Here is a 144,179-nt window from a genome sequence, read left to right on the forward strand (position 1 = left end):
GTTCATGTATGCATAAAAGACACACAATAACGATTCAGTGCTGCAACACTCCAGAAATATTTTTAATACATAACATTTTCTTAATTTTCTAATTCTATATGATTATCATATCTCAATAGTTCATTCATCCATGTGCCTAGGCTTTTCTGCAACAGTGCAGTCCACTAATTCAGCTGTCATACTGCTTCAAACTTTACTAATAGTATTACTGAAACCATTCATACCAGTTTTCTCCTTATATATGACCAAAGTGTTAGCCCTAAACTATTTTCCTTCCCCATTTATAACCACAGAGAACTTCTGTTGTACATTATCGATACACGGGTCATTGCATCTGCCTTTATCAAGTGGTTTGACAAATCATTTACATATACCAGAAATAACAGAAAACCTAACACAAAACCCTAAGACACTCCATACCTATGTTTTCAAAGTATTCCTAGCCTTCTCACATATTATCATTCTCTATTGCCTCTCAGAGAGATAGGGCTAGAACCTGAGATAGACCAGACATTGTTAAAAGTCAATTTTCATATCTAGTAAATTATGGCTGATTAGATAAAATGTTCTGGGTCTTAATTCATTCTTATCTAAAGCATTTTAAGATTATTTTAACAAATGAAAGACTGCTGTTCCTGTAGATCCGTTACTCCTAAATCCATTCTGAGGGGTTTTAATGTTTCATTTTTATTCAGGTAATCAGCTATTCTTTCATATAGTACTCCTTTAGTTATTTTTAAAAAGAACCTGTCAGTAGTGACATCAGTCTATAATTATTTATGCCAAATGTACTACTCCTTCTATAGTGGGGCATTATGAGGGACAGTTTTAGGTTTGACAAAAACGCCTCTGTTCTGAAAAAAGTATTGGTGTTGTCAGTATGATAAGATTTTAAACTGGCAGACCTTTGTTTGATTACCTTGCCTGCAATTTTATCAACACTACTAGACATTTTATTGTTTAGGTGTATTCCTGTGGGATATATAGCCTTATCTTTCACTAACTGATAGTTTATGTTCTTATTAGTTGACTTACACATATTTTACTGAAATTTCAAGTTAAATAAATTTGCTGTATGTTGAGCATCATACTTAACTTTACAGTCACTTTTAAGTTCAAGGTTATGGGTTTTTATTTTCCGTTTTCCTGTATTATTATTCATAACCTTCAAAATATTATCTATAACCTTCAAAATCGATTTTGTTTTGTTCTTTCTACTGTTGATATATGAGTCATTGATTAGCCTTTTGTTCTCATTAAAACTCCTCAGTCAATCTTTTGTATTTCCTAAGACTTGTTTTTATAGTTGTATGCATTTTGGCTGGCCTGTTGAAGTTTCTAATGGTGTTGCTGATTTTGTAGACTACTGTGTAGCCATGTGTTGGATATCTCATTGACTTTAATGTTTTTCATGGTACTGCCATGTCATAACAATGTCTGTTGTTGTTGTGGTCTTCAGTCCTGAGACTGGTTTGATGCAGCTCTCCATGCTACTCTATCCTGTGCAAGCTTTTTCATCTCCCAATGTCTATGATCAGTAAAAAAATTTCATTTATCTTTCCTACATCACATTTTGGTCTCTGTCCCAGTGCAGGCGTTTCAGTGTACTATTGAAAATCCTTATTTCGTTATTATATATATTTCTCAATAACTTTAAATTTCTTATTGTTCCCCTTCTTTATTAACATTTTAATGCCATAATGTCAGAAAAACTAGTATTGGTTACTTCTATGTAACACTGACAGTCCTCTTTGTTGTTAAATATCTGCTCATGTCCATTTTGGCAGACCATCCTTCGCAATATAGTGTTGGTATCTATCAAAACTGTATTTATGTAACTTAACCAGTCTCCAAAAAAGGATGAAAATAAAATTTCCAATCTACATATTATCAATCATCTATTATCTATCAACGATCTCTGTATTTTTGTTTCATGAGAATGAAAACTAAGGTCACATAGTATTCTTTCAGATACAAAGAACGCCCGATAGGTATTAATGCCTACTAGTTCCCATTATAGAGAAGCACTGGCTTGAGACCTGTTTTCAACAATTCAGTCTTCACTTCTTCACACCAAACCGTAAATTCTCTATCAGAATGAATTTACAGTAACTAGGTAACATTCTGTTCCAACAAGGGAATGACTCTTTTTCTCTCCCTCTGTACTACATCAAAAGATACTAAAGCCAGTACTTTTTCGCACTTTATATGGAGATCAGGAGCGATTTTGGTCACCAAGTTTCATAAAAAAAATTATATATAAAATATGTCATTCAAAAGGTCTGCATTGTTTCTTTGATATTTCTTGATTATACAGTTCTCTCAGATGAATGAAGGTAACCTTTGAAGGTATACTTGGATGCACAAATAAATGGGTCACTTATAAACACATACTACAATGAAAGTAAAAATATTGAGTAAATCACAAGTTGAGAGTGCATAAAATTTATTCACCCATCAAACACAAATATCTAGCCTTAACTGATTCCAGATGCATCAATGGACAAATTTATGGTATGCAACTCTTATGAAAAATTGAAGTAATTACACTTTATAGTGTCATGAACAATGTACAACTTTCTATACATTCTACATAAAATGTTATTTTGTGACATTGCTAGTTCACGAAGTTTTTCTTCAAAACACCCTATGTTCTTTTGACATGTATTGAAAACAATTTTTTAATTGAAATAGTGAAATGACAAAACAGCATCTTATTAGTGACAGTCCTTTCCTGCCGTATGAGTGGGAATTTTTTCAGGCAATGGTTTTTTAGTATCACGTAATCTGTTATGTGATACCATGACAGTGACATGTAACCAGCATAAATCAAGAGGTACTTTTAACTGTAATGCAGCATTTCCCTTAGACTGCACTGGTGTTCCATACTGAGTCGAGTTTTGTTAAGGCAAAATTTACACTGGCGATGATTTTCAATAAAAAGAAATCTATTCAAGTAATTAATTCATGATTTCAGCAATAATTAACTCATGCATCATTCCAGCGTATTAAACAAAAGTGTGTGTAAAGGAGGAAATACTGTACACAGAAAACTCATAAGATTTCGAATCAGTGGAAATCTTAATAACATTGTTATAATTATTCAAGTACCTTTCCAACTAGTACACCCCCTTGTAGCAAGAAAGGTTTGGCTTCAATTATAGAGTCTCAAACCATATTTAAAATACAACAATCCATGAGAACATAAATTTTGTCCCTGGTCTAGCAATGTATGTCTGCTGCACCAGAGACACCAATAAGCTTAAATTTGATAGGGTGGCTATACATCTGCCATGTCTGAAGCAAACTGAATTTCCATCCACTATTTTATCTGTAGTCTAGGGCATTGTGTGCTATGTCACACCTACTTGAAACTGCAATGACTAATATAAAATAGCTCATGCTAGATTATTTTTTTTTCAAAAAATTAATGGCTGTGATTCCTGTGTACATTGGAAGTAACAAGGAAAGCTTTAGTCGAACTTTTCGATTTAGATAAAACTGCAAGACAACTGAAAACATGCTCGTACACTCACAATAACTTCTTGTTACTCACAAACTGAAAGCATATCAGTGCAATTTGAGCAGGTCCTACCTGAAGCTTATCGATTAGAATTTGAATTGGGTTGTGGTTACCTAACAGAAATGATGACTGGCGCAGAAATTCTGTATTTTTGTTTGTATTTTAAGCATAGTCACAGCCTCAAACACTAGTCCTCTATAGATACGAATATTGTTTAAGAATTATAAATTGCAACTAACTAACAAAAATAACCCAGTAATAATAATAACCTACATTCTTCAGTGAGATAATTTACCCTAAATTCTTCAGTGAGATAATTTCACAAAAATTCATAAGTAGTTATATGCCTTAGCAGAATAAAAACTTAGGGTCACAGTCAGTTTCCTCATTTGCTAAGAATATTGTAATACTTTTCCACTAGCTTGAAATCCAAAAGCTCCTTCAACAGATCCATCAAATTTTGATTATTTAACAAATCAGAAACTTAATACATAGCCCTTTTTTACTTTTTCAAACCAGCAACTGAAGTTTCTGATGTCACTATTGTTCTTTTCCATCATACACTAAGTTGCCCTATACGCTTCTTCAGTAGCCCTTTTTTCAGACTTGGAATACACTAAGTGTAAACATCATAAACAATTGTATAGGAATTAAAGAATGAAATGACACCAGAAGATGATAATAATAATTTTATTACATAAAAATAGAAATTATTAAGTTTCGTCAGTGTATCCAGACTTCATCAAAATCAAGAACTGGCGAGACAAAATGTAGGCATCAGCTCCATTCAGTTACTGTTAATAGCAAATCAATTTTCCTTTTCAGGTTTCTGGCCTCGCTTGTGGTAGAACACTCAGTGTAAAAAATATACAAGCTGACATGGAACATTTGCAATGTACCATGAAAATAATACAATACAATACAATATCGAAGAAGCAACAGCACACACTATCATTGAGTGAACACTGCGAAAATATGTTAACTTAGCTGGTGATGACCCAGGTCCCTTCATGAGAAACCTTGGTTTTATGTCCTGTTCCATTCTGTTAACGGACTGTGTTTATGCAGACATTTGAAAATCAATATGAAATTTTTGAAGTTTCCGGCTATCCCACCTAATAAATACCTTAAGGGATGTGCAAGACACACCTTTCTCATTAACAGACAGTAATGACAAATTGTAAATCATTAATATATTTATTTATTCATAGCAGGCTAAAATTCACAGAAACGAACTGGAATTCATTAATGTACAGTTATCCCAATGCACCCACATATATCAAAGAGTCTCTTCTGCAGTACCAATAATGTATTACAGTTATGTCTCTCATCCCTTTTGTAGAAATGGTTCCAAGTAAATATAACCGTAAGACTGAAACACTAATCTGTCACTGAATGAGGCGATTTTACTGTGTCATTATACATCCTCATTTCATTACAATGATTGCTAACCTTTGTGATAAGCTGTTCTGTAACCCATGCCCACTTCATGACAGCATATTATGGCGAGTTTCCATGTGCAACAAAAATGACGCCACAGTAAGTGCCATGACAGCCCACATGGCAGTGGCACTATGGCTGTCGCTTCTACACTCTTCTGTCAAAATTCAGTGACACTGTTTTCAGTATGACGTCAGCTGGGATTTTTCTTACTGTCATTGGTGTGGTCATTCAGGTTATGGCATTAGAACTGAAGCAAGAATCCAACAAGAACAAGAGACAAATGTTGGATTTATTCATGGGGAAAGTGCACTCTGACTGAGCTGTAATATACATGTTTATGCAAGTTTTACTATTTGTAGCCTTTTCTGTTGTACTTTCAGTTCTCTTTGCATACGTTTTAATGTGGTATTTTTTACACTCTTGTCCACATATCACATCTCTAGACTCGTCAGTCAATCCATGGAATTTCCTTTTGGTATATATTTTATGATGAAACCTATGTATTGCAAGTCTTGTTGTTACATGTCTCTGGTTCTTACATTCTCTGGTTCGTTTGTCATCAAAAGTGGCTGATTCGTTGTAGAACTCTAAACCTATCTCCTTTTCCTTCCACTCCATGATGTTATGGTCCTGTTGCAGATTGCAAGTATTCTAATCTGATATCTTCTATGACATTCTGTCATGGGCCCAAATGTATGTCAGAATGGCCTTTTTTCCCACCCCTAGTATCTGTTACATGAACATCATCTTGGTTTTTTTCCTATTTGTTTCATATCGCCAATCTTAAATCTGTCATGCTTGAATTATTAACAAGTGAGAACATTTTTTTTGAAATGGCGTTTATATAGTAAAGAACTAAGCCTATTATCACAAAATACAAAGTTTTATTCAAATCTGCTATTTACTATGCACTTAAGAGCTGCTGAGTCTTCATCCCTTAATCATTTCTTTTTGTACAGAAACTCTGAAAGCAATGTGGATGGAGAGGTTCCTTACATTTGGTGCAAACGTACTTAGCTTTCCTTTTGCACAATTGATCATGGCATCTGTTTGCATTTTTTATATCCAAAAGTTTCGGCAGATGATTCCTTTGATGAAATCTCACCTCATCTATTGGTTTACAAACTGGTCTCTTTTTCTGGGATATTGGAGTAGAAACAGGTCCTCCTCTCCTTCCTGGTGACTGTTCGTGTTTTCCCATGTTTATGAGGGACCGTGCCACTGAATGCCTTCAAATCCAGGAGACAGATGTCATTTCCTGCCTGCTTACATAGCAACCACAAGTTCACAATAGCCACATCAGTAAAATGCAGAAAGACAAACAGGTACCACCTCCTCTTTAGTCGACGATGTGGACATGTTAGACACTGGTCCATGATGTCTACACCTCCCATACAACGATTGTAACATGTGACGCTGAATGGTTGAGGTACACTGATGGTCTTGATCTCTTTCTTGCTGCAGTGCTGAATTTGTGATATGGGCTGTGCACCAACACAGGAACAAGAAATATGCACACACTTATTGTCAAACCATTTTGTAATGGTTGTGCACTCTTTAGATATGACAGAGGCACAGTCCCCTAGTGCATCCATTCTCCTGCCTTTGTTTGAAGGACACACTGACTGAGCACCTCCAAGCTGGTTTACTCAGCACGTCCCAGCGCCCCAAATGCCATTTTTTTGAGCACCTGGAGTAGAGGGGTACTTGTAAATAAGTTGTCAAAAAATGCTTTGTGGTTCTTGTCAAACAATGGAAAATCCAGGAGGAAATGTAACAATATTATGAGAAGGAATGTTGCTACTCATCATCTAGTGGAGGTGCTGAGTCGCAGATAGGCACAACAAAAAGACTCTCACAATTAAAGCTTTTGACCACTGGCCTTCGTCAACAATAGACACACATGTGTACACAAACACACACCAACACTCAAGCAAACGCATCTCACACACAACTGCAGTCTTAGGCAACTGAAACCACACTCAGTTGCCTGGGACTGCAGTCGTGTGTGTGAGCTGCATTTGCATGAGTGTGTGTGTGCGTATGTGTGTTTATTGTTAAAGAAAGCCGATGGCCGAATGCTTTAATTGTGAGAGTCTTTTTGTTGTGCCTATCTGCGACTCAGCATCTCTGCTTTGTGGTTCTTGTGCTTGATATTAGCACAAAGTCGTAGAACCACATCACTACAAGCTCCAAATTCACTAACTGGCTGCCTCCCACGAGATTCACATCGGTATACTTCAAAACGGTATACATAACAAGAACAACCAGCTCTCACCCAGACTTTCAGTCCCCATTTCTTCGGTTTGTTAGCAACATACTGTTTGATATTGCTATGACCCTTGAAATATATGATCTGCTCATTAGTACACTGATGCTTCTCAGTTTCTGCAGCATAAAGAAAGTTTTTTTGCAGACACTCCAGAAATGGACAGATTTTGTACAGACGATCTGTGTTGCTTTGATCCACTGCACCGTTATTCACAAAATGAAGAAAACGCAGTATGTTATAATACCGATTGATTGGTAAAGAGTTGGCTATTAAATCCTTCCTTAGTCCTTCATCTGGTGACCAGTATGATTGGGTACGAGAGTACTTGATGCATGTCATCACTATGTTCACACCTAGAAATGTTTTCAGTTCAGGAACTGTCAATCTAAGATTTAATTTACCATTCTGAAGAGCATACACATTAGTCTGAAACACTTATCGTCAGAAATTATTCCTGTGAAGAAATTAATAGGCCTCTTTCCAGTTACTTTTGTTTTTTCCACACCTGTAAATTTTGGTAGTGGTACAGATTTTCTGTCGATCTGCTGCCACTTGTAGTTTGATAGCCCTGATTTTTCATTGGTTGGGAACTTGTAGCATCACACAGAATTTCAGTCTCATTATCATCAGAATCAGAAGCATTGTCGTCAGAGCTGGAACTTGTTTCCGCAATTACATTTCTCGATGACTGTGTTTCCTTGACTTCAGTGCCAGTGAGCACTCTGAATCAGATGGCAACTCTTCGATTACTTCCTGAAATTCGAAATTTCGGCACTAATTATAGGATTTCGTATACCATAAATCATAAGATCTTTCCTAAACTAAGAAACTATACTAAAAACTGTAAAATAAGAAACAAACTAAATATTTCAGTGTGCTGAGGTACTATGTCTCGTTGTAAGACAGCTCATGACCAATGCCATTACTGCATGATGTTTACTGCAATGGACAGATACTTTTTGCTTCATTGTAACCGTAAAAATATGTTTTGGAGAGCTTTGATTATTTCGAAATGGAGCAGTATCTATTTAGATTCATTAAGAATTAGCTTACCCTACGACTTGAACGCCCATACAAGTCTTCCGCTGAAATAGTACAAGATGGTGCATGGCCCCACTTCGAAGACACCATCTTGATCACTTGTGACGTTTGTAGGCAAACAGAGACTCTAATAGTTACGCTACCATCCTACAGATGACAGCACCATGTTTTGAGTGTCCACTGGAGTGGATTGGAGGCTTAAAAATGCGGTCACAGTGAAAGTAAAAGTGACCAATAAAAGCCATCCACTATTGTGAACTCCATGCACTACAGGGTTAAGTTTTTCCATATGATCTCTATTCCATATGTCGTTACTGTCACCACTGCCACTTTGAATAGTGTCATTGCTGTGATTTTTGATAGACTGGTTATGTTTGGGATGTATGAGACTTAAATGGTTGCTGCTACTCTTTTCTGAACATACATAGGACTACAGGAGTATAATGGTGTTGTCTGTAATGTAATTTCCAGATATTTATAGTTCTCCTCTATTTGTAGTGATTAATTGTATAGAGTTATACTGTGTTTGGGTGTTATTTTTTCTCCTTTCCTAAATGTCATTTGAAATTGTTTTTGTATTTACAGTGCATTCTTTACTTCATTAAATACATTTTCTATGGAAATCTTTAAGCATAATGCATTTATATGATGAGCATAATGCACTACTGACCTATAAAGATGCAATACTAAACTAACTTAAGAAGTAAAACTGAAAACAAAGAGGAAGAACTTCAACAGTCAAAATGACCAGTAGCAGTCCTAGGTAGTTCACTAATGCCAGTCCTCCTAGTGTTAAAGTAGCACTCATAAATTAAGACCCATTCGGGAATCACTTTCTAATAAGAAAAACCAATGTCGAGTGCTTACAGCACTGTGGCTCGACCTCTGTTAAGGAATTCGATACGAACATTAGATTTGCAGTTTTGGCTAAAATGAAACTAGAAGTGACAACTCAATATTTGACATCTGGTGATTATCTTTCATCCTTCCAATAACTATACCACATTCTCAAACATTTGATTTCAAAATTCTTGTGTATTGTGTTGCAAACTATTAACAATACCCTGAAGACTTAATTAAATGTAATATTTTCACTCTTCAATACACATTAGATAAATAGAAAGCAATATTAAAGTTATTCATAACCGAATTTAGGAGATATGCTTTGTGCAGGTGCACTAAAAGGCACTGTAATATGGTTGGTGGTTTCCTTTATTAAATAGGCACAGTCAAACTAAAATTATACTGCCAGTGGATACCTTGTTACTTTCTTTTCCTCAAATCAAATGGGTAAGTGTTTAAGAACATTGAAGTTACCAGTGCTAGGATCTGAACATACTGCCAATATTGCATTAACTTTTACCATTTTTCAATTAAGTCGGCTGTTCTGAAACTACAAATCGACTTTCACTAATTACTCAATAATACTAGCTTACACACACACAGATCTTATCTATGTATCATGTAATAAAACTATCGAATACTTTTGTCACATAAGATAACGATTATGTGGAGACAACTGCAATGGCAAAACCTTTAACTACCAGCAACTTTGAATGTAGAAAGTTAATATTATGCTCATGTTAAAAGAAACAATATTTTGTCATGATGCAGGCCACTTGCCACTTAGAATAAAAACATTCATATAGTGTTGTCAGAGTTGGTTGTGTACTCACCGTACATGATGGAATCATACTCCCCATCACGTTGTTGTAGTGATAGATGAGCACCTACCATGCACCATACAACACTGTGTTTTCGTATGCACAGAAATTATTTTATCCTACTTTCATGACTGTGTCATTTGTAGTTTAAAAAATTCTGGAATTTTTTCTAAGTTTGCATGAAAAAGTAAACTGTAACTTATTTTATTAACGAGTATAGTGTTGCTACATATTTTCAAAAATCAATATTTTTGGCTGCCAGATGCACCTGTAACTGTACCTCTCTTCTAAGATTTCAACACACTGTTGTTTTCATTGATGTAGGCATTGCAAATGCTTCTTTTTTTAGCTTTTCGAATATGTAAATCACGACTGAGATATTTTTCCCACATACCACACACAGTTTCATGTAGTGCTTGATATCCTAAACTTCTGCCTCTGCAGCACTCGTATTTGTGTTTCAACAAACAATGTGTTAAGTTCTGTGTTCATGTGAACTGGGCTTTGGATAAGGGAGAAATTAAAGTGTATGTATGAACTAATTCTGAAACTTAATGAAAGAGTTGTTGCTAAGTGTATTTCCCAATATGTCTTCATAAAACCAAAAAGCGACTAGCTGTGTTGATTTGTAAGTAAGACATAAGTGGAAGCCAGCCAGCATTGAATCCTGTATCACAGGATATCAGCAGGGTTCATTAAGGTGTACCAAGCACCAAGTTTATTTTTAGAAACTCTGAAAATTGATTTCAGGAGTGGATAGCCATTCTAGCAGACTAATTAAAGCAGCAGCTAATTTAACATATGTCCTGTGAATAAATGGTGTTTCTAAACACTAGCACACTGAGGTTCTCTTAAAATCGCATCTGTGTTGGGATTAGGTTACCTTTAAATTCTTTGATAAATGTGTCTGTCTGTTCTGTGCTTTTTATTCTGAGTGGTAGTTTGTTTTACCAGATGATCAATATGTTTTGAGTATTGTGCGCTTCTCACTTCTAAGAGAGAGAGAAAGGGGGGACGGAAAGAACTCTTATATGTACATAACATCAAATATTAACCTATTTTAAATTAAATACAAAGCTGAATAAAAAATTTGGAAATAGTAGGATGTGAACCAGCTATTTTATACTTTGTAGCTCCATATTTTTAACCACTACAACACTCTTGAAATGTTGATGTCATTATTTGATGTATAATTATAATAAACGTACCAAAAATGACGTGTTTTTGATAAATCTTCAGTGTTTCATTGGTTTGAAACAGCATACTTTCATAACACATGAGTTATAATGCAGAAACAAGCAAATACAAAAATTCTTTAGACCCTGTATGACTTTGTGGCTGTGATATTTTACATGTCTGGTCCAAAGCGATATCAAAAGCGCGTGAGAGCTTTTTCTGGTCATGTGTTGCTTTTTTATCTTTGACATAAGACTATAGAGTCTCCTAGTTTTTGTTACTTCTCTGTTGTTTTTTTAGTTTCTTCTCATCGTGAGTTTTTGCGAATAAATATTTTTTCGTTAACGCATTATACCGGACGGCTATGCAATTATTTGTTGTAGGCAAGTCGTCTACATAATTGGTGATCTCCGATTAAGGAACTTTAAACCTTTGGTTAGCTACGTCGAACATTAACTGCAAAAGCAATTAACGACGGCGGCAAACGATACAGTTCGATAACGGAAGAAATTCATAGGCTTCAGAATGAGATAGAAACTTTACAGTTGCATATTTCGAAAGATATGAACTTCAAGCATATACCAGACCAAAGGAATGACGTTGGTTCAACAACCATAGCACACACCAGCAAGGCAACATCATCAGAAACTGGGACTACTGCAGCACAACCACAACAAGTAACACCAATGGAACTACCCACTGGTTTCAACGCTTCACCAACTCAACTGTTGCAATTACGAGCACCCCCATTCATGCCTCCTCAGCCACACACATGGTTTGCGGTAATGGAAAATATATTCTACAACAAAGAATAGTCAGCGATCACGAGAAGTTCACCTTGGTGATAAGTAATTTGGGCCATCAGACCTCGGCTTTGATATCTGACACTATAGTGAACCCACCTACAGAAGGAGCATACTGTAGACTGAAAGAAAAATTAATTTCTCGGTGAGTGAAGTCAGTCGACATCAGAGTCAAACAAGTACTGTACCAAAAGAAACGGGGAAATAGGACACCGTCAGAATACTGGCGTCATTTATGCAGCCTGGTAGATAGTTCGACAGTCTCCGATAGACTGTTACTCCATGTATGGCAACAACAGCTACCAATGCAAGTAAGAACTATACGACGAAAGATCAGTTGACAAACTGCTGCTCACTGCAGACAGAATCTACGAGACGAACGAGCCTACTGCAACAGTCGCAATGACGTCGACAGATGCCACGTACGATAACTACCATTACCAGCAAGACCAAATTGACGATATAACAGTAAACTGTGCTGCGGTCGCAACGCGACAAACAACAAAAAGTTCAAACGAAATTAGAGATTTAAAAACTGCAAATAGAGGCTAGACCAGTGACTGTGTTTACAGACCACAAACCCATAACATTGGCTTTTAAAAACACCAGTGATAAGTGCTCACCAAGACAGTTCCGTTATATTTTCATAAGTCAGTTCACGACAGAAATACGCCATTTAAGAGGCGCAGAAAACTTAGTGGCTGACTATTTTTCACTATTTGCGGGATTTCAGAAATTATAGACTATGATAAACTTGCAGTGGAACAGACCAAGGATGCAGAGCTACGACAGCTGTTAAACGACCCGTCTACAGGTCTGAAGTTCGAGCAAATTCTGGTGCCTAACTCCAAGCAGAAGCTGTGGTGCGACTTTTCTCAAGGCAGACCGAGACCATTCATTTCAGAAATATTGCGCAAGACGGCATTCGACAGTGTCCACACACTATCGTACCCAGGAGCCAACGCTACAATCAAGCTGCTGACAGACCACTATGTGTGGCCTTCTATGAAAAGAGAAGCGCACCTTCGAGTACGTTCCTGCATTCCTTGTCAATAAAGTAAAGTAGGACGACATGTGCAGGCTGATATTGGAGATTTTCAAAGTACCTCTGCCAGATTCGCACGCGTTCACGTGGACCTGGTTGGACCTTTCCCACAGTGGGAGGGTTACAGATATTTGTTTACATCCATAGATAGGTGCACAAGATGGGCAGAAGCAACTCCAATAGTCGATATTTCAGCCGAAACCACTGCAAAGACGTTTCCGTGTACGTGGGTTGCCCGTTTTGGATACCCCCTTCATGTCACAACTGACCAAGGACGTCAGTTCGAATCTACATTGTTCCTCGAGCTATCCAAAATGTGCGGTTTCCAACGCCACCACACGACTACGTATCACCCTGACGGTAATGGTATGGTCGAACGGTGGCACAGAACACTCAAAGCAGCATTGATGGACGGAAGCATTACAATTAGTGTTCTTAGGCCTGTGGACAGCTCACAAACCCGATATTAGTGCATCAGTTGCCGAGATGGTTTACAGCGAGCCGCTACGGATTCCTGCAGATTATTTAGTACCAACCTCACTACCTGGATCAGAGGGCCTCACACACTGGGTGCAGCAGCTAAAATGTCACTGCACAAATATACGTTGCCCGCCACTTTCTCGTCATGGCAACCGTAAAGTGTTTGTACACAAAGACTTATACGATTGCTCCCACGTAATGTTGCGAACAGACTCAGTCAAATCGCCTTTACAACCACCACATACAGGTCCATTTCAGGTGCTTAGTAGAAATAAGCATACCGTGGACATAATGTACAATGGTGTTTCGACAAAGGTATCGATTGAAGTGTCAAGCCAGCATGGGTTTTACCCTCTCCGGCCTCTGACACCACGCCTGTGCATCAACACATGATGGACGCAGAGCATACCGAAACACCGCTCAATACATCGTCCGAGACAGTTGAATCACCACCACAAACAACAACATCACCGCCCCCCGAGACACCCGACGCACACCAGAGCTGGATGTTGCATAAAATTCAAGTATCAAGATATCCCTGGGGCTCTGCACTTTAAGGGGGGCTGTGTAGCAGTGATATTTTTAATGTCTGGTGCAAAGTGATATCAAAAGCGTGCGAGAGTTTTTTTCTGGTCATGTGTTGTTTTTTTTATCTTTGCCGTAAGACTGTAGAGTCTCCTAGTTTTTGTTACTTCTCTGTTGTTTCTTTAGTTTCTTCTCATTGTGAGTTTTTGCGAATAAATATTTTTTCGATAACACATTATACTGGACGGCTATGCAATTATTTGTTGTAGGCAAGTCGCCTACAACTTTTTCATTATTTTATTACAGAAAATTCTAATAATACTGACACATTTTCCAGGGATTGTGAACGTGCTGCCGTTTTGGAATAGCATTTATCCATAGGTCAAAGTTAGATAAAACTCACCAAATACAAGCTTCAACTAAGTTGAATCAAATTTGGCTGTTCTCAAGCTCTAGACAGTCATGAAACTCGACAGACAGCTCCTGCTGTCTTCGATACAGTATGCCATGTCATTTGATGTAAATGACATCACGTTTGCTTCAGGTGCATGGAAGTGTTTCTGTGTGTGTGTGTGTGTGTGTGTGTGTGTGTGTGTGTGTGTGTGTGTGTGTGTGTTAGTACATGGCAGTCAAGGAGATTAGACACTGTGGAAATGTCCTAATGCTGTAAATGTGAAGCATTCCAATATATATTGAGGCCAAACTATTGTGAGTCGTGTGTGTGTATTGTAGTGCTTATCATGAAAATGTATACGTGAATTTGTGTAAGAATGGTTACTCGTGTTACCTGTAGATGCACAAACAGAAGTGGAAAATCTGCTGTTACTTTCTACATGTAAAAGCTTTAGCTAAAATAATACTTTTGGTTTAAATATGGAATATGCGTTTTGATATTTCCACTCACTGACTATTATGTTTAAAGTATGTGGGTACAAGATGAACAATGGAAAGAAAAGATTGTGGATCAAGGTTTTGCAACAAAATATGGCCCACCACAAAAATATAGCACAATATGTTCTGAGCCATTCTCTAGTGCTCAGTTTGATCGAACTTCAACATCATGTGTTAGCATCAGAGCATTGCATTTTTTCCATTGTTTCTCTCATACGTGCAGAATATAAGTTGCATGCAATTTTTCATAAATGTTGCAATGTTTCAATATATGATATATATTTATTTGACAGAATTTGATTTTAGACTTCCAGAATGAGATTTTCACTCTGCAGCGGAGTGTGCGCTGAAATGAAACTTCCTGGCAGATTAAAACTGTGTGCCCGACCGAAACTCGAACTCGGGACCTTTGCCTTTCGCGGGCAAGTGCTCTACCAACTGAGCTACCGAAGCACGACTCCTGCCCGGTACTCACAGCTTTACTTCTGCCAGTACCTCGTCTCCTACCTTCCAAACTTTACAGAAGCTCTCCTGCGAACCTTGCAGAACTAGCACTCCTGAAAGAAAGGATATTGCGGAGACATGGCTTAGCCACAGCCTGGGGGATGTTTCCAGAATGAGATTTTCACTCTGCAGCGGAGTGTGCGCTGATATGAAACTTCCTGGCAGATTAAAACTGTGTGCCCAACCGAGACTCGAACTCGGGACCTTTGCCTTTCGCGGGCAAGTGCTCTACCAACTGAGCTACCGAAGCACGACTCACGCCCAGTACTCACAGCTTTACTTCTGCCAGTACCTCGTCTCCTACCTTCCAAACTTTACAGAAAATCTCCCGCGAAAGGCAAAGGTCCCGAGTTCGAGTCTCGGTCGGGCACACAGTTTTAATCTGCCAGGAAGTTTCGATGTTAGACTTGATTTCCTTTGTTGCTGGTGGTTGGTGTCACAGCAGTCGTCTATGAACTGTATATTTTTTTAAAATGTTTTTGTTTGAGGTAATTCAGCAACTCAGTATTGTGACCTGGCCACAAATTATTAATTTAAAAATGTCAGCATATTAATTATTTTTTGTGTGCATATGATTATGTTTCTAACTGTCAAGCTGCAAGAGTTTTCTTTGTTTCGACAACTGCTGCTCCTGAAAGTAATAATAATTTATGTGTATTTTGAGATACAGTTCTAGTTTTTCGCATTTTTTTGTTTTCTAGTGTTGCCAAAAAGATTCCATGCACAATCTCATGGAACTACATTCATATTGAGAGAAAGTTGTAACCTGTGTGTGAATTAAACATGCAAAACAGGAAGGAAGTCAAGCTTCTTCAGCAACCAGATCGTCATCTCAAGCAATGAAACAGTCATTTGGAGCATGCAATAAAGCCCTTACAGAAGAAGAACTACGTAGATAAAAAGTATTTGAGTGCTTCACAGCATATCCAGTGTAAATGAAGAGTTGTCATATCAGTTTGCCAAAACAACATTTTCTGGCCGGCCGGTGTGGCCGTGCGGTTCTAGCCGCTTCAGTCTGGAACCGTGTGACCGCTACAGTCGAATCCTGCCTCGGGCATGGATGTGTGTGATGTCCTTAGGTTAGTTAGGTTTAAGTAGCTCTAAGTTCTAGGGAACTGATGAGCACAGATGTTAAGTCCCATAGTGCTCAGAGCCATTTGAACCATTTGAACATTTTTTGTTGTTCCAAAAAAATGTGGGTCTGTTTTGAGGTCCTTTACATCAACACTTACCTTTTATTCTACAAGAGCACACGACTATGTCAGCGTTATATTAGGCACTGTCTTGCGAAGTCCTAGAACAATAAGTGGTAGCAAAGTGAGGCACTTGGTTTCAGAAGTGAAGCAATATTTATGTCCTCAGAATTCCACTGATTTAATGGTTAGTGAAGTTATGAGTAAGTCTTTAGACAAGACTTTATTTCTGAAGTTTAGTGCTTACATGAGACATCAGCGATCACTTCATAATCACTTGGTATTACAGTCTAGTGATAATGTTGGAACTCTTTGGCTTACAGAAGCAAAAGTGAATGCATGTACAGTAATCTAATTATCTTTGAAGGACGCTGAATTACGAGGGCAGTTTAATAAGTAATGCAACACATTTTTTTTCTGAAACAGGGGTTGTTTTATTCAGCATTGAAATACACCAGGTTATTCCCCAATCTTTTAGCTACACAACACTATTTTTCAACGTAATCTCCATTCAATGCTACGGCCTTATGCCACCTTGAAATGAGGGCCTGTATGCCTGCTCGGTACCATTCCACTGGTCGATGTCGGAGCCAACGTCGTACTGCATCAATAACTTCTTCATCATCCGCGTAGTGCCTCCCACGGATTGCGTCCTTCATTGGGCCAAACATATGGAAATCCGACGGTGCGAGATCGGGGCTGTAGGGTGCATGAGGCAGAACAGTCCACTGAAGTTTTGTGAGCTCCTCTCGGGTGCGAAGACTTGTGTGAGGTCTTGCGTTGTCATGAAGAAGTTCGTTCAGATTTTTGTGCCTACGAACACGCTGAAGTCGTTTCTTCAATTTCTGAAAAGTATCACAATACACTTCAGAGTTGATCGTTTGACCATGGGGAAGGACATGGAACAGAATAACCCCTTCAGCGTCCCAGAAGACTGTAACCATGACTTTACTGGCTGAGGGTATGGCTTTAAACTTTTTCTTGGTAGGGGAGTGGGTGTGGCGCCACTCCATTGATTGCCGTTATGTTTCAGGTTCGAAGTGATGAACCCATGTTTCATCGCCTGTAACAACCTTTGACAAGAAATTGTCACCCTCAGCCAGATGACGAGCAAGCAATTCCGCACAGATGGTTCTCCTTTGCTCTTTATGGTGTTCAGTTAGACAACTAGGGACCCAGCGGGAACAAACCTTTGAACATCCCAACTGGTGAACAATTGTGACAGCACTACCAACAGAGATGTCAAGTTGAGCACTGAGTTGTTTGATGGTGATCCGTCGATCATCTCGAACGAGTGTGTTCGCACGCTCCGCCATTGCAGAAGTCACAGCTGTGCACGACCGGCCCACACGCGGGAGATCAGACAGTCTTGCTTGACCTTGCGGCGATGATGACACATGCTTTGCCCAACGACTCACCGTGCTTTTGTCCACTGCCAGATCACCGTAGACATTCTGCAAGCGCCTATGAATATCTGAGATGCCCTGGTTTTCCGCCAAAAGAAACTCGATCACTGCACGTTGTTTGCAACGCACATTCGTTACAGACGCCATTTTAACAGCTCCGTACAGCGCTGCCACCTGTCGGAAGTCAATGAAACTATACGAGACGAAGCGGGAATGTTTGAAAATATTCCACAAGAAATTTCCAGTTTTTTCAACCAAAATTGGCCGAGAAAAAAAATGTGTTGCATTACTTATTGAACTGCCCTCGTAGATTTATAATAAAGTACACTGGTTAATAAGCTGCAGATATGTTTTGTTTGTGAAAGTTAAACAACAATTGGGTTCAACAAAGCACTGAGCTGTTGTTTTGTTGTTTATAAAATGAGCCTTTATGTGTATAACCCATTTGATGTCCAAATTCCTTTTCACTGGCAGCATAATCAAAAATATGTGCAGTATTGTTTGTAATGTTAAATTAAAATCATGACTGATGTATTTATTACCGATTGTGAAAAGTTGTCATGCAAAGACAATAGAGCGTAGATTGATCTAAATATTCTTAGAAGAGGAAAAATGCGTGAGAGAGATAAAAGTAAACTTTACTTGACATTAAATGTAAGCTTTAGATCTTAATGGTAATGTTTTATTGCACCTGAGCTCAATCAATAATTTTCGAGCAATATTGTAAATTTCCTCTAATGTCATTTCAGTGCTTACTGTTTATTTTGTGACATTTTTACTACTAGCTATTCCAGCTAACAGTTTGACTTAGATTAAAACGATCAGCTGTTTAGCCATGATGTAGTCATTGCTTAATGAATGAAATTTTGTATCGACAAATACAGTTCTCAACTGTCTGATTGTAAGTATCCCTCCATTAAAGTATGTCATACGCATCTAATGTGGTGTTACAACTTGTGATTTTCTGTATTGGTACTGTGATCCACTGTTCACACAAGATGCCACAAATTCTATGTAGTTGCCCAGTTTCTAGCATGGCGTCAGCTGAAATCATATGGGTAGATCTTAATGTTATAGTGCAGGTTATGGCATTAGAGCTGTGATGAGAGTTAAATACAAGGAAGATTAAATGTTAGATTCGAAAACAGACTGTTTGCAGGAAAATTGGAAATTTTTGGTAAGATCTTATGAAGCCAAACTGCTGAGGTCGTCGGTCCCTAAGCTTATACATTACTTAATCTAACTTAAACTAAATTGCGCTAAGGACAAAACTCACACCCATGCCCAAGGGAGGACTCGAACCTCCGACGGGAGGAGCCGCACAAACAGTGGCAGGATGTCTCAGACTGCACAGCTACCCCACGTGGCCTGTTTGCAGGGATAAATTAGGTACCAAGAACTAGTTTACAAAATAAATACACTCAAAGACGAAAATGCTGTCTAATATGGCAAATTAACCAATAACTGACATGTAAATAATATCTGCAGACAAGTCATCCTTCCGAGATCTTATAGAAACTTACTGTATTCGTTGATGTAGGCATTTTGAATAGCTAATGTTTGGTTTAACAGCTGCCACGTCATACTTGGGGGTTATCTCATGCATATAATGCACAATTCACACAGTGCTCGGTCTCACAGGTCACAAAGCTTATGTGACTAGCTTTTTTGATTACATATTAAGTGTACTTATTTATTCGTAGAAAAATTTTTCAAGACTGTGTCATAGGCCTGCATCATTGGGTTGCAGATATCGTGCACACACACACACACACACACACACACACACGCACACGCACACACATGTGCACACACACACACACACACACACACACACACACACACACACACACACACACACACACACTGCTTCAGAAAACTTACGTTATCGTTCTTATAGTTCCAGAAGCTGGAGAAGGGTACCTACCAACCACTGGTTTGACTTTCGGCAGTAGTAAAATGAGAACACACAGAAACTGAATGGAGTACAGCAGCAATTATTCCACAATAAGTGCAACAGTATGCTCGTGTCGCGAAATACGAGCAATGGTGGAAGGAAAGTGGCATAACAAACTACAACTAGGTTTAACTATTTATGACATCACTAAAATTACATCTCACAAGTTGCGGTACTGGAAACTGGGTGTTCACTCGTGCTACTACTTTGCAACTGCAGTATGCTACTACCTGTGGTGACACTTTTGTTGCATCAGTGAACCCAACTTAGTCATATATGCATGTGTGACTGTTAATTCAGTGATTTCAAGCAGAGTGGATCATTTACACACAGGGTTTTAAGTTCAAAGCCCTTGTTTTGGAGTCAACAAAGTGGTAGACTGCCCTGCCCACTGGCTTCAGCCAATAGATATAGCTGAAAGAGGTATCACTCGAGTGGTGCCAGAGGAATTTGGGTGTTTCAGCACACAACTTCTGCAATGTCACTCAACTGGCAGCCAAGCATTCTTTGCATGTGGAAACAAGACTTAACAATCATGTGCTATTATTCTAATCTCCTTGGTGGTATTTTGCTGTGCTCACTCTAGAGAAATTTCTCAAAGTCAGAATTTTATTGTGTTATGGTATACAGACATAAATCATTGTTTTAAAGTACTACAGACTTATCAGTGCAGATAATGTACCTGAGGTACATACGATGTGCCAAACATAAAATTGAAAAGAATCTTAATTTACAAAGAATGTTAGTAATTTAAATTCCATGAGTGAGCAATAATTTTTTTCACTTAGATGGCATATAATTTTATCTTCAGTAACCTAAATCTGTACTGTGAAAGTTTCTCATTTTTAATTTATTATAAATATTTGCTAAACATGAGTTACACAGCTGTATGTAATAAAATATGGGAACAGTTGGAAGAAGAAATGAAATAAATAATTCTTATGTTGCAATATGTGCTATTAAAATTAGTTATAATTTGTTAATAAGTAAACTGGCCAACAATGCCAGTTATTAGGAAAGTGTAATAATTGTTTGTTGGCAACACTACAAAAACACTGTTATGGGCATTTTAATGCATTTACTCAAAATATAGTATGTACATATACGCTAATGTTTGTTCTAAAGCTGCAGTTTTTTGCATTATTTATTATGGGAACTACAGTATTAATACCTATAGTGTTGAGGCTCCAATTTAATGATTATGTTAAGTAACTTCAAAGATTTAAAAGCAGGTTTGTTGCCATTTTTCATTTCTCAGTTGTTTCAGTCAATTTCTTAAATTTAATAAAATCAACTAATAGTTTTAACATTTTGGAAATTCTATTTAAGTGTGAGAAACTGTGAATTTATCAGGCTATAGGCACAGGTTTGTTCTCAAACACATGAACTGGATAGATATTTACAACACTTCTGACTCAAATGGAAAATGCAAAGCATTCATTAATAAAGTTACCTCCTCTTTTGAAAATTGTTTTCCCCTAAAGGTAACTCAAATCACACAGAAGTCAAAAAGTAAACTGTGGATTACACAGAGAATAAAGATATTGTATGGGACAAAAGGAGACTGTATCTACTATCTAGGAACAGCTCTGATGTTAGAATTGTAATGCATTACAAAGAATACTGCAAAATATTGAAGCAAGAGATCCAGAAACCGAAGCAGCTTTATTGTGACAAAAACATAATTACATCAGGCAACAAAATAAAGACTGTATGGGATATAGTGAAGACAGAGACAGATGACTCCAAAAAGGAAGAGGGACAGATAGCTCTAAAAATAAATGAGACTTTGGTAACAAATACATGTAGTGTTACTGACAGTTTGGGGTTATCAGGTTTGTTGAACAGTGCAATGGAGTATCTGAAGCAAGTCTTTAAAAACAGCTTCAGTAAAATGGAAATGACACTCAAATCTCCCAAAGAAGTAGCATCCATCATAAAATCCTTAAAATCTATGTATATCAGTGGGTATGATAACATATCAAAGCAGTTAATCAAAGAGTGCCAATGGGAGTTGAGTTATATCTTAAGTCATTTGTGTAATCAATCTCTTATCAGCGGAACATTTCCAGACTGGTTTAGAGGAAAGGAGATAAAGAGATACCATCAAACTATCGACCAATTTCACTTTTGCCGGCTTTCTCAAAAATATTCGAAAAGGTTCTATTCAAGCGTCTCCTTAAGCATCTGACTGCATATAATATATTGTCCAAGTTACAGTTTGGATTTCTTAAGGGTTCTGATGTGGAGAAAGCTATTTACACTTCCAGTGAGAATATACGTAATTCATTAGATAATAAATTAGAGACTACTGGCATTTTCTGTGACCTGTCAAGAGCCTCTGACTGTGTAAAACACAGCATTCTCTTAAGTAAATTAGAATATTATAGTGTCATCAGCAATTCTGCAAAATTGTTTGAGTCTTATCTAACAGGAAACAAAGGATGACATTGCAAAATACCTGTGCAGTAAGCAGTCAGTCTTCATCTGATTGGGAATTAATTACATGTGGTGTTCCTCAAGGTTTCATCTTGGGTCCATTGCTTTTTCTTGTGTACATTAATGACCTCCCGTCTGTTTCATTGTCAGATGCGAAGTCCGTTTTGTTTTAAGATGATACAAACTTTCCAATAAATAGCAAGTCAAGTACAGATTTAGAAATAGCTGCTAATCAAATTTTCACTGACATTAATAAATGGTTTAAAGCTAGTTCACTGTCATTACACTTTGAGAAGACCCACTATATGTAGTTCAGAACATGTAAGAGATTTCCTTCCAGCATGTGTATAGCATATGAAGACATGCAGATCGAAGAGGTTGACAGTGTTACATTTCAGGAATTACAACTTGACAATAAATTCAGTTGGGAAGGGCATACCACAGAGTTGCTGCACCTAAACAAGTCTGTATTTGCAGTGTGAATGACGTCAGATGTAGGAGATATAAATATAAAAAACTTGCAGACTTTGCTTACTTTCATTCTATTATGTCATATGGAATCACATTCTATAGTAACTCATCAAACTGAGCAAAATTTTTTAGGGTGCAAAAGCGTGTGATAAGAATCATTTGTGGTGTAAATTCAAGAATATGTGGAAACCTGTTCAGGGAACTTGGTATTCTAACCACTGTTTCTCAGTACATTTATTCTTTAATTAAATTTGTTGCAAATAATATATCGTTATTTCCATCCAATACCTCAATACATAGTGATACACCTGGTAAATCCGCAAGACGGAACAGGTAGTTGGAATTGTGGAAAGGGGCCAAAAATGAGCGGCTGTCAGTTACACTCGAACACATATAACTTTATTTAGCTGCCCAACCACTGCAGTGCAAATTTCCGTACTTAACTATCAACTGAATATGTCACACAATAGTATGGCTTGTGGGCACAACCTCTTTAATTTTTAAAACAGCTGAAGGCCCATGATTTTAAACACAACTACAATAAATTTTCGAAAGGCAGAAAGTGCAAGGTTTTATCCTTAAATAATAATTCAAATGAGGCTGAAGGCCCAAACAATCTAAGACTTGACAAGTAAGGAATTTTAATTTTAAAATGGTTGAAGGCCCATGATTTAAAAGCACAACTACAATAAATTTTCAAAAGGCAGAAAGCCCAAAGCTTTATCCTTAAATAATTTTTTTAAATGGGGCTAAAGTCCAAACCATCTAAGATTCAACACATAAGGAAGGCTGAAAGCCCATGATTGAAAAACACAATTACAATAAATTTTCAAAAGGCAGAAAGCACAAAGTTTTATCCAGAAAAAAAATATTTTAAAGGGGGCTGAAGGCCCAAACAATGCAAGACTTGACAAGTAAGGAACTTTCAATTTTAAAATAGCTAAAGGCCCATTATTTATAACCCAACTAAAAGCATACAAATTCAAACCATCGGCTGTTGTTGTTGTGGTCTTCAGTCCTGAGACTGGTTTGATGCAGCTCTCCGTGCTACTCTATCCTGTGCAAGCTTCTTCATCTCCCAGTACCTACTGCAACCTACATCCTTATGAATCAGCTTAGTGTATTCATCTCTTGGTCTCCCTCTACGATTTTTACCCTCCACACTGCCCTCCAATACCAAATTGGTGATCCCTTGATGCCTCAGAACATGTCCTACCAACCGATCCCTTCTTCTAGTCAAGTTGTGCTACAAACTTCTCTTCTCCCCAATCCTATTCAATAGCTCCTCATTAGTTATGTGATCTACCCATTTAATCTTTAGCATTCTTCTGTAGCACCACATTTCGAAAGCTTCTATTCTCTTCTTGTCCAAACTATTTATCGTCCGTGTTTCACTTCCATATATGACTACACTCCATACAAATACTTTCACAAATGACTTCCTGACACTTAAATCAATATTCGATGGCTATGACCCATTAAAATACACAATCAAACACCAATAAGAAAAGGCAGTACAGCCAGTGGCGCTCAGAAGTTTCCGGGGGTTGGTCTGCACTTGAAATATTAACGTTCGCTTAGGGGAGACATGTAGTCGGCCCAACTATATCCGATCCGTTTGCATCCCAATCAAGAGACAGTCAACGGACCCACCGGCAAAACGACTTACTTTCCACCCGACCAGTACACAAGGAACTCCAATGCCAAAAAGGAAAGGCGTAGCCGCTCAAAACCAAGTATGCATAGGCAGACAAAACTACACACACGTGTTGGACGGCGACAACACGGTGAGGGAAGGACAGTGCCTCAATTTACGTCAGCGGCCAGGGCGGGTAACCGAAACGGTAATAGCCACAAGGCAGAAAATTCTGCGGGTGGACTTGGACTTCAAATAAACAAAATATAGTTAAACTCCACCGGATGGTGGCCAAACTTTCACCAACTCGAACACTAGCTGTTGCTCACGAAAATACCACCAACAGCCAACCATGAAAACCAACAGCACAATGTGAACAGACTGGCTTGAGTAATTAAATCACCACTCAACTTTGATGTCCTGGGTCAGTGAGTCACGAACCTCGTAGCAATCGGAACAGTTCCCACACACTCTGACACTGCTTAGAGACTGCCAGCAGGCCTGGCCCACTGCGCTGCGCTGAGATTTCCTTGCTGATCCACACCAACCGATAGTCTGCCGCACACTGTCTAGCTGGAAACTATAAGCACCTGACCAAAGATAGTACAAGGTGCGAATATCAATACACACTGCTGCTGCACATGTAGAAAGAGGACGAACCATGACATAACTGCAGAAATTAAATGCAGAGTAACAGTCAAAGTTTAAACCAATGCATAAGCTGGGACCAGCATGGCTCGCATAGTATCAATATTAGGAATAAGAACTACCTACATAAAAAGGTCCAAAAAGGGGTCCAATATTAAGGAACACACATTTTCAATAAATTGCCAGCAACCATTAAAAGCTTGGTTTCAGATAAAGCACAGTTTAAACAGAGTGTGAAAGACGTTTTGATAGGCAACTCCTTCTGTTCGATAGATGAATATCTTAACAGAGACTTTTAAGCCAGCTTCAGTAAAAATGTCTGTTAGATTTCCGTTTTGACAGCACTTGGTCACAACAGTCAAGCTTAGATATTTTTTGTATGATAAATTTATTAATAGTGCAAAACAATGTTTCATTCTGACAATGTGTTAATTCTGTAAATATTAGATGTTTCAGTTTACCACATTGTATTCACCTATTTCGACAATCTCCGGACAAATGTTCAGGGTAGTAAGTATTATCTAAAACAGAATTTGTAATAAAATACCTGGCCAAGAGTGGACTCTCACCTAAAAGATTTTCGAGAAGGGAACTGAAGCATTTCTTCATTCCATGGAACAAATTTCAACAAATGGAAATTCAGGATGAAAACTCTTCTCAAGGAAACAGAACTTTTACCTTTTTTGCATGTGAATTATCTCACGAAAGTGGAATTTATCGACAGAGAGGGGGATACACAGCTTGTTGCAAAGAAAACACAACTGGCTCTAAACAATATCAGAAATGTAAGTCTGGTCTTATTCAACGCATTGCTGATAGTCACTTGCTATGTGTGAAAGAAAAGGTAACCTCTTTTGATTTATGGACATCTGTGCAATAAATTTGAGAGAAATGGAACTGCTAGTCAACTGTTGTAGAGAAAACAATTGTTCACTAACAAATTTAATGCAACAAATGATATGCTAGTTAGTCTGTTTGCGAAGTTTGATAAAGTTTGATTCGAGAATTATGTATGACTATAGTTACTGTCGAAGAAATCGTGTGCCATCTTCTTTTAATGATGCTGTGAAATACAACGTAGTGGTCACTGCAATCAAAACTCTTTCAATGAAATACTTGATGCTGAGCTTCGTGAAAAATAGGTTTGTGGATGAAGAGTCGAAGCAGAAAGAAGTTATCAGAAAAACACAAGAATTATGATGCACAGCTGTTCAGACACAGTAGTATAAAAAAAAGTTCGCCAGATGCCAGTAAAACAAGAAATCAGCAAGGAACTTAGAGGAACTCATTCAGTTTTACTCATCATCATTGTGGAAAGACTGGTCACAAAAGGGCTAACTGTAGAGTTAAGTTACGAAACAAGAACTCATGAATCAGAAACTCGAGGATCATGACTAACGTCAAAAAAAAGTTTTGTTTTGCAGCATCAAACGGAGATGAAACAACAAACAACATAAACAGATTCTTGGACTCTGGGGCAACGAATCACTTGACTAACACTAAGATACCTGTCACTAACTTTAAAAAACTGGAACAACCAATCAAAGTTAAAGTAGCTAAGTCAGGAAATTTTCTTTAGGCTAAAGTGTAAGGAGAAATTAAGGTCACTAGCGTTGTAAGAGGAAAGGAAATTCGGGCAACGATTAAAGATGTTGTAACTTTGTCAGACCTTAACTATAATTTTCTGTCAGCTACAAAATTGGAAATGGATAATTTCAGAATCACATCCGAGAAAGCTCAAGGTTTAATTTAAAAAGAAAAAGAAACTATCGCCATTGCAAATAGGAATGAATCTCGGTTACATGTTCTGATTTTTTTACAACGTAAAGCCTTGTCAGCTTGTTCAACTGAAACTAATGTGAATCTGTGGCATAGCAGATTACGTCATTTGAGTTATGATAGCATTAAATGCCTCCAGTCACAAGATGATGGTTGAAACTGGACACTTCAACAATTCCCATGAAACGATGCTCAGATTGTATCGAAGGGAAACGATCACAGCTACCATACAATCACAGTAGGACACCTCCCACCAGACCTCTTGAGTTGATCCACAGTAACCTTTATGGACCAGTCTCACTGGAACAGTGTGACAGAAAGAAGTATGTGATCACATTCATCAATGACTTTACACATTTCACAGTGGCCTATGCACTGGAATCAGATTTGGAGGAAACTTACTGCCTGAAGATATTACATACCATGGTTACAGTTCATTTCAATTTGTAAATCAGCAGATTGCGCTATGACAGTGTTCGTGAATATATGTTGAACGAGTTGAAGCAGTTTTTTGAAGAACAAGGAATACAGTTTGAGTTTGCAACGAGATATACACCTCAGTAAATTGGTGTCTCGGAGCAGATGAACAGAACTCTTCTTGAGAAAGTTCGCCATTTGATACTTCAGTGTAAATTAAGTAAAACGTTCTGATCAAAAGCTGTTTGCTCGGCCATCTACCTGTTTAATAGAAGACCTTCTGTGCCTTTGGAAGGAAATGGTCCTGCAGCTTTGTGGTACAACGAGAAAGCTAACTTGAGTAAGCTGAGAGTATTTGTATGTATTGCTTGTCTACTGGTACCAATGGAACTGAGAACAGGGAAGTCTGACAGCAAGTTCTTGAAGTGCTTCTTTACTGGCTACTATCACGGCTACAGATTTTGGTGCTCAAAGGAAGGAAAAACAGTCACAGAAATGAACATTGTTTTGTATGAAGGAAGATTGATTTTAAGGTTTTGAGGACTGGATTCTGTAATCTGCACAGGAATCATCAGAGAAAGAATACAAAGACGATAATGAAGGAGAAATCATCGAAGAAAATGTTAAATGATGGGTGTCGTGAAAGAATTCCCATACCAGAACTGGCCAGTGACGAAGAGGAAACTGAAAACCAAGTTGTTCAACTTTCTACCAGGAAGAGGAACTCTGCTAAATACCTGGTTCACTACTGTTCTTGCACTGAATGTTGAACCATTTGTTGATGATGTACCAAAAAGTTACAAGATTACTTTATAAACCTAGACTGGATGAAACTGATTCTATAAAGGAAAATAAGGCTTGGATCTTTGTTAAATTACCCACTGGAAGGAAGGCCATCAGCAGTAAGTAGGTGTCCAAATTGAAGGACAACAATGGAAATATCATAAGACACAAGGCTGGACTTGGGGTGTTTGCAGAAAAAGGTATTTGATTATAAGGAAACATATGCACCATTGGCTCGACTTGCAACTGTTGGAGTAATGCTAGTTATTGCAATCCAATGAGGACTGGTTCTGGAACGATTTGGCGTCGCCAATGCTGTTCTTCAAGGATTACTCAAAGAGGAAATACACATCATTATTCCCAAAGGAGTGGCTATTCCTGAAAAACTGAAAGACACAACTGGTTTGGTTTACAGGTTACAGAGGTCTTTATACAACTTAAAACAAGCACCACTAGCATGGAATCATTCAGTTCACACATTTCTTATCTCTATAAGATTCACTCAGTCAGAAACAGATAAATGTCTTTACTAGACAATTTTAAAGGAATTTGTCATTTCCATATCCTCCATGTTGATGACATTCTGAGGGCAGGAAATAAGAGAGAGGAAATGGGCATACTTTAAGTTAAAGCAGGAGTTTACAATAAAGGAACTGAGAGAAACACAATCATACTTGGGAATCGAGATTTCAAGGAACAAAGGAAGAATATATCTGAACCAAGCGCCATATTTGAAGAGTTTGCCACAAGGATTTAATGTGCAAGAAATAACCCCGTCAAGAAACTTATGGAGGTTAAATTGGAAATCAAGGTAGGAAAAGGATTGATAAGCCATGCAGAGAGTTGACTGGATATTTGACGTACACAGTGATAGCAACAAGACTTGAATCATATGCTGTGGTAACGTTTTTGAGGAGATACCAAAACTATCCATTGGACGCACTCTGCAGATGCTTCAAAAGAGTTTTAAGATAAATCAAAGAAACCATCGATACGAAACTACATTATCCAAATCGGTATTCAAGATGTTCTTCTAGTCTATGCTGATAAAAACTGGAACAAGAAGGAACATGAAAGGTCTACCTCTGGTTATCTGTTACAATTTTTTGGCAAAATATAAACAGACTAATTTTGCTTTGTCTTCTACAGAGGTGGAATATGTAGCTCTGGCAACAGCTGTTGCTGAGGTACTCTTGCTTAAATACCAGCTCGACTATATTTGAATTCCACTTCAGCTTCCAGTTCGTATATTCCAGGATAATCAGTCCTTTATATGGCTACCAAGGAAGTTAACCTCCTTGACAGTTACTGAAGAAATGGAAACATCATCAGTTGAGGCACATGGACATTAAACATAACTTTGTGCATCAACTTCATGACTGCAGACTCTTCACCACTGAACATGTACATACAGAGGACCAGATTGCAGACATCTTTACCGAAGGCTTAGCGGCTCCTAGGTTCATCACTTTGAGAAGTTTGTTGGGTTTATCTTAATTTTTAGTAATGTTAAACGTAAAATTCATTAAATGGTGGAGGGCTCTTGAGATTTCAATTCAATGATCATATCTGTGATTTACATTAAATACCTTCAAAGATTTAAAAGCAAGCTTGTTTCCATTTTTCGTAGCTCATTAGTTTCATTTATTTTTTCCATTTAATTAAATCAAATAAAATTTTAATATTTTCTGAGTGTTATTTAAGTGTGAGAAACTGAAAATAGGCGACCTAGTGACGTCACATTTTTATGTGGAAATGCAATATAACACCATCTCCCTTTAGGGCCAATTCACACTGTTCATCATGTCACAGCACAGCACATCACGTCAAGTCAAAACATTCTGAAATGCATTTCAAATAGCGGCATCCACACTGACCATCCCATTCCCTCATGCCATATCATGGCACCATCCAAGTTCCTTGGGAAGAAAGTTTTAACAGCTGACATCATCCATTCATTGTTGATCTTGTGACACCTAAGCGCATTTCCTCCCAATACACAGCTACATGCACATTTCAATATTTCGTTTGGTCGTAGTTTTTGTGGTTGATAAGTATTTGTTATTTACTATAAATTGTTTTGTTTCGCTATTTCGTTTGTCAAAAGTTATAATTTTAGAATAAACGACGAAAGATAAATTAAAGCAATGAGGCAGCAGTGTGAACTGTATGAAATTAACTACTAAATTACTTGCCCTCTACTAAATTAATAAATTTCATTTTAATACATACCAGTACCGTATTTAATATGTTACAATGAGCTGGATTGCAATGTGTCTGCAACGTGAAGTGAAAAAAACACTGTGGGTAAAACCAGATTGATTAGTAAGTGGAATATGTTTGTATGTTGTCAGGTATTTGTAATGTTTCATAAAGAAATGGACTGAAATCTTCAGTCACTGCGACAGTAGCATAGTGCTTTTTTGTGAAGTATACATCAAATAATGTATTGGAGTTGATTGTGTATACATGCTTATTTATTTTTAAGTACCTCTCTGGATTGTGTGTGAAACAGTTTTGAAAGTATCAGTGGTCAATATTTATGTGGTTTGACTAGCTAATCCCAGATTAAATAAGACACTTGAACTACTAAAAGCCAAATACAAGATGTAAAAAAAACCTATAAATCTTGAAGGGAAAGCTATTGTAGGAGATATGACTATTGCACAAAAGTTTTCACTGACTGGCCACTAAACTGAACCTTAGACAAACCAATTTTTCACAGGATATGAAGTCTGCTCGTAACATTGTGTTGTTGGTAGAAACTCTGGGTGCTATTTGACATAAAAAGAAATAACTGGTGCTTCGAGTTCCTAAATTCTTATAAAATACAGATTTTGCTTCAATCGAGTTCCTTGTAGAGTGTGTGTAATTCCACTTCTGCATCATGCAATGATAATTTTTGGGCCCACATTCTTTATGTGTTGTTTTGCACTTCTGTCTTCCTTTTCTAATACACAGGGTGTTACTTCAAGCAACACATTGCATGTAACAACAGTTAAAAATCATCTTGCGAAGATCAGAAGTCCCGCGAAAAAAAAAACAGTTGAGGACAGACACCCTAGTTGAGACCATGTGACTCGAAAGAACATGTTCTGTAACGTGGCAGTCAGTGCGAATACACCTTGAAGTAATGGTGCCACGATGTGATGCCGTGACAGCCATTGTGTGTGTGTGAAATCTTATAGGACTTAAAGCCATTGTGAAATGGCCATAGTCTAACCTCCTTGGTGGCATTATGCTATACTAACTCCAGAGACATCACTCAGAATCAGAATTTTATTGTCTTATGATGCACATACATAAACCATTGTTTCAAGGTACAGGAGCGTCCTCAATACAGATAATGTATCAGAGATAAGGACAATGTGCTAAACAAAAAACAAAAACAACCTTAGTCTACAAAGAGCATTACAGATGTGTTTCATTAAGGCCAATTCACACTGGCCATCATGCCATGTCACATCCGTCCCTTCAAAACATTCTGCAATGCATTTCAAATGGCGGCATCCACACTGGCTGCCCCGTCACATCACGTCACTCATGGCTCCGTCAAGGTTTCTCTGGAGGAAAGTTTTGACAGCTGATCATGTGACCTTCAAGCTCATTTCCTCCTGGTACACTGCTGTGGGCAGATCTCCATATTTCATTTCATTGTGGTGTTTGTGGTTGATCTCTGTTGTTTATTGTTCGTTATTTGCTATAAAGTGTTTCGTTTCGTTATTAATTTTGTTAAACTTTATAATAAATGACGAAAGAATAGCTGAAGTAGTAAGACAGCTGTCGGAATTGTGCGGCATGAGCATACTAAATTATTTGACCTCTACGACATCTATAAAGTGGGTTTTCATAGATATTGATACCATATTCAATACTTCATAATGAAATGGATTACTACATGGCTGCAACTTGAAATGACAAAAAGTGCTGTGGGTAGAACCATATTGATTAGTAGATGGAATTTATTTGTATGTTGTGAGGCATCTTTAGTGTTATATAAGGAAATGCACTGAAACTTTCAGACACTGCCAGTTGTTTGTTTGGATGTGTATTTGTGGCAGGCCTATTTATTGTTAAAACAGCTCTCTGAAACGTGTCTGAAACAATTTTGCAAGCATCAGTCATCAATATTTATATGGTTTTACTAGCTAGCCCAATACAAATAAGGGCACTTGAACTTCATAAAGTCAAATACAACTTATATATCTTTAAGGGAAAGACATTGAGGGAGATATGACGAGTTTACAAAAATTTGTACTGGACTAGCAACTAAAGTTAGCCTTAATCCAAATTTTCACGAGTTGTGATGCAGCTCATTACACTGTGTTCATTTTAGTAATTCTGGGTGTAGTTAGACGTAACAAACGAAGAAACTGATGCTTCCACCTTCCAAAATATAAAATGCAGGTTCCTCTTCCTCAAGCTCCTTGTATAATATGTGAAGCTTCCCTTCTAACCACATAATGACATTTTTTCGAACCCACGGATTTTCTTTGTTTTGCACTTTTATCTTTCTTCTCTAATATACAAGCCGTCCCTGCAATCTGCAAGCCGTTTGTCCAATAAATGTCAATTTCGTACAAGTGTAGCATCTAGCATCTACCCATATAAGCTACCGCGTTGGGTATGAGCACATCGCGCATAAAAGCAGTTTAAAATCATCTTGCTAAGATCGCAATTCCCGCGGAAAGAACAGCTGTGGACAGCAATGCGAGTTGAGATTACGTGACTTGAATTGCATTGACGTGATGGACAGTGTGAATACATCTTGCCCTTGACGTGACGGACAGTGTGAATTGGCCTTTGCTCTACAAAGACATCTGCTTCATCATTTATAAATGCCATGAGTGAATAATAAAAGTTTTGCACTAGGATAGCGCATAATTTTATCTTCAGCAAACCTAGTTCCATACAGTGAAACTTTTTCATTTTAAATTCATTATAAACATATCGTCGATGAAGAAACAAAATTGCCGATTTTTCGTTTTTCAGCCAGATGATGTCGTTCACCGTACACACATCTGCTCTTAACGCCATAATGACGATTTTTTAATTATTTACCATGAAAAAATTATGTAAAACAATACTGTGCATGTGATACAGCAGATAAACAGATGGCAATACCGCGGAACTGTAGAGAATTAAATACCGCGTATCTACAATCTATGGATACTGTAAGCAATACCGAGTAAATACAAAAGTGCGCGCAGCCACAGCACATTGTTACTGCCTTATTATGTCTCTGACAGTGCTCGAAAGTGGTTCCATACTTGTAGCTTCATTCGTGATAATGGACAGCGATATAGATGATCTTTTTACTAAAGAAGAAATTGTTTCTCAGCTGAAATCAGCTAATGAAAGCGGAGAATCTTTCCTGAGAGTGACTGATAGAGGTAAGAAAATTGTTTTATTATTCGCCCTTTGAATATTAGTAGCACCGCAAGTGTCTAATTGTGATATAAATCAGAACGCCCCCACTTCACTCGTTCTGTGCTTTATTTATTTCTGCCAAAGATTTCTAGACTGTCCACTTTCTTGTAGGATCTCCCGTAAATGTAGGTCAAACAACAGGCGAGGAAAGTCGTAATGCTGAAGTTACATTGACCGAAGAAGAATTAATTTCGTATATGGGGTTCTCGGTTACTGTTCCAGCAACATCTAATGACACAGGTATATTTTCTTGGGATTTTTGTTAATAGTATTACTGATGCCGTCGTTCTCATAAATACATGAATTTGAGCTTCATCTTTGTCTGCTTAAATTAATATATAAATATTTTTCCATCTAGAAACTTCAGTGGCTGTATCCAACAATGCTCAAAATGAAACCACAGCCACTGTTTCCACTAGAGACAACAGTACTTCACACTCATTGCTATGCGATGGTGCTCATTGTTTGCCAAACACTCTGGATAAATTATCGGAAGATTTCGGGAGCAATAATGATGCTGACAGTGAAGGCCAAGAATTTTATGATGGTGTGAGAAGTGACAGGAAATGGAAGTCTAAACCACATCCTGAAGACTGGAAGAAAAATGCCAATAAAATTCTGCGAATGCGTGGACAGGTGTATATTGGATATAAAAGAAGTTGAATTGGTAAAATTACTCATGATACTACAAGCGAGGCACGAAAATTAGGTCCAACATGTACTTCGAAGATGTGCCAGAAATACGTTCACAGAAGGTGTCATCAGTTTTCTGCTGCTGATATGCAGGCTGTATTTAACACATTTTGGGAAACGATGTCACGGGATGAGAGAAAGGTTTACGTTATCAACATTGTGGACATAATTCCAACCAAACGTCCAGGGAAGATCACTGGCGAATTCAGGAGAAAAGGGACGCTCATTTATCATTTTAAAATGAGCTGGGGAAACATAAAGCATGCAAAAAGATGTTTCTCGATACTCTTGGGAGTAAAGAATGGACAGTCCGATTTTGGCATGGAATGAGTTCTGATACAGAATCGTCACGACCTTGAATCAAACAGATGAAGAAGATGCATTACTGCAGGAAATCATCCTTGAAGTTGTACCTTGAGCCTATTCTACAATCCAAACAACAGCTGTATGGACTCTATGTGGAAAAATGTCATTTAGAGAAGGTTTCACCATTAAGTCGGGCTACCTTTAACTTGATTTTAGAAGATGGTAATATTAGCTTATTTTCCCCCAAGAAAGACCAGTGCGACTTGTGTTGTAGTTACAAGCTTGGTAACTTGAGTGAAGACGTGTAGAAGCGACACACAGAACGGAAAGAGCAGGCAAGGACGCAAAAATATGCTGACAAGAAAGAAGCCCAGCAGAAGCTCTGCTCAGTGTACATCACGGACTTACAGGCTGTGAAAGTAGCTCCATTTTTAAGTACAAGTGCAGTTTATTATAAAACAATGTTGGCTGTTCATAACTTTACAATGTATAATTTAGAAAGTCGTGATGCAGTATGTTACTGGTTCGATGAAACCCAAGGTGATTTGGTTGCATCATGTTTTGCCTCAATGCATCGTCGACATTCTATCCAGAACGATTAAGGAAAATCCCTTTCAAGTCATTCTGTATTCTGATTTCTGACGGCTGCACATATCAGAACAGAAATGTGATATTATCAAATGCTCTTTTAAGATTAGCAATTGATACTGGAGTACTGATTACACAAAAGTTTTGGAGAAAGGCCATACTCAGATGGAATGTGACTCAGTTCACGGTTCCATTGAGTGCAAGCTTAAAGGACGTGAAGTTACACTTCCTAGCCAATAACTATAATATCTAAAGAAGCACGATTTTAGCCACAGCCATACGAAGTCTGTTACCTAGATTATTCATTTTTCATCAACTACGCAGAGAAAAGTTTGTGGCTGTACGACTCAATTAGGCCTGGAAGAGCTGTAAAAAATTAGCCTACAGTTACCGATCTGAGGGCGCTACAGTACCGCCCAAATGGTATTATTTACTATAAGTGCTCTTTCAACGAGGTGTGGAAAGAATTACCGAGGCGTCCGAGGAAAATTCTTGGATATGTTTGCTTCCCGAAACTATACAAGGAAAGTCGGAAAATCAAGAAATCTGTTCTTCTTAAAGATTGTCATAGTTATTATGATAAGATTCTTTATGAATGAAAATTATCCCGGAGGTAACTGTGTGACGAGTATCAGTGCAGTTTAATTCTCTGTTGCTGCTTTGAGTGACATTTAGGATTTTTCTTTAAGAAATGTGCTGACATTATCGCAACTATGTAAACAGTATATTTATAAATGTTTCTATGAAATCTTTCAATAAAAATGATTAATGCTCCAAAACGTGTTCTTACTAGCTTTCTCAGCACTAAATACCAACGTAAATGTGTCAAGTCGTGCCGGGAGACTGACAAACAAATACCGCGTAAGTTGCAGATCATCGCATAAATACCGAGACAATTCATCGTATGTGCCGTAATTAAGCTTTCTAAAGCGTATTTTCTTTTGTTTCATATTTTTATTTGATTCATTATTTCCTTGTAGTGCTACTATGCAAATTTAGCGCGGCTGTGAAATGTATTAGACAGTTTAGACACTTTTTTGTCTCTCGTGTAAAATTCTTATTTTGCTACTTAAGCCGGGTTCACCCAGGCAACAAAAGTATCGACACTGCTAATGGCGAACTGCAGTTACTTTGTAGTTGCATGTGTGAACTCCTAGTTTTCGGTGGCGCCATTTAAGAAGCGCAACTTTTGTCACGCCACAAAAAGTTGAACTTGGTTCTACTTTGTTGCGCCATTTTGCCTTCTCCACAATCGAATAACGTCATTCGATTGTTACCTCGCGGCTGGATTCAAACCTTTCTAGTGCGTAATCGTTCGCAGATAGTGCTTTTGTTTGTGCGTTTGCTAATAATATGTCGAAAAAGTGGTCAACAGCGACAATTATGAGATTCTTGGAGGTGTATCTAGAACGAGAATGCCTTTGGAACCACAAAAACGAATCATACAAAGACAGAAATTTGAGAGATGCTGCATTAAATGAAATATTAAACAGTATGCGTGAATATGTACCTGGAATTGATGTAGCTACAACAAAATTAAAAATTCGAAGCATTCGAAATGCTTACATGGGTGAACATAAAAAAGCACTGAAATCACTTAAGAGTGGTGCGACTACAGACGGTATTTATAAACCCAGCCTTGCTTGGTTTGAAGCTGCAGACCGGTTCTTAAAACATGTAGTCGAGACAAGAGAGACGAGAAACACTTTGGTAAGTAATATTTTACATTTATTATGTTTGCAAAACATCTTATTTAGTGATACGTACAGCCGTTTAATCAGCTGAGACAGGTGACGCCATTTTGCAAACTGCGCAATTACAAAGAATTTGTGGCGTCTGTGTGAACGGTAGCCCACAGCGCCACTCCAGAATGACTTCACTTGTGGCGAATGGCGATACTTTCGTTGCGTGTGTGAACCCGGCTTTACGCGGTATTGTTTCTTCACCAACGATATGCCATACCTGGGATATACAACTGCACATAATAAAAATTGGAAACAGAGACAGCAAGAAATTACATAAGTAATTCCGTTATTGCAATATGTACTTTTAAAATTAATATTAATTTGTTAATAAATCAACTGGCCAACAATGTTTGTTACTAGGGAAGCGAAACAAATGTTTGTTGGCAACACTACAATAACACTGCTATGGCGGTTTACAATGTGTTTACTCAAAACGTAGTGTGTACGTATAGGGCTACTGTTTGTTCTAAAGCTACTGTTTTTGTGTTATTTATTACGGGAACTACAGTAATAATACCCTTAATTATAGCGTACCGAAGTTACGGTGATTGTCTAAATTTATAATGTGTAATAGGAGACCCTAGAAAAGGAATCTTGTGTATTAACATGCAACGTTTGCATTTGTTCAGGATTTTGGATCAAGGCAGATACTTACAGGGAGCAACCAGATGTGCATTTTAAGCACAAGTTTATCGCAGTTGCAGAGTCAAATCAGTTGGACAAACCAATTATCTGCAGCAACTTCTGGAATCTGAATAGTATTCTGAGTGACTACAGCCATTGTTCAGTCGTCAAGGTAAAAAAGTTTTTAGTAAGAAACCGTAGTATTATTAATGATATGTACATTTTTATCGATGAACATGGAACTGCTAGTTTCATGCATAGATATGTTGAATTCACCCTTTAGTTGCAAGATTCATTAATATTTCAGCAATGTAGCTTCTTCGGCACTGTTTGTCGACCTGTAGTAGCATTTCTTATCGCTTTTTGAGATGTATAGGGATTATTGAGTGAACAATCTTACATCTCCTTTAATATCAGATTAGTAAGTTTTTAGTCTGGACTGTGTACAACGTTGGAAGAAGCTGATTGCTGTGTCTTCTGCAATATTGTTTGACATACAAATACAGCGTTTACTCACAATTTTGTGTGAAATGCTTTGAGTGCCACTCAGTGCAAAACAAAAGGAAGATTTGCAGAATCAGATTATGGACAGTATGGATAACTACAGAATCAAACACAACATCATATTCTTGCGTAATTGATTGCACGTAGTAGCCTACATGTCATTGAGCTTTTATAATCGTGAAATAAATGTAGCATTTCTTCGTTTTTAGTTTGAAGGTTGAAAACTGTGTAGCCTAAAACTGTTTCTACTGTTCATGTTTTCTTGTGACTTCATCTGCAAATAACTACTGCTACATTTCTACAATTTCTACCCTCCTCAATTGCCTCTAATATGAATTTGATGATTCCTTGATGTATCGGCTGTCTTTTAGTCAAGCTATACCACAAATTTCTTTTCTCACTGATTCTGTTCAGCATCATCTCATTAGGTACATGATCTACCCATCTAATTTTCAGTATTTTTCTTTAGCACCTCATTTCAGAAGCTGCTCTTGTTTCAACTGCTTATCATTCATGTTTAACGTCCATACAAGGCTGCACTCCTGACAGATGCTTTCAGGAAAGACTACCTAAATTTCTCTTCTTGGAAATGATTTCCTTTCCATTGCCATTCTACATTTTATATCCTGGCTCTTCTTCAGCCATCATGATTATTTTCCTGATCTAATTCCCTCAGCATTGCATTATTTAATTTGACTATGTTCTGTTACTATTGTTTTACTTTGTTGTTGTTCTCTTACATCCTTTCAAGGCAATGCCCATTCTGTTGAACAGTGTCAATGGCAAACTGCAAAATTTTTATTTCTGCTCCTTGAACTTCAGTTCCCTTTCCAAATTTCTCCTTGTTTTCTACATCTACATTGATACTCAGCAATCCACTGTAAGGTGTGTGGCAGAGGGTACCCTGTACCACTACTTGTCATTTCCCCTCCTGTTCCACTCACAGATATAGCGGGGGGAAAATGACTGTCTGTATGCCTCCTATGAGCCCCAATTTCTCATAATCTCCCTTCCAGGCTGCTCAGTGTACAGATTATTAACTTTGAGGATAGGCTTCAAACCTGTCTCACTCTTGTCTCTACCACTGCTTCCCCTTCATACCCTTTGACACATGCATGTAATTTCCATCTGGCTTCTGTACAAGTTGTTAGTAACTTTTTGCTCCCTGTAGTTTACCCCTATCACCTTCAGAAATTTAAAAAGTGTACTCTAATCAACACTGCCAAAAGCTTTCTCCGAATCTGCACGTGCTGTAAATTTAGGTTTGCCATTTCTTAATCTAATTTCTGAGGCAAGCAGGAGGATCAGTACTGCCTCACGTGTTCCACTATTTCTCCATAACCCAAACTGATCTTCCATGAGGTTGGCTTCTATCAGTTTTTCCATTCTTCTCTAAATAATTTGTGTCAGTATTTTGCAAACATGACTTATTAAAGTTATAGTTCAGTACTGTGCACACCTGTTAGCATTCTTCTTGAAGTCTAGTGGTATTTCCCCCATCTTATATATCTTGCATACCAGGTGGAGTAGTTAAGTTATGGCTGGCTCACCCAAGGATATCAGCCTTTTGGTCGGAGACCCCATCTGCTTCTGGCAATGCCTTAGAGTTTAAATTCTGGTTCTGAAATCTTAATCATATATATCTCTGAGTGTGTGTGTGTGTGTGTGTGTGTGTGTGTGTGTGTGTGTGTGTGTGTGTGTGTGCTTTAAGAGTCATCAGTCTTCTTACTGGTTTGATGTGGTCTACCACAAATTCCTCTCATGTGTCAACATCTTCATCTTAAAGTAACACTTGCACCCTATGTCCTCACTTATTTGTTTGACATATTCCAATCTCTGCCTTCCTCAACAGTTTTTACCCATCTACAGCTCCCTCTAATTCCATGAATGGCACACATTAGACTTTCCTCAATGGTATCGTGTTAGATTCTCCCTGATTTCTTAACGGCATAATCTGTATCACTCCAGGCAGGGCGTTTACCTTCATAGTCTCAGATGTTATTGAGTTTAGCAAAGGCCTATGTTAAAATTCAGGTGTAAGTAAGAAACATGTATTTTTTGTTTTCTCCAAAAAATTTCTTGCCCCAAGATAACAGGCCTCCAAGGATGACACAGCGAACACCATTTTGAAGATGTGAATTTCGGAAATTTTTTAAAAATATTGTATCGCTGTTACAGTTCTAGATATTTTGTTACAGTTTTTTAATTTTTATTATTATTATTTGAAAGGTAATTGCTTTATGATTACAGTGGTATCCTCTGTTTGCACATATTTGTCAAAGATCTGTCACCGTAGCCTTTTGAATTTTTTTTTTTTATTTATAGAAAAAAAAAATTTCCCAAAAATGCCAGTCCAGAAAAGTTTGATTTTTTTCTGTTGATTAGTACCATTTAGTACTATATTCTCTCTGAAGGAAAGCTTCCACTTTTAAGTTGGACAGGTTTTATTTTAAAAAATCATTTTTTTAACTTTAAAGGGTAATGTATGTATTCACTGTAGTTGTTTCTTACTAATTTCTTTGTACAACATTTATTTCTATTGTCTTTGTTGCAGTTATTTCGTATCACTTCCTTCGTTCCAGTTATTTCTTTTCACTTTAATTATTGCAGATATTTCTTACACTTTGTTGTAGTTTCTTGTCAGTTTCTTTGTCGTAGTTGTTCATTGCAGGTTTCTGTATTGTAGTTGTTCAGGGCGAATTTGTTTACTGAAGAGGCTTATAAGAAATCTGAGACCATCCAGAGAGTTTTGTGTTTTCGTGAGGAATTTACCAGTTTTGACAGATGCTGTGTGTTTTGTGAAAAGAACTGTTTGAAATGACTTCTGACTGGGGCCACAGGAGAGTGAAGTGTGCTGACTATTTGCATATACATAAAAGAGTGATATATAAGACAAACCAAACAACAGACTTTGTTCAGGTTAGGAATAAGTGTTTTCATTTGAAGACTGTTTCAAGGTGAAGATGTTTCCATTGACGATTTTTTGTGTTATAAATGTTTTGACAGAGTAACAATGAAGGTATCTCAACAAGGTGAAGCCTCCCATAGTGCAGATGATTCAGATTTCGCATCAGTAGAGGAAGAATTAAATATCCTGAATCAGTCAGCTGCATAGATAGGCATTAGTCCTGTTTAGAAACCATGGTCAGTAAGTCGAGTCATAAGCTCCATGCATCAAGAAAGTGTAAAGAAATTACTAAAGCTATAGATGAATACACTACAGTAAAACTGACCACACTCTTCAAAGTAGAAATTCCATCTTCAGCAGAAAATAAACCAAAGCACTCTTGCACCTCTTGCCAGGAATTTTTCACAAATATCAGTTCAGCTGTTGGATATTGTGCATCCTACAATGAAAAGGTGGAAGTTTTAACTATTATTCCAGAGACATTTTCAAAGAAAACAATTTTTAACCAGGTTCCATCAGTATCAAAGTATATGGTAGACAAATCAAGAAATGTGAGGTCTGTAAAAAGAGTCTTTGGTAGACCAGATCTCTATTAATAGGTCATCCTGTAGAAGCAGCTCAAGTTCAGATAGTGCAGTCATTTTATCTGGAAGATAAATGGGACTGTTGTCGCCAGAGTGCCACCAAAAAAGACACTATAACTGTAACAGTTGAAGGTCAAAAAGTTGTGAAAGTGAAGAGGTACAGTACTCACAGTATCAAAGAAACTTTTGCGGTTTATAAGAGCAACTATACAACTTCACATATTGGAAGATCAACATTTTATGTGCCACAACCTAAGTGGGTAGTTCCACACCCACCCAGAGATGTCTGTCTGTGTGTACTGTGTGAATTTTGAACTTTGTGTGGTAACTTTGAAGAAGTTACTGGAGCACGTGACATATGACACCTTGGTTGGGCGTGTGAAGTCATTAGTGGTCTGTGACATAAAGCAAGAGACTTGTTTGTTTGAAGAATATGGTGACTGCCCTGGAATGGGAGGACTGTCTTTACAGACACTTGGCCTGGAAGACATAGTAGATAACTCTGCAGAAATTACTTATGCGACATGGGAGGAAAATGAACTTACAAAGAAAACTGTTGCCTTTGACAGTTTCATTGATGAACTTGGTAAATGGCCAGTGAAAGCAGTAACACACCAGCATCTGAAGCAATTGCAGCAACAACACATTGCAGAAGTGAAAGGGTGCTTCACTGTGATTTTGCTGAGAACTGGTTTGTAATTCTCCCACAAGAAGATTAGATTAGATTAATAGAGTACAAGGGTATCATTGGAGTAATGACCTGGTTTCAGTTTGTACGGGAGTGACATATTTTTAAAACAAGACCACAAGTGTTGCAGTTATAAGTGATGACACGGGACATGACTCGGCACATGCTTTGCTAGCAATGCGCAAAATTCTTCAACTGCAAACAGGGGCAGAGGAGATCATCATTATTTCTGATGGTGCTCTTGGTCATTTCATAAATCATTACCAGCTGTTTGAATTGATTAAGTCGCATGTGCCAACTGAGTGGGTATACAGTGCTACTGGTCACAGGAAGGGGCCTTATGATCGTGTAGGTGGCTTGCTGAAGCACCATGCTACAAAACAATTTTTCCAGGCCAAATACAGCTGTGATTCAGAATTCTGGGGCTTTTACGAGAGTCGTGAAATCTTACACATCCACAGCCCTCATTCTTTTGCCCAAAGAGGAAATCGAAGAATTCCATGAGCAGAAAGAAGGAAGAATTGTCCTAACAAACTACTCCTGTGAAAGGAATTCAGAAGACATATTTTTGGACTCAAAGTGATGGGCGAACTCATATTGCATGCACTTTAAAGAGCAAGAAACAGTAAATTTCATTCGTTTGGCCAACATTTCAGCAACAACAGGATAATATTCACATTCACAACCTGAGAAGGGGGATGTTTATGGCATGTGTCTATGACTGTGATTGGTGGATTGCAGAGATTATAGACATCAGTTATGGGTTAAACAAAATTGTAATGAACTTTATGCTACCACATGGACCACCTGCCAGATATAAGTTTCCAGCCAAAGGACAGCAACAACGCCATCAGTGCTCACTTCCTGTTCACAATGTTTTGAAGATTGTAAGTGGTCCAGTTCCTATTGGTTCAACAGGAATGCATCACTCTATATCAAAGGAAGATACTGAAGCAGTGGAAAACATTTTTAGTTCATTGACTGGCTTATTTCAGTCAAATCAGAGTGCACAGAAGTTGTATAAATTGAAACCTTTAAGTTTTTGGACCTTTCACATAAATTTTGGAACCATTTAAAATGCTTGAAAAAATGAGTCTCTTACTCATCTTTCAAAACTAAAATTATGTTAAATAACCCTAGGCTTTGATTTTTATGAGTCTGTTACGTGATGATAAAACAGGTTTTATACATGGCAAAAACTTCAGTTGTTTATAAAACCTGTCCAACCTAAAAGTGGAAGCTCTTCTTTTCAGGAAATGTAGAACTATATGATGCTAATCGGCAGAATTTTTCAAACATTTCCATCTTCAAAATAGTATGCACAGTGTCATCTTTGGAGGGCTGTATCTCGGAGCAGAATTTTTTTTTTGAGAAAACAAAACAAAAAATACTTGTTCCCTACTTAGTCCTTCATTTTAACATATGTTAAATTCAATAACATCCGAGACTATGAAGGTAAGATTTTTTCCTAGCCTGCCTGAATTGATATGGACTATGCCTAACACATTTCCAATCTTGGGAGTACCTCTTCTTGTCATTGATTTCCATATGTTCCTTTTTCTGCTGATTCTTCGGAGAAACATATCATCAGTCCACCTAATTTTCAACATTCTTCTGTAGAACCACAACCCAAAACACTTTAATTCTCTTCTGTTCAAGTCTTCCCACTGCCCATGATTCACTATTATACAATGTTGTGCTCCAAACATACATTCTCAGAAATTTCTGCCTCAAATTAAGGCCTCTGTTTTATACTAGTAGACTTTTCTTGGTCAGGAATGCCCTCTTTGCCTGTACTAGTGGTAGAGTTTGTGTCTATGTCCTGAACTCAGTATGCAGTGGACCTGTGCCCCTTCAAACCCCTCTTGGAGCGGTGGCTGTCAGGATAAGGACGTCACAGGAAATGACTGTCTGCAACGTATATCTTCCTCCAGATGGTACAGTACCCCTGAACGCATTGGCTGCACTGATTGATCAGCTCCCTAAACCTTTCCTACTTTTGGGAGATTTTAACACTCATAACCCCTTGTGGGGTGGCACCATGCTTACTGGCCGAGGCAGAGATGTCGGAAATTTACTGTCACAACTCGACCTCTGTCTCTTAAATACACGTGCCCCCGCACATTTCAGTGTGACACATGGCACATATTCGGCCATAGATCTCTCGGTTTGCGGTCCTGGCCTTCTCCCATCTATCCACTGTAGAGCACATGATGACCTGTGTGGTAATGACCACTTCCCCATCTTTCTGTCACAGCCCTGGCATCAGGCCCATTGGCGCCTGCCCAGATGGGCTTTAAACGAGGCAGACTGGGACACTTTCACCTCTCCTGTCACCGTTGAATCTCCCCCACATGGTAACATCGATGTGGTAGTTGAGCAGGTAACTACAACAATCATTTCTGCGGCAGAAAACGCAATCCCTCGTTCTTTAGGGTGCCCCTAGTGAAAGACAGTCCCTTGGTGGTCACCGGAAGTTGCAGAGGCAATTAAGGAGCATCGGTGAGCTCTACAGTGGCATAAGCGGCACCCTTCCCTTGAGCATCTCAACGACTCTGTCCCCGTGTTCGCTAGCTTATCAAAAGACGGAAACAGGAGTGTTATGAGAGATACATTTTGACCATTGGGTACCATACGCCACCTTCCCAAGTCTGAGCAAAGACCAAACTAGTTTGTGAGTACCAGGCCCCAATGGGTGTTCCCGGTATTAACGTAAATGGCGTGTTTTCTACCGACGCAAACGCAATTGCCCAGCACTTTGCTGAGCACTATGCTTGCACTTCTGTGTCAGAGAATTACACCACAGCCTTTGGCACACTGTCAAATGGCGGATGGAAGTTAAAGTCCTCTCGTTCACTACACACCACAGTAAACCCTATAACGCCCCATTTACAGAGTGGTAGCTCCTCAGTGCCATTGCATATTGCCCCGACACAGCTCCTGGGCCTGAGTGGATCCCCAGTCAGATGATTAATCATCTCTCGTCTGACTACAAGCAACATCTCCTCATGATCTGCAACCGGATCTGGTATGATGGCATCTTTCCACCACACTGGTGGGAGAGCACCATCATACTAGTGTTCAAACCCGGCAAAAACCCGCTTAATGTGGATAGCTACCATCATACTAGTGCTCAAACCCGGAAAAACCCAATTAATGTGTATAGATATCGGCCCATCAGCCTCACCAACATTCTTGGTAAGCTGCTGGAATGTATGGTGTGTCGGTGGTTGGGGCGGGTCCTGGAGTCACATGGCCTACTGGCTCCATGCCAGGAAGGTTTTCGCCTGGGTCGCTCTACCACTGATAATCTTGTGTCTATCGAGTCTGCCATTCAAACAGCCTTTTCCAGACGCCAACATCTTGTTGCCGTCTTTTTTTATTTACTAAAAGTGTATGACATCACCTGGCGACATCATATCCTCGCCACATTAAACAAGTGGTGTCTCCGAGGCCCGCTCCCGATTTTTATCCAGAATTTCCTTTCGCTCCATACTTTCAGTGTCCAAGTTGGTGCCTCCCATAGTTTCCCCCATATCCGGGAGAATGGGGTCCCGCAGGGCTCTGTATTGAGTGTATCTCTATTTTTAGTGGCCATTAGCGGTCTAGCAGCAGCTGTAGAGCAGTCCGTCTCACCCTCTCTGTATCCGGATGACTTCTGTATTTCGTACTGCTCCACCAATACTGGTGTTGCTGAGCGGCACCTACAGGGAGCCATCCATAAGGCACAGTCATGGTCTCTAGTCGCAGCTTCCAGTTTTTGGCTGCAAAGTCATATGTTACGCACTTCTGTTGGTGTCATACCGTTCATACGAAATGAAAACTTGACCTTACTGACGATCCCCTCACTGTAGTGGAGACATATCAGTTTTTAGGACTGGTTTTCGACACCCGATTGACTTGGCTTCCTCACCTTCGTCAGCTTAAGCGGAAGTGCTGGCAGCACCTCGTTGAATTAGGAACTGAATTATCATAGTGAACATTCTCACTTATTACCTTTAGGTGTGGCACATCAGTTTAAATATGAACTCGTGGTTCATTCCTGTATGCATCTGCATGTCACATTTTCCTGGCATCCTTTTCTATAACTGCACATACTGCTCACCACTGGCATCTGTGCAGAATATTAGATCTGACAGGGCAGATGGTATGGCATAATCTTTGAGATATGGATTTAGAAATTCTGACAGTTTTAAATATTTTCTGGATCACTGGATATGTTCCAGTGAGTTATTGACAGTAGCACAAGGTTTTACTTTCAAAACGTGTGTAAATGCACATCTCCCATCACCAATCCATCCACTTACATCAAGCTTGTATTTGCATGTGAAATGCTTAAGGTTGTAGAAACATACCAATTTCTAGGACTAGTTTCTGATGCTGAGCTATCATTTCTGAAATGGATGTGCCAGACAAAACTTAATGCTCTATGCCAATAGTTGTCAACATTTTTTGCAAGAGCCAATATTGATTTTGGGGAGTGGCATCTTGGACCCAAGTCAAAAGTCAGCACATTTAAGAATACTTTATGTCAACTGTTCTCTATTTCCGATTGCACCCATCCTCAGTAGTTGCTGTGTTTGTGTGAATGGAGGACCAATTGATTAATAACAGTAACCGTACTTACATTTAACTGCATTTTGCAATATCAGATGTGATCACAAATATTTACTATATGTTTTGAATGTCTTTTTTTCTTCTATTCATGTTGTATTACAGCACCCTTAATTTAAATGACTGTTTCTTGCTACAAATACTTAACTATTTTTGAAGTGACCATCTCTCTAATATGTTCTGTATTTGGCTCATGGCCAAATTAAAATTAAACACACCTTAAAACATTGCTGTCTCTGTAACTATTTTTATTTGTTACTGAGCAGGAAAGGTGCACTCATAAGATCTTAATGTTAGTTGGCGGTTTGGATTTAGCTGTTAGTTGCTAGATGCATATTATTATAAAATATGGCTGAGAACCATGGTCCACATGAGTACTTGATTCACGCTGCATGTCACCCACAGGCCACAGTTTGGCAACCACTACTCTATGTTACCTCAGCAACACTTATTGAGGTGCCATTTGCTCCAATCTTTCGTGACTTTGCTTTCATGTTATCCCACTTAGGTTAAGAAAGCCTGGCCTATGGATTAGCAGACCCATTGATGCTATGCCTTTTAGATCCAGTCCATCACCATAGGATCATACCTGTAACCATGCCTTTCAGATGAGAACCACGGATAGCCTCCTGACAGAGACAAAGATAATCCCGTGACGATTCAGTGATTCCAACTATTACTCAACTAAGCTGCCGATGTATTTTATTTGTTACTGAGCAGGAAAGATGCACTCTTATATTCAATTTCCAGTTAACAAGACTTAGCTTCCACAAAAATGTTTCCAGTCTGGTGCCCCAATATCACCCGCAGAAACGTTTGCCAGTTATGATCTCTCTGTGTGGTGACATTAATTGGTTTACTCAGTCGCGCATTTGACTTTTGTGGAGTTGAAACCACTGGTGGCTTCAATAAATTTACACCAGTAACAATTTATCTCAAATTTTTCATTGTTTGATGTAACTTCCAGTGTTTACTTTGATTAATCTTAATTGAGAATGATGCCACAAGTCAGAGATATGCATAGAGCACCATGTGACAAATGATTGTGCCCTGTATTACAGCTGTATAGTTTCCAGACAACCTTGACTTTTCGATGCAGTTTCAATTTATCTCTGGTGATGTCTCCAACAGATGGGGACAAAATGTCAGCGAATAGTTTTATGTATTGAACACTTCCTCTCAGTGCAGAAGTTTTAACTAAAGCATTATCTGTTGCTACACTTACATGTAAACCATCAAAATTGCCTTGAGTAAGTTAATTATTTCATTATATTGTGCAAAGAAGGCATTTATTGAGACATAGCTTTGTGTTTTTCAGACAAGAGAAGAAGACAGAGATATTGATGGAAAAAATGAATTACTGTTTTTTGAAATGGAACTTCTCTTACACAGAACTGAAGCAGTTTTCTCACTGATACTCTTTCTAGTTTTTGATTATAAGCTCTATGTAAGTACAGAATATTACCCTGATGAAAAGTGAATATTTAAACTTGAGACACATCTAGTATCCTGTGTAATAGTGTCTAATAAGCTAAAAAAGGAAAGGATATATCAAGCATTAAGTCTACAATTACATCATCCCACCATGTCAGCGAAGGGCTGTGGAAATTCAGAATCGGATGTTTCAGCTGAAAATTGTGTTGAAGTTAGGTCTGATCTACTTCAAAATGAAGTAAAGGATTGGTTGTCAAGTCATTGGTCAGGCAAATCTGATTTAGGCCCTAGTGAAAAGTGGGGCATTTCTCTACTTAGTGAACCTTTTAAGATTTGCACTTTGACGAATCTTATATCTGATCATGCGTACTTGGAGAAACTGAAGGTTGAGCTACTTAGCTTAGAATTCCAAATGAAGAATAATGACTTATACCAATATCGTCAGTCTGAAGATCTTTTTGGTTTTGACTTGCCTGCTATTAATTCGTTCAGATGCCTTCTAAATAATACCATTCGACAATGGCTAGAAGATGTTACCAATATACAACTGAGGGAGAAAATATCTGCAAATTGTTCATGTTATGATGATACAGATTATCTTCTCTGTCATGATGACCAGTGTGAGGATAGATGCATAGCGTATATTTTTTATCTGAATCGTAACTGGACCGCACATGATGGTGGAGCATTGCAACTATTTAACACCATGGAAACAGAGCCAGGAAATATTGTTAAATCAATATTGCCACAATTTAATTCTTTTGTTTTCTTTGAGGTGTCAGAAATATCATTCCATCAGGTACAAGAAGTATTTACGATGGATAGAACGAGAATAACTGTGAATGGTTGGTTTTATGGTTCCAGAAAAATTAAAAGAAGGGAGCATAAGTTGGGAAACAATGACTCTGTTACAGTTCCTCTGTTGCAGGTTGAAGATTCGTTTTCCTCAAATGTGATAAACAGTGTATATTATAGTGGTGATGAATTACTGAAAACACTTAATTTACATTTTGAGAAGACTAGCTCAATCATGCTGGAAGATTTTCTCTGTAAAGAATTTTATGACAGTTGTTGTAAAGCACTTTCTAGAAGTACAGTATCTTGGTTAAGAAAAAGACCTGTTAATTATTGGTTATATGATACAGCAGATGAGTCCACTCTGAGTTCTGAGGTACAAGGATTACTTACACTTATGAAATCAGAAAAGCTGTTCCAGTTACTTTCCGTGTTGACATGTCTAGATCTCACATGCATTGGTAAGATGAAGACATCTTGTGACAAAACTATCAAAGTTTCTGCTTGCTCATATGAAATTAGAAGGTGGAAGTCAGGATATTATTCATTGGTAAATGATACAAGCTTTTCTAAAGAAAGCTTGTTAGATGTCACACTTTACTTGAATTGTGAGAACTGTAGTGAATGTGGAGGATCAACAGTGTACATTTCTCCAGAAGAGGACGAAGAACTACTTTGTGCTTCTCCTAGACCTAATTCTCTGTCTGTTACATACAGAGAATCAAATACTGCTTGTTTTGTTAAGTACATTAATCATAACTTCAGAGGTGATTTCTACACAATTAATTTTTCTTGTGTGGAACAGGCTTGAAATTCACCAGTTTGTTACAGAATGTGTTTGAATGTAAAGACAATTAATTGCCAGCTTTGTACTTCTAAGTAAATAAACTATGAAATACAAAACAGTGTTTCCATACAAACCATTCCTCAGAGGTATCTGCATGGCTGGGAAGTAGTTGATGAATCCAGAATTGATAGTATTATCAGAAGTTTTAATTGTCAAATGTTGTTGTATTTTCTCTTTCAGCCATCAACAGTGGTGTTTTGTCTGTTGTGATTAGTCTAGGAAAGCTTATCAGGCTGAAATCACGATCTCTCTCTCTCTCTCTCTCTCTCTCTCTCTCTCTCTCTCTCTCTCTGTGTGTGTGTGTGTGTGTGTGTGTGTGTGTGTGTTCGCACATCTCAAGGTATTACAAAAAAATGAAAGCAGAGCTAAATAACACCAGAGGGTAGGGAAGGTGATTTGGGGATTTCATAGGGATGAACCAAGAGGTTACGAAGGTTAGGTGGACGGTGGAAAGACACTCTTGGTGGAGTGGGGAGGATTTCATGAAGGATGGATCTCATTTCAGGGCAGGATTTGAGGAAGTCATATCCCTGCTGGAGAGCCACATTCAGAGTCTGATTCAGTCCCGGAAAGTATCCTGTCACAAGTGGGGCACTTTTGTGGTTCTTAAACCACCTTCCCTACCCTTGTAACTGCCCCCGGTGTAAAACCTGTCCCATGCACCCTCCCACCACCACCTACTCCAGTCCTGTAACCCGGAAAGTGTACACGATCAAAGGCAGAGCCACATGTGAAAGCACCCACGTGATTTACCAACTGACCTGCCTACACTGTGAAGCTTTCTATGTGGGAATGACCAGCAATAAACTGTCCATTCGCATGAAAGGACACAGGCAGACAGTGTTTGTTGGTAATGAGGATCACCCTGTGGCTAAACATGCCTTGGTGCACAGCCATCACATCTTGGCACAGTGTTACACCGTCCGGGTTATCTGAATACTTCCCACTAACACCAACCTATCAGAACTCCAGAGATGGGAACTTGCCCTTCAATATATCCTCTCTTCCCATTACCCACCAGGTTTCAACCTTCGCTAATTTCAAGTTGCTGCTGCTCATACCTCACCTGTCATTCAAAAACATCTTTGCCTCTGTACTTCCGCCTCGACTGACACCTCTGCCCAAACTCTTTGCCTTTACATATGTCTGCTTGTGTCTGTATATGTGCAGATGGATATATATATATGTGTGTGTGTGTGTGTGTGTGTGTGTGTGTGTGTGTGTGTGTGTGTGTGTGTGCGCGCGCGCGCGCGCGAGTGTATACCTGTCCTTTTTTCCCCCTAAGGTAAGTCTTTCCGCTCCCAGGATTGGAATGACTCCTTACCCTCTCCCTTAAAACCCACATCCTTCCGTCTTTCCCTCTCCTTCCCTCTTTCCTGATGAAGCAACCGTGGGTTGCGAAAGCTTGAATTTTGTGTGTGTGTTTGTGTGTCTATCAACAAACCAATGCTTTCGTTTGGTAAGTTACATCATCTTTGTTTTTAGATATATTTTTCCCACGTGGAATGTTTCCCTCTATTATATACACAATATTGTTTGGTTGATATGTTAGTAATCAGTGCAAACACAGTGAGGAGTATTTTTGAGTGTAAAGTGTTAAAAAATTTTCAACATATTTCGCAACACTGAATTGTCTAGTGTAAAATATGCTTGTTGGCAACACCATTTCCATCGCTCCTCTATTTATAACAAATGAGTGAGAGCTAGCACGTAAACCATTCTGCATCAAGTTTTGTGTTTGGTTTGAACTTTTTGTGAGACACAATGTCAGTGAGAAAATACAGTAGTGAAAGAATGAGGTGGGTGGACTATGAAAAAAAAACACAAGAAGATGGTGTTTAAGAAAAGTGAAAAATGCTTCCCAGTTGTTGGAAACCTGTCAGAGGTATTGCAGAAATATCTTGGTCCTCAAGTAATTGTATTAGCATCGTATCCATTGTGCAGGAGGTGGTACAATCACTACCGGAAGAAACTTGGTGACAACCTACCTGAACGATTACAGTCACTCAAATGTGAAACTGAAGAAGACAATGCAGATGTTTATATTCCTGGGTGTGAAATTGTTGATGTGTTGAATGTTAGCATTTCTGCTTACCAGGAAAGGTAAGAAGCACAAGAAGAAAACATTATGCAAAAAGAAAAGAATAAGAAATTGACATGAGTTTTACACAAGCAACATCTTCAAACCTTTGTGAAGTGTATAATGTAGATACACTTGGTGCAAAACCTGAAGATAGTGAATTGTGCATGAAATGTGATGTGTGATTTCAAAACCTAAATACTGCTCTCTCAGCAACCACTTATACTGAGAAGATACAGTTACTGACACTGATACCAGGTAGCTGCTCTAATCAGCAGATACAGAAATGCACACCCACTTCTTCACATTATTTGATTTCAAAAGCTTGTAAAATCAAGAATGAGAAAGGCAGTTGAGCATGCCCAGATTCTTACTGTGGGCATCCATTGCAAGATGATATGCTTACTGTTGCTCTGGAATATTACCTAAGTGATGACAAAGATTCCAACGGCAAAGTCCTAACCAGGCTAATGTCATCTCTGTTAGTGAAAATGGTGAAAAAGTTAAGATATATGACAAGAACAGTAAGAGATACATATCTCCTAATGAAAAAGAAGAACACAAATTTAAAAATTGGTGTCTCAAAATTCTACTCCTTACAACTAAAACACATAAAATGCCAGCCAGTGAAGGAAGTGTGCTTATGTATTTACTGCACTAATTTGAAACGTGTTTGTTTCACCATAAGCAGTGTCACAGGAAAGATGTTCACAGAGATGGACCTGATGCTTTTGTGTATATTTCGAGAGCAGCAAGATAAATGTTGGTTGCAGGAGTATGCAATATGTCTTGGTGCTGAGGTAATGACTGTTGAAGCATTACACCTTCAGGGTGCTGACAATGACGTAACCTATGAGTTGAATTGTGGGAGGGAGAAAGTTTCGTGAAGAAGACAGTAGAGCCAGAGAAGTTTGTTAACAGACATTAGGCATTGGGTCATGAAAAAAATAGCTCACCATTATATCCGGAGAATTCAGAGATAAGCCATAGCAGAAGTAAAATCGGCCACATCTCAGAATACGGACATATTAGTTCTTCATTACGACTTTGCTGAAAACTGATCTGTTGCCTTGCGGAACGAAATTCAAAGTTACCACCGGCACACATCACAGGTATCAATATTCACAAGTGGTGCACACTTCCTTGGAACATCGGTCTGTTTTGCTATTGTCAGTGATGATCTTTTTCATCACAGTGCACATGCATGCTACATAATTGATGACGTAGCATTTAGAGGCCATGCGTGTCCTAAACATGTGTATGATACTGATGGTGCAGCATCTCATTTTAAAAATTGCTTTCAGCTGTGTGAGCTTGGTCTACACTATAGTGCGGGCATTAAGACAAAAAAATGGGTATTTTCATCAACAGGTCATGGAAAAAGTGCATAGGATGGGGTAGGAGGCCTCTTAAACATCTTGAAAAAAGATTTAATCTCCAGCATGAAACTGTTGATGCTATAAGAGATGTTACTGGATCTGTACACACCATATCAACATTAGTAACAAACCTGAAACTCTTAATTCTAAATGAAAGTACATTAAGGGAGTTCCATTTAAAAAACGAGAAAAGTGGTCTGCTATTAAGCGTGTGGTAGTAATACAATCAATTCACTACTGGGTTGCATCCTGGAGTGGCACATACATTGCAAGAACAGTCCTTCACGAAATGCAGCCTGTTACTGTATGTGAAATGCAGAGATCATGGTATACATTAGAAGACTTTGTGTGAGGCACTTCATTTCTGATGTGTATGACAATCAGTGGTGGGCAGGACAGATAATAAGTGTGTCTAATGAGCTGAAAGGTATAAATGTCTCCTTTGACACCTCATGGTACTGCTAATGCTTTCCAATGGCTATCCTCATAAGGCCAGTGTCCAGTTCCTATTTCCCAAGTACTGCTCTTGTTGAATCACCCTTTGTCTGTGTGCAAATTCAGCTCAGCTATACAACTTCAATGAGGAGCAGATGAAAAAAACAAATTAACTCTTTTCGACAGTGCAGTGTTGATTGTTACACTGTAGGCAATTTTAATTCGTGGAAAGTCACAAAGAAGTAAAATCATTACCGAAGACGATAACAATTTGTGAATAACATCACAAAAAGAAATTGGGTATAAATATTCTATATCTCATTTTTGTCATAAAATGCTTTTGAATAAAATTATGAATTGCTTTTCCATTTGCTCATAATGTTGTAAAGTAATTATTTTGATTCAGAAATACCAATTTTGCATGACATTTACATAAAATCAGCGATCAATTTAAATATTTAAATGTCCATGGCTTTTGACCTTGAGGACAGAGGTAGGTCAAAGAACCAAAAAATTTCAGATTTTTTCATCTTTATGTTCAATTATTTTAACAATTTAAGAATTTCATGCATTAATGTCATAACTGACAGTTAGCAGTCCTTCTGCTATATCATTTCTCCATCCTGTGACTACACATATTTTCAGAACATATTTTTTAAATTCGCATTACAAATTTTCGTAACTTAAAAAAAATAAAACCTCAGAAGTGTGTGTGTGTGTGTGTGTGTGTCATATCTCATAGTATTGGGAACAAAGTGTTTATTGAAAATAAATTCTGATCTCTATCAGTTTCGGTTTTTTGATCATAATTTTTCAACTTTCCCATTCGTTACGACATTTTTGCAAACACTCTCATTTAGAGAGGTCTGTAGCATTTTAACAAACCATCAGAAAATCAAAATTATTGTAGTTTTGGAGAGGTATCATGTGGAACTTCAACATTTTTATTTATTTATTTTTATTTTTTCCCAGGAAACTTTGAAATAGTGATGTAACACAATCACTCTTGACCTATGTGATTTGAGATGAAATCGTCCACAGGACAGTTTTCGAAATTCATTACATTTTGTCATAAACGTGAGAAAATGTTTCAGAAGTAATTGTAAATTTTTATTGCAGAAGTACAGTGCATTTCAAATGGAGTCACTTGCCATCATTCAGCATTCATCTAGTCTGCCAGGTGCAAGATTTGACATAGTAGGTGACCTGAAACTAGTTCAAAAACAACCACTTTTTCATGATGGAAGAGATGTGAGCTTTAATTATTCTTGCATAGATGAAGAAAGCACTGATCCGCAAGTTTTTAATTTGCAGAAAATTATAAAAGAATATGTTGGCAGGAACGGTAAGTATTACAGCTTACAAAAAATTGGTGTGTTGGATTTTGTTTTTTTAAGCAGATATATTACAGCATTACTACAAACTGATTTCTTCATATCAGTTTAGAGGTTATAAGTTCACAAGCTTTCATTCTTTCTTTCTTTTATCACTTAGAAACATTTGGTAGCATGGGGCTATCACTGTAGTTGCTTACTTCTTTGCTTCTTTGTGGACTCTCTAACAGTAGTTAAATTGTTTTTCAGCAAGCATAGGAATCACCACCTTCAGAGGCCAATTTGTGTGTTTGCAAAAGTCCTCTTTTTTTTCCCCTCGCGCAGTTTTTTCTTGATGGCATCAAATGAAGTAATTGATACAAGTGTTATTGTGGTAGCACAGATTTTAGCTAAGGAGCTTGCAGAAGACTTTAATCAAGAGCAAATGGATACAAAAATAGATTTCTCATGTAAATCATTTGTGGTTGTCAAATGCACTGATAAAACAGTTGTTAGCAGGAGACACTGTATGTTTGTAAATAAGTTTTGAATAAGTAAAATTGAGCTATATTTCTTATTCTACGCAAAGGTCAGATACATGTGTGTGACATGTCATGCCAGTTCACATGAAGCTACAAGTAACAGTCACACATCAGACAACTGGAAACACTCTCACTGTTGTATGCTCACTGCATTCCCATTAGCTCAATTTCTAATTTGTGTGTCGAATGCTTGGTGCTATTTACAATACTCTTAAGATATATCTGAAAGTAAAGCTCTAATCTCACTAGTTCTGCCTTCCCCCCTCCCCTCTCTCTCGTAGTTGGTTTTCTAAAAAATCACAGGTGCTATAAATGTGCAATTGTGCATAACCATTCATCACTCAGTAATTGCACCAATAAGAACACTTGTGTTTTGTGATATTGCATCCTACATCAAGAGTAGCTTTAAATCTCTTGAGGCACTTCATTGTAAAAAATACACTTAATGACTAAAACAAATCTTTATTATTATTATTATGCTAAAATCAAAGTGCCCTTAACATACCCTTTTTTTTTTCAAATTATGTCCAAAAATGTTTCTTTTATTAGTGAAAAACATATAATGAATGGCATCACATATAGACATATAAGATAGCTTATAAAGCTCAAAATAATGAGTTACAAAATTTTGAAGGTCACCAGTAATAAAATCCCAAGTATAGTTATGTACTGAACTTTCACTAAAACGTCCTCACTATGAATTCTAACCGTGTATTTCACAAAGATTTCCTGCAAACATAAATGTTGTAGTAGCTCACTAGAGCAGAGTGAATATATGTTGTACCACTGATGAGCACTTGTCTATCAACTGACCAACTGTCATAACTTCCTCCTTCACTTTCTGAGCCGTTAGATTCAGTTTTGAACTCAGGATCACAGGACAAACCCATCCTTTTTTGAAAGCATAGGCTAAACAAAAAGACAGGAGAGACACTGAAAGTGCGCATTTTGTTGTGAAGCATCCAAAGCTGCCTACTGTAGAGATGATCTCTAGAGGCAACCACCTCAGCCAGGCTACAAATGTAGGACCATATGCTCTCTAGCAGTCGAACATTGAACTATCAGTGCTGAAATGGATATAACTGGGGTTTTACTATTTTGAAGGTCTGTTGTTAAGTTGCCTAAGTGTACTTGGTATTTAGTTTCCGTGTCAGAATAATGAAAACATGGTAACTCGCGGTTTTATATTAAGTGGTTAACTAGTTCTGCAGTAATGTGAACCTCAGCAAAGTCACTCCCTAAGTCAAAGTACTTTAACGATGTGTTGCATTACTGCAAATGATGCTGTGTTACTGTAGTATTAATCAGTGATTAAAAGGGACTGCTGCAGGCTAGAAGGTTTAAGAACATTCTGACTTTTCAGTATTGTTGTAAGCAAATAGTTAGCCCTCAACACAAGCAGACAGCTAAAGACTTGTGTTGTTGAGCAAACGAAAGAAGAATGAGAGTAGTTCCATGTAACTGTAGTTGCTGAAGCTCTTGTGCAGTGGTGGGGCAAGCTGCATTAGGACAGGAAGTCAAACCGCTTTTAACTTTCATGGCTACTATGACAGTGGCCCAGTATTTTGAAGTTTCCACAAGCGAGGTAGTTGGCACAAGTGCTGGTAGTGGAGTAACATGCAAGTTTTCAGTGCTTCTAGAAACTTGACTTTATCCAACTATCATGCTACAGATGATGTTTCACTCGCATTCACCGCTTTTTTAATAAATTGCTTTTAAAAGGGTATAGTATACTTTAAATAATGCAGCTTACAGACCTAATTTATTTCCACAAGTAACAGAGATCATGAATTAGAACCAGGGATCACATTTTATATACTCTGTAAATGACAAATTGTAATAACCCGATTGTAAGACAAGGTTTTTTCCCAAATTAGGGGGTCATCTTTCATTTGTAGATTAAACTAGTGCTGCTGCGGTCAACTTTTATACAGTGTATAATAGATTAAGATAGGGGTTGTCTTACATTTACAGAAGAAGCTTTGGCTATTGAGGTTTTGTACAGATTTATTTTGAACAATACTGAAGCGTAGGACATAGCAAACACTACTTATTTTTGAATGCGCTTGCAATAGTATTGACCTTGCTTGAACAATGACATGACATATGACTCATGGCCCTAGGGCTGTACGGCAAAGGGTATTCGACACACTATGAACTAGCTACAAAAATAATAAAATACTCTGCTTAAAAATTGACAAATTTGTTAAACACAGGAGTAAATAACATTAAATACTATTAACTTACAAACTTTTGTTGTAGTTCAACAGATTTGCAATAAAAGATCTCATACATGTATTGATACCATATACATACATACATACATACATACATACATTCATTCATTCATTCATTCATTCATTCGTTTATGCTGCTTTTTAAGTAAAGATAAATTTCATAGGCGAAAATCTTCTCCTTCAAAAACCATTACTTGATGCTGAACCAAAGTTAATATTTTATTTGGGTATGAGAAATTCAATCACTGTACAAACATTTCATATTAGAGAAAATTATCAGCTATTAATCAGCTTCAGAACAAGATGATGACATTCAGATGAAATGAGAAGGAAAATTAATCCAGAATGAAATGTCTAAAGAATGAAACAAATTAAACTGACTATTATTGTCACGAGGATAAATTACAGTTGAAAGACCTGTTACGGAGATAGTACAAACAAATGTCATTATATTATGGGGCAAGTGATAGTTCAGTTATAGGACTGAATAGTGACTGTGATCTTTTATTTATGTATTAGTTGCTGCTGTTACATATGACCTGCTCCCTAGAAGATATTGCCGTCCATGTTTCCCTGTTGCTTGAACACAGCACAACAGAAAGTTGGAGGGGACACAGTGATAAAACTTGGCTTTGCTTGAATCAGTTTGCACTCAGAATCAAATTGACTTCAAAATTGGACAAATATTGAAGAATAGCATACGTGTCTACAGGAGGTGCTAAAAGTGATGGGGTCAGTACCATATTCACATATTTCATGCAGAAATGTTGTCAACATTCATTGTGAGGAGTGACTGTAATGATTGGGGGTGTGTCAGCTGCTGGTTCTACACAGTCAATGAGAGAGTGGCGGGCAGACAGTATGTTCGGAAGCAAGAGACACTGTAACAGTCTCACATCAGTATAGAAGCAATATCCACAGGGAGGTGGGAGCTGTGTTCTAAACAAACAAACAAAAAAATAAATGCAGCAGAGATAAAAATTAATGAAACAATTTTATTTATTTTATTTTTCCACTTTTTAAACAGCTCCTTTACATCAATAAAAAGTTTGTAATTTTGATTAGTCAGAATGTGTTAAAAAATAAATCTTTCTGAAGGAGTCACTTTTTTTTTTTAAAAAAAAAAAAAGAAAAAAGTGGTCATCTTATAATCAGGTAAATATGGTTTTAAATGAAATTATTTACAGTTACAATAAACTGTATTTTAAAAATAATTCAGTCTTGTGCTGACAAAATACTAATTTTTTTCATTATGCAGCAATATTTTAGCAGTTTGTAAGTTTGTATAAAAACAGGAATTTGAATCATCATCAGTCACTAACAAGAATTGGTTCCCAACAGTTCTTGTTTAGGACTTTTGTAATTTCTGTGCATCACTTCTGGTAAATGCTGTGATTATTCCTTCTGTATGGAAATGGCATATTCCTTTTGCTGCGTCATCGGAGCAAGCTATTGCTCATCACGAAGAGACCTTTATATCAACACAATATTAAGTTTGAACTTTCCTCTTTCTTCTTGCTGGAGACAAATAACCAGATAACTTGTCAGTGATAAGTGAGATATAGCCAATAGCCACTCACTGAAGACTGAATATTTGATGGAAGATTTTGTGGTGAGCGTTGAACAGTGGTTGCCCTGAATCCAGTTGCTAGTTCAGGAAATTATAGCCATTGTGGAGATTCATAATTACAAGTAATAGTAGCACTGAATTTGAAGAAATGCTCGGCATGTAAATAAGTTACATTAAGACAGGTGGAGATTTGACAGATATGCCATTATATGGGCACTGGAGGTTTTACGTATTGCAAGATGTTTTGGTGCAGATATGCCTGCCAGAATTGCTGTTGTTAAATGTTTCACTGTGGAAGGTATTACAGCTCCACAACTGTTCTATCTATCAACATAATGTGAGAAGATGATGAGTCGCAGATAGGTAAAACACAAAAACTGTCACAAATATAGCTTTTGGTCAGTAACGCCTTTGTCAAAATTAAACAAAAAACACACACACACGAGCGCGCGCGCAAATGCAAACCGAGGCCAGGTGGATGAACCGAGGCCAGGTGGATGAACGGATTTTCCTGATGACGATAATGAATGATGCCCTTGTACTATCGACTTGTAGGAACATTTATGTGCTTGCCAGGTATTTCTCCATCTTTTTCACATTCAAACATAACTCAACAAAGAAACATCATAAAATTATTAAGAACATACGTGGCGACCTTGCCCAAATACTTAATATTTTAGCAGGCTTTTAATTGTGACAAACTCAACACCTGATTTATGTGGTGAGTAGCAACCTATCCATATTGTTATTATTCCGTACTGGACTTTCCAACACCTGTTTACTTGACCCTTGAAGTGATGACACTCATGTCAATCAGTAATCGGCAGTAAAAATCTAATTTTGTAAAGTGATGTTTAAGTGGTATTGCATGTAGCAGGAAAGTCAAGAACTGGACAAGTCAGTTCTAAACCACTCAAAAAAATTTTTGCACCATCCCCATTAAATTTATCTGGGTACTCTTTTGAACACATGCATTTGTGTAATGGAGGTAAAATTAAACCAGCATTTTCAGTGTACTTCAGTAGAGTCTACTGTCTCTTCATTAGCAAGTATGATACTGTAGCTTTTGTTCACTGCTTTTTGGTAGACATTGAGGGTCATTGTAGGGGTGGTTGGTTCATTCGGAGGAGGGGACTAAACCGCGAAGTCATTGGTCCCATCGGGTTAAGGAAGGATGGAGAAGGAAATCGACATCCCTTTTAACAGGAACCATCCCAACATTTACATGAAGCAGTTTAGGGAAATCATGAAAAACCTAAATCAGGATGGCTGGAGGTGGATTTGAACCGATGGAGGGTCATTATAAGCTTATGTTATGTGGTACATATATAATCATTTAACAGCAAGAGGAATCTTCCGCAGAGGAATATACTCATCAGACAGACATATGCCACAGTGACATCATTTGAACATTCAAATACCATCATTTACTAATGTCAGATGCCTCGTGTTGTTGTCAGGGTTTGCACCCACCCATCTTTGTCCAGGAGGCAGCAATTAACCAAGTTTAATGACCTGCTGTGTTTGGAACTAGTTGAAACCTCCAGTGGCTGATCTCAAGAGGGCTGCCAATGAAAAGTGGGACAGGTTTGATTGACAAGTCTCATCCTGGGGCAGCATGTCAAAGAGGATCTGATCATCTTACAGTACACAGGATGGAACAACACAGTATTAAATGTTAACCAGAAGCAAAAAATGGATCTGAGCACTATGGGACTTAACATCCATGGTCATCAGTCCCCTAGAACTTAGAATCACTTAAACCTAACTAACCTAAAGACATCACACAACACCCAGTCATCACGAGGCAGAGAAAATCCCGGACCCCGCCGGGAATCGAACCCGGACGCGGGAAGCGAGAACGCTACCGCATGACCACGAGCTGCGGACAACCAGAAGCAGATTTTGGTCTCAGAATAGGACACTTTTAAACATAATGGTTTTATTTTGCTTATTTTTTAATTTAACAGTGAAAGTTGTTAAGTTTATTCTTTCATTCTTTGCTCCCCTTGAATTGAAGTGCATACACATTTGCAGAAGCAGATGATGAAAAATTGTTGAGCAGTTTGCATGAATTCACTGCATGGTAACATGAAGTGTGCTTTTTTACTGTCATTAAACAAAATTCAAATTTTCCTTGTAGTAGAAGCATGATGAAAAGTGCATGTTGTATTACGGTCATCACTGTTTCGCACAAGTTTTAGAACATATTCCAAAACTGATGTGTGATGTAGCTGGATGTTCTTTGCTATCAAGGATGTGAAGCTAAAAAATAATGTTCCACACAATGCATCAAAAAGTTTTAGTTCTGTACTAATTTAATTTTAGTGCTACACAACATTAGCCCCCACATTATGGAAACATGGTGGGTACCAGTGAAGTAGTTTAACACACATATAAGAAACTTCTTCAGTTTGTAATGTGAAATTTCTCTGCATATGGCATTAATGCACTAGGAAAGGCTTCAAGGCAAATGATACAACTAGTGTAGCCTAGCCTCATTAGATAATAATCTTACAACTGATGTTTTGTGTGCCCTTTATTATTTATGCTGTTAAAGAGTTTTGTCATTTCTTCAGTTGTCATTTGGCCTTCTGTCTGCAATTAGCTCACTAAACAGCACAAGTTTTAGTAGAAAATTTGTGAATATAATTATTTTACTCATTTAAAATGGAATTAATAAAAACAATTGGTTCAAGTCAGATCATGGTGCTAGGAGTGTGTCTATGTGGTGATTCATTGTTGTGCCTGCACTGTAGAACATGTGCGTTTCTTTGCTTATTCCATTTTTCTTGCTGTAAATGCATATACGTCGGTATAGTATTTCAGTTTTTTAATGTAATGAACTTAGTTTAAATGGTTCAATCATTTCAGTTTCTACTGCAGTAACAAATGCATATCCACTGTGGACTGTCGGAAGAGCCGCTGGTGCCCCATTTGTTATATCAGCCACAATTTACTATCCAGAAGATACTATTCTGTATAAGCCTGGTTTCTGGCAAGTTGTCAAGTGGGCATGGGTACAGTATTTATCAGTGCTGGTGGTAATAATGTATATTACCAACAAAATAAAAAGCTATGTATTTGGGAACTACCTCATTTCCAGCTTCAGAATTGTACCTTGGAAAAAAGATGTATGAGTGCTATTTCACATGTTGACTCAAAGTATATTTACATCTGTGATATTTCTGTGGTTAATAATGCCACTCGTAATTTTGTATGAACACTTTTTTACCTTTTTATGTAATAAAATAGATGTATAGAAACTTTGTACTATAACTTAAACCTTGGCCAGTACTGAGATGTTGCAGTAAACAGCAAAACGAGTTGCCTCAAGCAAGTTAAGTAAGAGCTAAGTGTAACAGCTTTAGAAGTGTTTGAATAATCCTTTAATTAAGGAACTGAAAAAAATGGTGTTGCCATAAACCACACCAAACTTAGCACACACGTGTGTGTTGTAAGTATTAAGGGACTCAAAGATAAGGAGAAATTAATTATAGGGATAAAATATGGAACTCTAGCAGAACTGGTCACTAACTTCTGAAATTGAGACAAAGTATTGAGTACAAACAGCATTGTTTTACAAATTTGTTCCTGTAATATATAGTTGGCCTCCGGACTTATACCCCTATTCAGATTCCAATATTTCTTGGAACACTTAGTTCATACTGTTGCCATCAATATGTAAGCCATTGAGAATGCGCACAGCACATTATCTCTCTAATGAAATCTGTTGCCAGTTATTGACAAAACTATGAAATTAATGACTATCACAAATACATCACTAAAAGAAAGTGATCTTGACTGCCTGATACTGAATGTACTGCCAGATAATGTGTATTTGGTTTAGAAATTTCTTGACATGTAACACTGCAAAGCAATACTCCAGCAGAGGGCTGACAAGCGTGGTGTAAGCAGTCTCTTTAGTAAAACTGTTGCACTTGCCAATAAATCACTGTCTTTGCTTTGCTTTACCCACAAAATTGTGTATATAATTGTTCCAGTTTATTTGTAATTGTAATCCCCAAGTATTTAGTTGAATTTATAGCCTTTAGATTTGTGCAATAACAATGTGACCTCTTGCTGTATTCCTTCTGCCTCAGTACCAGTATATCCGCATTTAAGAGACTTGAGAGTTTCTCCATCAAGGAAGGAGGTCAACATAGCATGCCTCGGAGAGTGTTGTATTAAAGACTCAGTTTATAACTGCTGCATGTATTTTAGATGATGCTGTGCTGTTGTTTGGGCTCTCAAGTTTGAACATTGTGCCTAATTATTACACATTGTGGGAAAAATGTGGCTTCATCAGTGAACATAGCTTGTAACAGACACTTGTGCGTCAGTTTCGTGAAGTATCTCTCAGGCATATTTCATACCATGCTTCGTGCCTCAGCAGAGCGACTCTTCCATGTATATATGAGTTCAGCCATTGAAGTTCCCACTATGATATTGTGTACACACTGTACATATGTTTTTCGGAAGAGCAATCCATGGAGCTGGTCTCAATACAGTCATCTATTAATGACAGTGTGTGTTACCTACAGTAATTTTAAGTGAAATTTTTAAAGGATTTTAAATGCGTACTTGGCACTTATTCTGTCAGCTTATCAGAGGCAAGTTGTGGTGTAGACCTCCATGGTATATTTCCAAGACACTGCCTGTTACAAGAAATTTCTTTTGCTGTCCTCTACTCCTTTTTTGATGAGTGCTGTTTCTTGATACATGACAGCAGTACCTTTCGGCCGTGTCACTAAACCTCTTTGCATTAACTCTATTCACAGCTGCTGTAATAAAATGGGAAGCTTCTGAAAAAAAATTCTACAGACATTCATCAATGAAAAATCAAACAGAAAAATAAAGACACATAACAATGATATGAAATCAGAAGAGATTTCATTATTTTAAAAGAGGCTATAATCTGTCATAACCAGTTATCTTAGTAACCACCATTCTCAACTAAGCTACCCTTCTGTCATCCTCCAGGGCAAACATTAATATCGCTCCAGGGATTTATGTAAACTAACATTTACTTTGAAGGTATGTGATAAGGACTGTCACCTCTCATAATGTGCAACCATTTGATCTTCACTGTGAAATCTATAATTTATAATCACTCCACTTCCAGCACCTATGGGATGGCTCAGTCTACATGACTGTTGTGAGTAAGAGTCTGAAGGCAATAAAAAAAGACACCTAAATTGTTCTCAATTTTTATTATAAATTTTCTTTTTCAGTAAAAGGATTCTAAAGATATTAATTACTCATTGAAGCTTGACATCACAATATTGTAAAGGTACTGTGTTTGTTTTGTACATGACTTGTATATGTGCTATTTGCACAATTCAGTCTCCACAATCTTATATTGTATAGAAGAGTTAAAAATATCCAAAAAAGAAAAATATTAATTACAAAGTATTATACATGATCGACATAAGATGTTCTTTCAAAATATATCTGCTGCATCAATTGAGTTAAATTATTCCCGACAATGATTACCTTATTTGTATAAAGCATTCTACGCATTCTTGTATAAAATATACCCACACAAAAGAGATCCTGACAGCACAAGGAAATCAATTAACTGCTTTACACAAGCAGATTGTCAAATGGCTTTTCAACTGGCGATGGCACATCATATCTATTGTCTTCAAGAATTATTGTTTCTCTTGGAAAATCATCCATCTGTACGAATAAATACCTGTATTCAAACTCCTTCTTATCATTCTGGAAAGAGACAAGAAGATTGGGTTGTAGTATATGACCAAGCTATATAAATCAACAAAATAATCAATTCTTGAAAATATAATGTAATTTGACAGATAAAAAAAACCTACTCCCCAAGCTGCGGCAAAAGGAGGAGCCACTGGTTCCGAAAGCTTGCACACTGTAATACCGTTTGTATGTGTGTTCTCTTACCACCATTTGGTGTTATTAGAGTTTTTACCTATCCAATTACATGAGCTATATAAATGTAGTGCAAAATATGTATCACTAAAACAACAATATTGCAGGTACAAACTATATATACTGTGTGTGTCTGAAAAGTAACATACTCCAAAGCTCTTTACTGGTACAACTGTTTGGGGAATGGTTAAGTCCTATGTCTACATCCATACTCTGAACAGCATGAGAATGGGTAATTTCCATTGTATTACTTGTTACAGTTTTTCCTATTACAATCACATGCAGAGCAAAGGATAAAAGACTGCTTAAATGCCTCTGTATGCACTGTAATTAATCTAATCATGTCTTCATGGGCCCTATCGAAGAAATATAAGTATGTACGGGTCTGTAATAGCTTATATTCCTCACTTCATACTGATACTTGGAACCTTGTAAGTACACTTTTACAGGATAATTGACATTTATCGTGAAGGAATTTGCCACTCTGCACCACTTAACAAGATTATCAACATCTGATTGAATATTGGTTAAGCTTTTTTTCAGGCAGTGCATTATAGTTAACTGTGTCATCTGTAGGTCACTATTAATTTTTATGGGTCATTTGTGGTGTCCTCCTTGTAGACCAAGTGTGACGTGGGCAAAATTTCTTACTAGAGGGATCTGTGGTATATGCTGTTAAGACAGAGGCTACTTCATTTACAAAATACTGTGCAGAACCCAACAGTAATTCCATCTGTTTCTCAATACAATTGCAACTAATATTTATAGCACACATTTTTGCATTGATGGGATAATTACACTGGGTCAGCATTCCTGGAGCTTCCTTTCTAAGGGACACTTGAAAATTATGTCCAGCATTTTCCTGCTTTAGCTTTGCTACTCTCATTTTTCAATCATGTATAATGCTTAAGCATCTGGCCACTAGCTTCAGTGCCAGTAACAGATGTTACATAAACCACAAATTTCTTTTGGGTTTGTGAGAAATCTTTTGCAAGATTCTACTCCAGACCACAAATTTCTTTCAGGTTTGTGAGAAATCTTTTGCAAGATTCTACTCCAGAAGTCGCTGAATGCTGCACACATTGCTCTCAAAGCCAAATATGTTTTATTCAGCATCTGTCTATCTATAGACTCACACTTTGGTTTTGTTTGGTTTGGTTCTTTAGAAGTTTTTTTTTTACAGTGACTGTGTATCGCCCTCAACAGCTTGAAGGCATGCGAATGCCCAGTTGGAGATGCTCCCCAGAGTATTTACTGCAAATCTTCTACCTGATGATGAAAACACAGATCTACAGATACACACCAACCTAAAAACAGAACTAGTAATTGGCTACAAAAGTGAAACATCACGTGCCCTTTTATGCAACAGGAAGTGTCTGAGCAATTAAAGAGGAAAAAAGCCCCTGGCTCCAATGGCATAACAGATGGCAGTGCTCATTACCCCTTTCCCAATGGAGACACAAAAGAAGACCCTGCACTGGGGAGAATACCTGCTAATACTGTAATCCTCAAGAAAGCTGCGCATAAAAACCCAACCTATCCGCAATCCTACCTAGCAATCTGCTTACTGAACGCACAATCTTGAAGGTCAAAGAAAGCCTTCTGTGTGACAGACTACAGTCACACAGGCAGCTAGTGGGACTTAGCTTGAATTAATATGGATTTCAGAGAGGAGGGGGGCAGACCAAATGATGACACCATGAACCAAGCACTCTGCATAATAGAAAACAGATCGGAAATATGTACAACCATAATGATAGACATTGCAGGCACACTTGCCAGCCTCTGATGGCCTGCAGAGTTTCACATCTTAGGGAGCTGCAGGTACCAGCCTCCAGGATTACTGTAGGGACAGGGTTGCTGAGTGCCTAGCAGGTAACCGGGGAATGGTCATAAGTCTCACTAAGGCATGCCCACAAGGATCCATGTGCGGGCCCATCTTCTGGGACCTAACAGTAGAACGTCTATTACATCTTGTGGAGAACCTTGACTGTGGTGACAGAATCACCATATATGTCAATGACCTGCTTATTTATTATTAGTTCCGTAGGACCAAATTGAGGAGCAAATCTCCAAGGTCACGGAACGTGTCAGTACGTGAAATTACAACATAAAAGTTATAACAGATAAAAATAAAATGTTTATGAACCCAAAAAAAGTCAAGCCATAAGTTTCAGTAAACGCAATCAACAATATAACACAAGAATCAGCTTAATTTTTCAAGGAACTCCGCAACAAAATAGGTGTGACCCATGAGGAAATTCTTCAGTTTCAATTTGAAAGCATGAGGATTAGTGCTTAGATTCTTTAATTCTAGTGGTAGCTTATTGAAAATGGATACAGCAGTATGCTGCACACCTTTCTGCACAAGAGTTAAGGAAGTCCGATCCAATTGCAGGTTGGATTTCTGCCGAGTATTAACTGAGTGAAAGCTGCTTATTCTTGGGAATAATCTGATATTGTTAACAAGAAATGACAGTAAAGAATATGTATATTGAGAGGCCAATGTCAAAATACCTAGACTAGTGAACAGGGGTCAACAAGAGGTTCACGAACTTACACCACTTACTGCCCGAACCACCCGTTTCTGAGCCAAACATATCCTTTTAGAAAGGGAAGAGTTACCCCAAAATATAATGCCATATGACACAAGCGAAGTAGACTAATTTTCGTGTTGAACAATGACTTACTTCAGATACCATTCAAATAGTAAAAATGGCAGCATTAAGTCTTTGAACAAGATCCTGAACGTAGGCTTTCCATGACAGGTTACTATCTATCTGAACACTTAGAAATTTGAACTGTTCAGTTTCACTAATCATAAGCCCATTCTGCAAAATTGAAATATCGGGTTTTGTTGAACTGGGTGTTAGAAACTAAAACTTAAGTCTTACTGTGATTTATCAGTAGTTTATTTTCTGCAAGTCATGAACCTGTGTCATGAATTACACTGTTTGAAACCGAGCCAATGTTGCACACATCCTTTACTACCAATCTAGTGTCATCAGCAAACAGAAATATTACCCATAATACTATAGGGCATATCACTTACATAAATAAGGAACAGGAGTGACCCCAACACTGATCATCCCCCTCCCCCCCCCCCCATTTGGCTCTGACCCAACCCCACAGCCATTCTCAAAACTGTGAATAATGACCTTTTGCTGTCTGCTTTTAAAGTAAGAGGTGAACCAATGGTGAGCTACTCCCCATATTCCGTAATGTTCCAACTTCTGGAGCAATATTTTGTGATCAACACAATCAAACACCTTAGTTAAATCAAAAAATATGCATAGCATTTGAAACCTTTTGCTTAACCCATCCAGTTCCTCACAGAGAAAAGAGAATATAGTGTTTTCAGTTGTTAAACGACTTCTAAAGCTGAACTGTACATTTGATACTAAATTATGTGATATAAATTGATTTATTATCCTTACATACACAGCCTTTTCAGTAAATTTAGCAAACACTGCTGGCATAGAAATAGGTCTAAAATTGTCTACATTATCCTTTTCTCCCATTTTATAAGGGGACTTTACTACTGAGTACTTTAATTGTTCGGGAAACTGACCATTCCTAAAGGAAAAATTACAAATATGGCTAAGTACAGGGCTAACATGTACATCACAGTACTTTAATATTCTGCTAGGCACTCCATCATATCCGTGAGAGTCTTTAGTCTTCAGTGATGTAATTGTTGACTCAATCTCACCCTTATCAATATCACAGAGGAATTTTTCAGAAATATCTCAGAAAGGCATTTTCCAAGAGAGAGATATGATTCCCTGTAGAAACTAAATTTTTATTTAATTCACCAGCAATGCTCAGAAAATGATTGTTAAATACTGTACATATATCTGATTTATCAGTAATGGAAATATTTTTACTATGAACTGACTTTATACCATTGACCTTGTGCTGCTGACCAGATACTTCCTTCACAACTGACTGTATGGTTTTAATTTTATCCTGTGAATTAGCTATTCTATTTGCACACCACATACTCTGTCTTCCTAATAAAATTTTTAACCACCTTACAATACTGTTTGTAATCGGCAACTGTGGCTTGACTGTGACTACTTCTAACATTTTGATATAATTCCCACTTTGTTCTACACGATATCCTTATCCCACTTGTCAGCCGCTCAGGCTGCCTTTTACTGCTAGTACCCTGTTTCGAAGGTTCGAATGGAAAACAACTCTCAAAGAGCATGAGAAATATGTTAAGGAAAGCATTATATTGGTCATCTATTGTATCGGCACTATAAACATCCTGCCACTCTTGTTGCTTGACAGGTTTTTAAAAAAAACTCTCCATTGTCGTTGGATTAACTTGCCTACATAGTTTGTAATTATATGTGACATTTGTTTACCCTTTTACTAACAGAATGCACATCTAGTAATGAAGAATGAATAAAAATATTGTCTATGAATGTGCAACTGTTCCCCTGCACCCTAGCTGGAAAAAAACACAGTCTGCATCAGATCATATGGATTTAGGAGATCTACCAACATCTTTTTTCTTGCACAATAACATACAAAAGTAATAATGAAGTCACCACATTTAACTAATGTCTGGTACTTTCTATAAAGTGAATCACAAACCCTCTGTAGCTGGAGCAGAAATGCTGTGAAGTCAGAGTTAGGGGACCTATAAACAACAAAAATTAGAAGTTTCATTAAATGCAACTGCCCCTGCACAACTTTCAAATATCTGTTCAGTGCAGTGCCATGGACTCAAATGGAATATTGTTTTTTGCGTCCATGGCCACGCTGCAAGGAACTCCTAAAAAACAGCCAGCTAATCTGTATCCTGGTAAAGAAAGCCTCTGAACTGTCATATTTTTTAAGTGGTGTCCCTATATATCAATATCTTCACAGTCAGCATCTATAAGCAGTTCACTAACTTCATCTCTTATGTTGTTGTTGTTGTTGTTGTTGTTGTTGTCGTCTTCAGTCCTGAGACTGGCTTGATGCAGCTCTCCATGCTACTCTATCCTGCACAAGCGTCTTCATCTCCCAGTACCTACTGCAACCTATATCCTTCTGAATCTGCTTAGTGTATTTATCTCTTGGTCTCCCTCTACGATTTTTACCCTCCACGCTGCCCTCCAATACTAAATTGGTGATCCCTTGATGCCTCAGAACATGTCCTACCAAGCAATCCCTTCTTCTAGTCAAGTTGTTCCACAAACTTCTCTTCTCCCCAATCCTTTTCAACACCGCCTCATTCGTTATGTGATCTACCCATCTAATCTTCAGCATTCTTCTATAGCACCACATTTCGAAAGCTTCTATTCTCTTGTCTAAACTATTTATCGTCCATGTTTCACTTCCATACATGGCTACACTCCATACAAATACTTTCAGAAACGACTTCCTCACACTTAAATCTATACTCAATGTTAAAAAATTTCTCTTCTTCAGAAACGCTTTCCTTGCCATTGCCAGTCTACATTTAATATCCTCTCTACTTCGACCGTCTTCAGTTAATTTGCTCCCCAAATAGCGAAACTCCTTTACTACTTTAAGTGTCTCATTTCCTAATCCAATTCCCTCAGCATCACCTGACTTAATTCGACTACATTCCATTATCCTCGTTTTGCTTTTGTTGATGTTCATCTTATACCCTCCTCTCAAGACACTGTCCATTCCGTTCAACTGCTCTTCCAAGTCCTTTGCTGTCTCAGACAGAATTACAATGTCATTGGTGAACCTCAAAGTTTTTATTTCTTCTTCATGGATTTTAATACCTACTCCTAATTTTTCTTTTGTTTCCTTCACTGCTTGCTCAATATACAGATTCAATAACATCGGGGAGAGGCTACAACCCTGTCTCACTCCCTTCCCAACCACTGCTTCCCTTTCATGCCCCTCAGCTCTTGTAACCGCCATTTGGTTTCTATACAAATTGTAAATAGCCTTTCGCTCCCTATATTTTACCCCTGCTACCTTCAGAATTTGAAAGAGAGTATTCCAGTCAACATTGTCAAAAGCTTTCTCTAAGTCTACAAATGCTAGAAACGTAGGTTTGCCTTTCCTTAATCTAGCTTATAAGATAAGCCGTAGGGTCAGAATTGCCTCATGTGTTCCAATATTTCTACGGAATCCAAACTGATCTTTCCCAAGGTCGGCTTCTACTAGTTTTTCCATTCGTCTGTAAAGAATTCGCGTTAGTATTTTGCAGCCATGACTGATAATTCGGTAATTTTCACATCTGTCAACACCTGCTTTCTTTGGGATTGGAATTATTATATTTTTCTTGAAGTCTGAGGGTATTTTGCCTGTCTCATACATCTTGCTCACCAGATGGTAGAGTTTTGTCAGGACTGGCTCTCCCAAGGCCGTCAGTAGTTCCAATGGAATATTGTCTACTCCCGGGGCCTTGTTTCGACTCAGGTCTTTCAGTGCTCTGTCAAACTCTTCACGCAGTATCATATCTCCCATTTCATCTTCATCTACATCCTCTTCCATTTCCATAATATTGCCCTCAAGTACATCGCCCTTGTAAAGACCCTCTATATACCTCTTCCACCTTTCTGCTTTCCCTTCTTTGCTTAGAACTCGGTTTCCATCTGAGCTCTTGATATTCATACAAGTGGTTCTCTTTTCTCCAAAGGTCTCTTTACTTTTCCTGTAGGCAGTATCTATCTTACCCCTAGTGAGATAAGCCTCTACATCCTTACATTTATCCTCTAGCCATTCCTGCTTAGCCATTTTGCTCTTCCTGTTGATCTCATTTTAAAGACGTTTGTATTCCTTTTTGCCTGCTTCATTGAGTGCATTTTTATATTTTATCCTTTCATCAATTAAATTCAATATTTCTTCTGTTACCTAAGGATTCCTACCAGCTCTCGTCTTTTTACCTACTTGATCCTCTGCTGCCTTCACTACTTCATTCCTCAAAGCTACCCATTCTTCTTCTACTGTATTTCTTTCCCCCATTCCTGCCATTTGTTCCCTTACGCTCTCTCTGAAACTCTGTACAACCTCTGGTTTAGTCAGTTTATCCAGGTCCCATCTCCTTAAATTCCCATCTTTTTGCAGTTTCTTCAGTTTTAATCTACAGTTCATCTCTTATACCTCATATTTTTATGAAATATGCTAATTCCTTCTCTACTTTGAAACACAATGTCCTCTGAAGGTGATTTCTTAGTTAGAGGGACTTCCTTTAAGCAGATATACCTATCAGCTGACTTCAAGTTAAAAAGGTGCAGCTCTAACACCAACTACGACAGGAATTTTTCCGTGAGTGATCCCCCCCGCCACTACTCCGTCACCTATAAGCTTTGTCAGCCTCCTCTTCCCATAGCTATTGAGGTGCAGGCCATGCCTAATGAAACTGATAGACACCACTGCAATGTGACCCATGCCTGCCCTCTGCCATCAGTGCCTTCTCCAGCACCATGTTAATGCGCCAAACAGCCACATTAAGATGAGGCTGACCATTATGCTGAAACAGTTGCACAAAATGCACATCAGTGCCATCAGTTTGAGTAGCTATCTTTACCAGGTCACAAACCTACATCATATTCCCCATCCCAGTCAAGACTATTCCCTACTCCACCCACTATCACTACCTGGTCGTCCTCTGTAAAATTTCTGCATAACTCCCGTATGTGCTGTCAGTCACCTGAGCCAACCCTGCTCTAGTCTTCACAATGCTGGTGACCTGGTACTCACTCCCAAATACTTCCTGCACCTGCTGGCCCACACTTCTACCATGTGAACTACTTAACACAGAACTTTCTCTTTCTGTTAGACTTTGCAGCCAACTTAGGACTCCTAACTGCTGAGGACTGCTGCATGTTTCCTACAGCTACAAGAGGCTCCTCTCCACTCAACTCTGACAGTTGCATATACGCGAAGTAAAACTGCCTGAATACCTCCTCTTCCTAGCTGTCTTCTTGCCAACTACCAGTTCCCATTCTCCAACACCCTTCACCCTCCTCAACCTGTCTAGTTCCTCCTTTGCGTACTGTTACTGCACCTGAAGGGCACAAATGTGGTAGTAGTGTCAGCAAACTCCAAAGCACAAGGTGCGAGGAGAAAACCGGTGATATACTACAACACGAATAATTGGTGTATACAAAATAAACATGATTTCTCCAGAAATAGGAAGACTCATTAGAAATGAATCAGCAAAAATTCGAAACAGAAACAAAGTGCAAAAACAGAACAACAATATACCTGGGAATTAACAATTGATTAAGAACTCTCCTTCAAGATCCACACACGAGCTACAGCAGACAAGGCTGAAAATCTGCTGCAAAAACTGGCAAGAATAAATACTACGAATTACAGACTTCCACTTTCACAAATAAAAATCTACCACTCTGCAACATTTATCCATTATATGCTCTTCAGCAAGAACATGGGACACACAAACTCCGCCTGATGGCAAACAGAACTGCTGTGCTCGTATGGTTATCCCCACCTTTAGAACTACTTCTCCGGAAGCCCTATGTGTAGGCTTGGATGTCTTTCCAATTGACATCGCCATTAGTTATAACGCTGCAACATATTAGATGAAGATGGGCTTCATGGACAAAATAATAGCAATCACAGATAAAGGCCATCTCAAAAGGTGACAGGTGAATACATGGCCAAGGGAGTTGGACACATGCGGAAAGGGACACAGAATGTCCGATTTCTTCCCAAATAAGAGGGAAAGATTAAGAATAAAACATGCTACCCCAAGATATGAAATAATACATTTCCTAACTCTGCATGGTCCAGATCAAACACACCTTTATCAGATGAACACCCAAGAACGCACATGGGAGAAAATTTGCTGCCCTAAACACGTAAAACTACAATGCACTGCACACAAAGACCAGACAACAAAGGATGACACAGAACTCCCTCAGGAATCCAGACAAATGGGCAGATCTACACAGAACAGCAGACACTAATCCAGACAAATGGGCAGATCTAGACAGAACAGCAGACACTATCTCAAGAATATGCAAGAGAGAGGCCTTGCAGACCCCATACCCAGACCAAATATAACCACAACACTGAATGACAGTAGCGATCATGTATAAAATGTAACATCATACAGTGATAAAGAGACAGATAGTGAAGAAGACACACATACTAAGTGACATTTAAAAATGTCTCTACAGAACTACATAAATAAGTAGAGTAATATTAGAAATAGAAATACGTACACTTACAACTCAAGAAAATGCTGGGTAGAAATGTATAACTCAACAACCCAGTTGTGAGATCCACCTTCATAACAAGCTCCATAAATTACTATCAGTAATGGTCTCTGAAGTGTAGTTCACAGAAGTTTATAAACAGCAAGCAACTGGATATTGTTGCCTAAGGGTCACTTAAAAACTGTAATTCTTTACAAAACTAACCCTTAACATACCACCAAATAACTCTGCCATAAATGATTCATTCATTTTCAGATCTCTGCCTTTTACAAGGAATGAGTGATATATGAATAGAACCAAACTCACCAATTTTGAACTCTACGAATGTTCTATAAGAGCTGAAAATACAGTAATGGCAACATTGGTAAAATGCAGTATGTAATAAACTAAAACATACCATTGTATTACATTCCTTCAGTGCACTCCCCTGCAAATTCGAAGGACTCATGTCTATTGAGTATAGAGGGTTTTTCAAGACCTCGCAATGCCACTATTGCAATAATAGCTTCTTGATGTTTGTAACATGAACAACGTGCATTATCATGCAACATGAATTAACATGGACATTTGCGCCACACAGCTGCATGCAGATGATGTTCCACTGGTTGGCAGTAGTAATCAGTGTTGATGGTTTGTCCCTTTGGCCCAGTAGGCATAAGAACAACACCCTGGTAGTCATATGCAACAATCAGCATAAGCTTCACCCAAATGGCTTCCCATCAAAATTTCTGAGGATGTGGCGAACCTGAATAAAACCATTCATTTAATTGATGCTTTAATTCAGGCTCGTCGTTTGTGCCCACATCTCATCACTGGTGGCAATACACTACAGAAGTACATCTCTTTCGCTGTGGTATCTGTCCAGGTGGATGCCAGTCAAAGCATACCGGTGCCATTTCTGTACATTGGTGAGTCGATGTGGAACCCAACAGGATGCAGTTTTCCTCATGATAAGACATTTTGCCAGCATGTGCCACACTGTATGATGACTGAAACCAACTTCTGTGGGTAATTCCCAGACAGTTCATGGATGGTCTATGTAAATGAGACTGCTCATGATGTCAATCTGATCTTGAGGAAAGTATAGCCGACCTGTCCAGTGCTATTCTGTACTCTCGTTCTAACAAACAAAATGTCTTGAACCACCCTATACAGCAATGCGTTCTCAGCATAGGCTTCACGTAAGCCTATATAATGTTCTGATGCATATTTGCTACAGGCAACCTTGATTTTAAACCACAAATGTTTTCACCTCAGCACCACACAGCAACACCACTTCCAAATCAATACTCCTCAAATGCACACTACACATCAGCTACAGTGCCACCTGACTTCTCCCATATACTATTTGTCCATGCCTGATCTCCTGCAAGTGTCTGGACTATGTTGCCACTGCATTTACAGTACGAGTGTATGTATGCAGCGCTTCATTAACTATTCTTCTGAACTTCATCCACAGTAACTCTACATCCTTCTGCCTAGAGCTGAATTTTTTGAATTCCTCATTAAGATGTGATACTAATGACTTTTTTATCTAGTTTCCTGAATATATAAATCTTTTTATTTTATTTTTTTACTTTTTATTATCACATTGGTAACCATTTCTGCTACACTGCCTCTTCTCTTGTCTTGATGTCACATGTTAAATTATGTATACAAATCTTTTGTGATATAGCATTAATTGTAATAATACTATGATTGTGAGGTATTGTGAAAATTCTACATAAGGGCCAGTATTAGACAAAAGCAATTATGATATTATTTTAAAGCAGTTGTTGTGACCAGTATGCAAGTTCTTGTAAAATAGATGTTCAGTAGTGGGAATTCCAGAAGTGGAAATTGTTTATGAATGAGGAAATTACTAACTTGGATGTTGAAACTTATTTCAAAACTACAAAACATATTCCACATCATGTAAACATTTAACATATAGAAAATCAGTTGTTCCAAAAACCACTGATGCTGTGTGCAACATGATAGAAGAGTTTTCTGTACCATGTATGTAGAACACAGTTTATACTCATGCTGGCACTGACACAGGTGGTTACTGCGGTCAATGATGGCACGAAGCTAATGTTTGGACAGAAGCAAAGTCCAGAACATAGCAAAAGTCATCATAAGCATGTTCAAACAGTCCATCGAGCAATCCAAATCGAGAAATGTAAACACAAGCAAGCTCAATCACTCTACTAACATCAGAGCATTTCGAAGAATTCAGAGAATAGCGAGAACTGCCAGACAAATGTGGACCACAGTTTTTATAGACACACTCATGTCATAGTTGGGTCTATATGACATTCCTGCTGCTGCTGCTGCTGCTGCTGCTGCAGCTGCTGCAGCAGCAGTGCTCTGCATGTATGAGCAAGCTGTCACCCTGGCTGTAGTATGAAGCACAAATATCTAATCTTTTTTCCGTATAGATACTTCGGCTGGAAGGGGAATCTGAATACTAAAAAGAGGACTGGAATGTGACTTACTGGGAGATGGAGGTATCTTAAGGTGTAGAGGAGACGAATTTGGATTTGATTTAGCATGGAGACTTAGTTATGAAAGAGATTCCTTACCAATTGTGCCATACATGCTCAGAAACAGGCCCGTGTTAACTGGTGTAAGAAAATAATAAAAAAAAAATTCATTTCTGGAAAATTGAAATCCACATACATCATTGTAACAGGAGGTGAAACTTACAGATTTTCATATGAGTCAGAAACTAAGCAGCAATCAGCTGTTTCAAGGTGAACCAAAACTAACTGAAGTGGTCCTTTATTGAAGCACTTCCAAGATTAAGATCAGCTGTTTCTTTGATTATACAGACATGTTGGAATCATCAAATAGCAGTTAATGCTGAATCATAACACAATTAGTATGCCACAATTTACATACGAACATCAAGAAAAATTACCAAAAATGTTAAATCCCTATTCATCATGACAACATCGGCCCATACTGTGCATAAAGCAATTGATTATTTGTCAAAGGAAAACATCAAATTAATGTCTCATCACATTACAACTTCTTTTTGTTACCTTATATCAAACCGAAAATATTTTGAGTTATTTTTATTATCGCAAGAAAAGTTGTTAAACCTTCCAAAATCTTGTTTTTGAGTTACCAACATCGGACAAGAAAAATGGTTAGAACACATGCAAAATGTTAGGGGGCGAATATTCTGAGCAACAGTAGTATTATTTGTACCAAAAAATGGTTGTCCTCCACTGTTTTTGTAAAAAGGTAAAAATGGCACTTGTAAAATGGCCTGAGTTAGGAAATTGTGCTGTCAGCAAGATTAAATATCTAGAAGTAAGAAATCACGCTGTTACCAAGGTTAAGTATCTATAAGTAATACTAAGGAGCAATACGAAACAAAATGAACGTGCAAAATGAGTGGCAGGGAAGATGAATTGAAAAGTTAGATAGGTTCACAGACAGTACAATGCATCAGCAAGAAAAACCACATACATGATGCTTGTGTGGCCACTTCTCAAGTATTTCTCCAGTGTTTGAAGTACTAATCAAGTAGACTTTACAACAGAAATAGAATAAATTCAGAAATCTGTTGCTACATCATAACAAATCAATACAACCAATTTGAAAGTGTAACAGAGGTGATGACGGAACTAAAATAGTCCTCCCTGATAGAGAAATGACTGTTCTTGTAGAATCCTGTTGAGTACATTTAGAGAACCAGTGTTCAAGGAAAATTTCAGTAACATCACTGCCTCGCTCACGTTTTGTTGGGGATAGTGACAGTAACATATGAGAGATTAAAGTATGTATCAAGATATATAGATAGTCATTTTTTTACCCTTACACCATACATTAATAGAATGTGAAAGAACATTACCAATAGTGGTACTAAGTACTGCACAGCAGTTTGCAGGTTATGTTACATACAGGTAACATTATAAAGGGTGAGGATGATTGGTTAGCATCTTCTATAAAATCCTTTAACGCGTTGTAATTTATCCCAATATGACTAACAAGGGGAAGGCCTCAGACACGGACAACCAATTCGGCTCAAATTTGGCGGGTCGCTTGTGTAGAAACCAAAAAAGAAGGACTCTAAGATATTTTGGGTCAACACCCTCATGATTTTGAGAAAAACACCCCTAAAGGTTATGAGGAGCAATCGACTCAAAATTAAAGTGATCGATAGATAATTGTAAATAGAGCATTTTTCATAATCAGGTATGGGGTCCGCAAATGCAAACTTTTCCAGAAATCGAGGAAAGAAACTTTTACAACTGCCGCTTCTGTACCAACATGCTAAACGCTTTTCGCCGACCGCCGATAGCGTAACGGCCAAGGTAATTGGCTGGGAATGCGAAAAACCGTGTTCAAATCTCAAAGAAACCAAGCGGATGTTATTCTTTTCGTTTGTATGTTTCCATATCTCAATTGATTGGGATAGGAGGATTAATAAGGTAAGTAAATCAATAAGGAATGATAATAATAAGGTAGGCAAATAAATTTCTCAAACCTCTTGGGATAGTAAACAACTAAAATGTTACTCCAGGTCACTTTACAGTCGCTCTTCCAGTCACTGTTACGTGTCCTCACTTTTCTTCGAACAACTAGACGGATGGTAAATGTCATATAAACATTCGAAACAAATATACTCACGGCACCAAGAACATCTAATGAATGCAATCTTTCGACAGCTGCACTGTTCCTTCCGAAGAGGTGGCAGAAAAACTTGGTTTACATTTTTCGGGAATTAATTTTGATGCGTACCACGCATACGATATCATTGCCTGAAAAATCGGTGCTAAAAGTTGGTTATGAATTATGCTGTGAATAGTTATTGCATCCGTGCGATTGTACAATTCCCAGCCAGTTACCACGGCCTGTGTTTGGTCGTTGCGGTCGTCACATGACATCCGTTCAAGTTCCTTTGTTGATAGTTCCACTCAGTTTTTTTATTACAGAGGCCAACCGGCTCTCTGACCGAACACACTGTGCTACCGTACCGGCCCATTGCGCTATGGGTTCTGTCAGCGAAAAACGTTTACCATGTGGGTACAGAAGCTACAGCTGTAAAAGTTTCTTACCTCGATTTCTGGAAAAGTATGTGTTTTCGGACCCAATACCTACTGATGAAAAATGCTCTATTTACAATTATCTGTCGATCCCACCAATTTTGGGTCAACTGCTCATCATAACCTTTAGGGATGATTTTCTCGAAAACGCGGGGGTGTTGACCCAAAATATCTTAGATTCCTTCATTTTAGGTTGTACACAAGCGACCTGCCAAATTTGAGCCAAATCGGTTGGCCGTGTCTGAAGGCTTGTTAGTTATTTATCACAGACTGCAGACAATGCAGAATCAAGATCCCACATGGAAGCAAGACACTTGGATACAGTTAAGGCCTTCTTCTATCGTGCAGGGTAATCCAGATCATAAAGTGGTCACTCATAGCTGACAACCCCAATACCTCTCTCACTGCAAAAAAAAAAAAAAAAAAAACCCTTAGCACTTTCTCAAATATAGTGGCACTAATCACTGAAATGATTCCCACAAATCATTTTAGTACCACTGCAGACTGAAAACAATTAATAATTTGTTTTCAAATCCTCCATTCCTCACAACTAAAGAAAGTAAAGAGCACTCAAGAGATTACAATGCACATGTGGATTGGGAGGAGGGGGGGGGGGGGGGGGGCTGCCTTCATATACCCCAGAGTTGAGTTGTTGAGAGCATCACATTGTCAGAGGAATGCATCAACACTGGAATTGGGTCACCTTTTCACATCACACTACACTCTTTGGCTTTACAAACATTGCTCAGTGGAAAGTGACTGTTCACTTTTCTCAAGTAACCACTTTGTATGATCCTCCCACCAGGTAAAGCAGTACTGAAAAGGAAGTTGGCAAGATGAATGATCAACACATGCAAGCTTGCTGCTGTTACACAGGTTTGGTCTAGGGCACCTAGGTTGTACCTTACACTAGGTGGATCACATTACAAGGATACTAACAATGCTACTCAAACAGGTGCCCTAAAGCTCCAAACGAGCCTATGATGCAACACTGTCCCACAGTGGAACTACAAGTGTCATTCTTCAATTAAACTTGTCTCTAAGGCTCTGCAGATCTTCAAATGCTAACTTGCAGAGTGTGTTGCATCATTTCACATAGTGAAGGTGAAACCACAATCAGTCTGAGATAGAAATACTTAATAAATTGTTCCACTGCATCCTGGAAATTGGGGGAATCCATAAGAAGGCTTTCAGACAGACAAGAGCAGGTCACCAATCATTATCATATTCCTTCATCACTTAATTTTTTTCCCCGCATTGATTAAATAGTTTCTGGTTTGTGCCAGTATCATGTTGCAATTCCTTTCTATAAATCTCTTCATTTAATTTAAACGCCTTGTGTGTGTGTGTGTGTGTGTGTGTGTGTGTGTGTGTGTGTTAGCTTTCTATCACTGCTATTTAGATGTACTCTTGCCGCTAATCAGTCCTGATTCAGATTCAAAGAACAGCTTCCTGTTTGTGCTAGTAAACTGACAGTCTGTGTTCAGGTTCTCTGAGATTAGATTCAGTGTTCCACTAGTAGGTAAGCAAAATTTGCCTTGCCTACTCAATAAACAGTAAAATATCTGTAAAGTTAAGGTGCTAACTAATTACTCTGGATAGTCAGACAATAAAAACTGTGCAGAGTTCCAAAGGGGGAAAAAATCATTAGAACAGACATAAAAAAATAATACCATGCAATTACCTCTCTCATTTCTAAGTGCACTGTTCCACGTCTCATGCTGCCTTGAATATAAAATTTCATTCTTAGGTGGTTGATTCCATCTCGTTCGTAGAACAGGTGGCTGCAATTAAATAAGCAGGCAATTGAGGAAAGTTTAAGTAAAGAGTGGATGTTCATTTTTAAAAATCAAACAAATCCATGTAAGGAAAGGGAAGCATTAAGTTCAAAACATATGAAAAACAGACACAAAAAAGGTAATGATTTGTAGTTGGTCAACAAAATTTTTTATGGTAACCTTTGAATGATTCATGATGATGTACCAAGTTCAGTCATTTGTCTCCTGTTACCCATTCTGAATGTTTTTTCTCTGTTTGTTCCTCCAAACCATTGCCTCTTGTTTTTGCTTTTCATATTCTTAGACATGGCTGGTGAATGACAGAATCCTCCCTCTCACGTATCATTTTACGAATGTGGTAATGCTTATATGGACTAAACAGTTTTAAAAAACATTTATCCTACCTGACATGTCGTCTTCTGCCTCTTCTTGTTTGTTCGCCGAAACCCTTAATTGGTTCACCAAGAGCATTTATAATACGAGGATCTTCAATACATCTCTCTAAAGTTTTTGAGTAAACACTATTTGGGCTTTTACTAGAAAATAATTCCTTGAACACTGTATAAAACATGACACCTGTTAATCCCAAACCAGCAAGAATGATTCCCATATAGGAAACAGTTTTTGTTGCTTCTTTCACTGCAAGAAAGTAAATTATTAAAATTACAATAAATTAAAATGTGCATAATATGCAAATTCAAAAGTTAAATGAAAGGTGTAAGAAACAAGTAACATCAATGCAAATTCTGTTGGTATCTGTACAGCATAACAAAATAAATACAAAATCCTATCACATAAAAGTAGTGGCAAACTCATTTACACACACACACACACACACACACACACACACTATTGAATATAATGAGTAGACACCTCAGTCTAGGGATGAGCAATGATTATCAATATTTAAAAAATATCAATGTTAGGAGTTTAAAAATTAATGTTTCAATATCGATACCAAAGTCTTTGAAACAACGTAACATGGATGTTAAAGACAATATATCAACCTTCGACGTTGGCTTGTTAATACTGTCAATAATTTTTTTCATCATTTAAATTAATATATTTTTTAAACGTATCTTATGAAGACATCAGTGCTGTGGTTTGAGGAGTATAAATAGTATATGGAAGAAAAAGTCATACCATCATCTTTCGCACATATACTCAATTTGGTAGCAAAAATTTCTATTGCCAGAGCTGATTGATGCTGTGAAAAGGATTGAAATGTGGTTTAAACATAGTGCAGTAGCATGTAATGAGCCAAAAAAAAAAATAGAATCAGACATCGAATTAACTCAAGAAGTAAACACTAGATGGAATTCAACGTTGTATATTATTGAAAGATTTTTGCAGTCATACCTAGTGATTAAGAATGTTAAGAATTGCCATGCTAGTGCACCACCTGTGCTAATGGCTGCGGAAACTGTAAACTGTCAGATGGTTGTGGCATTTAAAACCTGTGGAAGTGTCGACTTGTGGAATTTGTGGAAAAAAATTTGTTTCACGCAGTAATGTAAACCCAATAACAGGTAAGTGAAACATCTGGCATGCAAACAACACAGGCACTGAAGAGAATCTGAAGAGTAACGTCATTACACAAATGAAAATGTGATTGCTACCAACTGAACATGTTAAAATATTAGTCATATCAACAGTGCTTGAGCCTAGATTCAAGAACATACACTTTCAAAATGCTTTAGGATGTTTGAAGGCAATCAAAACCAACAAGAATTTGCTTGCAGCTGTTGAGACAACTCTAAGTGAGGATGGTCAACACGTTGATACACAGCAGGGAAACAGAAAAACCATATTCGATTCATGGAGTAAACATTATAAGATGGCACAAAAAAGAATAATTTTCTAAGTGGAACAGGAACAGGCCTATCATCGCAGTCCAGTTTTCAACTGACAGATCACCTTCTAGATCTTAAAATAGATCCAATAGAAGTATGGAATCACTTCATTGGTAACACTGTCTATCGAGAGCAACAAAAAATTGCACTTAAATATTTGAGCTGTTTAGTCACATTATCAGCTTCTGAATGACTGATCTCACAAGCAGGATACACTCTCAGTTAACAATGCAGTAGGCTGAGAGGAGAATTGCTCTCAAAAATGGTATGACAGTCCCTAAACAAAATGTGGTGTTTGTAGCTGTTGTATTTATTGATAAAGAAATGTATTTTATTTTGTTTTTACTCCATTCTCTAAATTTATTATTTGACTTTGATGCTACAAATTCTGTGTGTTGGTGTTATCCATTGATGATTTGCCAACACCATCCATCGTACTTCACTCAGATTACATTTACCATTTCTTTCTTTCCTTTTTTTTTCTCTCTCTCTCTTTTTTTTTTTTTTAAAGATCATTGTTTGGCCTTTATATTGAGAGAAAAAATATACACATAAATGACCATAAAATTGACAGTCCTGGAAAGCATCAGTAATAAGAACAGCATATGACCATGACTACTGAGGTAGGTTACAGAATACTCTCCAGCAGTATCCAAAATAATAATTATTAATGTGACTATACAGACAAAATTGTCGTTTAAGGAGAAAAAGTTATGAAACAATTCATTCATGAATCAAGCGTGTGATAATGTGTAACCTCATCTATTATCACTCGTGGTTAATATGAACTAAACCCAAGAGAGACGTCAACAATTAAAAAACAGGATGCACAATGACTTAATAATGAAACAGTCAACTTCCATCATTTTACCCTACAGTTGTTTTTCCTAAAATTAAATAATGTAGACAAACCATTTTCAAGTGTTTTTGGTGCTCCAACTTCATCTTTCCTCTTGACAGTAAGTGACGACTTCTTTTTCTCTTCATTACTATAAAATCTTCTGTTTACAAGTGAACTCTGCTTAACAATTCTGGTTACTGCTCTGTCTTGTGCTTGGCAGCCACAAAATGTTATAGCCAATCTTCCTGAATGCAGTGTGTAGTAACGTAATATTGTTTTTGCAAATGAAGTCATTTGTCAACTATTTCTGCGGAAAGGAAATTACACAAGTGATAAAGTCACATCAGGTATTTCATGCGACACACAATAAGAATTTAAGATCATATTATACAGTAGAAATGCACTATGACTTCACAGAACCAATTGATGAAATCTCATTTTTGGGATAGTTTATGATAACAACTGAATATATTACAAAAGCAATAAATATAAGAATAAAAAGTCCCGAGTTTTTTTGGTGAACAAAATAGTTTCCAATATTAACCTGCCATCGTGTGTAGGCGAATACAAATTTTACAATCAACTTGAACTTTTGCATTGTTAATGGCAAAAGTATTGAGAAGTTCTGTGGGCAACGGAGAAACACATGTTGAGAATTACTAAGAGCCAAGGGAAAAGAAACAAATACAAGGGGCAGTCATAAAATCTTGATTACCAACTTGAAAAAATAAAGTTACATAATTTATTTTGTTTGTTGTAGACACGTCTCCAGTTCTGATACACATCAAAATTGCCACACCACATTATTGTAGCAACCACTAGTGCAGGAATGCACCAGCCCCCGGCTGCATGTGGCCCGCTGCTCACGCGCACCCCCCCCCCCCCCTTTCTCTCTCTCTCTCTCTCTCTCTCTCTCTCTCTCTCTTTCTTTCAGTCCCTATGCCCTATGTAGGCACAGTGATGGGTTTGTGGCCCACATTACCAGCAAGTCTGTGCACCCTTGACCTAAAGTACACAAAGTAAAATGGTGCAGCCTATTGACAAAATGGAGTTTTGTGCAGTGTTTCATTTTCTGCAACAGCGGAAATGTTGCAGCTGTGTTAGGCCAGTCCAGATGGCTTCTTTAGCTGTGTGGATTGGCCTGACAAAGCCCAACATATCCTCTACTTCCACTCTTCCAGTTTTTTCTCCTTCATCATTACAATAATTTTTGGGGGCATTGTTCAGCCACACAAGCTACATATAGCTTGTTTTTGGTCCCTTTCTTTTTAAAAAGACTGCAATGCATCAAATTTCAGTAGTTTTGATGTATGTAAAAATATTGTTTTTTCAATGACAAATGTAAGAATATCCTCAAGTAAATAACTTTCTCTTGAAGAATCCTTGAATCTATATTAACTTTAATGCACCTGCCTCCCTGTTTGACACAAAGTGTATTAGAGCACACAATGTCAATGAGTCTCCGCTGCCTTCCATCAAAGACCAGATAAGCAGAGAGAGTGAACAATGCAGCAGCTACAAATTAATCATCAGTTAACCAGCTCCACTATAAAAACAGTTGACCCCTCCATTTGTTCTGCCTGGACTGCATTTCAGATTCTATGGTAGTATCAGTGGCAACTGGAGGGAGGGCCCTATTCAGAAGACTCCCCCTGATCCAAGCTGTCGGAGCTGGCGGTCATGGGTGCACACGAGGTGTGCTTGCTTGTGTGAATGAACGTTGTGTGCTTCTTTTTCTGACGAAGGCTGTGGTTGAAAACTTGCGTGTAAAAGTCTTTTAATTGTGCCTGTCTGCAACTTAAGGTGTCATCTTTACGAAAAGTAGCAATCTATCTTTTCCTACATTGTTGACTTCAGTGTTTATCCGGATACACCGAACAGATTTATGATTTACCTCACAGCTGCAGCAGTATGAAATCATGTCTAATGTATTTCAAATTTATTCCCAAGATGAAAGCCTACCCAGCAGAGGTACTTTTTATTGTATCATTTATCAAGCTGTCTTTTGTTTCATTCATGGATGAAGCATGTAAAAAATGACTGCTTGCATACCTGTCTTGAGCTGTTTATTTGCCTATTTCATCTGTATGATCTCTATGCATAGATACATATGTGGATGAAAAATCTTCATAGTTTCTGCTGTGAAAGATTGTTCTTGAAGTTTGCTATACTTTTTTGCAAGGTGTATAGCATATTTCTTCGAGTGCCTGCAAATTAAGATTTTTCAGTATTCTGTTACTCTCTATCACCAGTCAGATATGCCTGTGAGCACTTACACCACCCTTCGTTGTGTACACTCAGTGTCCCCTGTCAGTCTAATCAGATATACACTTCACTTCATACACTAGAGCAGTATTGAAGTATGGGTAATACAAGTGTTTTGTATCCAGTCTCTTTGTAGACAAGCTGCAGTTTTTCAATATCTTGCTGACAAATTGTAGCCTGCCAGTTGCTTTACCCACAATTGAACTATGTGGTCATCGCATTTCAAATCTCTATACACTATTACTACAAAATATTTGTATGAATGTAGTTGTGACCAATTAACCCTCACACTATAATACCTCATGAAATGTACAACATGAATTTCTCAGTTAAGTGAACCTGCATCTACTATCTATTCAGTATCAACTGTCCGCTGTATCATCCTTGTCAGTGGCATCATTCGGATGTGCTATAGAGAGCCACAAGGTCAACACACTATTATGGTGGCCATCATCAGCTGCCTAAACCTTGTAGCCACTTCTTCTCACTCAAGTGGCTCCTCAGTCGGCTTCACAAGTGTTTGTGCACCCCATCCAGTCCTCCCACAAAGGAAGAAGTCCTTGGCAGTACTGCGAATCAAACCAAGTTCCTCTGCACAGCACTCAGACATACGGATCTATGAAGGTGGACTTCTCAATTAACCCTTGATCAGGCATGCCATTTTTCATAAAACTGGCAGGTGTGCGGCGCTCTTCATACATATACAAAGAATACCTTTATGTTACCAAGGTAAACGTGTATGAACAAGATTACAGTTTACTCTTAGTTTAATTAATCAGCAATAAAGTAAACTAACATTGTGTGTGCTAAATCACTGTTTAATTAAGATAGTAATAAAATAAACCTTTCATTGAATCCCTCTATTGCCATACACAAGTGTTACCCCATAGAAATGACCCACCCGAGGCATCAAATAGCACAGTTGCATCAGATTTCTGCCATTTGTTTATTTGATTACTAACTATCTCATAAATAACTGTGCTGCTAGCTCATAATCTGGGTCATTTTCTTGCACCAATTGTAAATTTTTTCTCATCTATTTTGTGGCTTTTTTATATTGTGGCTGCTCACTTGGATGTACGACAACACTGTGTTAGCTGAAGCAATAATAAAGAAATAGATACGGGCTCAAAATTGTGAAACAACAGGAAACGGTACAAAACAAAGTTATTTTTGAGTGGCACACTTTGTAGAAAGGCACACTGCTCGAGAGTTAAGTACCAGTTGCCAGTAGTTCCACAAGACTAATGTTTTGTTGAGAGTTATTGGCACATTACTGCTACTCTTATCAGACAGAATTTCTTCACAGACTGAATTATCTGTAAGAAGCCTAAGTCATTAATGTGTAACAGGAATAGCAGTTCCTCTGGGACATATCCAACTGTAGATGACTTTCCATCCAGGGTAATGTTAGGGGGTTTTCAATCATGTCAAAAACCTGATTAGATATAATGCAGAAACATAATTTCTTTAGAAAGCACCTATGTAATACTGGATCAAAAGTCCACAGTCATATCAGCCTGGTTTCTGCTATTCTCGGAACTGTGGATATAATCTGTGAAAACAGTGCATTGAGTTTCATATGAGCAATGTTTTGAGAACCTATGCTGATTTACGTGGGAAACGTCCAGGTACTCATAATGTTTAAAATCTGAGTATGTTCTAGGATTATGCTACCACCAAATGTAAGTGATATAGGAATTTACTTCTCTGGATCAGTTCTACTTTGACCTGTATTTTTTTCCAGTCATGGGGACCACCTCTCTGCTCAAGGGATCTGCAGTAATAAGGTCGAGAGTGTAGTCAGTTATCTAACAACCCCTACAAAGCTTGGTAGAATTCAATTGGGCTGAGATACATTATTAAGTTTTGTGTATTTAAGCTGCTTTTCAAACACAACTAGTAGTGATTTCTTTGAAACTCATCTCAGCTATACAACTATTGAATATGGAAACATTGTTTGTTTTTTCTTCGTAAGGGAAGATTTGAAGCCAGAATTCAAAATTTCATGCTTCATTTTCAAATTTTATATGCAATGCTTTCTCATAAGTGTATGGGCAGTGTTTTTCACAACAGTAACACGGTTAATGTAGCGCCAAAATTTCTTGGGGTTCCTGGCAGGTCCTATGACAATATTTGTCTAGGGTAGTTACTGAAGATTTCACATGTTGCCTTTCTGATAACCAAACACATTTAAATTAATGTCTTTTGTTACTCATGTGATAAAGAAGACATGTTCCCCAAACAAGGAAACAGTATGTCACACACACCAATTTTTGATGGCAGGTTGAAATATTGTTGTACTGGAAAACAAATACTTGATGTAACCCCAAAATTAAAGCCGAAGTAAAGACCCGTCATTTGGTTGTCTATTTAGCCACAGTAAGATTCCTCTTTAGTCACTAGCAGAACAGATCCTAGGCATACTTATTGGAAAAAAGAATTACTAAAATATCTATAAAAATTGAGCGCTGGGCAATTAAAACATTGGCACAGTTAATGAAGTACATGAAGATCAGTTTAAAATAATATCTCCAACATGATCAGCATAGCTCCAATGACTGAATTAATCTCTTTGCTGGTACTGTAACCTATTTCACTACATCTTTTGTTCTGGTTGTCAATCCTAAGGGTGGTTAGGTGCAGTTCTTCAGTCATCTTCATTTCAGCGTGACAGCAGCATGTTGTATCATTTCTGATCTACACTGTATAGTCATGTAATTGTTCCCTTCTGCCATCCCTCCAATCACACTTTCCAGCTGCAACTCATGCCACATTATGTGCCATACTATTTTGTCTCTCTAATTCATTATATTATTCAATAGGTAATTTTCTTCATTGAGTCTTTGCTGGAAATCTTCCTTGCCTATTCAGTCAACTCATCTGATCTTCAACAGTCTCCAGTAATATCATATTTAGAAAGCTTATTTCCATTTGCCCCATTGCTCAGGATTTCAATCGATACAGAGCCATGCTCCAGACATGGCTTTTCATTTCTTGTGTGTTTCAAGATTTATATTTTTGGATATTTATTTATTACTGCTTACAATCTCAGTACCCTTCACCTAGATTCTAATGTGGGTCTCATTTCCCTACAGCTACAGAAAATTGTATTCACCTTTGATTAAAAATTAACTCCCTGTTAGGTAGTGTAGTTAAAGCATTTACAATAACTGATTAAATTAAATATAAAAGAAACAATGAAAACCTACCCAAAATACACCATGGTAACACATTTGTCAGTAATCTACACAGATGGCAATCTGGCAGTTCATGATCTTAACCACTGCGACACCCAGGGCTAAGAAAGTTATATTCTTCAAGAAACCACTCTTGCAGAATTCTACATCTATGACCTACGCTTTTGTCTACGCAAGTGAGCCCCTGATCGCAAGAGACAACGAGCAAAATATCTAGAATCGAAGTTGCAGGAAACCCAAACAATCAAATCCATCATGCATCAGCCCTGGGATGTAGCCAGAGGTGATGTAACACTGTTGTCCACCGTCCCAGTGGAGTCAACCAGTAGGACCTACTGGATCCAACACACCACCATCCAGCAGCCAGCTCTAGCTACGAAACCACGTAAGTCACCAATAAGTTCTCATTCAGTCTGCTGAATCTGCCATAGCTGCCACGTTGTTGACCACATATCCACTGCATCTGATCATCCTCTACGTAGCAATGAATTCTGACATCGGTGAATGCTCTATAATATTCACTACGGTCACAGTATTTACTTCAGCACCACCACATAACATGTGGTTCTCTCTAACAGTGCATTTATTTTGTAAATATTTTCTAAATTGCGCCCCAGATACCCGATTTGCCACTTTGTTCACAAGTGTCATTTCTCTCCAACATCGTCACTTAGTCTTCCAATGCCTGTTATTTGAGTCCGCAAAATTTCACAATCAAGGTGCCCTAGTAGTATATAGTCTGTTGTACCTATGGCGCAACATGCCGGCATATGTAAATATTCTGGGTATGGTGTATGGTCTGTCACACAGTGAATCGTACATGTAGATGGACCTATATGGCTCATAAGCATATTCTCTTCATGTTTGGAAATCTGTCATCTACACTGCGATCTGTTGTGCTACTGTCCCAATCTCTTTGCCACTCATGCACTGACTGTAATTTTAGTTGTAGTAAAATGTGAACTCCACTCAGGCATTAGGTATGTTCTGACTGCTGCCTTCAAAGAAGGGGCAGCAAATAATCTCCACTGAGGTGACAAAAGTCATGGAACAACAAAATGCACATATACAGATAGTGGTAGTAATGTGCACTGCATGAAATAGCTGCAGAAATCAGTGTGAAATGTACGACAAACATATCTGTTAGGACAATGCGCCGAAATGTGGCATTAATGAGCTATGGCAGCAGACAACTGACAAGTGCCTGTGCTAACTGCACATTGCCTGCAACACCTCTCCTGGGCTCGTGACCATATCAGTTGGATCCTAGATGACTGGAAAACCATGGCCTGTCAGTTGAATCACAATGACAGTTGGTAACAGGTGATGGTAGGTTTCCAGTGTAGTTCAGGCCCCACAAAGCATGGACCTAGGTTGACTCCAAAACAGTGTGGCTTGTGTTTACATGGAATGGACTGCGTCCTCTGGTACAACTGACCATGGACTAGAATAGACCATTTGCAGCCATTCATGGACTCCGTGTTCCCAAATAATGATGGAATTTTTATGGACGACATTGCACCATTTCACTGGATCATAATTGTTCACTATTGGTTTGAAGAAGATTCTGGACAATTTGAGTGAATGATTTGGCCACCCAGATAACCCACATGAATCCCACTGAACATTTATGGGGCAATCAAGAAGTCAGTTTGTGCATAAAATCCTGCACCAGCATCACTATCACAATTATGGATGGCTATAGGGGTAAGTATGGCTCAGTATTTCTGTAGGGGACTTCCAACAACTTGTTAAGTCCCTGCCATGTCAAATTGCTGTACTTAGCTGGGCAAAAGGTGGTCTGACACAATATTAGGAGGTATTCCACAACTTTTTTCACCTCAGTGTATGATCGTAACACATGATCAGCACGTCACCAATCCCGCAGGCCCTTATTGCCAGTAGATTAATCCTAATGATGCTGCTGCTTCTTTATTCAAGCAGCTGCTAATTTTGAGTCAAGAGACTTAGTAAACCCCCACCTTACAATTGACTTTTATCAATTATATCACAATTCGTGTGCCCAAGCACTGACTGCAAACCCTATAATTCCAGTGGGGATTGCTTTTGATAGTGTGTAAGCAGTTACAATGGGATCTTAAAGTCAATTGTGTCCAGTCTTGCCAAATGTTTGTAACATTGGCAGATTTATGACATATTTGAGAGATGCGTGTGTGAAAGTTATGCCTCTCATTCAGTTGTGTGTCTTTAACTTACATACCTCTGTTCAGCAGACTAGAGCTCCCCCAATTCTCAGAGTGGGAGAGGTTGCCACTGAACAGCTGGTAGGTAGTCTTACTTGCTGTGCTTTACAATTTATTACATGAGCAACACTTTTGCATCATACCAAGCACATCACATGGTTTTCTTTCCTGCCTGGTTCTTGAGTCCTCTGCAACCACATCTAGTATATCATCATAGGCTGTGACTGAGCATTTTTATTCAGAGTTGTTAGTAATGGCTCCAACCTAGAATTTTTTGATTTCAGACTAACCTTATGAACGCATTGTTGATTCCTCCAAATTTGTGCTTTTCAATATCAATAATTATTTTCATAGTCGACAAACATTGCCAGCTATCTGGCACTTTGAAATAATCGCTTATCAACAATACAGTTTATTTGTGAGATTTGAGTCTTTTTTTTTCGTATCATATCAACTAATTATAACCCATCCAGCTAGTCAACTCATTAAATAAGCACATTTCACAAAACCTAAAATGTTTGAAGGAACATTTGTAAAATATAAACTTATGTAATTTATAATTTAACAGGTAGAGTTTACACACAGAGTGTTCTTGTTGTAAATAATAATTATCTTACTCTTCTTGGGTCGCCTAATAACATAGGCAAATATGTGTATCACCATAAACAAGTTTTATATAAAGGGGTAGAATTCAGAAAAGTCACACAGAACCCCACGTCAGGGGATACTTATCAGACAGGATGCGAAAGGAAGCCTCCCTTCACCAGGGTTCTGGGTGACTTTTCTGGAACTCTTCCACTTTACCCAAATCTCTCCAGTCCTTTTCCTTCACCCCTCTCCCTTCCCCTTCAACTGTTCTGCCAGAGGAAGGAACCACTGGCTCTGTAAGCTTGCATAGCTAAAAATAATAGAGGGAAACGTTCCACGTGGGAAAAATATATCTAAAAACAAAGATGATGTGACTTACCAAACGAAAGCACTGGCAGGTTGGTAAGCACACAAACACACACACAAAATTGAAGCTTTCGCAACCAATGGTTGCTTCGTCAGGAAAGAGGGAAGGAGAGGGAAAGACGAAAGGATGTGTGTTTTAAGGGAGAGGGTAAGGAGTCATTCCAATCCCAGGAGCGGAAAGACTTACCTTAGGGGGGAAAAAGGACAGGTATACACTCGTGCGCACCCCCCCCCCCCCCCCCACACACACACACACACACACACACACACACACACACACACACACACACACACACAAGCAGCCCCCCCCCCCCTAAGGTAAGTCTTTCCACTCCCGGGATTGGAATGACTCCTTACCCTCTCCCTTAAAACCCATATCCTTTCGTCTTTCCCTCTCCTTCCCTCTTTCCTGACGAAGCAACCGTTGGTTGCGAAAGCTTGAATTTTGTGTGTATGTTTGTGTGTCTATCAACCTGCCAATTGCGACTGATTTGTGAGCAGATTTTTTTTACCTATCCAATTACATCATATTGTCAGAAATTTATTATTTTCATTACTATAAAAGTGTTGACACATTTCAAGACTCCAAGTACATCGGAATGTGTGATGACAACAACACTGTCATCTTTTTGATTACCTACCCTCAATGAAAAAGAGCATGAAAGCTCAGCAACAGATCATTGTCTGAAGTGCCATTACTTATTTCCTACATGAATGTAGTGTTCCCCGCCCTCTCATTTACAGTTTGAGAGTTCGTCAAATTATGTTCCTTTTTCTTATCCTTTTATGTCGTGTCTTTGTAACAATATGCTGTGATAATTGAATTACTATTATGAGCCCTTGATGTGATTCAATGAACTTTTGCAACTAATGTTACAACAGTGCTGTGAGTTACTCTATCTTAAGACATGTTGCACAGTTTCTAACAGTAATACTTGTCTTACTGTATGAAACCTTTAACATATATTGAGCATTTTAAATTAGGTGCACAATTATATGAAATATTGAAAATCAGTCAGATTTGTGAGAGGAGTGATGTGGTGCTAAGTGTCTCACAGACCACAAACAGCACTACATACAAAGTTAATCAAGTATTTTGTGACAGTTAAACAGTCATTCATTCTAATTTTGTGTGAAAATAATATAATGCATGTACAATTTACCAAACAGAAAAAATTTTAGTCTATCTTACTTTGAAATTTTGTAATACAAATGACAATTGTAAAATGTTGCAAGACCATGGCAGCAAAGCTGATACATATATGCATGCAATCTAGGAAATCTGACCCATCTGTCACCTACTGATGTAATTTTCATAATCTATCATTTTTTGCACATCATCTAGCATATAACCATTTGCAAAAATATGGCTGTATCATTAACTGTTTACACCAAAGAAGCACAAGGACCGCTCGTGCTGAACCTCAACTGATATATAAAAAACAGTCTAGTGCACTAAAAATTATTAAATGCAGGCAGAAACGAACAAGATGACAAGCAGATACCCACACTAAATTTGATCAATGCTGGCAGTATATGCCTTATCTCAGTAGTAAAAACATGTTAACAATTATACCTGGAGTTTCCTGCTGAAAGTCTTGAAGGGCAGATTTTTTTCTCATTTGCATGTGAGGGAGTTAAAATTATATTCAGCAATCACAGTACAATCAGCAATCTCACAAGAAAGCTGTCTCAAGAGAATGACAGTATCAGTGTTTGTCAAAACGACATTTAGCACCCCGTCACAAAGTAACAAGAAGGATATTCTGGGTGTCTTGAATAGTCTTCCTTCTGGGATTACAGAGTGAGTACATGACTTTTTAGTGAAGTAGATAATCAGAACAAAGTGGGGAATCTTTCTCAGTATGATAAGGGCCACAAAAATTCACTTACATAAGGGACTTCAAAACGAGAAGAGCAGATTGTTATGGCCCAGTGCCTGAGAACAGATATCCACAAATGGTGAAGCTGGTCAGGTTTCCACATGCTGCTGTCATCGGCATCTGTGGAAAGTGATTAAAGATCAATAGATCCATGAATAGGCAACAAAGTGCTTTGTACCCACACCTTCTTACAGAATGTAGAGGTCATAGGCTTGTCCTGTCTTTGTAGCACGATAATTGACAATCTGTGGCAGATGTGATGCTTAAGTGCAATACTAGTGCAGCCTCATATGTTTTGGAGCACACTGTTGAGTGCACATTGCTGAAGTTGGGGATTCTCAGTGGATGACCCCTATGTGTTCCCAGCTTCCAGCAACATCTTCAGTTATGATTGCAATGGGTACGGGATCATCAAGATTGGACTGTGGTTCACAGGTACTGTGTTTTTGATCAGATGAATCACGTTTCTTGTTACACCTGTCAATGGCCGTGTGTCGAAACGCCATCATCCAGGCGAACAGTTGTTCGAAACACGCATTGTGCCTGGATGGAGGACAGTGGGGATAACATGGAGTACCCTCACATGGGCTTCCAAGGAGCCTCTGATAGTAATCAAAAGCACCATGATGGCTGTGGACTAAGTTAGTATTATTGCAGGCCATCTGTATCACTGTATGCTTGATGTCTTCTCTGACAGTGATGGCATCACCTAGCAGGATAACTGTCCATTTCGCAAGGCAAGACCCTTGCTACTGTGATTTCGAGGAGCTTGTTAGTGAATTCATGTTGACGGCTTGGCCATAAATTTGGCTGAACTGAACCTGATAGAACACATCTGACATGCAATTACGCACCAGCTCTGTGCCCACAAACCACCAGCCTCTATGTTATGGGAACTGCATAACCCATGTGTAGACATTTGGTGCCACACACCTAAGGAAACCTACTGAAGACTTGTCAAATCCATGCTATATTGCATTCCAAATGCAGAACAATATGTTATTAAGTAAGTAGTTACAATGTTTTGGCTCTTCAGTGTAGTTCTGCCAGTTATGCACAAGAGGCAACAGAATTATGAGGATAGCTTAGTAGCCAAAGAACGTGGTAGCCTCTCTCTCTCTCTCTCTCTCTCTCTCTCTCTCTCTCTCTCTCTCATATGGCATTACAGTAAAAAGGCTCCTTTAAAGTTAAGTGGTTATCCAGGTTTAAACCTCCCTTGTTTTCAGTAAAGTACTCCATGTAAATACTTGGCTTGGGCAATACAATACAATACAATACAATACAATACAAGAGTCCTGGATGAAATTGCGAACAGAAGAAATCCTCCTCCGAGTCTTTCCTTCTCATTCCATCCAGTAAGTCTCCCCAGACCCACAGTTCTGGGTGACTTTCCAAAATTTTCCCCCTTTTCCTAGACCTCTCCAGTCATTTTCCTTCACCCATCTTCCTTCCCCTTCAACCCTTCTTCCTGAAGGAGCCACTGGCTCTGAAAGCTTGCCTAATTACAGCCTCCTTTTATGTGTGTGTTCTGCCGCCACTTTGTGAGTAGATTTTTTTGTCTATCTAATTAATTTATTTTGAGAAGAAATCCTTCAATTGATAAGTGAAAGAAGGAAATACAAAAATGTCTGGGAGAGGAAAGGAATACAACAATATAACTTCAAACTTCCAACACATTGTTTAAAACTTTATGCCCAAACACCAGCGTATATGGTGTTAAAAATTTTAAATAAAATAAAATATATTTAAAATGGAGTTTGGTTCACTGAAAAGATTGCTCTTTACTCTTCTGGTGGAAAAGTGTTATTATTCTGTCGATGAATTCATTGAGGACAGCTTCACGGTCTGAACACAGGGATTGTATTACATGTATTATTTTATGTACATGTGTAGCTGTAACTTAGAAATGTAAAATATAATGTAAATCTTTTGTATTTCTCTTAAAAAGGTGAAAAAAGTTTCTTTTGTAAACCTTGACATGTCTCCTGTACATCAAATCAAATGATTTGAAAATTGTACGTAATGATATGAATAAATCACATATCACAAAGAAAGTGTCACTTGAGGAAACTGTAAATTTCAAAAACTGTAAGGAGATGGAATGGCTGGTCATTATTTATCTTCTGTGGGAAAAATTCAAAGTACTGGCAATAGACAAACATAGAGGTAGAGAAAATTACTTGTGTTGACTTTTATGTGAGTTTATTGGCTGCACTTAGAATTTCGCTTCCTGAAAATGTATATTGGCCAGTCATTGTGTTGCCTTGTAATAATAACACATGCAATTTAAGTCATGTATAAACTAACTTAATAAAAATTGCAAGGAAGCTAAAACAAAATGGCTGCAGAAAAATTGTGAAGATATTTAAAAATAAATGGCAGTTGAGAAGAGGGATTAGCAGTAGAAAAAAAAAAAAAAAAAAAAAACTGTTAGATAATTTAAAAGAAAAGCTCTCAGCAATTCAGAGCAGGTAGACAGGAACAGTACCCTGAGAGCCTCTACAAGGGGGATCAATTCTCCATTAACATGGAAGAAGAAAAAATGGGTGTTGATTCGGAGGACAGAGAGTATTTTATATTAGAGTCAGTTTTTGACAAACTAGACTTGTAAGGAAACTCGGCAGAACATGAGGAAGTGACAGCCTAACAAATACTCAATTTGTGTGAACGATCTATTAGATTAGAGATGTGAAATGTGTTTTATTCATCTCACAATGTACGCAGTTTCAGAACATATGTCTGATGCACAGGAGACATGTCAAGGTTACAATTTGCTTATTTAAAATTTTGTCACACTTACAATAATACTTTGTGGAGAATTTACTTAATTAAAATTAGTCAAGCTTACGGTATTTACATCTACTATAACTATCATAAATTTTTATTCCATTTTAGGGATCCGGCTCAAAGTATCATGCAACTTGCTTTTTAAAATATTTATCTTCATATTCATTATGTCGCACCCTTTTATTGTGTTGTGATTTTCATGGCTATATACTGAGGAGTCTGTGCACATAGTTTTAAGTGATGAGAGGTGAGCATAAAGTTTTCTTTATGTCTTGTATCATATGAGTGTTCAGAATCAGACTTTCAGAAGAATATATTCCACACAATCTCAAGATTAGCAAGGGCAGTCAACTTGGCAGCTGATGCATCCGAGATGCTGATTAGAGGCACATACAGAAGAATGGAAAAGAAAATTAAGTTTATGTTAATGACACCAGTTTGGATTTAGGAAAGGTTCTACAGAGGCAGTGCCGATGTTACACTTTATAATGGAAACAAGTCTATGAAAAATCAACACACTGCTATATGATTTGTCAAATGAGCAGAAGGATTCAACGTAAAATGGTGCAAGATTTTTGAAATCCTCAGAAAAGTAGGTATATTCTATAGGGAAAGATTGATATTATAGAATATGCACAAGACCAAGAGGATACTAATAAGAACTGAATATCAAGTGAAGAGTGCTCAGATTAAATAGAGCATACAGCAAAGCTGCAGTATTTCTCCTGTATTGTTTCTTCTATGTACAGAAGAAGCAATTAAGGAAATAAAAGAAAGGTACAGTTGTGGAACTAATATTCAGAGTGAAAGGAAATCTATAATAAGATTCACTGAGGACACTTCTGTCTTCTTTGTAAGTCAGGAAGAATTACAGGATATGTTGAATGGAATAATAGTTTACCGAGTACACAATATGGATGGAAAGGAAACAAAAAAAAAAAATTGAACGTAATGAGGAGTAGCAGAAACTTGGCATCGAAATTGGGGACAACATAGCCGAAGTAAAAAAATACCGATATCTTGGTAGAACAATATGGTGTAACAATTGAAGCAAAGAGGGAAGCACAGGTATAGAGCATTTCCCCAAAAAGAAGCTTACTAGTATGAGGCTTGTTCAGATAGTAAGTGTACTGTGACCATAACAGGCTGTGGTCTTTTTGTTTTTTGAGATTTGGCTTCACTGAGTGGTAAAGGGGGATACCATGATCAGAGCAAGCATCGCTGAAACATCATAGTATGTAAACTCACATTGTAGTGTCCAGTTGTGTGTTTTCAATAAGAAATCCCACCAAGTGCGAGCCATAAGCTGCGATCCATTTCCTACTTATGGAAAGAATAACACCGACCAATTTTTTTTTGTGAATCAAAAGTTTTACGGCTAAGGTGTTATGAACAGAAAGTGTGTGTAATTGGTGCAAGGAGTTTAGTGGAGGCAGAACAAATGTTCATGCTGAACATAGAAGTCAAAGACTGATGAATTGGTGAACAAAAATCGAGGGAACTGTTCGTGAAGACTGCAGATTGACATTGGATATTTCTGCGATATTTCCATAACTCTCCAGCACTCTCTTATATGAGACACAGAAATGCTGGGATACTGGAAATCATGCTCAAGATGAGTCTCAAAATAGCTGACAGAACAGCACAAGAAAAATCGGGTTAATAGCAGCTGTGAGTTTGTCGAATGACTTGAATTGGAAGGTGAGGATTTTCTGAGCTCTATTGTGTCTGGAGAAGAAACATGGTAGCTTATTATATGCCTAAGACAAAAAGACAGTAGTCACACCAATTCCCTATCAACCAAAAAATTCAAAAACAATTTCAGGCAAAAACATCAGGGCCTCAATGTTTTGGTACTGAAAAGCCATCATTTTGGTCGAATTTCTGGCTTAGGGGAGGACCATTAATCTCAATAATTTTGTGAGACCCTAAAATCTCAAAAGGAGTGTTCGAAACAAAAGGAGGGGAGGGGAATGCTGACAAGAGGGATGTGCTTGTTGCACGAGGACGTCCAGCCGTACACAGAATTAGCCACCAAGATGCTCTGGGTCTCATTCAGTTGGGATGTTTTCAACCCCCACCCCCTTTTTCCCGTGATTTGACGCCTTCAGATTATCGTCTTTTCCCTCTCTGAAGGCACACGTGAGTGGAACTAATTTTCAACCGACAAGCAGGTGCAGAAAGAGGTTCTGAAGTGGGAGGAAGGAACTGGCAAGAGAGTTCTTTGAGGAGGGTATAAATAAGCTTGTGCCATGGCTCACCATACGCACAGAACAGGATGGCAGTTATGTGGAAAAATAGTCAACAAGTGTATCAAAAATATCTTTTTCTTTTTCACCAAATACACTTACTTTCTCAACATACCTCAAATGAAACATAGGCCTTAATCCGAAAAAACAAATTTTTGGAAATGAACCTCTGGAGGATAGCATGGGTTGGTAGGGTAGGGTACCACTGAATGAGCAAAAACTGGAACAGAAGGGAATCAACATGTGTGTGTGAGATGTGTTTAGCATCATGCTGAAAATCAAGCAGACTAATGAGAAACAAAATTTTCTGCAGATATGGTGTGAAAGGTTACAGCAGTTTTACTAGAGATCCATAGAGGGAAAAATTCGTATGATCACAGAAATTACACTGTGAAGTGTGATAAAAAAGTAACAGGAATTTTTTTAATTTCGCTCACCTTATACATACAATTTTCATACGTTTCTTAATCGTGTTAGTACACATGTTTGCATTTCCAGCTGTTTGAGTGTTTAGTTTATTGTTGACAGACAAAAAGGTTATGCATGTTTTCAAGTGCTTGACAAATTTTTATTTTTGAAAAAGATAAATCAAAGAATGTGCATTAAATTTTGCTTAAAAATGGAATAAAGTTCAGCACCACATTCAAAATGTTGACTTGGCTTTTGGTGAATGTACTGTGAGTAAGACAATGTTTTATGAGTTGTATAAATATTTTGGAGAGGGTCAAGAAGACACCAAAGACAGTAACTGCCCTGGATATCCTAGCACATCAATTACCGACAACAATGTAGAAGTAGTAAAGAAAATGGTTCTAGAAATTGCTGAATCACCATCAGAGGAGTTGCTTATGTTGTCGGCATACCCTTTGGTTGATGCCAAGCAATTTTCAAAGGTTCTAAGCACGAAATGTGTAGCAGCAAAGTTTGTTCTGGAATTGTTAAAGTTTGACCGAAAACTGTGTTACATAAACATGGCTCAGAAATTGCCAAACGAATTTGACAGCAAGGTTACAACAGGTGACAAAAATGAGGATACAGGTATGACATTGAAATAAGGCCAGATCACCCCAAGAGAAACTGCCTGAAGAGCTAAGACCAAAAAATTTCAAGTTCAATCACATGTGAAGGTTCTTCTCACTGTTTTTTGATTACAGTGAGATAGTGCATCCTGAGTTCCTGCCTTATAGTCATATGGTCAATAAGGCATATTACCTGGAAGTTATATGCTATTTATCTGACGTAATCCAAAGAAAACAACCAGAATTGTGTCAAAATCACTTGTGGAAATTGCATCATGATAATGCTCCTGCTCACAACTCAATTTCTGTCTGATTTTTTAGTGAAAATCAAACCTGTTATGTTGCCTGGGCCACTGTATTCACCAAGCCACCGCCCCCCCCCCCCCCCCCCCCCCGCCCTCCCGTGTCTTCTTGCTATTCTTGAGGCTGAAGAGAACCATAAAAAGATATTGTTTTGCCATCATTGTCAAGATGAAAACAGAATCACTGAAGGAGCTGAACACCATAATGAAAAGTGAGTTCAAGAAGTGCTTCCAAGATTGTAAAAAGCCCTGGCATAAATATATGAGGCTCATTCAACAATTACAGAGACAAATTGGTCTGGAGAAAAAAGCATTTATATTTACAAAAAAATACTTTTTCTACTTTTCAACATAATCCCTTTCAAAATTTATGCACTTGTTCCAATGGGCTACAAGCTTTTTTATTCCAGCTGCAAAGAACTCTTTTTATCTTGATGTTTGAATCAATTTCCTCGCAAACTTTTTCACGTTCTCGTCCTCATTGTCCTGGAACCTCTTCCCATGTAATGCCTCCTTCAGTGCACCAAACAAATGGAAATCACTATGTGCTAAATCAGGAATGTAAGGGGGATGAGACAGTACTTCCCAGCCCATTTTGTCAATGGTTTCATCGGTTGGTTGAGCAATATGAGGGCGTGCATTGTCTTGCTGGAGAACCATACCTCTCCTCTTGAGATCCACGTCGTCTCTCTCTCATGACTGGCTTCACCTTGTTTAAAAGCAAATTCATGTAGTAGTGGCTGTTCATTGTACGCAGCTCTTCAAGATAATCAGAAAAAACTGGACCTTCAGCATTCCCAAAACACCGTCAACACGACTTTTCCTGCTGATGCTTGAGTTTTGAATTTTTTCTTGACAGGTGAGATGGTGTGCTTCCACTCCATGCTTAGTCTTTTTGATTCTGGCTCATAATAGTGAACCCGAGTTTCATCACAAGTCAAAATTTTGTTGAGATGCCCACCTTCTCTTTCATAACATTCCTTTAGCTCAACCTTATTTCCTTGTGTAGCCGCGTCAACTCCTTTGGGACCCATCTTGTACATGTTTTGTGGTACTTCAGATTCTTACAGGTAATGTTATTAACTGCACCAATACTAACTTGAACTTTATCAACTACCATATCCACGGCCACATGGCGGTCAGCACAAATAATGTCATCAGTTCGACTTTCAAGTGATGGAGTTGAAACAGCAACTGGTTGGCCACAATGGCATTTGTCATGACCATTTTTGAACTGCTCGACTCAACTGTAAAAATTTGCGCAATTCATACAACCTTCACCATGAACTTCAGACATTCTACAGTATATATTCACTTGGTTTCTCACCTTCAGCAAGTAAAAAACAAACAACAGAACGTTATTCAACTGATGTGGACATTTCAAGCAGACATGCCATCTTAAAATGTATTTTTGAGGTTATAAACAAAATAATGTTGATATATCAGCTGATCAGGGCTCAGTGATGCCAACTTAAAGCCATGTAAGTACCAAACTTGTCCTACTAACAGTTTTCCCCCAGAGCAGTTTCTCTCTTTAATACTTGCTGAATACCTTTGTACCAGATTATAGAAGCCAACTATAAACCCTAATAGAGATGAGGTCTACATACAAATTATTTTAGTGCCTTATATTCTGATTTTGTAAATTAATCAGAAACAATTTTTATTATAAGCAACAAATACCCTTACAAAGAGTATACAAACTGGGAAATGAGTAGCATCCTACTCTTCCAAGTCAACACAATAAGCGAGCGTACTGGGTGTGAAACATGTTAAACTGAGCTTCTTGGTTAGTTTACTGTGTTCTTTCTTCAGTCACGTTTTTTAAGTGGAACACAAAAATTTTACACACAGTGTTGCATTAGTACACGACAATAATGTGTATTTTTGGTGGCAGTGAGTTATTTGTGCTTTTTTGGAATTGAATAATATGAGATTAGCACAAAATGTCGCACTTTACCTTTTGAGCACAAGCAACCATCATGGTTTTTGAACAGACATTTAGTCATTGACGGATCTTATATGTAGGTCAATCACAGGTTTATATATGCACTGAAGGAAAGAAACAGCACAGGTCAGTCACAGATGTCGATGTGGGTTGGAAAAATGTAATAGGAAATAAGTGAAAATAATTACAAATCGAACAATGGAAAATCCAAGATGGACCGTACAATATAATGAGAATGAAAGTTGCTATTCACCATATAGCGGAGATGCTGAGTCAAAGATAGGCACAACGAAAAGATTTTCACACTTAAACCTTTTGGCCAATGGCCTTTGTCAACAATAGACACACACATATGCACACAAACACTCCCGCAAACGCAACATACACACGACTGCAGTCTCAGGCAACTGAAATCACACTGGTCTGGCCGAAAGCTTTAAGTGTGAAAATCTTTTTGTTGTGCCTATCTGCGACTCAGCATCTCTGCTACATGGTGCGTAGCAACTTTCCTTCTCATAATATTGAAAACAATTACATGTACATAATCACATTTATTAGCTAACTTAACATAACAAACAAAATAAATAATGGATGAGGCGCATTTAAGTGTTTGAGATCCTGTTTACATTATGATATAAAATATATACAAGGTGTACAACTTTGCTTCTGCCTTTTGCCGAAAGGTGGCGACAACGGTCGAAAAAAAACCAGATTGCAGATGTCAGGCAGTAAGCTTGGACCTCGGTCAACATAACCTCATTCAAACATTAGTTGATTTGTGTCTATCATAAAGTTGTTCTTGATTGAAAATGTCAGTTTATGAGCCTAATTCTCTTCATTTGCGGGAGGTGTTACTGTTTTGTTTTAATATGAAGAAACAGTGGCTGAGTCTCATCGAATGCTCTCAAGTACGTATGGTAAGGATGCTATTAGTGTAAGACCATGTTGTGAGTGGTGTCAATGCTTCAAGAAAGGTGATTTTAATGTCATAGACTGGCTTAGTGGTGGAAGAGAGAATGTTTTCGAAGATGCAAAATTGGAGACATTGCTGAGTGAAGACTCACGTCAAACTCAAGAATAATTGGTACAATTAATGGGAGTGACACAGCAAGCCATTTCCAAACATCTCAAGGCTATGGGCACGATTCAGAATGAAGGTACTTTGGTCCCGTGTGAGCTGAAACCAAGAGATGTTGAACGGCATTTGTATGTTTGTGAACAGTTGCTTCAGAGGCAAAAACGGTAGGGACTTCTGCATTGCATTGTGACCGGAGACGAAAAATGGGTTCATTACCATAACCCTAAAAACAAAAAATCACAGGGATATCCCGGTCATGCTTCCAAGTTGACAGCCAAACCGAATATTCACGGCTCCAAGATCATGCTCTGCATTTGGTGGGACCAGCTCGGAATCGTGTACTATGAAGTGTTAAAACAAAGTGAAACAATCACAGGTGCTCATTATCAAACACAGTTAATGCATTTGAGCAGAGCATTAAAAGACAAATGGCCGCAATAGCAATACAGTGAGAGGCACGATAAAGTGATTTTGCAGCACAACAACGCTCGACCCCAAGTTGCCAAAGAGGTCAAAACGTACTTGGAAACGTTAAAATGGGATTTCCTACCCCACCCGCGTGTTCTCCAGACATTGCTCCCTCTGACTATCACCTGTTTAGATCAATGGCGCATGCCCTGGCTGACCAACACTTCCGATCTCATGAAGAAGTCACAAATTTGTTCGGTTCGTGGATCGCTTCAAAAGATGAACAATTTTTTCGACGCGGGAGTCATACACTGCCTGAAAGATGGGAGAAAGTAGTGACCAGCGATGGGAAATACTTTAAATGATTCATGTTTAACCAATTTGTTTCATTAAAGCCTCAAATGTTGTGTAAAAATGGCAGAAACAAAGTTGTACACCTTGTAGTATGTTGTATTGACATTTGTGGAAGTAGTTTCTAAAGACAGATGCAAAATGTAATAAAATATTAAAGTGCAAAATGTAGCTTTCCACAATGCTAAATTTGTACCTGTGGAGCATGTGTCATTTGAAGTTCAATGTGTATATGATTTCATAAACACAAGAATTAAGGTAATGAAGTACCCTCTTTCTTTGTATGTCTTAAGTTTCATTTCAATGTAAAAATATATATTTATGATTGTTAGTAATAAACCATCACACCAGGATATCAATGAGGTGTGGCACTGTGTGGATAATTTCTTGAAATGCTAAACCAAACCTGTAAGCTTTGCAGACAACTCTAGGTCTTCTTGTTTTTTAATTACTTTAATGTCATCTATTTACTAATTACACAGATTTTTATATATTACTTACGCACTTGTACATAAACTTGCTTCAGTACTGACATTTACAGGTATATATTAATGGTTCACTATTCACCGCTCTGACATAAAATACTCACAGTGATGGCCATGAGCTACAAGACACATAAGAAATTGGTGTGCAATAATATGCTACACTCTTTACAATGTCCCTGTTGTGTTACACATATCACAACAATTGCTGGCAAGTTATCCCATGTCCATATACTTCTCAAGTTTGCAGCTGAATGAAGTCATGTTGATACAATATTTAACAGACCACCTGTCTGTCATCTTCAGGTGAGACGCTGCTGTTGTCAAGTCTTGCCAAATTGTGGTAAATTGGAACCGACACCCTTTCATATGCCAGCACAGATTACTTATCACATACAACAAGTGCCATGAATGTTGCTAACATCGGAAAAGACTGTAGTGCTGCTGCTGGTGGGGAAGGCAAACAAAAACAATGTGTTGTCATAACTAACCATTGATATTTTCTGTCAGTTGAGAACATCTTGATGTAATGCAAATCAGTGCATTGTTTCATCTTTTATTGGCCCCCCTCAGATACGCAATGCTACACCACAACCAGATATTTTGGTATGTTGTAATCTCGTGTGGCAGCAGTGCTCCACATGTCTGTTCTCAACCAACTGAATAATTTGACCAGTGTATGCTGTAACACAGTAGCATGGAATCTTATTTATATATAAAAAAATTAAAAAAAAACAGCTCCCTTAGCCCCAGGTTATCTTAAACAGATCCAAAGAGGACATTAATCTTGGCTGAAATACAAAATGCAGTCTCAATGTTAAAATTTCCTAAAATTATCCCTTTTTTAGCTCGTACACTCCCAGCATATGGCAGGACAGCAACATGTGCTATCCAAGATTAATACGCTTTTAGGTTCTGTTAAAGACTATCTGGCACAAAGGAAGCTCAGTTTTTACAAGATTCCATGCAACTGTGGTAAAGTGTATAATACTGAAATTATTCATACTGCTGAGGAAACGTGTGGATCACCTCCATACAATCACAACAAAATGGAAAAAATCCTCATTGGTGGAGCATTGCTTAGCTAAGGCACACAATGAAACATGAGACAGATGGTTGCTGCCCCTTCTCATTACTGGGGCTGCATTCTGAATGAAATTAGGTTGGCTGATATTCTTATTAACAGGAACAAGGGCTATCATCTGAGCAAGTCATGGAACCTTGCACTGACTGTATTTAAAAAAATACTTAGTTGCAGAAGATTTTGATGATCAGTTAAGCAATGAGACACAGCAACAACTGTGTCTCACCTGAATATGACAGCTGGTTGGTTGGTTGGTTGGTTGATTTTGGGGAGGGTATCAAACAGCAAGGTCATCAGTCCCAGTGGGTTAGAAAAGGGTGGGTAAGGCAGTCAGCCATGCCCTTTCAAAGGAAGCATCCTGGCATTTGCCTGAAGCAATTTAGGAAAATCATGGAAAACCTAAATCAGGATGACTAGACACGGTTTCTGAACTGTTGTCCTCCTGAATGTGAGTCCAGTGTACTGATCACTGTGCCACCTTTCTCAGTGCAGATGGCAGCCAGATGGACTGTCGAAATATTGTGGCAACTTTACTTGAAGATCCAGTTGCAAACTAGAGAAGAGTATCATAAGTTATTCCACTGGGAAAGCTTATAAACTAACAACTTCATGTCCCTGCTCACAAAAGTTTCATGGACAACCATATTTTAGCTATCTCTTCAGGATTTTTTTCAAGAGATCTAAAAAGAGGTGGGCTGGGAGGAGGGTAGTTCTTCTTTTACTCTAGAACCCAGGAAATGCAGCTACAAGATGGTTGTTGACACGTAGATTTGGAATGGTGCTCTGTCATGCTGGAAAAGCATCTCATATACAGAAAGGGTATGTTTCCAGCAACTCAGCAGTACACAAGTGTGTGGTCATTGTAATAGCAGAGAAGTGAACCAACAACAAACTCTGCTTAGGGGTAAACCTGAACCTTGACTGAGTTGTTGGCATTGTCTATCACTGAACAGTTCAGTATAGGACATATGAGCCACAATGTGCAGGTGTGCATCAATTTGCTGTATCTACTTGAGCAATATATGCAAAAAAAAAGTCTTATTCATAGGCCAAGCATGCTCTACCACAAAATAGTTAACTTTCAGCTGATAAGTCATGATTGAAATTGAAGGGACTGCAGTATTAATAAATAAGTTTAGGGCCACAGTTCCATATGATAGCTTCAGAGACCCACAAACCTGCCTCCAAATGTTCAGTAGCGTTGTGTGTTCCTTGGTTAACTATTGTACCCTGTTAAAATATTAACTGGTAAGCCCACTGCTGAAATGAATTAACACATAAAAGACAAGCCTTATGTCTCACTGTAAAAAATAAAAAAAAGAGCAAGGGAAATATCGGTTAACATCCTATCAACAGTGAATTCATTAGAGAGGGAATTTCTTACTTTCATTCTGGTGGACTACTAAGTTTCAAGGATTTTTCAACAAAGAACATAAAACATTGATCAACTATTGACACACCAGTTGTTTACAGATGGTAAGGAGAACATGACAATTAAGTCAGATATGAATACTACTACACAAATACTTTTCGAGTCAAAGAATACGGTTACATAAACCTTGAAGAGCTACTGCACAGTTAACTGGGCCTTATAAATAGCAGTTGCAGCTATTAATTTATAAATACTGCAACACTATACCAGAAATATTTCACAGTCTAAAAGTAGCTCAATATGAATTATTTAATTTTTGTGGTAGAGACATTTGGATGACAGTGGCAACGGCAAAAGTAGTTCCAGTATCCCAGTAAATTTTATGTACCAAGAAAATAAATGGAAGGAAGTAATTATTCCTTTGCCAGGAGAGAGGGATAGATTGGGAAGCTTAAAAAGGGAGGACAGATTACCCAGGCCATAGGAGGAGTTCTGAAAGTTAGGATAGTGTGTGTAATTTAAGTGTTTGTATTGGCAGAACAGATATTTCTCAATGTGAGAACTGGTCATCAATTCTCTCTCATTTTAGGTTTCTCAAGAGAATTTTCTTTTTGCATAAAGTAAATAGTTTGTTGCAAGATTCATGACCTATATTCACAAAAACTTGTGATGATACATAATTTACCTACACGCTCGCAATACTTTTATTCAGTGGACCAATATTTCCCTGTGGTGCACCATTTTCACTGCAGTGGACTGGACTTCTCCTGCTATTTCAGTCATGAGGCTGTAAATGCATGCAGGGTACAACACCAGTAGGGAGTGCCCACTGCAGTGGACTCTGTGCATTTCCAGCCTCAGGACTGATTGAAAAACCCACAGAAGCGACCACTGACAGCTGTCCACTGTAGTGGACACTACTATATGCCAGAAGGATATGAAAGTTTGCGTTTACTCAGCTGTTTATTTCGTATACATACTCTAGGTTTAGTTATTGATCGATTAACTACTCATCAAGTTGATGATTACACATAGCCTGTTTAAAAATTTGTCTGAATGATAATATGTTGTCCATCATATAATTTTGAATTAGGTTTATATACGTAGGCCACCGACACACCCCGTTCATCAGGACAGTGAACAGAAACTGAGGCCTACACAATTCAATTCATTCTTTTCTTTCTTCAAACCATTGCTGTAAGACTTGCTGTGCCTCCCCTCTTTCCACTCCTTGTATTTTTCATAGTTGATGTATGATATATGTAAACAATAAGCACTAAAAACTCATCCAAGATTTGTCTATCACACAATATACATTTTCTGAACCTACAGTACAGTTTTAGCTATTTATTGCATGCATTAAATATGGGTGAACATAGGTCTTGGGCTGAGCTATAGATCTGTCTGTTACCACAACATTTCTTTCACTTCATGTTGTAACCTTCTAATCCATCTTACACCTTGGGTTATGCTACAGATCACTGTTACCACAAACAAGAGTTTGATGGGGGACATTGCCACAGTTGAATATATCATGACTGGCTGAGATGTTTTAATTCTTACAAGGGAAACTCCCATCATACCGCCTCAGATTTAGTGGTAATACAGCCCAGTGGATAGCCTGTCAAAAACTGAACACCGACAAGGCATGAAAATAGCAAGAAGCTGTACTGAAGTGTAAAAAAAATTAATAAATAAAAATAAAAACAGTGAACAGTCCAAGAACAAGAAGAGCAATTATAAGGAGCATGAAACAGCAAAGGCATAATGGATAAGTGGTAATAGTGTTTGACTGCCAAGTGGGCGAACCATCTTCAAAACTCCCTCGCCCTATTTATTTATTTTCACAACATTGCGAACTGTCCGTTCGGCCACTGAAATGTGTTCTCTTTCTGTAGTCTAGCCAGTTGTTATACTATACATTGGTTATGGAATACGAGTCATATGGAAAGAACACATTACGGTCACAAGTAAATGTGAAATAGTGAGAGCAAGCGAGATACCACATCGACATCTAACAAAAATGAAGGCAACAAACAGGTGTGAACTATGTTACAACAAAGGAATTCAAGACTCAAGACTTACAAAACACAACGCAACTTCAAAAACATATGTTTTGAAATGAGCACTGAGAAGCTGTGTTACTGTGAAACTGTTGCATTCATTTGTTGCAGCTTATGTGACAAACTACTATGTTTTCACCATTTCCTTGGGAGTGATCACATTCACATTCATACAAACACCTATAGCGGGCAAGGAGGCATATCTCACTCACCAGGCATACAAATTACGTCCGTCGATAAGAGATTCATATCATATAACACATATACTGTCACTAATGCCATGTATGACACACCAGACATGTTTTCCAGTGAAGGATTTGGTTGATTTGTTGCCTTGTCATCAAAGCCACTTGCTGTCAGCAGCTAATAGAGTAGCTTTGCAGAATCAACTTTCATTACAGGTCCCCTACCTTACACCACGCTGTTGCTAACGGATGTCACCCTACGACCCAGACACAAATTTGAATTATGTGAATAGTGGAAAAAGAAAAAAAGATGCGAGGGAGGTTTGAACATGAGCTCACCCACTTAGCAGTCCAACACTGTACCCACTTAACTACAATGCCATTTGCTTACCCAGCAGCTCTATATTGCACTTCTTGTTCTTGGACCACTCACTGTTTCTAGTTTGCTTTTCTTCTTCTTCTTCTTCTTCTTCTTCACAGTCCAGTACACTTGCCCCCCGTTTCCATGCTTGATCTGTTTTTAGTTTTTGTCGGGCTGTCCAATGAGCCCCTGTACCACTAAACCTGAGAGACGGGTGATGATGAGTTTTCCTTGTTAGTACCATCTTTAGGGATGTTACTTTTGTTTGAGACTAGTTTCAGTCTGCACAGTTGTTGGAAAAGCCATTTGCTAGACCTTCTATCGTTCAGCACTTTCTGTACTTATTGTACATTTTTGAGCAATGATTGCTGCTAAGAGTGAATTACCGGCTTTGATGGTACAGTTTGAGAGATCTGATACTGGACACAAGGTGTGTAACTATGTACTTTTGAGAGAAGTCATTTAGTTACACATTGTTCTATTTCAAGCCCATCATGGAAGTGAACCTCCACTGATGTGTAACAAGTAAAGATTAATGAAAGACAAGCAGCTCACAGAAACATAATCTGTATACTGTACTAGCAATAAACCATCATTATACTCCTGAGTCTTAATCTCCCTGCTCTATACAACTTTCAGCCAATATTAGCTCTCCTATGAAATGTTATACAATTAGTAGTTCCTTTACAGTAGAGTTAAAATGAGATTGGCATATCAGTAATTGATACATTTCTTCTCTTCATTATTTTAATTTGCTCTATCTTAAACTTGTGTTGGTTGAAGCAGAAACTACAAAGTGAATTCCTTTTAGCACAAGTTTTAAGTGGCCAGCCACCCCATCTCCTTCCCTACAACACATTTTACTCCAGAAAAATTTCTCACTAATCTCTGAAGTAGGAACCTTTTGTTCTGGACGCTGTTATTGTCATGTGAATCCATTAGTAGTAGTGAGAGTTGTGCCTTATCAGGTAAACAATTTGTGAATTTAAGTACAAAATGTTTACAGTTCTTCATGTATGTGCAGTTTTACTCACTGAATGTACTCTCACTGTATGTCCCCAAAAATTTAATTTTACAATTGATTCTATTAACTGGACTTTATCTTAATCTTCTACAAAGAAAATAATTTCCAATAAACTAAATTTTATGGAGAAAGAAGCTGTCTGCCACAACGAATAAGAGCACATAAGAAAATACTACACACATGGCAATAAAGTCTTTAGCGCTGAGCTAAAGCTTTGTGGAAGAGGTAGACGAGAAAGATATCCAAAGGAGTAAAGGCTGCCACTAATATAGAGAATGTTAGGGAGGCATACAACCTGAAATATAAGAGTTACTGAAAATATTCGTGTCTGATACCAACATTTGTCATTTATAACAATTACCAGTATCACTCACAGTAACATATGCGTGTTTCCGCCGACTTCTGATCTCCTATTCGCATAAAAGTAATCTCCCTCACTCACTCACATATATGAAAACTAAACCTACTTCAAAAGGATAGCAAATAAGTTCTAAACAGGTCGTTTGCAAGGTCAGTGCTAAACATAGAAAGTAATTACAACACAGTATAGGGTTGCTCCACTGCAGCATTATGAAAAAACACAAACAGGTACTGATATACATGTCCCAAGAAATGTGACTCTCACCAAGAAATATCTCACAGATTGGAACAGTCAGTATCTTAACTACATAAAAGGGATTATATCGGAATAACAATAAAAAATGCTGACATAATTCAACCTTATAAGTAACAGTATTTTTTACAGAATCCTTTAATATAAAGCTGTACGCGCAAAGGCGGGAACAAATTCTGACCCAAGAGACCAGAGCCGGGGGCTGTGGAGACGCAAAACAGAAGTAAAACTGTTCAAAATATGTTTTCCTTTACAATAACAGAAAGTTTAGGGCACATTACAAGTTTTGCCATGCATACGTCTCGTCAGCTAATGAACCACTTCAGAATAAATTGAACAGCAGCAATAAGGATTATAGATATTAATATCACAAGACGTTCGATAACTTCAAGCCAGTTTAAAATTTTCCCAAACTTACACTTCGCGTACTACGTAATTACAATCAACATATTCCTGACAGTTTCTCCAGCCACCCCCTTGGTTTTATCTATTTTATTTTTCTACGCACCGGCAGCAGACAACTCTACCAATTACTTTGAGACGGCAAAGGTACACAATCGCATCATAGATTATCCACTTGCTGCAGTAGCGATGCGCCTGATTGCTGGTCAGAGTAATGAGAACATTTTAAGATGTATCGTGAGAATTACTGCTCTAAACCCAGTGTTCTGATCTTTAGCAGTAGTTCTAACTAACTATAGCTGCAAGAATAAAGTTTGAGGCAAGTCAGCTTGGTTAATACCGTCTTGTGTGACTGTAATAAAAGTCTTATTAAGACCAAACGCGTGTCGTTTTATAATAAAGAATCTCCAGTAGTCAAATTTTTTGCGTCTTATGCCATTCCTCACGTTCTTCTACATAAATGTAGACTATTATAGCACACAGCACTTCCTGTAACACTGAATATTCACGTTTTCTTGTTGTGAAGGTCTACTGCTGCTCGCCATTTCGTGTACTGTGTTTTGGTGCTGTGTGATGGGCATACAGATCGATTGTTTGTTTCTCATTGGTACTAGAAATGCTGCTGAAGGATATAAGAATATTAGCAAAATTACTGTTTCACCTAGCATGAAATAAATCCGTGCTATAACAAGTTGCGGATTTAAAATCCTTCTTGGCATCGCTGTGAAGAATACTATAGAAGGAATATTTCTACAAAATCCTCTCCTGGCTGCATTGCCTTCAACCACCACTGTGCTAGCCGATGAAGATTTTCTGGGTTCCTACTAAACTAAGGGCTACACCATGAGTACCGAGAATACTGGAAGGAGAGGCAAAATCCAGACAGGAGGCAATTATTAGTACCGCACTACATGGGCATCCGCCAGATTTATCCAGTGGAGGAGGGGGAAAGAAATGCAAGACTCGAAAATCGCCATTTTTCATGGAGGTTGGAAGCTTGCCTGCGCTGTAAAGGAGGATAGACAGTTATCTGTAGCAGATCTGACGACAAAGTACAATGGAAGCGCAAGCACAAGTGTTTCAGAACACATTGTTCAGTGTACAAGTCTGCCATAAACTAAATTGATACAAAAAACTAATTACATTCCAGAGAATTCTCATTCGTAGAAGTGTGTGAGAATTCTGAAATGAATGGAAACACTGTACTCCATATTCCGGAAGGGGGTGGTACGTCTATGCCGTACAACTATTTATTGGCGAAGCTCTGTGGCATTCAAATGTCTATTTACCATTTATTAACAGTGCTGTATCACTGATCAGTTAGTATGGGATGGAGTGTACTAGGATTACATTAACATACAATAGTAGTACAACAATAAAATTGACATTATAATAACGTTTAAAGTATAATAATGTTTTTGCTAGCATTGAGTTGCATCCACATAGTTAATGTTCTATCGTTAAAGAAGGATTCATCAACAGATGCCCTTTTACGACGTTGTAGTGCCTATGTTGGTTGATTTGGGGGAGGGGACCAAACAGCGAGGCCATTGGTCGTAGTGCCTGTGTTATTACGAATTACGTCCCAAAGTTCTTTCAGACATGCATGCATGTTCAAAGGAATAGGAAATGCTGCGATTGCAGCCGTTATGAAATACAAGAAATGTATAGGCAACCATCTTCTGTTTAAGTAAATGACAACAACCAAAATTTGTGCCACACCAGGACTCGAACCCGGATTTCCCACTTATCGAGAGCGGTCGCCTTACTGTTTGGCTATCTGAGCACGAAATAACAGCCAGAAAGGACCATAAACTTTCTTCCATAATATGTCAGAAAAAATATTCAATTCAGAGGAGTTCAGCTGCTACCATACCATCTTGTAGGGATTTTTTGACCCCCAGGTGTGCACATTATGTGTGTTCACATTTCTGCTAAGGTGAAATGTCGAGTCATCACTGAAGACAACATTATACAGAAAATCTTCATTGTCAGGAAGCAACATTTCATTTGCAAAGTTGGCATGAAACCACAGTTTGTTGGCTTTGGAGCTTGTAACATCTGGAAATGATCAGGACATATTTTTAAGCATCTCCTTCAAAGTCTCTGCACAGATGTCACTGAAATTCCTAATTCACAACTAGCCTTACGAACTGATTTTTTGTTGCTATATGTGAAAAATTCTCTCTCTTGTTCAACACAGTCTTCAGTCACCCTTGGTTGTCTCATTCTCTTCCCTTTTCAAAGACAACCAGTGTCTTCAAATAGATGGTACCATATACGGAACACATGTTGCGCTGTGTCAACAGATTAGTCTTTTCGACATGTAAAACACGAAACACTTTCAGTTTGCTAGTCGCCATCTTTGCTACTAGCACTTTCTAATGGAAGACATATGAAACAGTGCATTCACATGCGCACAAGCATGCAAATAAAACTGTTTGAGTTGCTCTTTCATTTGAAGTATTATTTATAAGGTGAATGTAATAAATGCTACGCACAAAGTCTTAAAACCCTGATATTCTTTTGTAACACCCGATACACATGAGTATGGGGATTTGTGGGGTGTAATTTGGTTCAACTGCTGGTGAATTCCCTAACTTCTTCAGACTAGCAGGCATTGTACCAGTTTGCAAAGAAAAGTGACAACAGTTACATATCAAGCTACAGGCCTCTCTATATGATCCCTGTGATGGAATCAATAATGAAATGCCAACTTTTAACTTATGTGGAAGGCAATAACCTCTTTCATGACAAACAGGGCAGTTTTTGGAAGGAAAAGCAAGGCTTACTGGTGTTTCTTACTAGATGTGCTAGAGCTATGGCTCTTTCCTCAACTGGAAGAGGCCGAACCACAGAACTTTATTTGCCAGCAAGATGCTGTGCCAGCTCAGTCGCATAACCAGTATATGATTGGTTAAACCACATTGTACCCAGTCGCTGTATTGGCTACAAGTGGCTGGATGACAGGGCGTGTTTTACATGCCACCCACAGTTACTCGATCTGATGCTGTGTTACTTTTGCCTTTGGGGCTTCATGAAGTATCACTTGTATGTCCTCCGCTACCAGCTGATATACCTGACTTTAGAGACAGCGTTGTTGCAACAATTACTCCAGGCATTCTGATCAAGGATTGGGAAGAACACACATATCGACTTGATGTGTGAAGAATCTCGCATTGAACACTTGTAAAAAAAGCTGTTTGTGGTGCTCTTCCATTTATGGTTTATTTATAATTGTAAGTTGAATTAAGCCTTAAAACACCGATATTTGATTAGAAACGCTCGGTCTTTCACACATTAACCTTCCATATTAGAGGTTTTAAGACTGATGAGCAAAAACATTAACACCGCTGCATACTGCAATATTGAAGTCGCCGTGGCATTTCAGGCATTTGACACGATAAGGAAAGAGCGCAGACTAATTAGAAATCGTTCTAGTGACGATACAGGCACCAAATCGGGAAACCCACTAGCATAAGGGACTTGTGACAAAGGACGGATTGTTATGGACCGGAACCTGGATATGAGTGTCTCAGAAATGGCGAAGCTGGTCCTCCAAATGTTACTGTCACGAGCATCTATGGAAAGTGGTTGAAGGATGGTAAAACCATGAGTAATCGACAACGTGTTGTACATCCACACTTCATCACAAAATGTGGAGGTCGGAATCTTACCTGCACTGTAACGCAGGATAGACAGTCATCTGTGGCAGATCTGATGACAGAGCACAATGCTAATGCAGGCACACGTGTTTAAGAGCACATCGCTCAGTGTACACTGTTAAACACGGTGCACCACAGAAGATGACCTTTACGTATTCCCATGTTGAGCCAACATCTTAAATTACGATTAGTGTGGGCATGGAATCATCGAGATTGGACGGTGGATGAATGGAAACGTTTTATTTGGACGGATAAATCACGTTTATTGCTACAGTAGGCCCATGGTTGGGTCATCAAGCCGAAAAACTGTTCGAAACATGGGTTACACCAGAGACACGGGCTAGTGGGACGCTACAGGCTGTAGGGCGACATTCGCCTGGGCTTCCCTGGGAGCTGTGGTGATAACTGAACACATCATGAACATTACTGCGGACCACCTACATCTCTTGATTTGATGTCTTGCGGGATAACAGTCTATATCACAAGAGTAGAATCGTGCTACAATGGTTTCAGCAGCATGATAGTGAACTCATGTTGATGTCTTGGCCACTAAATTTGCCTAATTTGAACCTAGCGGGGAAACATCTGGGCCAGTACTGGATGCCAACTCCGCGCCCAAACAACTTACCCCTTATTTACTGTAACCGCGTGACCTGTACATATACATCTGGCTTTGCATACTCCTGGCAACCTATGAAGGACTTGTCGAATCCATGCCAAGCAGAATTCTTGCTGTATTGTATTGCAAAAGTGGACCAACACGATATTAATTAGGTGGAAAAATGTTATAGCTTACCAGAGTATTATTTTAGTACTGTACCAATGAGAGCTCTGGCAAACAACATGCATTATACAGAGTGTAGAAAGTAAGCAGCATTTCACGTGCAGCAATTGTGACGCCACCACTTGTGAAGGGACTTCAAGGACTGTTGTTGCTCTTTTTTACCATTCCTACATGCGACATCTAATGGCACGGTTTTAGTTATAGTGTCAGCTGAGATTATCCAGATAGAGGTAGTTCTCATACTTGTTATTGCATTAGAACTACGCCAACAATAAGAACGTAAAATGTAAATGCTGGCGGCAAAAGAGAATTCCAAGTACAATTAACAAGGAGGCATTAACCAAATAAATAGCACTCAAAGACGAAGATTTATCTGAGAACTGTTTCCAAGTTACTAAAATTTTTAGAACTTGTGGAGACATTTATTGAGCTCCATTCACAAATTAGTTATTCACATGAGGAATCTGGTACTGGTTCTGAGTGAAACTGCAAGCTCTCTGAATCTGTTTACATACAGTGTAGTCGTATACAGAAAGATGACATCACCAGGAAATGTTACGAAATGCTGAAAGACTTAAAGATGACCAGCATCTGTTGAAAATATTGTAGCAGCTAACATACAATGTATTGCGAGAAAGCATAGGCGTTCGCAGGGTGGGACAAGAGAGGACACTTGCCCCCTCTAGGATCCTAGTGCAGGTTTTTTATTCATTACAGAATTCCCTAGAAATTTTAGCAATAACTGTCCGCAACATTATTGAACCACAGACTAAACTTGCCTGTGACTTTAGCAATGACTGTCTGTCTTCGTAATTTTTTGTTTCCATTCCATTTACGAGAAATTATGCTGACTCCTTGGTGCCAGCCAGTTTTAGTGCTAGTGTACATCAACTTTTACGGAACAGTGCTGAAGTAGTGTAACCAGTCTCTTCTTCGTACAGCCCTTTTTGAGGTGGAAGAAGACTGATCCAGTACCCTGGACGACATATGCACAGGAGCAGTATACGTGCCTTTCATCAGACCAACTTCGTCAAGAACATCCCTTTCCTTTGCTTCACAACGCGAGGACGTAACCAAAGGAGCGTCCAGGGATCTGGGCGCCCCCTATCACCTAAATGAAATTACACACAACTTAGCTGGCATGTGGTTGAAATTGAAAGATATTTTGAGTTTCAGTCACATGACGAAAGAGGGATACGCACTGTCAGTAGTAAAAAAAACACCCGATAGATTTAAATTATCAATATCTCGAAAGCACTATCAGCTGTCGCCCATGCATACTTTAGCCAAGACCAACTACTGTGCGTTGTTGGCCTAACTTGAGCTCAGTTGTTTTGTGAATCAGTTCAGTTCTCACTTGCAGTTGAATTTAATGTACATGCTGCCATTTGCTGCGTTTTTCTGTGCGCTGTTGTGATAGTTTCTAGTTGCAGGTAAGTTTATAACAAGTAAGGAGAGAGAAACCAATTTTGTTCATCCACTGACGTTAAGATGAATTAAAAATATTTATGCACTGCTATAATAGTCCAATTACCTATCTGTAGCAATTTAATGTTCGCACTGGAGTCTTTATTTGGGTACTGATAGAACTTTGGGCTTTAGTATTTCACAAGATAGTGGAGCAGTAAAAATAACTATAAATAACATTTAATTAAAATAATTGGTTAGAAACACATGTATGTGCCTGTGTCGCCCAAAAATCGCACTGATTAACAGAAATATCGCACAAGCTGCGATGGCTGCATTTCCTTGAAAAAAATTTCGAAATTATGTCACTAGTAGCCCAATGTCAAAATATCGCCCAATATGGTCACCTTGGCAGTACTCAGTTACGAGAACTAGTTGCGATTTAACGATAGGGACTGATCTGTGGAGAGTGGTAGAGGTATATGACAGTAACACATTCTATAGTTAATTCGTTCATAAAGATTTTTTTCAGTGGGCCACTTGAATTCGTCCAAGTCAACTGCGCCTTCATTCCCCCCCCCCCCCCCCCCTTGCCCCTCCCCCTCCACTCTCCTCCATACTCTATATATAATAGCTCAACCTTTTTGAGACATATGATTATCTTCAAAGTTTAATCTTTTTAAATTGTAGAAACAATAATATAAAGAATAACTTTTTCGTTACTTTCCTAACAATACTTACCTTGATTTGGTGAATAGTTATTTATTTCTCTGGTAGGCAGTATTTATTTTAATGTTTAATGTTTGCATAATATTTCGACAATGTGCACAGATCAGCGATACTTACATTGGAATGCAGCTAGCGATAATCATTTTGTGCTATGTATCTGTGCATAAAGATGGCTCACTTTTGAAACAGCGATACATCATGTTTTCAAGTTTCACTGCAAGAAAGATGGTGAAATGTCTTATTCGTAATATCCTTGGAACAGTGAGTCCAATCGTCACAATTCTAACATATATGTGAATAAACGTTAAATAGGCGATAACGTATGTCGGAAATCACAGAGGAGTTTTGTAGTGTCAAACACTGTAGCCGGTGTGCTTGACCCACATGCAAGTAGAGGCATGTGTGCAGGTGCATGCCTCTTCCTAAGCATGTGCGTGCAAGTGGATTCTGTTCACACCTGTTTTCATACTAGGCGCCTCTCTTACGTGAGGGGCAAGCTACAGGCGCACGGCGACTAGCCGCAAGGCTCACAGATGTAAACGCACCTTAACATATACGGCTGCAACACTCACTGCTGTGGAAATTGTTTCCGTCTGACAGTTGGTGCGACATTAGCACCCAAAGCGCGGAGAAATAAGTCGTAAAGTTAAAATTTGTTTTGAATTATTGTTCTAGTTAATTAGCGAAATAGTGGTTACATTTTCCAAGCACTAGTAAATTATCAAGGCACATGACTGATCATGATATACATCTAAAAACAGCCAAATCTCCCTCATTCAATGACATAAGCTGCAACTTACCGCTGAAATGCTAGAAGATGTGCAGCAGTCTTTCCATGCCAGACTGAAAGCGTGTATTGCCACTGTTGGTGGTCATTTTGAACACAATCTGTGATGGTCAGTTGTCTCGTTACTGACCATAATCCACACAGCTAGTGTATGGACTTGTGCTGTTCTTTAGTGTGTGCTACCACAGGTAATGTACAGAGTGTCGGTGGGAGAACATCTCAAAATACGGTGTCTCGTAAACGACTCGCACTAGAATCCTGCAACAGCCACAACTGGCATTTTAAGTTACCCTAATATTAGTTTGTTAATGTCAATAGGCATTGTTCCATTTAAAAATTGTATGGTAGCACAAAAATACACTTTATAAGCATTACTAAAGTTTGGTGATTGGCTAATAATACGAACTCCTGACTACCAATCCATTCAGTGAAAACTGCACATCAATAGCAGTTTCCTTTTCCGCAACATTTGCCGTGCAAATTTTAAGTGATTCACTCTATATCGACCTCATAACTCCGTTTTGTTAAATTTTGCAGGTGAGGCATAAAAGGTTAAAAAATAATATACAGTGATAAAGAAAGTTGACACACGTAACTGTATAGTAGAAGCTTAGTTTTGACAGATTAGAGAAATCCACGCACTTTTAAATCTCTCTTTGATTATGGAGTTAATTGTTACTATAATTAGGAGTTTTCACAGACAGATGGAGTTACGAGGTTTTTATGCCTACCATATACGAGGGGCATTTGAAAAGCTGGTGAAAAAATAAAAACTACTTACGTGTTTGAGATAAACTTTTTTTATTTTTCGACATAGTCTCCTTTTAGTCTTATACACTTCGTCCAACGCTGTTCTGTTTGTTGATCCCTTCCGAATAATAGGAATTGTCCAAGTCTGCAAAATAGCTATTGGTTCCTGCAATCACCTCCTTGTTTGAATAAAATCTTTGTCCCGCAAGCCATTTCTTCAAATTGGGGAACAAATAGTAGTCCGAGGGAGCCAAGACTGGAGAATAGGGGGGATGTGAAACGAGTTTGACTCCTATTTCCATTAATTTTGCGACCACAACTGCTGAGGTGTGTGCTGGTGCATTGTCATGATGGAAAAGGACTTTTTTGCGGTCCAATCGTCGGCGTTTTTCTTGCATCTCGGTTCTCAAACAGTCCTATAATGATGAATAATATGCACCTGTAATAGTTTTATCCTTTTCCAGATAGTTGATGAGGATTGTCCCTCGCGAATCCCAAAAGACAGTCGCCATAATCTTTCTGGCTGAAGAAATGGTCTTTGCCTTTGTTGTGCAGATTCTCCCTTGGTAACCCTTTGTTGAGATTGTTGTTTGGTCTTAGGAGTATAGTCATCCACAGGGACGAAACGATGTTTAAAGTCCTGCAGATTCTTCGTGAACAGCTGCACCCTTCCAACACTCCACACGATCCCGTTTTTGGTCAAGCGTGAGCAATCGCAGAACCCATCTTGCAGATAGCTTCTTGCTCATGTCCAAATGTTTAGCAAAATATTATGTACCCATTCATTCGAGATGCCCACAGCACTAGCAATCTAACACACCTTAACTCTTCTGTCATCCATCACCATATCATGGATTTTATCAATAATTTCTGGAGTCATAACCTCCACAGGGCGTCCAGAACGTTCAGCATCACTTGTGCCCATATGGCCATTCTGAAAACTTTGAAAACACTTATAAAGGAAGGTGCAGAATCACTGTAATGTTTATCAAGCTTCTCTTTAGTCTCCTGAGGCGTTTTGCCTTTTATAAAGTAATGTTTAATCACCACACGAAATTCTTTTTCGTCCATTTGTTGACAATCAATCGACTTTCTTGATTCACACGAATGCCGAACACAAAGAAATAAACCAATATGGCTGAAACTTGGTATGCGTTTTTCCCAAAGATCCTACTAACTAAATATGACTTCGATACGCGCCAGTGGTGCCATCTCTCGGACTTTGCACAAACTTTTCAAACGCCTCTAGTATACGAGCCGTTCAAGGTGCTCTTTAACAAATCGCATTCAAACTCCTCCCCCTGTGACAAATTTCTGGCTATGTCCTTGCACAATGGGATCTAAATAGTTGTTTATCGTTTGTCTGTGGACGAAGAATACCTATGATGGCTTGCAAATTCTGTATTCTGTTTTACAGATCAGGGCTTGAAACATTTCTGTTACTTCCTGATTTAGCCTTTTGGTGCTAATTGACACAAAATATATCGACTAACAGCGAGAGAAAACTGTTCAGACCCTAACCAACGAAGTACCATGATAAAAAAATGCCTGTATCGGTAAGTGGAAGCCCAAGCAGGGTGCATGACTCAACTGAATTGCAGATCTACCTGTTCGTCCTGCGTTTTCATGTCCATCTGCACACCTTTTAAACTTACCTGGCCTTACCTGCAGTGCAGTTTTTCGTATGTTGTGCTCTAATATATGAAATCTAATGATTAATTATTCTAAGATCACAACACTGGGAGAGGCTGCTTCATTTGTAAATGAATAGCAAACAAAGCTGGTAAAATCTTAATACAGTATATTGTTGATGCCCAATGTGTTACAGTTTTGTAGGTGTGCAGTTGTTATATCAATTTCAAATAAGTTAAAAGTGCTCTTATCAGACCTTGTGGAGCTCAGACGACCTTAACTCCTTCCTCCCGACTCGATACTATCGATACTACAGAAAAAATTACTCATATACGAATCTATTAGTCCTAAGCTGCCACAACTTTAACAGTCTGTGAGGCATATGATTTATGCTGTCTGCCAAATGGGCTTCAAACCACAGTGCCAGGATAGTTTAGGATTCGTTGGCAATTAATAACCCAATCTTTTTCAAGACACAAAAATAAGCTAAATGCACTGTCGCAGTCAAGTGGTCATCTGCAACAAGAACTCGCAACACTTATGTAGTGAACATTGGAGTAGTTGCAGCATCCTGTTTACTGATATGAGTTGAAGTGATGGCGTGCACCATGCCATAAGCTTTGCTCATTACCTGCCCTCGTCTAAATCTGTGTATATTGTCTAAGTGACTGTACTTGATTAGACATTGTTAACTCAACAGGAGCAAAAACAAAGTTTATTATGCCATAGAAGTGAAGCTGACATTCACTAAGCCGGCCGATGTGGCCGTGCGGTTCTAGGTGCCTCAGTCTGGAACCGCGAGACCGCTACGGTCGCAGGTTCGAATCCTGCCTCGGGCATGGATGTGTGTGATGTCCTTAGGTTAGTTAGGTTAAACTAGTTCTAAGTTCTAGGGGACTAATGACCTCAGAAGTTGAGTCCCATAGTGCTCAGAGCCATTTGAACCATTTGAACATTCACTAATCATCCGACCTCTTCCAACACCACCGATGTTCTCCCTAACAAAGGTGTGTCGCCTCCACTGCTACCTTTTCAGGGCTGCAGTGACGCCAGACCACTCTCTTTAGGAATATTAACGCTTCTGATAATATAATAGCTTAAATCGATGGCTTCAGTGCAGACGCTCATGGAATGGTACATGACACAATTTCTCATATCTCCAACTATGGCTGTCTGCAGTTTTGTGATGGTTTATTTTTCCTCCCCCTTATGCAATCCCTTGGACTGTTCCACTAGGTCATAGCTAAGGCGTGTCCATCCCTACAGACTACGCTATATTTTTATTTCAGTCACTGTTAGTAATCTGACACCCACCTTCGAACATCCAAACGCCATGGTCTAAATTCCCACCATGATAACTTGTATTTTTGTGCCCACCTTCACCCGTCCCTGCGAAAATGGCTGTGTGCGACCACCTCCAGCTCATCTACATCTACATTTATACTCCGCAAGCCACCCAACGGTGTGTGGCGGAGGGCACTTTACGTGCCACTGTCATTACCTCCCTTTCCTGTTCCAGTCACGTATGGTTCGCGGGAAGAACGACTGTCTGAAAGCCTCCGTGCGCGCTCTAATCTCTCTAATTTTACATTCGTGATCTCCTCGGGAGGTATAAGTAGGGGGAAGCAATATATTCGATACCTCATCCAGAAACGCACCCTCTCGAAACCTGGCGAGCAATCTACACCGCGATGCAGAGAGCCTCTCTTGCAGAGTCTGCCACTTGAGTTTATTAAACATCTCCGTAACGCTATCACAGTTACCAAATAACCCTGTGACGAAACGCGCCGCTCTTCTTTGGATCTTCTCTATCTCCTCCGTCAAACCGATCTGGTACGGATCCCACACTGATGAGCAATACTCAAGTATAGGTCGAACGACTGTTTTGTAAGCCACCTCCTTTGTTGATGGACTACATTTTCTAAGCACTCTCCCAATGAATCTCAACCTGGTACCTGCCTTACCAACAATTAATTTTATATGATCATTCCACTTCAAATCGTTCCGCACGCATACTCCCAGATATTTTACGGAAGTAACTGCTACCACTGTTTGTTCCGCTGTCATATAATCATACAATAAAGGATCCTTCTTTCTATGTATTCGCAATACATTACATTTGTCTATGTTAAGGGACAGTTGCCACTCCCTGCACCAAGTGCCTATCCGCTGCAGATCTTCCTGCATTTCGCTAGAATTTTCTAATGCTACAACTTCTCTGTATACTACAGCATCATCCGCGAAAAGCCGCATGGAACTTCCGACACTATCTACTAGGTCATTTATATATATTGTGAAAAGCAATGGTCCCATAACACTCCCCTGTGGCACGCCAGAGGTTACTTTAACGTCTGTAGACGTCTCTCCATTGATAACAACATGCTGTGTTCTGTTTGCTAAAAACTCTTCAATCCAGCCACACAGCTGGTCTGATATTCCGTAGGCTCTTACTTTGTTTATCAGGCGACAGTGCGGAACTGTATCGAACGCCTTCCGGAAGTCAAGAAAAATAGCATCTACCTGGGAGCCTGTATCTAATATTTTCTGGGTCTCATGAACAAATAAAGCGAGTTGGGTCTCACACGATCGCTGTTTCCGGAATCCATGTTGATTCCTACATAGTAGATTCTGGGTTTCCAAAAACGACATGATACTCGAGCAAAAAACATGTTCTAAAATTCTACAACAGCTCGACGTCAGAGACATAGGTCTATAGTTTTGCGCATCTGCTTGAAGACTGGGACTACCTGTGCTCTTTTCCAATCATTTGGAACCCTCCGTTCCTCTAGAGACTTGCGGTACACGGCTGTTAGAAGGGGGGCAAGTTCTTTCGCGTACTCTGTGTACAATCGAATTGGTATCCCGTCAGGTCCAGTGGACTTTCCTCTATTGAGTGATTCCAGTTGCTTTTCTATTCCTTCGGCACTTATTTCGATGTCAGCCATTTTTTCGTTTGTGCGAGGATTTAGAGAAGGAACTGCAGTGCGGTCTTCCTCTGTGAAACAGCTTTGGAAAAAGGTGTTTAATATTTCAGCTTTACGCGTGTCATCCTCTGATTCAATGCCATCATCATCCCGGAGTGTCTGGATATGCTGTTTCGAGCCACTTACTGATTTAACGTAAGACCAGAACTTCCTAGGATTTTCTGTCAAGTCGGTACATAGAATTTTACTTTCGAATTCACTGAACGCTTCACGCATAGCCCTCCTTACACTAACTTTGACATCGTTTAGCTTCTGTTTGTCTGAGAGGTTTTGGCTGCGTTTAAACTTAGAGTGAAGCTCTCTTTGCTTTCGCAGTAGTTTCCTAACTTTGTTGTTGTACCACGGTGGGTTTTTCCCGTCCCTCACAGTTTTACTCGGCACGTACCTGTCTAAAACGCATTTTACGATTGCCTTGAACTTTTTCCATAAACACTCAACATTGTCAGTGTCGGAACAGAAATTTTCGTTTTGATCTGTTAGGTAGTCTGAAATCTGCCTTCTATTACTCTTGCTAAACAGATAAACCTTCCTCCCTTTTTTTATATTCCTATTAACTTCCATATTCAGGGATGCTGCAACGGCCTTATGATCACTGATTCCCTGTTCTGTACATACAGAGTCGAAAAGTTCGGGTCTGTTTGTTATCAGTAGGTCCAAGATGTTATCTCCACGAGTCGGTTCTCTGTTTAATTGCTCGAGATAATTTTCGGATAGTGCACTCAGTATAATGTCACTCGATGCTCTGTCCCTACCACCCGTCCTAAACATCTGAGTGTCCCAGTCTATATCTGGTAAATTGAAATCTCCACCTAAGACTATAACATGCTGAGAAAATTTATGTGAAATGTATTCCAAATTTTCTCTCAGTTGTTCTGCCACTAATGCTGCTGAGTCGGGAGGTCGGTAAAAGGAGCCAATTATTAACCTAGCTCGGTTGTTGAGTGTAACCTCCACCCATAATAATTCACAGGAACTATCCACTTCTACTTCACTACAGGATAAACTACTACAAACAGCGCCGAACACTCCATCACCGGTTGCATGCAATCTATCCTTTCTGAACACCGTCTGTACCTTTGTAAAAATTTCGGCAGAATTTATCTCTGGCTTAAGCCAGCTTTCTGTACCTATAACGATTTCAGCTTCGGTGCTTTCTATCAGCGCTTGAAGTTCTGGTACTTTACCAACGCAGCTTCGACAGTTGACAATTACAATACCGATTGCTGCTTGGTCCCCGCATGTCCTGACTTTTCCCTGCACCCGTTGAGGCTATTGCCCTTTCTGTACTTGCCCAAGGCCATCTAACCTAAAAAACCGCCCAGCCCACGCCACACAACCCCTGCTACCCGTGTAGCCGCTTGTTGCGTCTAGTGGACTCCTGACCTATCCAGCGGAACCCGAAACCCCACCACCCTATGGCGCAAGTCGAGGAATCTGCAGCCCACACGGTCGCAGAACCGCCTCAGCCTCTGATTCAGACCCTCCACTCGGCTCTGTACCAAAGGTCCGCAGTCAGTTCTGTCGACGATGCTGCAGATGGTGAGCTCTGCTTTCCCATGAATGCGTATCATTAAGCGTAATTAAAATTCAAATAAGGACTTCTATGAAGTTTGGAAGGCAGGAGATAAGGAACTGGGGAAGTAAAGTTGTAAGGATGGGTCGCGAGTGTGCTTGGGTAGCTCTGTTGGTAGGGCACTTGTCTATGAAAGGCAAAGGTGCTGAGTTAAGTCTTGGTCCAGCACATAGTTTTAATCTGCCATGAAGTTTCGTATCAGCACACACTCCACTGCAGAGTGAAAATTCATTTTTAAAATTCCAGTATCTCATGATTCTTCACTCAATCATGATGTGGTTTTAACCAAGATCACTTTAATGACATTTTACATGCCTCTACATGTGATTCCATCTGATTCCTTCTCCCCTTCATTATTTTAATCACCAAATTATTAACGCTGAGATGAGCATGTGCAGTGTCATGGATGCCACTGACATGTTTTAAGCTACTGCATTAGACTCTGAAAACACTGCAGTCTGCATTTAATCTATGAGATCAGGTGCTTCAGTCAATACGGAAAAGATGTGAAAATTCTAGGTCAAAAAAATATCATCTCCAGGAAATGGAACCTTCTCATCTCTGTGAGGTGTAACACAGTGCCACATGCAGTTGTGGAGCTACGGATTGAGCAATCGACTTAGCATAGCTGCACAGTAATGTGACAAACTGGAAAGAGGAGGATTAACTTGCTTCAGTCCCACACCATTAAAAGTAGATTCTAGTGGCGAATTTGAGGGCTGTTGTGGAATGCTTCTCACTTTCATCTAGTCAGTTACAGACTGTAAGTTCCACTTTATATAGCCAAGCCAAAATAATGGTTCTCAAAACACTATTGTTCAGTATTAGTTATACCAATCAACTTCAAAAAATAAAAAGTATGAAAGTGATAAAGTCCATTAACATGATCAGAAATGTTTTCAAAGCGAAGGAAGTATTGTAAATGACATCAAATCTAATAAGTCTTTTTTTCATAGATTTTGCCTCTTCCTCCACTTCGAGAAGTATTACTGTTTGCTATTTTTGATGATCCCCAACAGGATTTCCGCAGTTTCTCTGAATCTTTTCTGTTTCGGATTTTTAATTTTCGTTTCATACAACATTATGGGGCTATAAATAATTTTTTTGTAAATATTTTCTAGCTTCATTTCAAGACTGGTTGGATACACTGGGTTTAATCATATGATGACGAAATTTGACGTTACAGAATTGTTAAGGCTTCCGTGACCACCTGTTGACAAACTGCCTGTTGGCTTCTGTGTCGGGCTCTTCGATCGACGCTCGTCTGATGATTTTTACTGACGTTTCGCCAGCACGAGTGAGTGGCACTGTCAAAGCTTTACCCCCCATTGCTGGTGATGAACTAGAGCCGAGCTCGCGGCCGCAGACTATATATATGTAGCTACCTGGTGCGCCAACGTCCGAGGGCTTCTTCGTGGCCATTTCCGGTTGGTTTCTCCTCTTGCGACGGTCGTTCTCTGCAGCGCGGGAAGCTAGGATCCGTTTACCTTAAGGCTTTCTTCTTTCTTGTTGAAGCTATTCCCGTGTTTTTGTATTTTTATAGCTTCTCTGAACAAGCGGGTGTGATAGTCCTTCTCTACAGCCAGAACTTCCATGTAGGCGAATTTTATTAGGTGGTCGGTCTAAGTGCGTGCTCTGCCACGGCCGATTGCTCCACCTGCCCCAACCTGCAATGTCGCTTATGTTCTTTGATCTTGGTGTTGATTGATCGTCCAGTCATTCCGACATAAGCTTTTCCGCATATGCATGGTATGCGGTATATTCCCGACATTGCAAGTGGGTCCCTTTTCTCCTTTGCCGAACTAAGACTCTTTGATCTTCCTTGTCGGTTTGAAAATCGTATTTACACCGTGTTTGCGCAATATACGGTCTATTCTGTCCGTCACTCTGGGAATGTATGGCAGAAAGGCCGTACCCGACATTCTTTTTCTAATTTGTTACTTCGCCTAGTGTTTGGCTCTGTTACACTTCTAATATGATTTGTGGAGTAACCATTGCTCCTCAGAACACGTTCCAGGCGTTGCATTTCGCGTCTGAGGTGCTGTGGCTCACATATTCGTCGTGCTCGCGTTACGAGCGTATTAACCATGCCTCTCTTCTGGCTCGGGTGGTGGTTTGATAGCTTGTCCATGTATCGGTCCATGTGTGTCGGCTTTCGATACACGCTGTGTTCCCAGTTTTCGCCATCCCCCGTGACCAGCACATCTAGAAACGGTGGTTTTTTGTCCTTTTCTACTTCCACGGTAAATTTTATGTTGGCATGGAGGCTGTTCAAATGTCTTAAGAAGTCACCGAGCTGTTCTTCACCATGGGTTCACACAAGAAAGTATCATCGACATGCCTGTACCACACCTTAGGTTTACAAGTCGCCAAGTCTAGTGTCTGTGCTCGAAATGTTCCATGAAAAAGTTGGCCACCACTGGACTAAGAGGACTAACCACGGCGACGCCTTCTAGCTGTTCGTAGAAATTGCCATTCCACGTAAAATAGCTCGTTGTGAGACATGCATGAAAGAGCTTTGGGATGTCTAGTGGGAAAATGGAACCGATGAGCGAGCACTGAATGAGACCGATCACGTAATAAAATTCGCCCACACGGAAGTTCTGGCTGTAGAGAAGCACTATCACACCCGCTTGTTCAGAGAAGCTATAGAAATACAAAAACACGGGAATAGCTTCTACGAGAAAGAAGAAAGCCTTAAGATAAACGGATCCTGACTTCCCGCGCTGCAGAGAACGACCGTCACAGGTAACAAGAGGAGAACACAACCGGAAACGACCACGTAGATGCCTTCGGTCGTTGCCGCAACAGGTACGGTACGTATAGTTTGCGGCCGCGAGCTCAGCTCCAGTTCACCATCGGCAATGGAGGGTGAAGCTATGACAATGCCAGCCACTCGTGCTGGCGAAACGTCAGTAAAATCACCAAACGAGCGTCGGCCGAAGAACCCGAGACAGTAGCCAATGGGCAGTTTGTCAAATTTTACATAGTTGAACCAAAAAAAGTAACATCCACGTTCGTAATAAAAAACATGGATTTTGCTTATGTAATTGAATACATTTACCATTTCAACACCAAAGCAACCTTTCTTAAAAATAGTAATTCGATAACTATCATTCGTTTGAGATACAATAAGTTTTGTGTACTTCTTGTCAAATTTAGTTACTGGGGCCGTTCGCGGTGGCCGAGCGGTTCTAGGCGCCTCAGTCCGGAACCGCGCGACTGCTATGGTCGCAGGTTCGAATCCTGCCTCGGGCATGGATGTGTGTGATGTCCTTAGGTTAGTTAGGTTTAAGTAGTTCTAAGTTCTAGGGGACTGATGACCTCAGATGTTCAGTCCCATAGTGCTCAGAGCCATTTGAACCATTTTTTTAGTTACTGGGGCCCGACAAGTTTTCAAACTCAGCAAAGCAGTTTCATTGCATAATAAATGTCTGTTCCAGAATTTTATCCCTTCTTCAAAAAATTTCTGTAGTCACCTGTGTGCATAGGTAAACGAGAAAGTTCTATGTCGTTTGACTACACAACCATGGATAGTCACAGCAAAAAATATGAAAGAGTTAGTTCAGAGTGATTTAAGATGTAACGATTACATACATCTAGCCAAATAGAAAGTAGACGCTACACTCAGATTTCTTGAATGAATATTCCAGAGGAGCATTTCGTGCACTGAAGTGGTTGCTTATAAAACCATAACTGAAACAGTTCGTGACCATTATTTGACTGTAAGGAAATCTTGTCAGTTGGGTTAATGGAAGAGAGAGAGAGAGAGAGAGAGAGAGAGATGGTCCCAAGAAGTGTTGCTCTTTTCATTATAGGTTTATTAATTCAGCCTGAGGTTGCTGGAAATACTCAACGCACTGCAGTGGAAAATGTGACGTCCAGCGCTAAAAGCCCCATTCATTAAATTCTGAGAATCCATGTTTCAAAATGTGTCAACAAACATACTATTTTCTCCAAAATATATCTAGCTGTAAGTAGGCTGTTTAGGTTTTCTTATTGGTAACGCCACGTAGCGCTCTGTATGAAAATCACTGGCTGTGCTGTGTGCAGTCTGTGGCTAGTTTGCATTGTTGTCTGCCATTGTAGTGTTGGGCAGCTGGATGTTAACAGCACGTAGCGTTGCGCAGTTAGAGGTCGTTGTCGTCGTCGTGTCGTGTGACGAGGGCCTCCCGTCGTGTAGACCGCTCGCCTGGTACAAGTCTTTCGATTTGACGCCACTTCGGCGACTTGCGCGTCGATGGGGATGAAATGATGATGATTAGGACAACACAACACCCAGTCCCTGAGCGGAGAAAATCTCCGACCCAGCCGGGAATCGAACCTGGGCCCTTTGGATTGACAGTCTGTCGCGTTGACCACTCAGCTACCGGGGGCGGACAGTTGGAGGTGAGCCGCCAGCAGTGGTGGATGTGGGGAGAGAGATGGCGGAGTTTTGAGAGCGGATGATCTGGACTGTGTCCATCAGAAACAGTAAATTTGTTAAGGCTGGATGTCATGATCTGACATATATATTATGACTTTTGAACATTATTAAGGTAAATACATTGTTTGTTCTCTATCAAAATCTTTCATTTGCTAACTATGCCTATCAGTAGTTAGTGCCTTCAGTAGTTAGAATCTTTTATTTAGCTGGCAGTATTGGCGCTCGCTGTATTGCAGTAGTTCGAGTAACGAAGATTTTTGTTAGGTAAGTGATTCATAAAAGATATAGGTTATTGTTAGTCAGGACCATTCTTTTGTAGGAATTTTTGAAAGTCAGAGTGCGTTGCGCTAAAAAAAAAATATTGTGTGTCAGTTTAGTGTTGATCAGAATAGGTAAAGAACGAAATGTCTGAGTACGTTCAGTTTTGCTCAGCTGTTTGAAAATCAAATAATGTAAGAGATTTATCAGCACAGTAATTCAATAATTTTTCTGAGGGGACGTTTCATAGTTAAATGACCATAGTGGAGAAGTTAGAGATATACTGATATGTGTCGACTACCTTACTTCTTGTGTGCCACCCACATATTCGACAATATAGAATAGGATGGACATGAGGACTCAGCCACGCAAACTGTATCAGACCATATCTCGAAATGCAGCCACCAGATGGCATTCGAATGACACTAATCGATGACAGGTGATGCGTCAAGGTGTCATTAAAATTATACAAGGTAGAGTGTCGCCACTTGCATTTGAATGTTTCCACTTGTTACCTCTGTGACGTCGCTAATGAGGAGTCGCTTTAGTTGCATACATAAATTCGACTTAAATGTCTCAGACTTCAGAGACAGTTGACATTACATTCTAATACTTTCTGATCAACGTCGACTCCCTTTCATAGGATGAATATTTGCGAATAAAGGTTCAGCTTGTGAACCAGTAGCCAAGTTGTGGCATTTACAAGCAGCCCGTGATGCAACGAAACTAGCGTGATCTCAGTTGTGCCAGAATTTACGGGTGGTCTCTTGGCTAACAGTATTTTTCGATAATGTCAGGTTAGTCTGCCGTGAATATGGTTGTCAGAGGACCAAGTGTTACCCCTGAATGCTCCCAAGTTGTCACCGACTTGGTGCGAATGAAGGCAGGAAGATTAGCGTTGAGCATTCCATCGACGATGGAACTCAAGTTCAGAAAGGGAATAACGGAAACAAAATAGAATGTGTCCTTCTCAAATGAATCGTGCTGGCATTCACCTTAGCGTATTGAAGTAAACACAGAATATCTAAATCAGGATAACCAGATAGGTATCCTCTCATATGCGAACCCATTGTAATATACACTTCATCACCTCATTCAATGGCATGAATTGTTATATATAGAAACTCATAAACTGAGGGAATACAAGGAATGTGATTGAAAGACTAGGTACATTAAGTTACTTTGAAACCACATACGGTCCTGTCAGTAAAATTACTACATTCAACAGACTTAAAATTGTTATGTGTGTGTGTGTGTGTGTGTGTGTGTGTGTGTGTGTGTGTGCATGTGTGTGTGCGCATGCGTGTGTGGCCTGTTGTTTCGGACGTATGCGATAGAACAGACACCTTATGTGGTCCAGCGGCCATACAAATACTATTCAACAGTTTTCAATTACGTTAGCCACATTTGGACATCTAAACGAATCGATGATAATGTGAAAATTTCATTTCAATGCCCAGACATGGCTAATTTCATTGAAAATCTTTGAAACTTGAAAGTGGCGTGAAGAGTACTAATGCTTGTATATGCAACACATTTATCATTTCAGTACAACCTCATGAAGTACGTAGAAGTATCGCCATCTACACCCTGTATTATAAGGAAGATTACACATTGAGTTTTTCATCCAGAAATCGCATTTGAATGTTGGTTGCTTGTGAGAAGAACGTTTTGTGTCTTGTGTAACAAGGAGAAACAGCGGCAGGATCATGGCTTATCGAGACGGTAGCATATTGTTTCACAATATTGCCGCTCACATTGGACAGGATTCCACGAACGTCATGCATATATATAATTGGTGCGTTCAAGGGGGCCACATTCAACGCCGTACATGATCTCAACAGCCCCACAGCTCCTGAAAGGACAGACATATTGTTCTCTCAGCCATGCGGAATCGTAGCACCATTTTTTGACCTTGAGAAATGGGCTTGTTTACAGCAAAATAATTATTCATGTGGCTGATACGACGAGTCCTGGAGAACCATGGACTGTCAGCATGGCGACTGTTGTTGTGGCTTTCCTTGACATGTCAGCGGCGAGAGGCGATGTGAGAGTGGTGTGCCCAATGAAAACACTGGACAGAGCAGAGGAACAACGTCATTTTTTCAGGCAAGCCCTATATCTGTGTAAAGCATCACCATGGTCCATATGCGGAGACGAACGTTGCCAGAGATCGAATGCTGCCAGACCGCATTTTTCATCATTATATGGACCTCATACATGGCATGATGGGATAGGGTGTCATTGGGTACACAGCACTATCACCTCTGGTTTGCAAGGTCATTTGGACAGCATGTGCTAAATTTATGACATGTTAAGGCCGGTGGCTGTACCATATCTTTGAGGTCTCTGTGACTATCTTTAAACAACATAATGCAAGACCATTACAATTCACCAGCCAATACAACTGATGAACTCTGACATGGAATTGAAGTGGTATAAGACGATGTACCAAAATCTGTATCAGTTTGACTTGATGCCTAGCAGTGTTGAACCACTGTTGCCACTTGCATACTTCAGTTCACACCCTGCATACCGCCAAATAATCTGCAGATTTAATCATGCGTTCTCCCTAGTCTACTGCACATGAACAATAACAGATAAAATTGTGTTATTGAATATCCTTCCTATTGTTGTAAGTTTAATTGCCAAAAGTGTATTTAAATTATAGCAATAACAATACAGGGTTCCATAAAAGAATTTCCCAGTTTGAGTGGGATGATACAACAGTTTAATTTATACTGTTTACATCAAATCATACCTAAAATTGAGGATAAACTAATTTCGTTTTCTTACAGATGTTCAATAAGTGCACCTTAGTTATACAGCACACATCCAACCTAAAGTCCAATTCTGCCCACACTTTGGTGAACAAGTCTTGAGTAATGGAAGCAAAAGCCCGTTCAGTCCTGTATCTCAATTCTGGCAAATCATTAGGTAGTGGCAGAACGTATGCACGACCTTTCACAAAGCCCTAAAGGAAAAAATCGCTTGGCGTGCTGTCAGGTGTACATGAAAGTCAGTGGAAAAGACCTCTGTCGTATTGACCATTACGATCAATCCTAAGGTCAGGGTCTTCAGCATTCACCCACTCTCGTGTAAAGATATGTCAACGAAGATTGGTTCCATCTTGATGCCAAATAAAATATTGACGTTCATTTTCTACCTGGGGAAAGAACCATTCTTGCATCGTATCCAGATAATTTCCCTTTTATGGTTGCTTCACGAAAAAAAAAGTTCGCTAACTCGACAATGTGACATAGCACAGAGAACGTTTAATTTTTTGGAATCTCTTTGGTATCGAACAGGTTAATGAGGATGTTCTTGCCGCAGATACGAACATTATGAATATTTACCTTTCCACTTAGTTAAAAAGCTGACTTGTTACTGAACACCACATCATCAAGAATGTCATCTTCCCACTGCAATACTTCACTTGAAAAGTTATAAAGAACGCCTTAGTCATCTGGCGTTAAAGCGTATACAAACTGTCACCGGTGTGGATACATGTGTAAACGTTTTCTTAAAACCTTCAACACTATCGTCTTTGGCAACTGAGGTTCCTGAAGAGACTATGAAGGTAAGACGTTCTGACATGATCAACATCCTCTTTAGACACTTCTGATCACACATCTGGTCGGTTCGAATTGACTATACCATCGGCGGATGTTTTCGCTGTGTTGTGAATCGCAATTAAACTTTAAAAGAAACGAATGCTGATCTGAAATTACAGATTCACTCTTAGCAAACAGCGGAACACAAAACGCTTCACGCTCAGAAGTGCCGTTTTACATACGCGCTGTTGCAAGAGGGAAAACAACAAAGCAGTATTCGTGCACGCATTTATCTAAAACTCTTTGAATTACTCTTACTATTTCATCGTGACCTTGAACCCATACTACAACGCCTACAGGTGATACTGTTAAAATGTATAATCGGGACAATCTTTTATGGACACTCTGTATAACTAGCATTCCGTTGAAAATACGAGTAAACTATAGTCGGATCGCCTTGATACGTAATGGACCAAACAAAATTACACCAACAGTTATGAGAAGAAACTGCACAGCATTACGAAAGAGACATGCCAGCCACTAGTCACTTGAATCAGCAGTTGTCTTGTGACAGCCAGAGCGAGAGCACCAGCAGCAGCGAGTACTGTTTGTATAAAGCGTTTATTTTGCATTTTGTTTACGACCTTCCACTAAGGAAGGGATTCTATTTGTGTTTATCTGCTCTGCATAGTAACTAACAGTTCTTGATAAAACTTTACGTAGTTTTCGTGTTAGATTTCTTAGTGTTTTCTTGATCGTTTAGAACAGAAAGCGCCCTAAAACCGTCTTTTGTTTGTTTCGCGGCCGTTAGCCACTAGTCACTTGAATCAGCAGTTGTCTTGTGACAGCCAGAGCGAGAGCACCAGCAGCAGCGAGTACTGTTTGTATAAAGCGTTTATTTTGCATTTTGTTTACGACCTTCCACTAAGGAAGGGATTCTATTTGTGTTTATCTGCTCTGCATAGTAACTAACAGTTCTTGATAAAACTTTACGTAGTTTTCGTGTTAGATTTCTTAGTGTTTTCTTGATCGTTTAGAACAGAAAGCGCCCTAAAACCGTCTTTTGTTTGTTTCGCGGCCGTTAGCCACTAGTCACTTGAATCAGCAGTTGTCTTGTGACAGCCAGAGCGAGAGCACCAGCAGCAGCGAGTACTGTTTGTATAAAGCGTTTATTTTGCATTTTGTTTACGACCTTCCACTAAGGAAGGGATTCTATTTGTGTTTATCTGCTCTGCATAGTAACTAACAGTTCTTGATAAAACTTTACGTAGTTTTCGTGTTAGATTTCTTAGTGTTTTCTTGATCGTTTAGAACAGAAAGCGCCCTAAAACCGTCTTTTGTTTGTTTCGCGGCCGTTAGCCACTAGTCACTTGAATCAGCAGTTGTCTTGTGACAGCCAGAGCGAGAGCACCAGCAGCAGCGAGTACTGTTTGTATAAAGCGTTTTTGTACTTATTTGCTGCGCTTAGCTTTTAAATAGTTTTTCTGGGAAAACCTAGCGTAGTTTTCGCGTCTCGTATTTCAGTGAGTGTTTCTTGATTATCAGAGTAGCTCATCAGAAGATTATCTTGGGAATTTGTCACCGTATAGAGTAGGGTAAACATAGTCATGTGTAGGGACTGTGGTTGTTGTGAGCGGACGCAAGGAGAATTGGCCACTCTTCGGGGGCAGGTGGAGGCTTTGTCTGTTAGGCTCATCGAGCTCGAGGCGCAGGCGTCGGCTCGTAGTGGCGTTGGGGCAACTGTGGTGAGACCTATGCCTACTTCGGTGGCCTTGGAATCACATGGAACCCCTGATGTCGCTGCGTCTTCCGGCAGTGAGCATCTTACCGGTCAGCCATCACTCCAGGGTGAATGGCGGACAGTGGTGGGCTCGCGCGTGCCTTGCCGAAAGGCGAAGGTGGGATCTGGCCGCGTGGCAGCTGCCTTACCCCTTTCCAACAGGTACGGGGTGCTTCCTAGTGGTGATGACATCGTTTCCGAGCCACCACAGGATGCCTCGCCTGTTGGGCCAGTGGCCGATTCTCCGGCAAGGTCCCGACAGTCACAGAGGGCGGGCCTATTAGTTATAGGGAGCCATCACTCCAGGGTGAATGGCGGACAGTGGTGGGCTCGCGCGTGCCTTGCCGAAAGGCGAAGGTGGGATCTGGCCGCGTGGCAGCTGCGTTACCCCTTTCCAACAGGTACGGGGTGCTTCCTAGTGGTGATGACATCGTTTCCGAGCCACCACAGGATGCCTCGCCTGTTGGGCCAGTGGCCGATTCTCCGGCAAGGTCCCGACAGTCACAGAGGGCGGGCCTATTAGTTATAGGGAGCTCCAACGTTAGGCGGGTTATGGAGCCTCTCAGGAAAATAGCGGGTAGGTCGGGGAAGAATGCCAGTGTGCACTCGGTGTGCTTGCCGGGGGGTCTCGTCCGTAATGTGGAGGAGGCCCTTCCGGCAGCTATTGAACGCACTGGGTGTGACCGGCTGCAGATAGTAGCACATGTCGGAACGAATGACGCCTGCCGCTTGGGTTCTGAGGCCATCCTTGGTTCCTTCCGGCGGCTGGCTGATTTGGTGAAGACAACCAGCATCGCACGCGGAGTGCAAGCTGAGCTTAATATCTGCAGCATAGTGCCCAGAGTCGATCGCGGTCCTCTGGTTTGGAGCCGTGTGGAGGGTCTAAACCAGAGGCTCAGACGACTCTGCGACTATAATGGTTGCAAATTCATCGACCTCCGTTATTGGGTGGAGAACTGTAGGGCCCCCCTAGACAGGTCAGGCGTGCACTACACACCGGAAGCAGCTACTAGGGTAGCAGAGTACGTGTGGCGTGCACACGGGGGTTTTTTAGGTTAGAGGGACCCCCCCTTGGGCGAAACGATAAAATACCTGACGGCTTACCAGAGAGGGCATTATCATCGTTGATAAAGAACGTCCGTCCTCAGAGACCAAAAACAGGAAAAGTCAACGTAATATTGGTAAACTGCAGGAGTATCCAGGGCAAGGTTCCTGAATTAGTATCTCTTATTGAAGGAAATAGTGCGCATATAGTATTAGGAACGGAAAGTTGGCTAAAACCGGAAGTGAACAGTAACGAAATCCTAGACACAGAATGGAATATATACCGCAAGGATAGGATAAACGCCAATGGTGGAGGAGTATTTATAGCAGTAAAGAATTCAATAATATCCAGTGAAGTTATTAGCGAATGCGAATGTGAAATAATCTGGGTTAAGTTAAGTATCAAAGGTGGGTCAGATATGATAGTCGGATGCTTCTATAGACCACCTGCATCAGCAACCGTAGTAGTTGAGCGCCTCAGAGAGAACCTGCAGAACGTCGTGAAGAAGTTTCGTGATCATACTATTGTAATAGGGGGAGACTTCAATCTACCAGGTATAGAATGGGATAGTCACACAATCAGAACTGGAGCCAGGGACAGAGACTCTTGTGACATTATCCTGACTGCCTTGTCCGAGAATTACTTCGAGCAGATAGTTAGAGAACCAACTCGTGAAGCTAACGTTTTAGACCTCATAGCAACAAATAGACCGGAACTTTTCGACTCCGTGAATGTAGAAGAGGGTATCAGTGATCATAAGTCAGTGGTTGCATCAATGACTACAAGTGTAATAAGAAAGGAAGGAAAATATATTTGCTTAACAAGAGTGATAGGGCACAAATCGCAGAATATCTGAGTGACCACCATCAAACGTTCATTTCTGAGGAAGAGGATGTGGAACAAAAATGGAAAAAATTCAGAAACATCGTCCAGTACGCCTTAGATAAGTTCGTACCGACTAAGGTCCAAAGCGAGGGGAAAGATCCACCGTGGTACAACAATCATGTACGAAAGGTACTACGGAAACAAAGAAAGCTTCATCATAGGTTTAAGAGTAGTCGAATCATAGCTGATAAGGAAAAGCTGAACGAAGCGAAAAAGAGCGTAAAGAGAGCAATGAGAGAAGCATTCAACGAATTCGAACATAAAACATTGGCAAACAATCTAAACAAGAACCCTAAAAAGTTTTGGTCATATGTAAAATCGGTAAGCGGATCTAAATCCCCTATTCAGTCACTCGTTGACCACGATGGCACCGAAACAGAGGACGACCGAAGAAAGGCAGAAATACTGAATTCAGTGTTCCGAAACTGTTTCACTGCGGAAAATCGTAACACGGTCCCTGACTTCAGCCGTCGCACGGACGCCAAAATGGAAAATATTGAAATAAACGATATCGGAATTGAAAAACAACTGCTATCACTTAGTAGCGGAAAAGCATCCGGACCAGACGAGATACCCTTAAGATTCTACAGTGATTATGCTAAAGAACTTGCCCCCTTTCTATCAGCAATTTATCGTAGATCGCTGGAAGAACGTAAAGTACCTAGCGACTGGAAGAAAGCGCAGGTCGTTCCCATTTTCAAGAAGGGTCATAAATCAGATGCGAATAATTATAGGCCTATTTCGCTTACGTCAATCTGTTGTAGAATAATGGAACATGTTTTGTGTTCTCGTATTATGACGTTCTTAGATAATACAAATCTCCTTCATCATAACCAACATGGATTCCGCAAACAGAGATCATGTGAAACTCAGCTCGCCCTATTTGCCCAAGAAATTCACAGTGCCGTAGACACTGGCGAGCAGATTGATGCCGTATTCCTGGACTTCAGGAAGGCATTTGATACGGTTCCGCACTTACGTTTAGTGAAAAAAATACGAGCTTACGGAATATCGGACCAGGTTTGTGATTGGATTCAGGATTTCCTAGAAGAAAGAACACAACATGTCATTCTTAACGGTTCAAAATCTGCAGATGTAGAGGTAATTTCGGGAGTACCGCAGGGAAGCGTGATAGGACCTTTATTGTTTACAATATACATAAATGACTTAGTTGACAACATCGGTAGCTCCGTGAGGCTATTTGCAGATGACACGGTTGTCTACAAGAAAGTAGCAACATCAGAAGACTCGTACGTACTCCAGGAGGACCTGCAGAGGATTAATGCATGGTGCGACAGCTGGCAGCTTTCCCTAAACGTAGATAAATGCAATATAATGCGCATACATAGGGGCAGAAATCCATTCCAGTACGATTATGCCATAGGTGGTAAATCATTGGAAGCGGTAACGACCGTAAAATACTTAGGAGTTACTATCCGGAGTGATCTGAAGTGGAATGATCACATAAAACAAATAGTGGGAAAAGCAGGCGCCAGGTTGAGATTCATAGGAAGAATTCTAAGAAAATGTGACTCATCGACGAAAGCAGTAGCTTACAAAACGCTTGTTCGTCCGATTCTTGAGTATTGCTCATCAGTATGGGACCCTTACCAGGTTGGATTAATAGAAGAGATAGACATGATCCAGCGAAAAGCAGCGCGATTCGTCATGGGGACATTTAGTCAGCGCGAGAGCGTTACGGAGATGCTGAACAAGCTCCAGTGGCGGACACTTCAAGAAAGGCGTTACGCAATACGGAGAGGTTTATTATCGAAATTACGAGAGAGCACATTCCGGGAAGAGATGGGCAACATATTACTACCGCCCACATATATCTCGTGTAATGAAAACAACGAAAAGATCCGAGAAATTAGAGCAAATACGGAGACTTACAAGCAGTCGTTCTTCCCACGCACAATTCGTGAATGGAACAGGGAAGGGGGGATCAGATAGTGGTACAATAAGTACCCTCCGCCACACACCGTAAGGTGGCTCGCGGAGTATAGATGTAGATGTAGATGTAGATGGAAATAAGACGGAAGTCAGAAAAACGAGTACACCAAACAAATATCACATATCAACAGTCAGGATGTCAAAAGATGGCACTGTTACAGCTAACATTATCTGGACTAGCATCGCCTATCCTTTCACATCTGATTGTGCAGCCTGACCTCATTTGTCCCACTGACCTAGTTCTGATAACCATGCTCCGCTGAGCCCTTAGCAAGACTTCACAAGGCCTTCTTATTCAACAACTGCACGTTTTTTCACAGTGATACCAGCAGTTTTTCAAGACGAATGAAAGGTCTAAGTCAATACAAATACTGAGAGCTCTTCAGATCTTTGTACAAAAAACAAAGTGGACACTGGGTATGCAGAAATTGTCGGGAAGAAGGCCTTAATGAAATCAGTTTGCTATTGCCTTCCGCTTCTGTTATGTTACGTAAAGAGTATTTTAGGACTGATCTTTCCTCTATCAGATGTGTTTCACCAAGTATCTTAAACGTATAATATTCATTTAGTACCATTATTGCCTACATTTCATAGCTTCTTCTTTTCCCATGGTTGGACGAAAAGTGAAATGTTGGATGACGGATCAACAATGAGGTAGAGATGTCCTCTTTCTGCAACTGCTTGGGATTAGAAATCTTTCCTTCATGTGTGGCACTGCCTGAAGCGTGTGACACCTTATTTTCCGCACCTCCAGAAGATGCAAGATCGCTGAGCAACGTTATGTCCAACTTGAAGGGACAACGCCTTCCCCTGAAGTCGCAGAACCGATATTTGCCCAATACCAGGAGACAGATATCAAGTGAGAGGCCGGTTTGTCGGTCAACCAGCTTTGTACACCAACGGTATAAGGTATGAAGTTACTGCCGCTTATCGTAAACTCTTCCTCATATTCGTTGCCCCACAGCAACATTAGATACCGCCGCCGTCCCTCCTTCCGTCGTTCACCAGCTGCTCACACAACTGCCTCCAGCTGTCTGCTTCCATGAGAGTCCAGATCACGTGAAATCTCATCTCATTTGTGACGCTAGCCTGGCAGCCCCTCCCTTCTAGCTGGCATAGCCACTGTGCTTGTGCACACGTTTCCGCTGTTCTTGCGTTACACAAGACTCAAACTGATAGTACCCTACTGGTCGCCAGTACACCTCACATAGGTTTCGTAACCATCGTGTCACAGCCAAGAATATCTGTCTCTGGGCTAGGGTATCACCCAGCTGCTGTACTCCTAGCCAAAACACACCACACCGTTATCGACCCTTGCGCCTAGCAGCGGTTTAAACTGCAAGTCGAGTGGACAAATTGTGAAACAAAATTATAGTTGTTGTACCTACCGCCAGTAATAATTGGGTTATGTTCCCCATTTTCGGGTAGCTACGGAAATCTAGGGACCTGGTTGGTTAAAAATGAGCTGAAAGCTCTCTGAAAATGATTGATGTAGGTAACGTATAATTAATTTTGGTTACATATTACCTTTTACAGCGAAAGACAACAGATTATATTTAATAATTTGTGTTAAGGAAACTTGTGCGTTTTGGAGAATTGTTCTAAAAGGATGCGCAGTTTCAGATAGTGTAGGCCCTAATTTTGGATAGGGTAATTTCGTAAGGAAAATTCAAGATTGCGTACCTTTGGGAATATGAAACTTCCGTTCAGACTAAAACTGTGTGCTGCGCCGAGACTCGACCTGAGGACCTATGCCTTAAACAGGTAAGTGCTTTGGTGAATGAGCTACCCAAGTGCGACTCACAACCCATCCTCACAGATGTACTTCCACCAGTACCACATTTCCTACCCTCCAAATTTCACAGAAGTTCTCCTGCATAACTTATGGACTAGCACTCCTGGATGAAAGAATATTGTGGAGACATGGTTTAGCCACAACCTGGATTATGTTATACCGAAATATGCTCATAAATTTCATTAAATATGAAGTATCATTAATAACTGATATCAAATTACTTACCATGCAGCTGTGATGCTTTTTTGTGCATACAAAATGTTACATTGAAAAATCAGATGAAAGATGTTAAGAAAAATTCAACTACAGAATGCAAATGACACTCTTGGGACTTAGCAGGACACTGAAGTGGCGGAAGCAAAAGGAGTTCACGTAGTTTCCACATCAGCACTAATGTCCCTTGAGCAAATATCCATTGTGAGAAGTCCTTACTTGAGTGTGTGTTATCTTAAAGACAAACCTGGGAATATGAACTGAGGACCTAAATGTGCTACTGATGTCAATGCCATATCACTTTCATGAAACTGAAAAGAGTCCTATGTATGTGAAAAACGATCTCACTCATAAGCAAATAAATCAGCAAACCAACAATTTCATGCTCAGTAGATTTCGTCAGTGCGAACTGTTTGCAAAAACGTAATTGCATTTAAAAAGCCTGTTATGTCGGCCTGTGTAAGAACGCAACCTGAAACACACGATATTTTGTGCACTGGCATATGGCCCTAGTAAAATAAAGAAACTGACAGAACCTACCTTGCGCAAAGGAAACGAAACAATCACGTAAATGGGGCGTTCCCAAAGGGTCGGTGCTGGGGCCACTGCTGTTCCTTATTTATGTAAATGATATGCCTTCTAGTATTACAGGTGATTCAAAAATATTTCTGTTTGCTGATGACACCACCTTGGTAGTGAAGGATCTTGTGTGTAATATTGAAACATTATCAAATAATGTAGTTCATGATATAAGTTCGTGGCTTGTGGAAAATAATTTGATGCTAAATCACAGTAAGACTCAGTTTTTACAGTTTCTAACCCACAATTCAACAAGAACTGACATTTTAATCAGACAGGATGGGCATGTTATAAGCGAGACGGAACAGTTCAAGTTCCTAGGCGTACAGATAGATAGTAAGCTGTTGTGGAAAGCCCATGTTCAGGATCTTGTTCAGAAACTAAATGCCGCTTTATTTACCATTAGAACAGTATCTGAAATAAGTGACATTTCAACACGAAAAGTAGTATACTTCGCATATTTTCATACGCTTATGTCATATGGTATTATTTTTTGGGGTAATTCTTCTGATTCAAAAAGGGTATTTTTGGCTCAAAAACGGGCTGTTCGAGCTATGTATGGTGTAAGTTCGAAAACCTCTTGTCGACCCCTATTCAATAGTCTGGGAATTTTGACATTGCCCTCACAGTATGTATTTTCTTTAATGTCGTTTGTTGTTAGCAATATTAGCTTATTCCCAAGAGTTAGCAGCTTTCACTCAGTTAATACTCGGCAGAAATCAAATCTGCATGTGGAATGCACTTCCTTGACTCTTGTGCAGAAAGGAGTGCAGTATTCTGCTGCATCCATTTTCAATAAGCTACCACAAGAACTCAAAAATCTTAGCAGTAGCCCAAACACTTTTAAGTCTAAACTGAAGAGTTTCCTCATGGTTCACTCCTTCTATTCTGTCGAGGAGCTCCTGGAAGAGATACAAAATTAAGCAAATTCCAGTGTACATTTTTGATTTTCTTTATTTAAACTAACGACTTGTCGCCTGAATATGTTTCTTATATTTCATTTTATCTGTTTCTACAATCGTGTTATAATTTCATGTATTGACTCGTTCCATGACCATGGAGACTTCTCCTAAATGTGGTCCCACGGAACAATAAATAAATAAATAAATAAATAAATAAAAACGTATTATGAATCTCACCTGCAAAATGATG

At 39.0% G+C, this 144,179-nt stretch overlaps 3 protein-coding genes across 7 annotated transcripts; 2 read left to right on the forward strand and 1 right to left on the reverse strand.

Annotated features, from left to right (window-relative positions):
- The first annotated feature begins 37,263 nt into the window (after positions 1 to 37,263).
- Positions 37,264 to 64,622, forward strand: LOC126457209 (transmembrane protein 231). Of its 2 annotated transcripts, XM_050093311.1 has the most exons (5): positions 37,264 to 37,402; positions 37,488 to 37,654; positions 48,099 to 48,227; positions 54,870 to 55,095; positions 62,287 to 64,622. In XM_050093311.1, exons 1-5 carry the CDS (start codon positions 37,264 to 37,266, stop codon positions 62,550 to 62,552), a joined length of 927 nt encoding a protein of 308 aa, XP_049949268.1. In that variant the 3' UTR covers positions 62,553 to 64,622. The 2 variants fall into 2 exon arrangements, with proteins under 2 accessions (XP_049949268.1, XP_049949269.1); XM_050093312.1 differs by lacking the exon at positions 48,099 to 48,227.
- Positions 48,234 to 49,912, forward strand: LOC126457208 (prolyl 3-hydroxylase OGFOD1). Its single transcript, XM_050093310.1, has one exon. It carries the CDS (start codon positions 48,366 to 48,368, stop codon positions 49,818 to 49,820), a length of 1,455 nt encoding a protein of 484 aa, XP_049949267.1. The 5' UTR covers positions 48,234 to 48,365; the 3' UTR covers positions 49,821 to 49,912.
- On the reverse strand, positions 64,607 to 112,466 carry LOC126457210 (mitochondrial import inner membrane translocase subunit Tim21). 4 transcript variants are annotated; one of them, XM_050093315.1, is made up of 6 exons: positions 112,245 to 112,384; positions 102,818 to 102,909; positions 84,066 to 84,301; positions 81,705 to 81,939; positions 81,207 to 81,306; positions 64,607 to 65,136 (listed from the first exon to the last, which is right to left on the reverse strand). In XM_050093315.1, exons 3-6 carry the CDS (start codon positions 84,286 to 84,288, stop codon positions 64,999 to 65,001), a joined length of 696 nt encoding a protein of 231 aa, XP_049949272.1. In that variant the 5' UTR covers positions 84,289 to 84,301; positions 102,818 to 102,909; positions 112,245 to 112,384; the 3' UTR covers positions 64,607 to 64,998. The 4 variants fall into 4 exon arrangements, with proteins under 4 accessions (XP_049949272.1, XP_049949271.1, XP_049949270.1 ...); XM_050093314.1 differs by lacking the exon at positions 102,818 to 102,909 and having other exon boundaries at positions 112,335 to 112,466; XM_050093313.1 differs by lacking the exon at positions 102,818 to 102,909 and having other exon boundaries at positions 112,245 to 112,400.
- Between the last annotated feature and the right edge of the window lie 31,713 nt (positions 112,467 to 144,179).

This window comes from Schistocerca serialis, chromosome 2, assembly GCF_023864345.2.
Source record: "Schistocerca serialis cubense isolate TAMUIC-IGC-003099 chromosome 2, iqSchSeri2.2, whole genome shotgun sequence".
NCBI lineage: Eukaryota > Metazoa > Arthropoda > Insecta > Orthoptera > Acrididae > Schistocerca > Schistocerca serialis.

Bases quoted from the DNA above. Each gene is read 5' to 3' on its own strand.
- LOC126457209 (XM_050093311.1), top strand. From the start codon at position 37,264: ATGGCGGTTTACAATGTGTTTACTCAAAACGTAGTGTGTACGTATAGG. The intron at 37,655-48,098 runs GTAAAAAAGTTT...TGTGTTTTTCAG, and splicing joins GCCATTGTTCAGTCGTCAAG to ACAAGAGAAGAAGACAGAGA. The intron at 55,096-62,286 runs GTAAGTATTACA...CAATCATTTCAG, and splicing joins AGAATATGTTGGCAGGAACG to TTTCTACTGCAGTAACAAAT.
- LOC126457208 (XM_050093310.1), top strand. From the start codon at position 48,366: ATGTCAGCGAAGGGCTGTGGAAATTCAGAATCGGATGTTTCAGCTGAA.
- LOC126457210 (XM_050093314.1), bottom strand. From the start codon at position 84,288: ATGACTTCATTTGCAAAAACAATATTACGTTACTACACACTGCATTCA. The intron at 81,307-81,704 runs GTAGGATAAATG...ATTTAATTGCAG, and splicing joins GGCAGAAGACGACATGTCAG to CCACCTGTTCTACGAACGAG. The intron at 65,137-81,206 runs GTAATTGCATGG...GTCTCTTTCCAG, and splicing joins TGCACTTAGAAATGAGAGAG to AATGATAAGAAGGAGTTTGA.